The 117669-nt window shown below is 46.2% G+C and overlaps 4 protein-coding genes and 2 long non-coding RNA genes across 7 annotated transcripts; 1 reads left to right on the top strand and 5 right to left on the bottom strand.

Moving 5' to 3' along the window:
- Nucleotides 1-2881: 2881 nt before the first annotated feature.
- On the bottom strand, nt 2882-10995 carry LOC134174883 (putative P2Y purinoceptor 10). Its single transcript, XM_062640220.1, has 2 exons — nt 8522-10995; nt 2882-5109 (listed from the first exon to the last, which is right to left on the bottom strand). Exon 2 carries the CDS (start codon nt 5057-5059, stop codon nt 3950-3952), a length of 1110 nt encoding a protein of 369 aa, XP_062496204.1. The 5' UTR covers nt 5060-5109; nt 8522-10995; the 3' UTR covers nt 2882-3949.
- Nucleotides 10996-14582: 3587 nt separating this feature from the next.
- On the bottom strand, nt 14583-20933 carry LOC134174882 (putative P2Y purinoceptor 10). The gene is made up of 2 exons (XM_062640219.1): nt 20723-20933; nt 14583-16284 (listed from the first exon to the last, which is right to left on the bottom strand). The coding sequence occupies exons 1-2, from the start codon at nt 20910-20912 to the stop codon at nt 15260-15262; spliced, it is 1215 nt and encodes a 404-aa protein (XP_062496203.1). The 5' UTR covers nt 20913-20933; the 3' UTR covers nt 14583-15259.
- Nucleotides 20934-32397: 11464 nt separating this feature from the next.
- LOC134174775 (uncharacterized) lies at nt 32398-94109 on the top strand. The gene is made up of 4 exons (XR_009968772.1): nt 32398-32491; nt 42158-42316; nt 93118-93176; nt 93278-94109. It is a non-coding gene; the product is annotated as an uncharacterized LOC134174775 (long non-coding RNA).
- LPAR4 (lysophosphatidic acid receptor 4) lies at nt 56248-69402 on the bottom strand. Of its 2 annotated transcripts, none has more exons than XM_062639937.1 (2): nt 69066-69402; nt 56248-57933 (listed from the first exon to the last, which is right to left on the bottom strand). In XM_062639937.1, exon 2 carries the CDS (start codon nt 57778-57780, stop codon nt 56734-56736), a length of 1047 nt encoding a protein of 348 aa, XP_062495921.1. In that variant the 5' UTR covers nt 57781-57933; nt 69066-69402; the 3' UTR covers nt 56248-56733. The 2 variants fall into 2 exon arrangements, with proteins under 2 accessions (XP_062495921.1, XP_062495920.1); XM_062639936.1 differs by lacking the exon at nt 69066-69402 and adding an exon at nt 68044-68606.
- LOC134174776 (uncharacterized) lies at nt 91501-96537 on the bottom strand. The gene is made up of 3 exons (XR_009968773.1): nt 96080-96537; nt 93258-93368; nt 91501-91689 (listed from the first exon to the last, which is right to left on the bottom strand). It is a non-coding gene; the product is annotated as an uncharacterized LOC134174776 (long non-coding RNA).
- Nucleotides 96538-109069: 12532 nt separating this feature from the next.
- On the bottom strand, nt 109070-115498 carry LOC134174770 (G-protein coupled receptor 183-B-like). The gene is made up of 2 exons (XM_062640008.1): nt 115181-115498; nt 109070-109876 (listed from the first exon to the last, which is right to left on the bottom strand). The coding sequence occupies exons 1-2, from the start codon at nt 115216-115218 to the stop codon at nt 109180-109182; spliced, it is 735 nt and encodes a 244-aa protein (XP_062495992.1). The 5' UTR covers nt 115219-115498; the 3' UTR covers nt 109070-109179.
- Nucleotides 115499-117669: the final 2171 nt, after the last annotated feature.

Raw genomic sequence — 117669 nt, 5'->3', positions numbered from 1 at the left:
TGCTTTGCCCGGTGATGACCCAGGAGGAGAGCGGGGAAGGGCATGCACTGGGCAGGAGCACGTTTGCAAAGGGGGAGCAGGGACAGGGCCCTGCTGCTGTGCCGGGTTCTTGCCCACAGCTCTCAGCTCCAGTGGGGCTCACACGAGCCAGGGGTGCAGCCGTGATGCTGCCACCAGGCTCGGGGCTGAAAGTCCTGGATTTCCCTCCCCAGCCTCAGTGCCTGCCCCATCCACCTACAGCAGGGGAAATGTCTTTAAAGACTAAAAAATCCCCTGTTAAGAGGAGTGAGACTGAGCAATCGGCATGGCAGTTCCTGCTGGAAAGGACTTGCTGACTGCTGCAAGGTTGAGGCTTTGACTGTTTCTCTGTGGAAAGCTCACCCTTATGGTGCTGAACATGGCATTGACGCAGAGTTCTCCAAACCCTTTCCCTTGTGCTGTGAGCATGACCCTGCAGTGCACGAGGGACTGATGGAGAGCCCGGGGTCTCTCAAATGGTGCTGTCCCTTTGAACACTTGGGCTTCACAGGGTGTTGCTGGCTGAGCCTGTGAATCCAGAAGCTGGACTCGGGTCTGATGAAATCATGACTGTCTGGAAAACCGCTCCCTGGCTCGGTTTGGCTTAAAGGAGCAAAATTCACTTTCTGTGCATTCAGGCTGCAGTCAGAATTGATGTTGTTGGTGTGTCTGTTCCTTTGCCAGGCCCAGTGCTTCCCCCTCTCTTGGTGGGTGGATGGAGGAGCAGCTTCTTGCCAGCAGTGGTAGCTGTTAGCACCGTGCCAAAGATCATGAGAGGCTGAGTCTTGCTACCGGGTAGGTGGTGCAAGCCCCGCCAGGAGCTGAGGATGAGTGGTTTTCCAGAGGCAAAGTCACTTTGCTAGGGCTGGACTGGAAGCATGTGGTCATGGAGGGAGGAAAAGGGTATTTTTAGCAAAGAGAAAAGCAACCTTCCCTCTTTCCTCGTGGCGCCTTAGGAAGTGTTGTGCACAAGACATCTTCTAGGATACGCCCAAGTACTGCATAATTTACTGTATATGGAAGTGTGGTGTGTGTGTGCAGGGGTGTATGCGTATATGGATGGACACACATATAAAAGCAGCTAAGCAGTTGTAGTTACAGCCGATCATAATGGATTAAGCCATATAGAATAATTAATTGCATGTGAAAAGCTCAGGGTACGTGGATGTCACGGGTGCTGGCAGAGGTCCAGCTGAGCCACTGGCTTTGCTGCTCTTTGCTTTGCGAAAGAAATCCTGACAAGCTCTTCATTCACCCTGCATTCTTCCCTTCCCCACGTGTCAGCTCCCAGCCCCTTGCTCTCCCTTCAGCCTTGAGTTTTTCCCTTGCAAGAAGCTGGTTCACACCTTGGTCTGGGGAAAACAAATCTTCAATGCAACAGCTTTTTACTGAAGTCTTCTTAGGGATACTGTAGAGCCAGACATCCCCAGCCCGCTCCTACCTGCTGCCCCCCACAACTCCTGAGCACTCTCACCTCAGCACCAGTGACCAGCAGCATCCCTGTCCATCTGTATCCCCTTCCACAGCATCCACGCTCTCTCTGACCCCAAATCCCTGTGGCTTGGGTCCCGGCACGCAGCCAGGGTGTTTGTGGTAGTGGAACTGGGTGGATTGTGATAAAACAGGAGGGCTGACAGGCATCCTGTGGCCTCTGAAGGGCAGAAAGCACCAGTCTGCACCGGAAAAGGATATTCCCTCAGGGTTTGGTTTGTGTAAAAGCCATCAAAATCCTTGCTACCCAGTGCATCTAACCCAGGAAGGGGGTTTTGTGCTGTATTTCCAATGCAACCTGCAGTGCTGGCAAGCCCAGGAAGCAGCAGGGGCAGCCTGAGTAAGGGTTGAGGTTATGCTTCTGTGTGACAGATTAGTGAGAGTTTTGGTTTGCTTTTCTTTTTCCTGTTTTCTTTTTGGAAGGGGGAAGTGACGCTGCAGAAGTTTCAGAAGTGCTGTGCAATCTGAAAACAAGCTGGCAAGGTCCCAGTGGTGACTGGAGCCACTGGGAAACCTGGAGCTGGTGCTGCCAGTAATGCTGGAGCTGCAACAACGGGGTGTGCAGTCAGTAGCAGGACTTCTGAACCCCTAGCTGTGGCAACTGAGGGCTACCTGGATGTCAGCCAACAGCTACTCAGGGTTCTCCCATTCCCGAAAGACTCACAGGGTAAAGCCATGCTCCCGTTTAAGGTGCTGCTGGTTTGACTTGTCTTGTCTGTGGCAGCTGCCCACAACCGGGTCTTGCACGCTACGGCATTGGAGAGGTTTTGCTTAGGTTTCCTGTTTTGCCTGGGCAAGCTGCTGAGTTTTTTCAGCCCTAAATGCTCCTTCACCCCACCAGCAAACAAGGAAAATGTGTGCTTTTATTGTTCTCTTTTCTTTTTTTCGAGGGGAGGAGTTGATGTGGGCCACTGAGCTGCAGGACAGCGTGTTTTCTGCCTGTCTCTGGCACGCTGTAAGCACCAAAGCAAATTGTTCCAGGTTGTCTGGATCTTCTCTCATCTAAGACCAGCCTTGGCAACGTGAGAGTAAACCACCGCCTGCTCCATGCTTCCCAGAAACGCTGCATGGGTTGGAAATGTGCATCCAATTATCGGCAAAGCTGTTTCCGATCAAACCCCCTCTGCCTATGTTTACTTATGTAATTCCCTGAGGGGTTTTTGGCATTGCAGCCATCAAAGCCTTAACCCACAAGGAGGAAACCCCTGCCCTGGCCACTTGGCCACTGTGCGGAGGGCCACGGTGGCAACAGGACCTCTGTGAGTCCCAAAGTGGGGTGTTCCCCTCTGCAGACTGTCATTGCTCTGGGAGCAGACATGTGGCTAACGAGACCATTGACAAGCACTTAAAGTAATACCCATGATGCTAAACCTTGGGTTGAGATCATTTTATTTCCTCCCGAGTTGGAAGCTTTAAGGACGCCGTTGGGTCAGCTTTGTAAACTTTTCTCAGTACCCAGTGAAGGCTGGGACCTTTTCTGGTTTTTAAAGCAAAACTGAGAGGCTTGGATAGCATCTTAATCTGCAACCACAGGCTTTAGCAAAATGCCAAATAACACAAGGCTCCTAATAACAACAGAAGACATGGCAACACCAACTACTGTTCCTCCCTTCCGTGGCATGCCTTGGGTGTCTGCAAGTAAATGTCCTCTGGGAGACATCCTTCATCCTTCCTCTTTTTTCATGGGATATCCAGTCACTGTCTGTCTTCCAAGTAGTCACCCCCTCATAGTCACTTGAGCATCCCATAGCTCCCAAGGGCCAGGTGGACTCCTTTGCTTGGCTCTGAGTCCCTTTTTCAGTAGTGGGAACTGAGCCCAGTTTGTCTGAAAACTCCCTTCAATGCTGATGTGGACAGAGGTTAATACTCTTTGCTTGATATATGTTGGTAAAGTTATAGTGTTTCGGTCTAGGTTAGGTAGAAGTGATTGATTTTTTTGCAATGAGAATAGGTTCAATCTACATGGAGATAATGAACTGTCCTGATCTAGAGCCTCATGAGAGCATGGAGGATGCTTTAAGTCATTGTGAGCCACAGGTATGTGCAGCTGGGGGTCCAAAACTCCTCCAGTGCTTCCTGCCTGAGCTGTGCTGAGGCTGAGCTGCCTGCTTACACCTCAGGATTCAGAAGGATGTTCCAAAATGACAAATATGTAGAAGCATTCAAACAAGAGAAATGAGGGATCTGAACCTGGCTGCGGCTCAGCACAGGAGAATTACTGGCATCATGACAGCTGTTTTGGGTACTTTAACATCACAACAGAGAACTATGTAAGACAAATACTCCCCAGCAGCAACAACTCAACCAACATCGAAATATCCTTCTAGGTCAGGTTCTGTCATCTGCTGCACACAAGGGTAATGACACATTTGGAGACCTAACACAATCTTCACTTGAGCTATGAGAAGCACCTACAGGGACAGAAACTGGCTTATGCTTTTCAAGAGATGGACTCCAGCAGAAGCTCGTCAGGTGGCATGGCAGGGATTTCCATGCTGTTTATTCGGCCAAAGAACTTGGGAAGAGACAAAAACTTGAGGCGTGGAAGGTTTCTCTTCATGCGAATGTCGTGGCTGGTTTCAGCGATGGAGAGGTTCCCGCGGCGTGTGAACCAGGCTCGCAGGGTGACACAGCTGTGGTGAAGCAGATGGTCCTGGAACTCGGAGGTCATGAAGTAGTAGAGGACCGGATCCAGGCAACAGTTGAGGCTCGCCAAGCAGAGGGAGATGGGGTGGAAGCGGAGCGTGCTCCTGTGAATAGCACAGTCCTGGATGATGTTCTCTATCACCATCATGAAGAAAGGGAAGTTGATGTGGTAGGGGGTGAAGCAGATGAAGAAGACAGCCGCGCACATCAAGACCATGCGCAAAGCCTTCTGTTTCTCACTGGTGTTTTGCAGCTGAGTTGGGCCCTCCCGCAGGGACTGCCACATCTTCCAAGTGCAGCAGGCAATGATGCTGAAGGGGATGACAAACCCAAACAGCTCTGCTACTGTCACCATTGCAATGGAGGCTCCTGGGCTGAGCTGCTTCACCCCCAAGTCCGAGAAGCACGTGTTTATGTTGTTGGACAAGGCTGGGCTCCTCACTACAAGCAGGGGTAAGCAAGCTGCCCCAACGAAGAGCCAGACAGCAGCGCTGATAGCTGCGTCGTACCGCCGTTTCCAGTCATTGGCTTTGAAGGGATGCAGGAGGAAGAGGTACCGCTGGATGCTGATGCAGGTGAGGAAGCAAATGCTGGCGTACATGTTGAGATACTTCAGGTAGAAGCACACCTGGCACAGAAAGCTTCCAAATGGCCAGCTGTGGTTTATGTAGTAATACATCCGTAAGGGCAGCGAGAGGACATGGGCCAGGTCAGCCACAGCCAGGTTGACCATGAAAATGACAGCTTTGCTCTTCTTGCTGATGAAGCGGCACAGGACCCACAGGGCAGCGCTGTTTGCCAGGAGGCCAGGGATGAAAATGAGGGTGTACGTGGTGGCGTACAGGGTGGACTGGAAGGACATCTGGGGGTTGGTACAGTTCCCGGAGGACGCGTTGCTCTCCATCTTGGCTGAGTCTCTTCACTCATGGGGCAATTAAAGCAGGTGAAGAGTTTCTGTAAGGAGTAAAATCAGATGCTGAAAAGCCAAAATCTCCAGTATAGAGTAAATGCACTTCAGTACAGAGGAGTAAGTTTTGTGTAGGTATGTGTACAGCACAGGGTGCGTGTTGGGAAGGGTGCAGGGCCAGACCTCACTTACAAGCAGCATCCTGGGCATCTTCCCTGCAGCTACTTTTGGATGTGCTTGGCAGGATTTCGTACCCTGCCACCCTTTAAGGTGATGCCACAATTTGGTGACACTGCAATTGAGCTCTATGCCATTAATCTCTTTACTGTTAATGCCAGAATGCTACTTCAGCTCCCTGTGATTTTTTTCAGGACCGTGTTTATTGCATGTAGCTTTCTGTCAAACTCCCATCAAATTGATGCTCTCTATGTCTACAAGCAATCTTAGTAGGACTGTAAATAGGGATTTCAAATGGATCTCAATACTGTCTTTTTGGATCCGTGCATGATATAATCAGCAGCAAGGGCAATAATTAGCATCAGCAAACAATGGTGCTGGCAGGCAGCTGACCAAAGCAGAAGCCAGTGGAAGAGGTGCAGACAGATCTATCAGAGCTCTGGCTCCAGATTTAAGGCTGCATTTATAAGCTAATAGCTGGCCAAACACATGCCAGCTGCTCTGCCCGTCCTGCTAACTCAATTCCGGCACTCACGGCACATTGTGCAGGCATCGTGTTGTAGCAACAGAAATGATCCTCCAGCAACAGCTCAGGTCACGAAGGAAGATGAATACATCTGCCTTTGAGTTACAGTAGGAATTCTTTTCATCCATTTGCCCGTTTCACCTCCTCGAGCCAGCTGAGGGTATTAGTGGGTCATGGGGAGTTCACAGGTACTTGTGCAGCTCTCCAGACAGGTGATGGATTTTGCTGTTTGTGAGCAGAGCTCAGGGGAAATGGTCTGATCTTTCACGAAGAGGTCGTTTAGTAGCAGAGATTACAAACCAAGGGCATCATCTGCATCAAAACAGTGCAGTTTTCCCCTTGGGAACAGCCTGTAGCTGCCTGCAAAGTGTTGAGCAGCCTCCCCTTCCCTTCTGGAGACCAGAGCCTGACCTGGTAGAACCCTGAGCACCTATTCCTGTTGCCACTGAAACCCCCAACAGTGGTATTTAATGAAGCAGCAGCCAGTGATGCTGTTTCCCACAGCCCTGAGCCTGGCATTTGCCATGGAGATGGATTTCTAAAAGCTCATCTCCTGCAGCCAGGGACTGGCTGGCAGAGCCCAGCATTGCTTCGAGGCGCAGGGTGAAGGCTCCTCTACCCTGCTCCTCCTCACCTAGGCAGCTCTCCAGGGGGATTGTGGCATTTTCAGTCTCAGGAGGGAGGTTCTACATTTATGCACACACACATATATAAGTATAAAATACAGGCGCTGCCTCTCAGCTGGCTGCGCGCTGCCTGCAGTGTTGGTCCATTTCCCTGTGTTTCTGTGCAGATGCCCTGCTTTCCAAACTGAGTCCTTCCCTAATTGCTCTCTCCCCCTTGCTTATTTCTCCAGGGTTTGGCTGCAAAAAAAGCAATGCTGAAGTGAAACCCTGGCTGATGCTGGACTCGAGCACCTTCTGGTTGCAGACTGTGCTTGAGCTGGCAGTGCCAGGTCAGAGGTTTCTGATTTCTCCACCAAGCTGGGACATGGCAGGGGAGCAGGGACATCTGTCACAAGGGGACAGTGACAAACAAAACTCTTAGGCCTGTGCAGCATCCCCACGCACCCCTCGCCTGCCTGAAAATCACAAGGGGCTTGTGCTCCACACTGGCCCTGCTCTTTGTTGGTGCCCTTTGCATGGAGTCTGTTTAAGCCTGGGAAAAATGATGGCAAGACAACATGTCCTTACATCCCTGCAGAAAGTGGGGAGGGAAAAACTGCTGCAGAGCATGGGGGAATGCAGCTATTCCCAGCTTGTGTCATGGTCTGCCAGTGACAAAGGTGGCACTTGCTGGTCTGGACTTGTGGGAAGGACTAAAGTGCCTGTTGTCCCTGTCCTGCCATTTCCTCCCTGCCACGTGTCTCAGCCCGAATCCTAATCCGTGTCCCTGCAGGAGTGACCATCGGGAGCCTCCTTGCTGGCTTTCCCTGGGAGTGCAGTAGTGCCTGTTTCCCGCTGGGAGAGCCTGGTGTCACTCCTGGTACCTGGCACTTTTGGTTCTTAGGTGGAGCTCCCACGGAGCCGCTGCTGGTCTGGGCTCAGGCCAGTGCCCATTCACTGCAGCGCTTCCCGAAAGGGTGGATTTCTGTATTTATTATTGTTTTCCAGTTTTTGCTTTCCCTCCATCTGCACTTTGCCCCAAGCCCCTCCGGCTCCCTCCGCATTTTGCTGTTGGTGATGCTGGTGTTGGGGCAGAGATGCTCCCACGGGCTTTGGCAGGGCTTTTGTTCAGCAACTTCATATACTAAATGCTCCCTGCCATTCCTTGATTGTTTTCCTATTTCATCCAGGCACAGATATACATGGGCAAGACTTGAGGAGGTGAGGGGTGACTTTTTAGGTGGCAAAGCTGAGTTTTATCCAGATGCACACTGAAATTAAGAGAGGGGAGACCAATATCATTGCCAGAGGAGTAAGACCACAGGTTGTGGATGCAGCACTACAACTAATTAAACATCAGTTAACTCTGCAATTAATTAGGTGGTTAAGGCAGCTATTGAAACACCGCATTTCTTTTTCTGAGTGTTAGCAGTATCTGTTCCTGGAGGCGTATGTGGCTGTCAGTATTGGAAATTGCCTGGCTATTCTGAATCACTGTGCGCCCCACCCAGCCCTACATTGCTGCGGTACTGCATTTACGGCTCCCAAATCCACTGGCAAACCTCATCCTCATCTTTTCCATGGCTCGGTTGGATAAACCAGCCCAAAGCTGCACTCCAGGCGTGCCTGGGAGAGCCCCAGGGCTGGGGGACTGGGGCAGAGCTGCCTCCCTTCAACCCTGCCCAGGCCTGGGATGCTGGAGAGAAAAGAAGTTCAGCAAACAAAAATACACTTTTGGCTTGAAATAAGCTCCTGGTTTGAGGTTGCGGAGGCTTTCTGGAACTCGTGTTTTAAGCAATAATCTTGTTTGTTTAATCTAGGCACTAATAGGAAGTACGCAAACAGAGCTGGTCACTGATGGCAGCTTCTGTCAGTAACGTCAAAATTGAAGTATTTTGGATAAAGCCAGCTTTCCCTGTGCACTGCCGTACACAGCAGCCTGCACGGATGCACTGAGCTCCACTCACCCACCCCTCGGAGCCGAGCGAGGCAGAAGTACATGGGCACAGTCAGAAGATGCTGCGGATGTTGCACCAGTTTCTGCCTGATAAGATCTCTTGAGGAAGAGCTAAAACAACTAATAGGTAACGCTGCTCAAAGCTGCGATAGTGTCGATCTACAGATGAAAGCACACAACAAAATCCAGCTTACCTTCCTGTGACTCCCATCCTTCAGGGGGGTGACATCCATGCTACACAGCAGGAGGAGCAAGCTTTCTGCTTTTATTTCCTACCAATTCTCGCAGCAATCCCAGCCCCAGCGACTCCTTGTTAAACTTCCACATGTTTTCAGAGCGCTGGGATCCTGCCGGCATCTGCAGCCCAGTAGAGTGGTAGCAGAACAGGAAATCCTGTATTTTGTTTCTCTTCACCACACAAAACGTGTACGGCTAATGACGTTAAAACAACTGGGAAGGCGATGACATCATTTGATCCAAGTGCCGTGCGATAGAGACCTTGGACATGGATTTCTTTCTCGCATAGAAGTTGTGTTAGGCGATGCTGTCCTTCGGTCCAGCTGCTTCTGCTTTTATCTGCAGTTGCTTGCTAGAAACTATAAAATACAGAAGCAAAAATCTTCCAATAAGTACTTGCTAAAGGAAAACTGAAACCTGTGCCAGTGCAAGTTACTGGAAGGTAATAATTTTCCTTTATTTTCTTGGAAGTTTGGTTAGCCTCAGACTATCAAGGCTAAAGCTAATGGGCTTGGGCTTTATTTCTGAAATAATATAACGGTTTAAGGTGGAGATTTTCCCAAAATACTATTGTTTAAAAATACCAACAACCAAACCACAAAACATAATGTGCATCCTTCCCAATTAATTTTTTCTTTTTGCCTCCTTTAATTCCTTTCCCATATATATATGTGTGTATATATATACTCCTTAGACCTTTATTGCCTGCTAAGCATGACCACCTTCTTTCTGTGCTGCTGAAAACTGGTAGGCATATATTGCAGTGTAACTTCTTATGAGCTGCCTCATTTCCAGTTGAACAGTTTTACCTGATATATAGTGTCCCCTCTTACAGCCCTGGGCTTGTGAAGACAATACAGCTGTCAGCATCTTTCCCATTCTTACCATAGGTAATGTATAAATAGAACTATTCTTGCTGTACTCATCTAGTTTTTGTAACTGGTCCTATGACCCTACAAAATTAACAGAAGCCTAGCTATGGAAGAGAAATAAAAGAAGGAAGCTACTATAAACTTTAATTGTAGAATAAGTCATCAGCTCAGGGTCTGGGATCAAGCAAGCAGCTTTTTCCGCAGCATCTGAACCCACTGGCTCTGCTGGTTGTGCTGTTTCAGGGTTTCTCTGTGCTGGCAGCAGTGCTGACTGTGGGGACCTGAGGGTGCTCCCATGCCCTGAAGTGGTGCTTCATGACAGTAGTGGAGGGAAAAGAGGATTCTGGACCAGAACTGTCCTGTGGTCAGCGGAAATGCAGTTACTTAAATCCATTGGTCAACATCCTCATGAAGGCAAAGGCAAAACCAGTTTATATATAGTTTATATACCACCCTTTATAGACCTATCTATGGGCTTCTTCGTTACCACTTGGTTATCCACCATGTAAATGCAGCCTGCTAGCAACTAGTTACCTGTGAATCCCCATGTCTCTTCGCTGAAAGCAAAGTGATTTTAAAAGATGCTGGAGTTATTTATCATTCCAGGTTCCTGTGCATCTTTCTCAGCAGCTGATGCGATCCTTGGAAGAAAGCAGAGTGCTTGTGTATTTGCAAAACGTTCCCAGAAGAGAGGCTGGCACCATGCCCTATCCCCCTCCAGAGGTTAAAGGTTTATCCCAGAGTGGCTCTCGTATCAGGATATCCTGCCTAGGACATCCTACTTCTGTGTCCACAGCACACATCCAGCGCTGTATCCAGTCCTCTCCGAGCCCTATTATTAGGGATGTGTTTACAGCAAGGCCGGAGGTCAGCGCATGTCAGACCATGGGGAGGGTCATACTTGCACCTCAGGGTTCATAACCACATTGATTCCTTCCCCTGCTCATAGGCTTTTTGGAGTAATTTTGCAGAACATTGCAACAGTCCTGGTTGTGAAAGACTGATGGATTGACAAGCCTCAAGCTTCTTCCTACTACATATATTAATCAACTTTTCTGTTCTTCTTTCAACTACAAGCACATTTTTGTTTCGCATTTCTGTCCTGGTTCGTTGCCGACGCTAAGCATGCACTTTACACATGCAATGTTCTACTTTCAAGAGCAGAAGACACAAAGGAATTTTTAAATAGCTGTGAGACTTTATCTAAGGCTTCCAGATAAAGGTTGTCTTCACCTTTAGCCTGGTATCCTGTGGGCAGGAGGCCAAATGCATATGATCAGCATCGCTTTAAGCACTCAGCACTTAGAAATATCTGACAGGATGCACCTGAAGGATGTATGAAAAACAGCAGGCCATTCAGGAGGAGGAGGTCTTGCCCACACAAAGCAACTCACCCTTGTGCAGAGACTTACTGCAGCTTGATTGGAGCTTTGGAATACGGCCCGTGGGGCTGGGGGAGTCCCTGGTGTCCTGTGGCACATAGACCCTCCTGCTACTGCACAGTGTTCTCGACAGGGCAGCATTTTCAGGAAGCTTTGATTTATTTTTACAGCAAATAATTGTTGGTCCTACCTTTTTGGGATAAGGCCCTGTGTAGTCCACAGACCCAGCAATTTTGGTCAAAATTCACCCGTCTTAGCTCTGAAATCTTTTAAATGCAAGGAAGTGTTTTCATATATCTTAGCTGGCTCCTAGTTGTTGAGCTGTTATCCTGCATTTACAGCATATTTAGTATTTTACTGTGTGTAGAGAGTGAGTAATTTCATTTAAGGAAAGAAAATGAAGCTGAGGTACTAGTAAGTTCCTGCAGCTCAGAACCTGAGGCTACAAAAAGGTGTTAAATCCCATGGGGTTTCTTTCTGCATACATTTGATGTCAAGCACAGGAGGGCCCTTTCTCAGCAGGACAGGAATTACCAGACCTCTGATACCAGTTAAGAAGGGGTGGCCATTTGCTGGCCCTGCAAAGAAGCACATTTTCTTTTGCTAGCTAGTGCATGGCTCTTGTTCTAGAGAGGAAGAATAAATCATGCTGTGGTTTTACCCAGGGCTGTGCCAGCAGGGGACATGCACTGCTGTCAGTGCAGGTGGTTTAGAGACCTCAATATGTTTCCATCCTGTGAACTTCCCTTTGGGATGAGGCTTGACACAGGGTTGCTCCACACTAGGTGCCAGTGGAGCCCTCCACGTCCATCCTTCACAAACCAGCCTCTTGATTCAGTTAGATTCTGTCTTCCTGTGGCATCTCTGTTTAAGTCACAGAATGTCTCAAGTTGGTCCAAAGACTTTGTCTGCTCAAGAAGGCTGAAGATGTCTCCTTGTAGCTGGTGGGCCTGGGCAGTGTGACCAACACAAGAGATAACCCAGGAGCAATATCATGTTTATTATTTTGACAACAGGAAATAATTCCATGGGTTATGGTCACAGGAAACAGGGTGCATTACAGGAACTGGAGCCGGGCACATTATGCCTTCGAAAGTGTGAGAGCGCTGGCATGAAAAGCCAGCACCTGCAGCCCCACATCTTGTGTTGGATACAGCACTTCTCAGCCATGAAGGCAGCTGAAATACAGTCTTCAACACTAAGACTGGATTTCTCTATTCTTCTCTTGAGGCACACTGCTGAAGTTTTGGAGGACTTGAGCTAAAGGCTTTGAGTTCCACATCCTTGTTTGTGGAGGCCAAATTGATGATCTTTGATAATCTACCTGCTTTCAGATCTCTTCTCCTTTGTGTTGTTGCTCTTGTGGCTAGCTCACCATCATGACCACCTTGTCTAACTTTCTGTTGTGGTTAAACCCCATCCGGTAGTGAAGCACACACAGCTGACTTAAGTCTATCCTAGCCAAAACCAGTGCATTTTCCCACACAGTAGAAGAGAGCATTAGACCAAATTGTCTCATCCCCTGCATATCAAAGCGGTTTGACTTGAAAGGCTGAAAGTGTTGAGTGTGACTTCCACAAAGGCTGGGGCTCAGTATGCAGAAAGGACCGCTCTAGGGAGGTTTAATGGAGTTCAGAGGATGAGGCAGGAAGATGGGGAGAACATGAGCAATCAAGGTGGTTGGGCCTGCCATCATGGTGATGGGGAATGTTATCCCTCATGGAGCCATCAAATTCATTGTTAAGGGTGGGAGAGCCACCATCGCTCTTTGGGCGTTCAGATGTTGGAGCAGGTATTCCCATGATGTGTTACAACTTTCATTATGTAGGGGACTATAGTAACCAATTTTTGCTTTACTAATCTTGTTGTCAGTACTGTGAGTGCTTTTTTAAGCCATATAGCTTTGGATCTGCAAAAAGACTGTTGAATGAGATAGAAAGAAGTGGCTTCTGCAGTCCTGCAGTCACTCATCCCCACCCGTTCATGCACCACCCACAGCACAGCTATTCCTATGGAGGACCTTTCTCTTCACCGAAGTACCTCTAAATCTAATGTAAGTGTTGTAGTTTAAAAAATATATAAACACCAGTCATATGGGGTGGAAACCTTTCTGCAGACAAGCAAACAAGCAACCTGTTTAAGAATATTAAGACTTGATGCACTCCATCACTTGAACTCTTTGATCCAAGGAGGAGTTGATCCCATAAATGATAGCTATGAAATTCAGCTTTACATTTGAAAAAAATGCATTTATTTTTTAAGCATCAGGTTTTGGAAAGAAAAACGTAGAACAAGCTACACAGTTACCATAACAGTGCCTTCAGCTTGCTTTCGCCTGATAAATGGAGAATTGTATGAGAAAGAAATCACAGTAAACAGCTCTCAGTCACATGCTAACTGATCAAGGTCAGTAAAAATCTTCATAACAACCACTGAAATGAGTTTCCTTCACTGACAATATTATATAGTGTTCAGCTTACGAGAAAACTGCTAAATTGGCAACAATTCTGCATGCTTAACTGTGTACCTGAGCATCAATCTCCGCTCACATTTTTAAGAGACTACTTGCAGTGTGTAAACGTGTGTATCATCAGCATAACAAACTGCCCTTTAAACCAGAGAAAACATTTCCACCGACTTCACTGAGAGGTGGACTGCTTGCTTTCCCTGCAGCTTTCTCTCTAGAAAACTGTAGAAGTCTTCAACAGTACTCTCTTCGTGACAGTTACTTCCTTCAGATAGGCATTATTTTGGTATTTTCACTTATAAACATGAAAGATTAAGTTGGTCATACTGTAGCCACATTGTCTTCTCACAAATGGGAGGAGAATTACAAGAGCTTACTGTATTGAACCAGTATGTCTTCACTCTCTTTTAGAGGAGCTCCAGTGTAATGCTTATTTAAACCTGCCTGTTGTTTGCTATTTTCCTCATTTTATTGTAAATCAGTCAGGTGGGAAAATATAAGATGCAGAAACTTTCTAGCTGAGTTAAAATGTAATTAAGCAGAATGGAGTAGTTACATTTAAAATACATACTTGGAAAGTGTTTCTGGTATTTCTTCTATTTTTGTAGCAACACGTAAGATACGGGTGGTTATGGAGATCTGTACACATTCCTTTTGAAAAAACCATAGGTTTCCAGAGGCAATAAATCAGTGCCTGTGTTCAGCCAAACAATCTCCAGGCACCATAAGGATACCCTTGAAGTTACCCAAAGTGGGTGAACTTGCCTGAAGAGCTGTCACTAATTTAAAGTAAAGGGTCAATGGCATCCTTTCTTGTCACTGCTTTTTGATATCTTTATAGCTGATTTTGAAAGCCTAAATGTTAAGATTACAAGAGGAGCTGGTGAAAAAAAATGACAATAATTTACTTAAGGAATTAGCCTATGCTTTGTTACTGAAGTCACCTTGGCAAGGACACCTCTCTTTTTTTAGAAGATGTGTCACTTGAACTCATTGAGCTGAGGTTTTGTGGGGCAGAGCCATTGCAGGTACCTCTGGGCCCAAAAAAACCCACACAGAAGAGAGCAAGGACCTGAATCCTACCACCGGCATCATCAGATCCACCACCTGCACCGATGCTGAGTCCGACTGTGCCCAGTCTGCAGCATGCTCCTGGCGATCCTGTTTCTCCGGATCCAAAGGCAAAGGCCATGTGTTGGTGCCCCCCTTGCCAACACGGGCAGCTTGGAGAGGAAGAAAGTCACTTGGAGCAAAAGGAGATCTTTGAGGATCCATTGGGAGAATTTCTCTTGCCGTAGGTGCAAGTTACAGGATGTATCAGCAATTAAGGAGCAGACTTAGAGCTTGGTGAGGAGGCCATAATGAATGAGAGCAGGAGGGGGAGTGCAGGAAAGATGAAGCAGAGGTAAGTGTGGTGCCGAGTGGGACGCACTCGGCAGTGGAAAGCCGAGGCCGCCGTGCTGAAGCAAGCTGCCAACCTTCATGCATCTGCAGCACTGACTGCAGAAAGAATAATGCCATTTATTGTTACTGGCCATTTTCAGGTTCTTGTATGCATTGTGTGTGTTTAACAGAGATGATGCTTCAGCGGATGTCAGTGTATGGGTTTGAGATTGTCTCTGGCTTGATCATAGAGCCATGGAGGTGGGAAAGTAGAAGAAAAACTTCTGGGAGGTCTCCACCATTTCCTAGCTAAAGCTTTGTCACTCCCTCCTGCATCTTTTATAGCCCAGATAGGTCAGGCATGTGTGGCACAGCACTAAGTGTAGTCACGCCAGTGGGGCCACTCTTCAGCTTCCTACATCTGGGTCTTAAACAGAGTTTTATCTTCTGTACACCAAAAGATTTCCTCTGCCACAAAACTCTCCTGCATAAACTTGCAGGGTTTTCCACAATGGAGCTGGTAATCATGTATCATGGAACAGTCCCAGACTTCATATGAAATATCTTCATCCTTTTAAGCTGGCTTTCCTGTCATTCCTTAATTGATGAGGCACTCTCTTTGCTCATGAGCCGGCTCCTGATGACCATGCTGCTGTGCTTTGATATCTGGTCCTGAAACTCTGAAGTCATAAAGAAATACAGGATTGGATCCAAGCAGCAGTCCAGGCTTGCAAGACTTAAGCAAAAGGGTTGGGCATAGAGCGTGATGGTACTCAGGAAGCAGTCCGTAATGACGTTTTCTTTCACCAACATGTAGAAAAAGAAGTTGATGTGGTATGGTGCGAAGCACACGCAGAACACGATGGCACACATGGAAACCATCCTTAAAGCCTTCCGCCTCTCACTGCTGTTTTGAAGTGGTATCTGGAAGCCTCGAAGAGAGTCTTTTGTTTTCCAAGTGCAGAATAAAATAATGGTGAGTGGGCCAATGAACCCAAAGAGCTCGGCTGTGCCCATCATCAGCACAGTGGCCAGCTTGCTCTCAATCTGCCGGACTTGAAGGTCTGCAAAGCAGGTGTTTGTGGTTTTGGCTAGCCCGTAGCTCCTCATGATGGGGAAGGGTAAGCACGCCGCCCCAACAAAGAGCCACACCACGGCGCTGATGGCTACATCGTACCGCCGCTTCCAGTCCTTGGCTTTGAATGGCTGGTACAGGAAGAAATACCTCTGAATGCTGATACAGGTGAGGAAACAAATGCTAGCGTACATGTTAAGGTACTTCAAGTAGAAGCACAGTAAGCAAAGGAATCTCCCAAAAGGCCACGTGGAGTTAATGTAATAATATATTCTCAATGGCAGTGAGAGGACGTGAGCCAGGTCAGCCACGGCCAGGTTGATCATGAAAATGATGGCTTTGTTGTTCTTGCTGATGAAGCGGCACAAGACCCATAGGGCAGCGCTGTTTGCCAGGAGGCCGGGGATGAATATGAGGGTGTACGTGGTGGCGTACAGGTTGTTTTTGAACGTTATGTTGTGGCTGGAGCAGGTCTGGTTGCTGTGTGTCATGACTGGGCTGCTGGAAACATCTGTTGTGGTATAGGGCGGGTGGATCATTCCTGTAGAGAGCAAAAATAGGAGCTGTAAAGGCAAAGGCACTGCAAGAGCTGTCAGTATTCACATTTGAATTTCCTATTTGACTATTCTGTACAAAGTAGAGGTTTGGAAATGTCTTCTATATAAAATATCCTGCTATCTTCTTCACAGCTGCCCTTTCAGAGGTCTACTACTCACACAGAGGTGGGGAACAATTCCTATTGTGTCAGTCCCTTTTCCCGGCTGTCTGAGTGTAAAAGCATGGGTGAAGCTGTGCCATATTGCTAACAGAGGAGCAGGAGAAGCTGCCTACCCTTTTGGCCGTCTCCTCAAGGCCATATGTGGTTTTGTCTCTGGGTAGCACGGCAGGCATACATGGAAGAAACATGTGCAGCAGCCCAGCTTCTGCATGTGAGTAACCACGTGGCCCAACTAGCAAAACGTGGGTGCCAACCACTGAATCATAGCTGTCATTAAGCTGTAGGTTAACTACTGTGTGGGTGGTGTGTCTCCTGACCCCATCAGTGGACCTCATGGACTCCCCTTCTCTGGCACGATGGGGACAGGATACGTGGAAAAGGGCAGCAGTGAGAGGGCTTGAGGAATTTGATGGCTGTAAATGCAGCCATGTAAATGCTCCTGAAATGTGCTGCCATGTATTTAACGTAATGTCACAAGCAGAGGCCTAATCTGATCACCAACTTCCATTTCTCACTACTCCATCAGCCTCAGTTTAACTTTTCTTTTCCGTCAGATAATTCTGGATTTAGATACTACCAACTTCTGATTCTCTTTTGAATCACACAAGTAGGGGTGGCAAAATGTCACATGTTGACCTGTTGGGCCATATTTTTGTCAGCTTTTGTAACTGGGACTTGTCTTCAGTTAGGCAACACAGGCAGGAGGAGTTTGGTTTTATCAGGTGTTTCCCCATAGGGTTATACTTCTCATTATAGTGATTCCCTCCTGAGTCTAACAGAACATTTAAAATCGAATATCAGCTTCCTATTTCATGTGGCACTGCAGACACTGATTCATTCTTTCTGACTCATATCCTGCACCGTTGGCCAGGGCCATTTGACAGAAGAAGTGTCTCTGTAGGTACATATTAGTAACTTGTACCCTGTTACTAATGCTTTTTTCCTTCATGTTACATAAAAAGAGAAGACTTTAGAGCTCTCAAGTGACAAAGAACACAAACAGCTTTTTTTTCAGCCTGTTAATCATAGCAGTGCTTGGACTTGGCAGCTCGTACAGACACTGCTCAAAGCTGCTACTGAAGGGCTGTAATTCAGGCCCCAGAAACACCCAGGCCATGGCAAGATCCCAGCATGGCACAGAGGCCACCCCCACTATGGATGCAGTGGCTCTGGCTGATGCTGATGGTGAGCAGGGGCACCTAACCACTGCTTCTGAGGGCACCTCAAACAGATGCTGAGGCTCTTTCACTCTCCCACAGTCTTCAAAATGCAAGATGGCACAAGTACATGGAGGAAAGGTGCCCCCACAGTTTGGTTTTGTCAATCAAAGGCATCCCTCCAGTCTGCCATTTGCTCCCAGGAACCCTCGCTCCAAGGCAGCTATGTGATGAGATGCTCTCCACCACGCTCCCAGCTGCTCTCCACCCAGGACACCCCAGCCTTGCTCTTCTCATGAGGCCACAGTATGCCTATTAGGAAGGAAGAGGCTCAACAGGTGCTGGAAACAAGGGAAAAGATGCATCTGTCCCATGGCATTATCTCCATCAGGCTGAGAAGCAGTGTTGGAGGCCTGCTGCTCTCCTTTCTGGTGCTCCTCAGGAGACTGACAGGGAACGGACAGGCATGGAGCTGAGCACTGGGTTGTTCACACAGGGTGCTGCTTCTCAGGGCAGTAAATTTGTTACATCCCATTTCTTGAGAGTCCTATGAATTTCTGGTGCTCGGGGAGTTCGTGCTCCGTTTCCATCTGGTTTGCCTGCAGCTCTAGCTGGACATGCTATCAGCTGCCTTTGTCTGCAGCAAGAGCACTGCTCACTACACCCAATTTCTGTCCCTTCAGTTGACCTCCCGTTTTACGAAGAAGCCATTAAAAAACCATTTCCAATGTTACAAGCTGCCTGGTTTCCCTTGGATGTCAAGGTTAGGCTGACTGCCTGGTGCTCCTCCAAATCGCAAGTGCTTGGTGGCCGTTGAAACCACAGAGGATTAGGTACATTTGCAAAATGTTCTATTTTAGGGATGCACTTGCATTTAAATGCTGGCCAGTGGACACGTGTTCTTCAGTTCAAATGAGTCATAACAGTCAGTTTGCTTCTTGAGATCCCTAGGTACAGTTAGCCCTTATTTACATTTCATGTGACAGCTAAGGACCAGACTGCAGGGTCAGCAATCAGAATGATCAAGTTTAGGCTGCTGACTCAAACCAGCCTCTAAATGGAGCCATTTAGGGTAAACCACCGTGTCCAGGATGCATCTGCTGTAACATGAGGGTGATGCTGAATGCACACGCTTGATACCAGAATTCAGCCTTCACTTGCTGATTGCAGTAAGCTTGTCCAGGCATGCAGATCAGCACAGGGCTGGGCTGCAGCACGCCTGTGACCATGGTGGAGCCCACAGCATGGAGAGGTTACCCCTTGGCCTTTGTCTTCATTTGCTAATTGTCCACAAGGTGTCAGAGTTAATCAAGATTCCATCTCCTTGCCCTCCTCTGTAAGGTATTTTTCCAAACCTCACAGGACCAGGGCTGTCTGAGTGGCGGGAGGCAGAAGTCTGAGTATGGTCTCCTGAGTTTGTGTTGCTGTCTTCCAGAGTGACCCCAAATTGGAAAGCTCTGTGTTGCTGAATAACTGATATTAGGGAAAAAAATGCTCATAGAAATACTTCTCATTGCTGGTATTTACAGGTAGAAGAGTGTTGAAAAGATGCACTTTGATGGAGACCAGACAGCTGCTTTGAACCTTTGAGCCAAAAGGTTATAAAACCCAACCTGTGGAAATGCAGGTAATGTCCCATCCCTACCACCCTGAGCAAATGTAACAATGGAATTGATGAACAGTCATTTTCAGCATGATGTATGTACAGCAAAGGTAGAAGTCTGAAAAGCTCCATCAGATTTTAGCAGTGTTGACTTACATATTGCAGGGAGACAGCTCCTATTGGAATATTGTTTTCAGAATATGGAATTTAAAAAAATATTAATAGTAAATAAATACACTATTATCTAACTATTAGTTTTTACATTATAATTATTTCTGAGGCTGTTGCAATAAGGACACAATCAAGTGTGCACATTATTACTTGTAGCTGAACGTTTGGAAACTAAATGTGGCATTTCTAGGAAAAACCTTGATAGGACTGAGGAGCATAGGAATGTCCATCAGCAGACAGGTTAACTGATCTGGTTGAGACACAAGTGCATCTACACTCTGCCCTCATTGCAGGGCCATGGATGTCTCGCGCTATTGCACCCATACTTTGGTATGAAACCTCTGCAGTCAGAAGCGGAACGCTCTACAGTTAAGGGTACTTTTTCCGGTGGTGTTCTTCCACATCAAAGAACAGATCTGGGCTGCTGATCCCTTGTGATGAGTTGTTTTTGTTTTGCAACACTAGTCCAGTTCTCACCGCTGTGGCTCACGCAGCTGAAGGGCAGGGCATGCACAGGCAGCAGGATGCTGCAGTCTCACTGGGGTGCTTGCTCCAGGCTGAGAGCTGTACCACGGATGGACACCCATAATGGGTGCAGTTCCCATGGATGGTGATGTTTGCACCTGTGGCAAGGTCCCAGAACTTTCACTGACACCAGAAAACATGCCCTTGAATAAAAATCACACTCTTCCTTCACACATCCTACTGCTCTAGCCTGCAACTGAAATCCTCTCCTACACAAATCTGCAGCGAGCCAGATTCGACACGCTGACTCACCTTCGGTGTGACTCCCTTTTGATTTGCTTTAAGGAATTTCAGATTCTGGGGCTGCCCACTGTGAACCCTGCTGTAAATGCCACACTGCAGATGTGCTGTTTTCCTGGGCTCCCGTCAGAGCCAAGCTGCCAGTGCGAGTGAATGCAAGCCCATCAGTAAAGCACCTTTTCCAAAGTAGTTTGAAAGCTTCAGTGCATGAAGTGAAGTTTTAATCCTGACCAGTGACTGCAGTCTGAATTATGAATTAAGACTGCCTCTAGATTTTCATTAACAAAAGCAAATCCAAGCACTCTTGCTATTTTGTCATGTTGTGTCCCCTGACTATTATTAATTTCCTACAGCTGCAACTCAGTCAAAGAGCATTGGATGGCACAAAGACATGCAGCATGTAGATTCTTTTTTTCACGATAATATAAACCACCATCAGAAAACAGATTTGCAAGTTTCCCTTTTTGTCAAATATGATTTTAAAATAAAATATATTCCCTGAGAAACCAGGCAAAAGAAGGAATTTGTGCCTAGGAGAACAGTTGGAGAACCACTAATTACCCACGCTCTAACATTTTGCTTTCTCTTGCAACAGCAATTTCAAGCAGCTGCTGTTTGAACTCCTCCATGTGTTCACACAGAGGATTGGTGCACATGGAGAGCTGCTGGGCTTTTCCAAGTCTCAAAGTGCCACAAATTTCCTCCTGGAAAAAGCCAGCCCCTAAGGGAAAGCTGGAGGAGAGCAACATTTTCATAGGAGACAGCACAGGCTCATTAACGCTGGTTCTAGATAGCAAAGAGTGAGCTTAAAAGCAGTCTTACCTTTTCAGGCAGAAACTCAGCTACATGCGACCGTGCTGTCGGGAGGAAGTGGAGCGTCCCGTCTGCACCACACCAGCCTTGTTTACACGAGCACAGCGACCAACATGACATCATGGGGTGCTGCAAGGTGCTGCTTTGCCTGTGGCTCAGTGCTGGGGCTGCCGCTGGGGCAGGTGCCTGCTCCCAACCTCTACCTGCTTCTGTGGGACTTGCTTGCTCCACTCCTGGTCCTGCTGAGCTCGATCCCAGCCAGGTGTAGGCACGGTTGCCCCCAAATCACATTGGTCCTACATGTTCTCTCTGCTGCTGCTCTGTTGGGACGGCTCAGCATCTCTTGAGCTGCTGTGTTGAAGAAGGTCCTAAGTGGAGCTGGGTGCTGCTGTGTGCAGAGCACCCCTGCCTCCTTTCCAAGCACAGCTCCAAGCTGACCATGGAAACCCTCACAAGGTTTCTGCTTGGTTCTCCCTGGGAAGTTCAGCCTTGCTCTCTCCTCCTGACCGCCGGGCTATAGCCAGTCATTGCTGTGTGTGAACTTCAGCTGGTGCGTGCTCTGTTTCACCTGACACAAAGTCCTCTTGCTGATGAAGTCTGACTTCCCAATGGCTTTTTATAGCGCTCCTATGAGCTTTGCTTGACATTTCTCTTGAACTAAAAAAGCAGGCAGCTCAGTTTACACTTGGAACATGCTGCCATTGAGGTCAAACGGTGGCACTTCTGAAACTGTTTCACGCAACGGGGTGGAATCCAGGCTCACTGTTATCCCAGGCTGTAAATACAGTACCGAGGCTAGGACTTTGCCCACTTACAGGATCTAATTGTTTGGATTTTCATGAAGCCACCAAAAATCTGACCTGTTTTGCCTCTTCAGGATCAGCCTCTGGCTTACAGTACGCAACTGTCCCTGTGGCTCAGCAGTTACACTCTCTTCTCTGTCTTGGTTTAAGACCTTGAAGTAGAACATCACTACAGCTACTTCCTAACTTGGGGATAATATAGTTGTTGAAGTCTGACTGCTCAGAAACCTCAGAAACCCAGAACTAATGGCTCCGATTCAAGTAAGAATGCCACAACAGCCACCCCCTAAAATGCAATGCTGTGCTTTACAGACATCCCTGTTTCCATCAGTTGTCAAAGGAGGTTGGTAGAAGTTGGGAGATTGTCAGATGTTTGTTTTCAGATTATTTATATGGGCTTTGTGAAAAGCAATAGTCAACTTTTGGCCAATGTTGCAGTGTTTATCAGTACATCCTGTTTAGCTAAATTTTAAAGTTCGTCAGCAATGGAAACATATTTGCTGGAGTCGTTCCAATCACAAAGTTGTCTTTAATATAAAACCACTGCACAACACTCTGCAGCCCAACAAGCTAAGAAGAGCCTGATCTGGGAACAGCAATTCAGAAACAGTTCCCTGGTTGACCCGACCAGCATTTGCAGAAAACAAACATTATCAAATGTTCTGCAGGTGCTCTCTTCTCTGCATGAGCTTCCATCTCTCACTCGGTTGTCACTAATAGACCTGATTGATAACCACAGTCTTTGTAGCAAGGAAAGGTGAAGTTGATTATAGTTGTGCTTGTACATGTGAAACGTTGCAGTGACATAAGTCAACTGTAAGAATATAAAAGGATGCTTGTGAAAATGCACTGTGTACTTAAGAATCTGAACTTACTGTAGGGATTTTGCGGACAGTTATACTGGTTGAAGCTGTACTTTCCCTATAGATCTTTCTTCCCTGATTACGCAGTTAAAACTTCAATTTTAGCATGCCAAAGACTGTTCCTGCTCTTGGTTATTGCTTACCGGAATCGTGAGCTTGCCAGGCATATTTGCTACCATAATTACCTATATTAGAGGGGAACTTGGCTCCTGCAGAGCAGCATGGGCAATATTTCCTGGAGTTCAGGAAAGGGGCTGGACCTCAGCTGTGCCTGTGCACTCTGGGCTGCTCACTTTGTGGACCTTTCCCCATGTGGTCTGCAGTATGTCTTTACCACGGAGATGAGAAGCTTGTTTGGAGCAGCCTCCTTGGGAAGAGGATGCCCAAGATGCTGCAGCCTGCAGAGGTCCCAGTTGGTTTGGGAGGCATCAGGGTTTCACCACAGCAGCAGCCTGGACGTTAGCTGCTGCAGCACATTGGTGCCAGCACTGCTGCTGTTCTGTGATGCATAGTTGAGCAATACACACTCTCATGGCTTGAAGGAGAAAAACAGCTCCACATTTGTCTGTCTATCTGTTAGTGTAATGTGCAAGAATGCATGAAAACATGTAGAAACAAATTACAACCCTTAGTAGGAGCCAGGGGGGTAACAATTTTATGTCTAAATTAATATTAGTATCACTAATATGATATGATTATTAACATTAGCCTGAAATAAAGATGCAGAGTTAGATTTCATGCCATGGCATGGACAGCAAATCTATTCTGCTGACAGCTCGAGCCTTCGTAGTATGTAAAAGCAAATACTGAGTGAAAGATAATACCAAGAAGTTGCATGAGTATGGTCAAAAGTTGCACTGTAACAAGCAGAAAGGAAATATTTGTACCCCAATTGTCTGTCTTCTGATGGAGGATTAGATGGGCATATTTAAAGGAGTACAATGCCTTAGAAAGTGAAAAGCATACATGCAGATTAAAGCATATAACTGTGTTGTTTATTCTAACCCCCTCCTGAATACTATAATCAGATAACAGAAAGAGGAACACAGGATGGCAAACATTTCAACATTCTCTACTTTTATCTGCATATTTGGGCCCCCAGATGGTAATCAGCTTTTCCTTTTCAAAAAAAAAAGTAGGCATATTGAAAAGGTAAAAACTGGGTGTCCTGTGAGAGATAATTTCAAATTACCTGCCTGTGCTATTACGGCAACTGAAAAATCATTGCCCATTAGTGGCTTTTTTGCTGTTACAGAGCTACAGTGACATAGCACGGTTAAATCATGTTGCTAATAATTTCCTCTGGTCCTAATACAGATGCACACATTACTTTTGTCCAAAGGAGAGGCAGATTCTGTTTGAAATAGGTAAGTTTTAATTCAAAACGGGAACATTTCCCAACAGAGAAGCCTGCTAGTTCTGCCTTAGTTCATCACTGAACACATCCCACAATACTCACTCCCTTCCGTGGGCTCTTGAAACTGTGACTAGATAATGAATTGAAAACATTCACATCCAAGTCTTTCTGGTAACAAAAATATTCCTCTCTGACAGCAGAAAGAGGAAGGAAATCTTGGAATGTTTTAGAGTGTGGGGTACCCAAAACCATGGAAGCTCACCCCAGATTTTATTCAGACCAGCTGAGCACCTTGAAACTCTGGAAATGGAAGAAATGCAGATTTTCTTGGGGGAAATCTGGGACTTGCCAGTCCAGCCACACGTATTCACCCATCAGAACCACTGCTCTTCTGTTATTGTTATTTCATTCTGAAGTTCTGTTTTTCAGCAGAAACTAAAAAGGAGGAAACGAGTCCTCACTCTAAGACACCAGAGCCTCTGAGAAGTATTTTCCATGCAGCTGATACTAAAAATAGCTTCATTGGTTGTCTTTGCTAAAACGTCTTTACCATCCTTTACAGTTCAGGCCCACCTGACACACAGAATCCAGTACCAATGGCCTTTTGGAGAGGATAAAAGAAGCGGAGGGAACTGGGGGGGGGGGGGCATGTGTGCTTATTTTTGTCTGTGGTGATTTTAATCTCTTTGTCCATTTTGTCCAAGAGGCGTGCGAAAGTTCTCTTTCCAAGGGTGTGAGTAACCCTATAGTAGCAGCTGCTGCAAGCCTGCACAAGTGATTCCATTTCCTCATCCACACAACGTATTGAACACCTTCACGTGCCCTTAGGACCTTTATGCTAGCTGCCATCGCTCAGTGCCCAGCAGGGTTCCTGGAGGAGAAAGACTGGCACCAGCTAGTGAGATCCAACTAAACGTAAAGGTTATACAGTTAACAGGCTCTAGAGCATCTCTGCATAAGGATCTTCTAGTATCAGATCATCATTCTAAGGAAACTAAAATCAGAAGCTGTATCTGCTAGAGTTATGCCAACTCTTACATGCTGGTGACTAACCCCTCTTGTATTGGGAAGCCAATTATAAGAGTAGTGGTAATAAAGCCTGCAATAGTGGTGTGAACTTGAACAACCTCAGGTTGCTGCCATTGGTAACGTACCCGAAACAGGAGATGAGATTTTGAACCTGTATTGGAACCATTCCCCTGCCCGCAGTGCAAGCTGTCAGATGCAGGAACTGTGAAGTGCGGTAGTGCCTGTGTCAGCAGGGGAAAGCTCATGAAACCGGTGTGGGAAGATCCATGCTTCTGAGTTCAGGTATTTGCATGTTTGTGGTACTTCCTCTCAGCAGCCCAAAGGAGTTCCCATCCGTTACACGACATTGCTTAACCAGCGTAGGAGAGCACAGCGTGATTTAACACAGGGGGAGAGGCAGAGAACTGGGCACCAGGAAGGCTGGGAGGAGCACAAAGCTTCTTCAAAAGCCATTGGTGTGCCAATGTTCCAGATATTGTCCATGATGCTGCAGGCAGCTGCAACCTGAACATGATGGCTGCACAGTGAAGGGTAAGCATTTTCATGTGAACTGGAACACAAAAAGCAATGAACTCCATGGGGGATTCCCAAGACTGGAAAACACCCTCTTGATAAATATGAGCAAACTCCACTCATGTTCTTCATCACACTTGCTTCACAAGGTTGTGCTTCCCCTTTCACTTCATTTGGTTAGACAGCAGCAAGGGTTTCAGCAGAGAACTTCATTAGACTTGAAAACTAGGAATAACCTGACAAGAATGAGGTCAGACTACTAACATACACAAATGAGATTGGCCAGATTAAACCATACAAGAGAAAAAGCAAAAGCAAGTCAACTAAACTCAAGATATCAAAGTACCGGTAGGGGCTTGGCACTAAAGCTAATCCCCTGTAAACCCCTTTCATATCTTCTGCCCTAAACAAAGCCAACTGCAGCTGAAGGAAGATTAAAGCCTTCATAACGCCACTGGCTGCCCTTCAAAACAATAACCAAGAGTGTGCAGCCAGCAGCACGTGGGCTGAGGCTCGAGCAGCCGTACATGTCGCTGGCAGGACTTAGGCTAACAGGAATCCAGGCTGGAAAACTCTTCCTGGCATCCAGTCAGTAAAGAGGCCAAGAGGGTGCAGAAGGCCTGAGGGGTACATGAACAGAGAACAGTGGGACTGCAATGGAAACACATTCTATTCCTGCTCTGTAGGACAAGACTGCACCTCAACTGGGATGTTTCCAAAAGGAGGTTGGGAGGTGTCCGTATCCCCAGAAATCTTCCAGAGGTGGCAACCTTACAGTGGAGGGGTGCAGCAAAAATCCTATCAGGTGCCGAGTGGGACAAACAAGGTCTTATAAACATGAACACAGGGTGGGGTGTGTGCCTCGGTATCAAGATGTAAACCTGTTCAGGGGAAAAAATAAGTTCAGTGAAGTCAACAACTAACACCAAGAGACCAACAGCTGTATTTCAGGTGTACTCTGGGTAGCTTCTGTCTGGAAAAGGACTCCAAGGAGAATCTTTCATGGGGAAAAATGGGCTCATTAGACAATCATTTTATCATTTCATTAGGATCAGAAACAGCACTGGCTGTACCTACAAATCAAAGCATCAACAACCAGGATTTCACTGGTTGACTGGAATAATGAAAAGACATGAGAAGGTTTTGTGCTCCTACCACTACTTTCCATGATTCTAGCAGAGCAGGATAAAGTCCTGGGAGCTGGTCTAATTGCCCTGCCCAAAGGTAGAGGTGCAGGGATGCATGTACATGAAGACAGAGCAGCTTTATCTCAGCCCTTCCTGAGAAACATTAGCTAAGCATCATCACCTTGGGGTTTGGGTTGTTGGTTTTTTTTGCTTAGAAAGATCTTTTGTAAGCTATCATTCTTGCACCAAGTGCCTAACTGTGCTTGGACTCCACTGAAGCTGAACACCACCAGTTTTCACCTTCCTGTAAGGTGTGGACAGAGCTGCAGATGAAGACCTACAGTACAGCAGGTTCTAGGCAGATAGGCACAGGAGAGCTGGGAAGAGGCAGGGGAAAGAGCTGTGGCATCCCGCAAGAAGGTGGATTTGATCTTCTCAGACTGGTGGGTGGGAGGGAGGAGAGCAGGAGCCAGCAGGACTGCGTGTCAGACCTGGGGCCTGCTTGCCATTTTGGAGAATGCTGTCCTTTGCTTGCATCCCACGAGGACTGTAAAATCCAGCTGTGTATTGGAAGGAATGAGTAAGTCTTTGCTATTCCAGGCAGTTCACTTGGATAGAGGAGTCAAGATTTCCTTGGCAATGATAATTCATTGGCCCTGTTGATAATTTCAGCCACTACTTCTCCTTTTGACAATTTCTCCAGTATCTGTCTGTCAGTTGTCTCCTCTTTTCTATTTTCTGTTTCAAAGCTGTCTTTCACTCATCAGTTGTTGCTTTCCTCCCACACCTGGGGAGGAAATGCAGCACAATAATGCCTTAATTACGCCTGCAGCGGTCTGTGGGCTTGCTATGCTTTGAGCAGAAGGCATGCTGCAGATGCTGGGAGGACACAATGCCTAAGCTACATCTTAATTTTCTTACTTTTTCATTTCTTCTTATTTTCTTACTTTTTTAGCTTCTCACCTATTTAGTTTTCTATCCATAATGTGGATTGTATCAAACTACCAATTCCTTAAATGGTATTTCTGAAGCTGGGGTATTGGTTACCTTAAGGGATTTTAACCCCCTTTGAAGCTTTTAACCATATAGGATCAGATATAGATTAATAAGCTAGGAGAAGGAACATTTGCTGCCTTTAAGTCAGTCTAAACTTATTTCCCCCCTTGTATTACAGTTGTACATGGAGGGGGAAAGTGCCACTACCACTTGCACTACCCTTGAACCAGTACCACAACTCCTATCTTCTTTAGGGCTGAAACCTAAGCTTTAACTGCCAAATCCCATGCAAACATTTGTTTTTTTTTTTGGTTTGGGTGGTTTTCTGATTATTTTTATATATATATATTATTATTTTTTTTTTGGCTTGCAAAGCTTTCAGAAAACACTTTGGGGATTTTTTTTCTGTTTATTCTTCATAAGCAGAGCACAGATGTTTCCCAGGTCTGTCAATAATTCTCAGGTTCCTCTTCCACATCTCTATCAGCCCCATCTCAGCTTCTTCCAGGATGACTTGTATCTTTGCATCTAGATTAAAAAAAAAACATTTTCAGCCACAGTAGATGACAAAATGCATTGCCTTGAGTAGCTGCATCTCATAAATTCATGGCGCAATCATTTTTTTCTGAGAACTATTGCACAGTTAAAAACAGAAAAAGCAACCTGGTTTGTGGTCAAGACAGTGATGTGAGTTCTACTCAACTGAATAATGGTGTCAGGGTGCAAAGATCAGCCATGGTGATTCCTGTTTCTTTCTTTCTTTCTAACTGGAAAGAGAACTAATGTCTGGAAGAAGCACCAAACAATCACTGTATCCAGGATTTCAAGTTAGCTCTATTAACTTGTATTTATTAGGTTGCCACAGAGCGCAAGACACTGGGCTTCATCAAAGCAGTATCCTGCCTTTTGTCAGTGGGCTCAGCAGATGCTTCAGAGGAAGGAGAGATGCCTTCCACAGCGTGTAGCAGTGAGATTGCATGCCTCAGTGAGGAGGGAAATTGCAGTGAGAGCACACGAGGGCTATTGCGAGGGCTGAGCAGTGTTTAAGCCCCACTACTCCCTGCAGCCGTGCTGTGGCTGGTGCATGTTGTGACAGCTCAGGCAAGCAAGACGTTCCTGGGCCCTGAATGGTGGGAGAAGTATAGGAAACAGAAAGGGATAAGCATTTCTTGAGCAGTCCATGGACCAGCTTGCAGGAGGAGGAAGGGAGAGTGACCACATACAGACTGACACAGACACCTTTGAACTGTAGACAAGGCACTGCAGAGCAGTCAGCAACAGGACTGATTTCACGTGAAGTCAGGCTAGGTCTACAAGCAGGAAACATTTGTTATTTACTGGCAGGATGGTTTCTTGTTAAAGCTGGCAAAAGGAAGGAGTCCTGTTTTCATGGGAAGTGAATGAGCAAAGGCAACAAAACATATTTTTGCTTTCTAAACTGTATTTTAAAGCCATTGCAGAAGTGAGAAGAGCTCTGCAGCCGAGGGAGCTCATTGTTTTTCTGCTCTCAATCAATGGTCTCCATTTAAACATGACTGTTTTCACATTAAGGTGTGAACTCATCACACATAGCTTAGCAGCCTCTTCTATTACAGCTGTATTTTAAAAGTTACGCATTTAAGCCCAAAACTCAGCTACCTTTCATCTCATACCTACTTCTTCACACCAGGCTATATATAATTTTCACCTGAAACTGTCCCAGAGCAGTTCATGGCTGCTTTCTGCTTGTATGTGTTGGGGCTAGATCCACGGCATCTGTGTATCTTTGAGCAACAAGCAGCCCCATGCCTGATGTTTGGATGCTGTGGTGGGTTATATGCAGCTCACTGGTTTCTGCTCCAGCCATGGGGGAGGCAGCCTCCTCCAGAGAGTAGGTGCTGCAAGCAGGGAGCTCAGAGAGGAAGCTGAGCCGATGAGGTTTCCCTCCCTCTTTTGGCTCAGTGAGTCTTGAATTCTTGGCTGCACAAGCGGAAGAGCTGAGAAAGGAAGGGTGGAAAGGTGCCCGTCCTTCTCACAAGTGCGTTAGCTAACTGACAGCACTTGAGTGCTGGAAGTCTCCCTTGAGGTGTGTGATGTGGTGGGAACCCACGTTGAACATCAGCACTGAGCCAAGCAGAGCCTCCAGCCACATGGAAATGAGAGGGGGCAGGAGCAGCACTACAACTGCCAGACGTTTGGTTTCTGTTTCTTTATCTTACACACCACTGCATTTTGTGAGGAGCCTGATCCTGTCACTGCAAGTGTACCTTGAGCGCAGGGACTGCGCGCTATGAGTTGTCCCAGGGGCTTGAAGGAAGAGCTCTTCCCTGTATCCTTGCCAGAGGCAGGGTTTCGGTGTCGAATGTCTCTGGACAGCACAGCTCTGGGCATGTGGCACAACTCCAGGCACCTTCTGTAGCACAATAGGAACATAAAGTGTCTAAAGCGCTTGGGCACATCAGGGCAGTGCCGGCTGCCTGTGCCTGCAGTTTTGGTACCTCTGTCTTACCAAAACCACTTTTGAGAACCCCATCCTCTGTTCAGCCTCAGCTTGCACGTTTGGGAGTGTGCTTGCTGATGGGAAGCTGATCACTAGGGAAGACAATCAGAAGATTTCCCTATGTAGGTCACCAAAGAAAGCTTTGAGGGAAAAAATGCTTCTCTTCAGCCTGTTGACACCACGAGAGTAAACTTGATCAAAAGGCTGCTAATACTGGAACACTGGCATGACACTCAGCATTGACCTGGCTGAATTCACTGAGAGTCATGAAACTGTCACATTCCTTCATGAAATTGTCACGGAGAGTGGCATGCTTGGGAATTGTCTGTCCTTTTGTATAAATCTGTCCTGTACTTCCCTGCTTGTCCTGATCTGTCTGACTGAAGCATGACTGTCCCAGCCAGAATCCAAACCAGCTCTGGCCTGTTGGATAACCCCATGGTGCACAAATCCCCACGTCTCCCTGTGCTGCAGAGTGCTATACCCTCAGACCATTTAGCTCCAGCACTGAGCAGTGTGGCTGTAACAGCACAGTTCCTTGCATGAGCTGTCTGGATATTTATACAGCTTTGTGGGCAGGCTTCATAGCACGCTCTGGTTCATGCAGCTGTGGCTAAACTGTTATTAGCTCCCCAGGCAGCAGCTCCGAATGCCCCTGAGCTATTAGATGAAGTGTAGACGAATGTTGGTGGCTTTATATAATTTCCCTGATTAATTATCAGAGCCCCTCATGGCCTTTGATGTGTTCAGCCTACCAGAAAAGGCAGTGGCATTAGCTCCATTTCACAGAGAGAACCAAGAAACAGCAAGAGATGAGGCAAAAAGCTTCTGATTTCTCATGTTGGTCTTGGTCCCTTTATCCACAGCCCTTTGTGTCAGTGCTTATTTGGCTCTGCCTTTACCGGTGGCTGCCTTAAGGAGAGATCTCCCCGTGCAGAGGTTCATTCACACCGCAGCTCTGCTGATGGACGCAGCCATGCCAAACCAGCTGGCCAGCCCACAGCCCTCCAAAAAGATCCTCACAGGTTTTAGAGCCTTTTAGCCTTCCTAAAGCCCACAAGGTGTGCAGCAGGCCACAGCAGTCCCAAATCACCCCCTTCTGAAACAGCAGCTCCTTCTTATTCCTCTCACTGTTGCACCTAGAGATGGAGGCAGCTGCTGTGCCATTAGCACACACACCTCGCACTGCAGGATGGATAGCTCTCCTTATTTCTGTGCTTGCTAACCCAATCTTGACCATCACTGGGGCTGCCTTCCAGGTCGTGCCACCCTTTCCATTTACTTGCTGGTGTGTCACTCTGTCTAGATCTATTTTCTAAGCAGTTCTGGAAAAGACTGTGGAAGGGGTAACTCAGGTGAAGGCAGATGGGTACGGAGTTGCAACAAGAGGTCTGGGTACAATGCAGCAGGGAGCTATTCCTGTTTGCTGTGCATTGCCTGACAGCTCTGTTGGTTTTGCCGCATCAGCAAGGCTGCTCCCATCCCCTAGAGACTGACATTTGGACAGTCCACATAAGAGAGACCTGCGGATGAGGTGAATGAAAGACTTGGATTGGGAACCACTGGAGAATCTCAGGAGCTGCTCATAGCCCAGCCCAGTGCAGAGCAAGGTGGCAGAGAGGAAGCAGGGCAGCCAGGTGAACCACAGACAGACAACTTGCATGTGCCTGTGCCTCACACAGACCTCACAGCTCTTTCAGAAGCTGTTTGGGCTTTGGCCCTTGGCTCTCGCCTCTGCCAAAGCCATGGCTGATGGCTTCTGTGATGGAAATTGATGCTCCTTGCAGCCTTCACAGGGTCATCCCGTGAAGCCATGTGGCAGGGCTGACAACAGCATGCATGTAAGCATGATGCAGGGCAGGAGGGATGGGAGGTGAAGACCATCACCAGGCACATCCTGTCTTTGTGTTCAGAGGAAGCCGGTAGAGATCTGCTGAGAAGGGCAGTCCTGGATTCACAAGAGCGCATTCCCACACTGCATTCGGCAGTTACAGTGGTGGCGAAGAGAGGAAAGAGGCCTTTGCTGTGCAGACGGGGCTTTGGTTTACTGGAAAAGGAAGAAGGTTTTTTAGGGGGCCACTACAGGAAGCTTGTGTGAGCTACTCAGTATCTTATTGTAGAAGTCTGGAAGGCTGCAGGACTGTACAGACAACAGTGTCACAGCAGTGATGTTTGCCAGCTGCTGCACCCACTTACTAAATCTTTCCTAGTCAATACCCTTAGTGGCCCTGAGCAGTCTCAGACCTGCAAATGGCTCTATTTAAGCTCAGGCTTGGGCTCTCAATACCTTTCTCACCTTGGTGTGGGCATAGCTATCTCTGGGCTTGCCTCTGGGATGGACCTCAGCAGTACAGGTAATTTGTCTCTGGAGATGCACACTGCAGTTTGCTTGCAGCCTGGCTGTGGATGGGGAGGTTTTGAAGTCTTCTTGTAGCCTGGTCTCCATCCCTGGCTCTGCTTCCCTTTTTCTTTGTTTGGAATAACTAAATGGACACTGGACCTTGCTATGTGTGTGCCCTGGATGGGACTGTTAATGGGGCTTCCTTGGGCAGGGGTTGCATCTGCTGGATGAGGGCACTGGGATCCCAGCACTGCCTGTGCTGGGATCACCCTTGGCTCCCAGGTTCCCTGCCTTTAGGGAGCAGCCACCCTCATGCTCCCTGATGGTCTCTTGTCAATATGATGTTGTGCATAATGTCCTAAGAATGCCTGAATAGCAGATAGCTGGACCAAATAAAGGACTTGTAGGTTTCAGGGTCAGTGTCAGGGTAGCCAATTTTAGGTTTTGGAGTGGGTGCAGAACTCAATAAGGTGTTGGTGCTTCTTTTATTTTCCCAGGGAAAAATAAATCATCTTGAAATGGGATCTGGAGGAGCCAGGGTTACGTGCAGGAAACAGCCTGAGCTGAGCTCGCAAGGAGCAGTGAGCCCACGGACTATTTTTACTTCCATATTTTAAAGAAGATGCTGCCTGTAATGGAGATCTGTTAGCTTTTGCTATCCAGAGGGTATCAATGGAGGATATCTGTTATGTTCAGCCCCTTCAGAGATTCTGTAAGGATCTGGTTGGGACACAAACAAGCACTGCGCTGTGAGCCGCTCATGCTGGGCTCCTCCTTAGTTACCAAGAAGAAATGGGCATGGTTAGGGTGTGATTGTTTTAGATACTTCTTCTGGGAGAAGCTAAACTTTCCTATTGTGTCTATTTTTCTCCAGTGACTAAACGGAAGTCAAGATGATGAATTAGCACCTAAGCTTATGCAAGTTGTGACCCATGTGGGGTGTCTGGAGCCATGAAAAGGCTGAGATCAGATATGCCTACAGAGCTCAGGCGGAAGCACGAGAAAGTGCAGGATGTCAGCTTGGGATGTAAGTGCTTGAATTTCACTTAAATGAGCTGTCAAAATCCTTGTTGGATCTTGCCTGGCACACCTGGCAGAAAGGTCAAAGCAGGAGCTGGGCCCCTTCTCCTTCAACCCAGAGCCCTTCCAACTGCTCAATTGCTTTTTCTTCCTCTTATGACTATGAAACCACTGGCAATGGGGCCACGTAGTTCCCCCCTTCTTTCCTGCCAGCCTCTCCAGCCCATTTCTTGCTCCCTGGCAGACATGGCTGTGGAGTTAATTTCAATTTCAGGCAATTGTATTTACAGGGTAAATGATTTTATAACTATTTCTTATTAGCTTCTTGGGCTTACTTGCTATTTTAAGCTTATTTTTCAGCTTCAAGCTCTAGCAAAATGGACTTTCCCTTGCTGAAAATGTGCAGTCAGAGCAGGAAGGAACTTGACTTTGTGAAGATTTATGTCCCTTTTAAGCTAATTATGTGCCTGTTTATAACAATAAGCTTCAGTTCCACTTTGGTTAGTAAAATTTCTCTAAGCAGTTATTTGCCCCAGGCTATAAAGTATCTCCTACTGAAACTCAATGAAATGAAGGAATTCATACATATAAAACTTTGTGCTGTTAAAATCTGGACCCTGTCTTGAATTTTTAGTGCAGAAGTCTCAGGATGTGGAGTTGGAAATACATTGTATGTGCACCAGTGTAAGAAACTGTTAATTTCTGAAAAGCACTTAAGGTTATTTAAAATGAGATTTAAATGTTTTCTGGCCATAATGAAAATGGACAAAAATCCCTTCTGTAGGTGCAGGGAGAGCAGAAGATCATTTTGCTGTTCTTGACAAAATCTGACATGAGGAAAAGATGTTTCTTTGAGACAAAGAACCTCATGAAATTTTGATACAAAGCACTTTTCCTCTGACAAAAGTTTCCGTCAAACCAAACCTTATTTTTGCAGTAAAGACATACCCAAATGTTTTAAGCGAGGATTCACTTCTGCAAGCACTTCATCTTCCTGTTGTTCCATTCTCCCCTTCTTTCTTTCTCTGTGTGGCTGCTGGGTTTTTTTTCTTTCATTAAAAATAAAGCTAGATGGGCAGCAACAACGAGCTCTCTACTGTTGCTGGCACAGCACCTCCTTGCTGCTCCAGGGTGTCCCTGGGGATGCCTCACAGGACAGAGTGGCCAAGCAGGGCTGACAAGTACCGTTAGCTTTGGAAATAGAGGACATGACGGCAGAGTTGCTGTCCTTCTTCCTGCACATCCAGGGGCAGGACATCATTTCAGGAGGCTTGGCCCTCAGGTACCTCTTGGTCTTGGGGGCTGTGACCCCATTAGGACCTTGTGGACTTGCAGGGTATGTGAGGGAACCCACAGGCTGCTGCTGCACAGGGTGGGTGCTGTGGCAAGCACTTGTTCCTTGTCAGATCTCGTCTGTTCACGCAAGCACAACAGCCCTGTGCATCACGTCTGCCCTACATTCTCCCTTTGTGCAACTCTCCTGACAATAAACAAACATCATCTGCTTTTCTGCTTTCCTTCTCTCACTCAGGTTCCCTACAACCCTCGTAAAACCCCTTCTCTGTTCCCATGTCTTTCTCACCAGTACTTGTGTCTCCTCATCAGTTCTGGACACCTTTTTCTTAAGCAGGCACATCCACCTTCTTTATCTTTACACTTCCCACGCTTGTTTCCACTACTATTTCACACAACCTCGCTCTTATTTAATTCATTTCCTGCATAGTTTTCTTTACCTCTCTCCTAACTTTTCCATCTCTGAAATTTTTGCGTCTAGAAGAGTCTTCATCCCTCACAGCCTATTCAGATGTCAGTGTCCTCCAGGCTCTGGAGGACTGTTCCTGCCTTTGGCTATGTCCATTTCCACATCCTTTGCTTTTACATCACATACCTCTGCACCCCACGCCTTTTCTCCCCTTCTCCACCCCTGGTGGTTGATGAGGATCTTCTCCAGGGTCAGCTCATCTTTCTTTGTCTTCTCTTTGCAGTCTCCTCCTCTTGCCTGCCATGACCTCAATGATTCATCTTGCACTTCTGCTTCTTCCTTATGTTGCATGGTCCATCCAACCTGACAATTTCAGGCTCTGCCTTTCCTCCCATGCCCTTTTTTCTGGCTACTTGTATATTTCACTTCTCCAATGCACATCTGATTTATTTTTTTTCTCAGAAATGCTGGTGTTGTATTTACCAATTCTCCTTCTCTGGGCTAATACAGATCCATGGTTCTGCCTTCTCTTGGCCAGATAACTGTAGTCTGCTGGTTTTTCTGGTCTCTATTCCTCTCTTTTAGAACACGTCTTCCTGACTTTTTAACGTTTCCTTCATTCTCTGCTATTCTCCCTCTGCACCTCATCTCTGGATAACCTCACAAATAGAAAATGTAACAATTAGTTGATGTTGATGAGTAACTGACCTATCTCTGAACATCCGAACACAAGTCAACATCTTTGTCACTGACATGAACAGTGGGATTGAGCTTGCCCTCAGCAAGTTTGCCGATGACCCCAAGCTGTGTGGTTCGGTTGATACCCTGGAGGGAAGGGATGCCATCCAGAGGGACCTCGACACACTTGTGAGGTGGGCTGATGCCAACCTCATGGAGTTTAACCATGCCAAGGGCAAGGTCCTACACCTGGGTCAGAGCAATCCCAGGCACAGCTACAGGTTGGGCAGAGAAGAGATTCAGAGCAGCCCTGCAGAGAAGGACTTGGGGGTGTTGGTCGATGAGAAAATGAACATGAGCCAGCTTCAGTGTGCGCTCACAGCCCAGAAAGCAACCGTATCCTGGGCTGCATCAAAAGGAGCGTGACCAGCAGGTCGAAGGAGGTGATCCTGCCCCTCTACTCTGCCCTTGTGAGACCTCACTTGGAGTATTGTGTGCAGTTCTGGTGTCCTCAACATAAAAAGGACATGGAACTGTTGGAACAAGTCCAGAGGAGGCCACGAGGATGATCAGGGACTGGAGCACCTCCTGTATGAAGACAGGCTGAGGAAGTTGGGGCTGTTCAGCCTGGAGAAGAGAAGGCTGCGTGGAGACCTCATAGCAGCTTCCAGTATCTGAAGGGGGCCTATAGGGATGCTGGGGAGGGACTCTTCATTAGGGACTGTAGTGACAGGACAAGGGGTAACGGGTTCAAACTTAAACAGGGGAAGTTTAGATTGGATATAAGGAAGAAGTTCTTTACTGGGAGGGTTGTGATGCACTGGAATGGGTTGCCCAGGGAGGTTGTGAATGCTCCATCCCTGGCAGTGTTCAAGGCCAGGTGGGATGAAGCCTTTGGTGACATGGTTTAGTGTGAGGTGTCCCTGCCCATAGCAGGGGGTTGGAACTGGATGATCTTAAGGTCCTTTCCAACCCTAACTATTCTATGATTCTAAGTTATCTCCCATACTTCTATCCTGAACAACCACCTTCGTATTTTCGGTTGCTGACATTTGGCTCCTGATTCCCTGGAAAGAGCCACGCGAGCTGATCTTGGCCTTTCAGTTTCCAGTAAACTGCAAAAGCACTTGAACATGTGCATGAGCAGAGCAACAGGGGGGAAGTGAGCTGGGTCAGTGCTCCGAGGTGCTCATTAGAAAAGGAAAACCTGCCATCTGGCAGTGACATTACTGTGGGCCCAGGCAAAGCACCAGTGCTTTCAATTTGGAATTAAATAACTTTCTAAGAGGTGTGAAAGTGGGGAGCAAAAAGAGCTTTGTTCTCATAAACCTCAAAGGGAAATAGCTTGGATTAAGTTGACACTCCAACAGGTGGTTCTTTTCTTTATTTTTAACCACTTCATCTGTGTCTGCTTTGAAGGTCAGCCAGCTTCACATCAGCTTTTCATGGGAAGCTGAGGGTCTGTCAGATTCTCTGCTCGCAATATTCCTGATCAACTATGCAGTTAGGAAGTAATCAGTAGTTTAATCTTCCTGGGTAACAGTTTGTGGCCCATCTTGTTGGGATAAGTCTTTCTATATAAATATATATATATAATTGTTTGAAAAATTTGCTATAATGACCACATTCCCTCTCATGCAATGGTGCTCTGGGCTGGGGGGTAATCAAGCCACCCAAAAGCACACTCACACCTGTATTTCTAGAGCCTCACACTGCTACTTGCAAGCATTTGTGTGCTGTGCCTTGTCAATACCAAGGGGTGTTATTGCCAAAGGGTGACTCTGAATCGCAGTTTTGAGGGTAACTTGATAGTCCATGAGCGATTTCTCATGGCAAGGATGTAAGGTGGTGGAAGTGGCCAGAAAGCTAGAAAACAGGCACAGCTGGGGTCTGCTCTGCACCTGAGCTCTGAACCAGGATGGGGAAGGCAGGAGAGGGCAAGCTTGTGTCAGCTGGTTCCATAGTTTGATTTAGACTAACTGCTTTTTGGTTTGTTTTCCTTCTTCTCTCGCCATCCTTTAGATTATCTCAGTACCTATTGGGGGGTGAGTGTCTTACTGCATGCCAGTAAGGACACTGAAGAAGTGTATGCAGTGTTGTCAGGAAGAAACCTTCTTTCTACAGGGGTATTTTAGAGCTTATTTGGCTGCAAGAACTAAGGTGCTTGTAGCAGTAAATCGGAACCGAACACTACCGGTTAGGAGCAGCTGACGTCCTGTGATGCCTTGAGGATCCTGCAAAGCAGTGTTCTCGCCCAGCCACTGAGCTGCTTGGGTCAGTTCCTCCTCTTACCCTGTATTTTCCTTTGTGAACGCAGGATGGCGGCACATGCTTTAGGCATTAGAATAATTTTTCTTTCCGGTTGCTTGTAAGAGATAGAAGAAATATTTATTCCCCCGTGCCACAAACCCCATGTCATCTCACATTCCTGTCCTTTACAAAACTGAAATCCATTCCCTACTCTTCCCCTTTAATTCAGTTCTGCCGTTATTCCCAATATTGAATTTTCTCCTGGTGTTGTGTACTACTGCTTTGAATTATAATGTGTTTTGTGCAAGATGGTGCAGAGACAACACAGGTTTGGGGATTCTACTGCTAGGTAAATCTGCAGGGGATAAACTGTTGCTATGAATGCTTGGAGGAGGATTTGGAATGTCTCAAGCTGGCTTGGATAAGCAGCTTCAGCTGAGCTGGTGTTGAAGGGTCCTTATGAATTCCTCTTTTCCTTATGTTTCCTCTACTTACAGGGGTCATGTGGGTGGCAACAGTCTTTTTCCTTCAGAGATACCGTCTGTTCTCTCGGTCAGATGAGTTTAGGGAAGGTGACTCTTTCCGATGTTAGAGGCTCACAGGAGCTGGTAAAATACATCATCTTCCTATGGTGTCCCACGGCTGCCCTCTGGTGCTGGTGGGGCTCTTGTTACGGCTTTCTGGTTGCCGTAAAGCGGATTTGCACACAGATTCGGTAACCTTGAGTTATTGTGCGCTTTGTTTCACGTTGTTTATCTTTTGCCATTACTGCATTTGAGAGCATGATCTGGGACCAGACTTAAATTAACACCCCCTAATACTGACATCAGTTTGTTATAACAGATGTTTTCACCCTGAAAGGTGATTTCTTACAACTGTACTTGTGTTCTTCACTAAATGCTATGCAGTTTCGACCTTGATGCACCATCTGATTTGACTGCTCTTGTTATCCTTGTACACAAGTTTCATCTGTAACACAATGAGAACTTCACACAGGAAAAACACAAGAAATGGCTCTTTTTTTTTCCTATTTTTGCAGCACCCAAACCCATCCATGCCTATTCCCTTGTTTGAACAATGGGTTTGGTCCGGCAAGGCAAGCAAACAATTTTATGTAATCTAGGAGCATCTTGTATTCACTCTTTCAAGCTTTCTGGAAGGTGGTGTGTGCTGTATGTAGGAGATGCAAAAAGGAGCTGCTGTCTGGAACATAGATGGCTTAAATTATCAATTAGTCTGTAACTAACAAGTGATTACAGGGAAAACTGTGTGAAACCTGCTATTCCCTCAGGCCCTTGCTATCTTTACTAGCTTGCTTAGTCTCTTGGTTAACTTGAGCAGTACCGGACTGCACTCCAAACATGTGCCTGCACTGCCTTCAGGAAAGCCAAAGATCACTTAAAGAAGATACAAATGCACAAGCCAGATGTGGAGCTAGAAATGAAGATGGCTGAGAGAGGCAAAAGAGTGTCAAATTCAAAGCTTAGAAGTGTGAGCATTTTCTCACTGAATGCGTGTATGGACCTAACTATATGCATGAAGAATGCCTTCTAACACAAGTGTGGGGAAATAAACTACTACTGGATTTAAAACATGTTAACTAATTAATTGTTAATGTTAATGAAGGGGAAGTTTGTGGATGTCTTCCGTGAGTTAGGGAAGCTCAAAGTGATGCACGGGACTGATGTGTCTTGGGCAGCTTTTCATGTGCAAAGGCAGAGAGTTAAAGAGAAGAAAAGCACATCTTACCGAAGCACCAGAGGAGAACTGACCAGGTAGGTGCAAGCATTTGTCATAGGAGAATGCTGTCCTTGTGCACAGATCCCAAGTAATTAGATGTGTAAAACTGAGCAGAATTCTTTACCACCTTTAAGGGTTAGACTTTTACAAAGGTTTACTTAAAAATGTGACAGGCCAGCAGAGTTCTGGGAACTATCCTTTGGGGGAGGCAGGGGGAAAAGCAGGAATTTGTGTGTTCTGCACTGTCTTTGGGAGAGGCAGCCCAAGTCCTGAGCACCCAAGGATGTTGGAAGCCAGTCTTAGCGAAGTGCTTTCAGCCCTGAAGAGGTTAATTGAAGAGGCCCTCGCCCTAATGACAGTAAGGGCAGTACTACAAGTCATGCCCAGACGTTTCCTGTGGAGTGTATTGACACAGGGTTCCTGCAGCGGGGTGGTGGGAGAGGAGAAAGTCGCCTGTGCGTTCTGGGAATTAAGACAGACAAAGCATCAGTGCTCCATGTAGCCTTGGCCGCCTTCCAGGTCTCATCGGTGGGAAAGAAGTATTAATTGAACTCTGCCAAAAGCTTCTTATTGGCATTGCTAAAAGGGGTCTCAGAAACAGTCGGCCTAATTTCTAAGGCTCAATGTTAATTTTTTACCCAACTGTGTAATCTGCAAATGGAATACCACAATGCACACCATTTAGGCAACACGAGCTTATGTGATTTGCAGTAAAGCACAAGACATCCCTGAAAATACATATTTCTCCAAATCTAGGGTTGGTGCACACCTCATCTGAAAACTGCAGCACATAGCTGGGGGGGGGTGGTGAAATCAGAACCTGATCTGTATTCAAACAGTACCAGTGACATTATGACTTGTCACCTTGCTGGGCAGAAAGCAGAAAGCAAGCCTTGGAAACAGGGGCAGGGTGTGAGGAAGGAGCACCCTGAGTGCTGCAGGGATCTCGGACAGCTGCAAGGAGAATGCAGTTTGTTTGGGAGTGGGGGTGTCAAGTCACTCATCTACCCATGTCTGGTCATCAGAGCTCCCCTAACAGGTCCAGGATGGGGAGGAGTTCACAGTTAGGATGGAGGCACAGCAAACAGGCTCAAGCAAATCTCTAGAACATTGCATTTTGCAGGGACTGGTGTCAGTGCTGATGCTCAGGGAGAGCTCCGGTGGGGAGCAAAGCCTGGGCGCTGAGGGGCTGCAGAGCAGCTCAGACAGTGATGAATATCTGCCTTCCACAGCACTGCGTAAGCTCTGCGGAGCACCCACTGCACGGAGTCTGAGGCTTCAGTCAGTGTGATGGGGAGGCGGGTTGAAGTGTAAACCTGTAGTAACGACAGGTCAGTGATGCTCTGCTCAACAGAAAGCTGTGGAGGGATCTTGTTGTCTTGGGCCTTTATTTATGCCTAATAATTCCAATATTTAGGAATTATTGTATATGTGCGTGTAGTGGTGAGCAGACAGTTGCCTGATGCTGTTATCCAATATCACTGTATGGGGCTGGGGGGGCTACAAGAGCAAGTTGCACTAGCAATGGTGTGTTTATTCTTCCTGACTTCTTACAGCAGCACACAGCCGTTTCTGTAGAAGAAAACAGGATGGGCTGGTGGTGTGGGTCCTGTTTGGACTGGGAAGCTCTGGTGTAGGAGCTGATGACATCGGTGACTCTGGACATTTTCTCTGTAGTGCCTGTGAGAATTTCAATGCTTTATGTTGTTTTTCATTCCTATCTGTTCTACATCACCTCTGCCTTCTGCCCCTTTGTCTGCTCTCTAACTAGCTCTCTCCTTCCCTCTAGTTATTACAAGTTTTCTTTTGCTTTACCTCTTTTTATTTGCCCAAGCCCATGTCTGTGTTCATGTCTCTCTCTCAAATGTATGCACATCTCCTTTACATCTCTGTTCCTTGCACCTTCTGTTCCCTTGGGGTCATGGGATGACTTCAAGCTCTACCTCCTCTACTTTTTAGTTAGATAGAAGCATTCAAGCCATCTAACCAACTCATATTAGCTGATCCCCCCCTCAGTGCTGATTCTCCTAGTGCACGGTAATATATTTAACTGGGTAAAATCAAGCTAACGGGTTAAGCTGAGGAGATGCTTTTGAGAAGCACCAATTGCCAGACAATACCCAGGTGTATTTCCAAGGGCTGCAAAGCCAGTACTAGGGCTGATTTTATCTTCAAAAGTGGCATAAGACTCTGAGCAGGACCTGCTTAAGAGCGGGTGATGACACCTCTTGCCTGCAATGTGGCAAAGTGCATAAATGCAGGCTGCTAATGCAGGCTGCTAATGAGCAGGGTCCCCTTCCAGATGACGGACAGAAAAGTGTTGGGCTGATGCCCATACCTGATCCTGTCTCACCAGTCCTGCAGGGAGTATTGTCTGCCCACTGATACCAGCCAGCATCACCACTGTGGTTATGTCCCCCTGCTTGCTGTCCTGCCTTTGGATCAGAGGTAAGCAGCCAGCACTCAGCTGCTGTCTATGCAAACCTCCTTTTTGGGTGGATCATATTCTTATGGTTCATGGAAGCTGAAAGAAAAAGATGTCTCATGTTTTAGAGTCTTTCTGTGAGTGGGATACTTTTGGTTTTGTTTGTCATGATGTCTAATGAGCCCTCCCAGGGACTCTTAAGAGAACAGGGGAAGGCACATGGGAGTGTGCTTAAGAATGGTGTGGCATCCTATACCAGACAGATATCCCCCCCCTCAGTTCTCACCTGAAATGTGAACACAGAGCTTCAAAGACCAAAGAGAAATAATGGCATTGCCTATAAACAAAATTCTTGGTAGTCTGAAGTAATTGCACAGCTGTTGTGTCAAGCTCTTACAGGAAATCGTATGTGTCAGCAGTGGTTTAGCATCCTGTGGCCAGGCGCATTGATGGTTATGGTAGGATCACCTGGGTATTCACAGCCAAAAAAGAGGGGGAAAGACAATGCTGCTGACATTCAGGCTGTGGAAGCACTTGTGCAGGAAGCCCCTGTGCTGGTGCAGGCAGTGGTTTGCTGCTTCAGGTGTCCAAACTGCAGGAGTTTGCAGACTCCGGACATTAAGCCTTGTTTTGCTGTACAATTGTACCTTGTACAATTCGGTGTCTGGGGGGGGTGTGTTGCTCTTGTAGGAAAAACTATCTGCCTTCTATGGCCAGGGGAAAGCACCCTGTACAAACAGCTCCAGCTCTAGTGCTATAGTATGTGGGGAGCAGGCTTCTTGGCATGACCCCTGAGCTAGGGCTCACTTCTTCCAGGTCTGTAATAGCTTGGGGCCAGCTCTCTTAAGGCTGACTTCCCCCCTCCCTCTTTGATTGTGGGGGAATGGCTTCAGAGGTCTCTGAAGGGTGTTGTGTTTGGGGTCAGCATCAGTCCTGCCTGTGTCCTGTATCACTGCTCTGAGCTGAAGCCACGATGAAGGTGTGCTCGCTCAGGAACGGTATGCAGTGCACCTGATGGGTTTTCTGTATATATCTAAATAAGAAGTATAAATGACAGTCCTTCAGACAATGGAGAAAACCCAGACTGACTCCCAAGGGAGATTAGTTTCCCTGTCAGCAATCTGTCCTGCCTCTTCCTCTGTTGATCAGTGTACCTATAAAAGACAACTTCAACATTATAACTTCAATATTAGGGACTACAGCAGAGAAGACTGAGACTATTTCTGCATGATTCTTCAAAGTATACACCCCTGAAAATAAAGCATCCTTTGCTCTTTTGCCCTACATCTTCATACAAAAGCTTGCTCCTTCCATTAGGAAACAGTGTTTTAAGTGATGTATGGCTATGTTGGCCACACAGTGAGAGGAGACCAAGAATTTGCAGATCCTAAAGTGAAGGGTTTTCATATTGGAGGAGGTTTTACTTTTAAAAAGATCAAGCTTAAAACTAATCCTTGTTTCCCTTGTGTGTTTGGCATCAGTTTCTTTTAAAAGTAATAATAATAACATATTTAAATAATGACCTTTCCCCTTTGCCAGCTTTCTCTGCTATCCTGAAGTTAGCTTAAAAAGAGTTGCTATGGTAATTCAAACTAGCCAGGCCATACGCATAGGATTAAAGTTTGACTGTGAATCAAGAAACAAAAGGAACTGGATGAGGAGCCTCTTTATCTGAATACACATCTTCAGCACTGATCACATGCAGTCAAAATTCCTTCCCTGATTTCCTGCTGGAGACAAGGCTGCAAGCCTGGCTGCAGTAAAGAGCAGCTAACGCAAACCTATTTTTTTGTTGTTGCTATGGTGCTGGGAATAAACAGCCTTTTTTAGGACAGTCTCTAAAATGCCAGTGGAGCTCGCTAGCTAACACACATTCAACTTGTGAATTGTCTGCACCCCTTTGTGTTTTAATTATCCTGTGTTTCCTTAGTTAAAACATTGTTTTCCATATGGGGATGGAGCTTCCTTCCTCATTGGCTTTTCATGCTCCCAGTGTGAATCAGAAACCTGCTCTCTACCACCAGCTTTTTTCCCTGAGAAACTAAGAGGCTACCTGGCAATCCCTGTGATCACTTGTGTTTAGCCAGTTGCTTCTTGAGCTCTGAACGTGTGAAATGCCGTGACACGGAGCCTCATATGTCAGAAGTGACTGGAGAGAGGAGCCCTTTGGAAGAATTCTTTTCCTTAGTGTTGTTAAATAACTGAGATGAGAGGGCTTTTCCCATGGGGTGAGGTCACATTCAGACCGTGCTGTCCTGTGCAGAGCAAGATGTGACCTTGGGCTGCATGATCTTAACTCTATTTGATAAGCACCTCACAGTTCTGGCTTAGTGTGCTCTAAAGCTGAGATGTGCACCTGTACAATATGTTCTTTCACTTCAGACTCTGCAAGAAAAAGGAGTAAATTTGATCTGTGCTCATTGCATAGAGCCCTTAGGTTTCTTTCTGTAGCAGCCAAAGACAAAGCCAGTAAAAATATATCCTGTTCTAGCCATTGGTCTGCGCTTGCTCCAGCTGCAACTGTATGCTTAGCCTTGCCAGGTGAAATTTTACTGCTAGAGCTTGGGCTATGTAAATGTGCTGGGTTTCTGAGGAACTGCTTTAAATCTCCTGTGTTACCCATCTCCCACTGGTGAAATATTTAGCAGAATAGCAAGGGAAAGAGCAGCCCAGAAGAGAGATGTGAAAACCCAACCAGCATCGGCTGCTGGAAACCTGTTTGCTTGTGAGCCCCACGTGGTGTTTGCTGAGATTTCCTGTTTGAAGCTAGAGATGACTGTTGTGGTGATCACTGTTAACAGATAAAGATTGTTTTTAATGGGGAGGTGATATAGCTACGGAAGCACTGCATGAGTTGGGGTGATTGAACTGTTGGTATATAGACTGTTGCTTCTGTAAAAGCATGTGAAAGCATTGAGCACACCGTTTAAGAGCAGAGGCCATGACCTTCTTTTCTGTAAGGCATCCAGAGAACACCTTCATCTGAGACTGGGAAAAGAGCGGTTAGGAGTCCCAAACAATCTCCTGTCAGGATGCAACTCTTGCTTTGGATTCTCCCTAAATACAGACAGAAAGATACAGAAATAAAGGCCCTCCTTCTGAGATATCCTACACATAAGTCACTCTTGAACCAAAGGGTAATTCAGCTGTAGCTGTGAGCTCCACACACCACAAACTTCTGTGTGTGATCAGGAGCTTGTTCCATACATCTGCTGCATAGATTTGCTTGTAGCATTTCCTTTTCTACTGAGATGTCCTTTCTGTACCGTGACACTTCAGTACCTTCCTGTAGGTACTGCCTGTGTCTGTACTGCAGCACGTTGTCCCAGTGCTGGGGCCAGGCGCTGGTCTCCCTGAAATCCCTGCCAATTCTAAGCTGCAGCTCAAGTGACTTGGCACCCATTTGTCTCAATGACCTCTGGTATCCTCCACCTCTGTGCACACCCCAGATACTTATATTTATCTTTGCCTGATTAGGGGTCCTCTGCTGAAGAGTTTCGTGCAGATGTTTCTTTATTTAACCCACACTTTATTGAAAGGAAGGAAAGGACAGGCACACGCAGAGGAAGGAGGTGTGTTTCACAGCATCGCTTACTCTGAAGTGCTGCCGATGCCAGGAAAACGCGCACATTGCTCTTAATTCTTTGTCTCATTTGTTCTTCCCTCCTGCTCCCCCCCTTCCCAAAACCACCAACAGGAATTCCCTGCTTCCTTACGTACTAATTAAATCTTTCTGCCTACAATAAACTAAGAAGGTCTATCAATGAAGTAGTATGTGGTCAAATGATGGTTGGAACCGCTCGGCAGGAAATTTGGTAGGAAAATACTACCTCAGCAGCTTAGCAGGCTTATTTTTAGGGCCCGTGAGCTTGTTTAACTCTGAGATGCAAACTGCCAGGTTTCTATTGTTGTCAAATGGCTCGTGTCCCACCAGGCTGAGTCAAACCAGTGACTCATGGGCAAGGAGGAATCGCTTTGGCAGTGGGTTGTGATTTTCTTTCCTCCTCCAGCCTGAGATGTGAAAAATGATAAAGCTTGCTTGCAAAACTAATTTCTAGCTTGTTCTGGTTGGAAAAAAAAAGGAATACAGAGTTTGTAATAAAAAAAAAAAAAAAAAAATTGCAAAATTGTTTGCAAAGCACCTGATGTTGCATTTGGCATGGGCAGGCCCTGCTCATGCTCTGGGCTGGCATCATGTAAGCTAAGCCCTGAATGAGAGCAACAGGGACATGTTAGCTCAGCGCTGTTCCTTGGCTAGCAATCCCTGCCAAGAGCTGGGATTTATTAAACGTGGAGCACAGCGCTGTACTGAGGCAGGGACAGGGATTTCAGGTGTGAGCTGGCTGGCATTTAGCCAGCTTGGCAAGTGAATGCAAATCCTGTGGAAGGTTCGAGTCCATATGTTGTTTAGGAAAATTCATGCTCTAATTCCAGTACACAGCCTCGCTTGTCCCCCTCAGCCTTCCTCTCATATCCTTACCCTCCTCTGTAGTACAAGCTACTACTTCTAGAAGTCATTAAATCAGTTCCTTGAGATACATACAGGGTTCTCTTGGACTCCTTGCTGTGCTTGCTGCTTACCCTTCTGGCCTTTAAAGCATTGTGTGCAGTTGGATGCTGGCTGGAATACAGTGAGGGCATGCTTTCAGGCCATCACCTATAGAGATGAGAACCTCACAGCTTCTCTGGTGGGTTTTGCCTTACCACATGCTCTGGAGCAGGTCAGAGGTTTTGTGCCTTGCATCAGGGCAGTACAGGGTGTGCATCACTTAGAGCCCTCCTGTATCTCACACCCAGGTTTGTGGTAAGGCCTATGTCAGTCTGTGTTAGCAGAGCTGGAAGGCAGAGAGCCACAACCCCAGGGAGGGTTGTTTCTTCAGGCTTATAGCATCTTGCAAGTCCCCTCGGAAGGACCCAGGTTTATGACCCTTGTTTCTGTTTATCCCAGTCACCAAGAGGTGTTTGGATCGAATGACCTGTCACCTTGCCCAGCAGGCATGTCGTCCAGAGCACTGGTTCCCCTATGCGTGAGCTTTCTCCTCTGCATTGGTATGCACAGGCACTGCTGTCTGGCAGCAGGTCAGGCACCAAGGACACAAACTGTTGCTGTCAGCACTGAATTATGCTGGAGCATGACCCTTAAAATGAGTATGAAGTTTCTCAGTCTAATACAACATCTTGTTCTGTAGGTCTCATCAATGGGGAAAAAGACAGAGGGTCTTGGCTGAAGGTACAATTGAAAACTTTAGTAGCAGCCTACCACAGTGTGACACTTAGTTCTGCTTGGGGCAGGCTTATATTGGTTCAACTTTCAATGACTTATATACCGAAGGGTCTGTTGTGAGCTCACAGTTTGGTAGCTATGAGTTTGTTTACTGCTTAAAGACTGGATTGTGAATTTCCTCCTGTAGCGTGGCCTTGGGCCCTTCCCAAAGTCTGGGGTTTTGGTGTCAGACAAATCCACGTGTGATTTTGAAAATCCCTAAGTAGCCAGAATGTCCAGTTCTGCAGCTCCTACACCGGTCAAAGCCTGGCTCACGGCCATAGCAGTCTGTCACATACAAGGACTCCTCAAGAACGTGAGCAGTTGTTCTTGCTGCTTGACAGTGATTATCCTGAGTTTTTCTCCTCTACGTCTTTTTGGCTGATCCACATGCTCAAACTGTCCTGCTTTGTCTAACAGGAGTGAAGTGATAACTGTCCCTCCTCAGCTGCAGGTTTCCCGATAGCTGCAAAGGATGCTTTTAGCAGTATAGCTTATTTCTTTTCCAAGAGCATGTTGCTGTATCAGCAGAAAGTACTCTGATGTTATGAGAGCTGGAGTGCAAACCCAAACAGGTTAAGATAACTAAGTAAAAATGGAGTATGACTCAGGCTTTCAAGGAGGGGTGGGACTAGATGATGTTTAAGGTCCTTTACAGCCCAAACCAGTCTATGATTGTTTGCTGGGGATGTATGCAGCCAGTTAGCTATGCAGTGTAAATGTGTGTAATGGCTTCATTTCTATACTGAACAGTGAAACAGTGTTTGAATCCTTTCGGTAATTCTGGTCTGGACTTACAGATATGCTGCCTTTGGAAGAGATGGCTTTGAGATGCTAGTCCTATCAGCTAGAGTTTAAATATTCAGGTGTTGTATTCAAGACTTAATGGAAATCAAAATCTACTTCTGCTACACACCTACCCTTTATTCTGGGAAAGGGACTCTGCAATGCACTGACCTGAGCTGCAAAGTTGGTTTTAAAAGATCCTGTTGCCTTACTCCCATGGACGCTCTCCCCTCAGTTGTGCCAGCACAACTGTTGATGGGATAGAGCTGTTAACAGGAACCTAGTTAAGTGACCCAGGTTAAAAATAAACCCCTATTTTGGGGGGAAGTGGTGGAAAGACGAGTTATATTTAAATCAGATCATTGTGGTGATCTGGTAGACAATGTGACCTCCCAAGCAGTTGCTGCATAGCTCAAGGGCAGTGGAAGAGCCAGAGAGTTGTGCAGAGAGAAGAATGAGTGGCAGCCTCTCAAATCAGTTTCATTGTCCTCCACTCTTGGAAAAAAGAGGGAAAATTGAACTGTGAACCTTGGTTTCAGAGAGTAACAACTAACCAGCATAAGTAGTGTTTAAGGGGGAGTTGTAGGATAAATACTCAGGAATGAGTGACTGCTGCATGGCGGTGTCTCACAGGTACCTCCCCATCCTCATCTCTACCTGTGACCCCTAGCTGCTATGCTAGTTTGTGATAATGAGTTAATGGACATGGGAAGAGGATAGGGATCTGAACTGCCAAGCCACACTCATATTTATGGCTGTACTAACACCATGACAAACGGGTCTTACCAATATTCCCCTCTCTCTTGGGCTGGGATGGCTCTATCGCACAGGTATTTTTCACACATGCAAGTGGGAGTGGGGTTGGAAAATGAAGAATTACTCTCATGATCAATGCTGAGGGAGGATGCATTAAAAAATACATAATTTATAATGCAAAATCTTTAGGTTAGTGGAGGAATTTTAATAAGAACCATTGGCTCTGTGACCTCCTAACTGTACACAAGCCAAGTGATCACTGCCAACAGTAAAAACAGTGTGACTAAGGACCAGAAACAGCCCTCTTCAGATATTACTGCAAGAAGAATGTTTAGCAGGATGTGATTGTTGGACTTGTGACTGAAATCTGTCCTTTAATAAATCTGAACCCTTTTCCTACACAAATCTGAAAATGAATCAAGGTCTTCTCGTATTACTTCCTGGGTATGGTTGCAGTCAGGTAGTTACATGCCTAGCTTTATGCTGGTCTTAAGAAATCATTTAGTGTACTTGATATTGCTCATGTGCAGGAAATGCTGTTTCTCTTCTGGTAACTCTACAGTTGTATAAGTGAATCTCACCTCCACTGTAACTTCAAGCTCAATGTGAGGGGTGCTGATCGTGCTGTTTATAACAGAAAATATTCTGTTGCTTGAAACATCTTCACTGTCTTACTCAGAACAGCATGGTCAGCATCTGACCTGGCTGAATCCTGCCCTGTGCTTGCACAAGACTTTATTGTGCTGGGTTTTCTTCGGTCCAGGTTGTGAGTGCATTAGTGGCCACGTTCTGCACAAGGCTGTAATGGACAGTGACAGTGCACGCTAGAATTTGTAACGTTAATAATGACAGGACGTCACTGTTAGAACATGGCATTTTTTTCTTTTTGCTCGTGTGACCTATGTAAAATTTGTCAATATTCCCCAACCCAAAACTCTCCATGGAGCAGAAAGCTATCCACCCCAGATACCTCAATATGCTGATCTTATGCTGTGCCATGGGGTGCCTCTGTTTAAAGCGCTTCCCACAGCTCCCTAATGCAGCTAATACTGATTTAGGATATGAAATAACACCTCCACTGTGTATCGGCTGCTAAATCAGTGTTGTTCATATGGTTCTCAGACTGCTTGTTGAGATCTACCTCCTTGTAAGATCTTACCGCTCACCTCCGCTGGGATGGCTTTTCTGCCATCTCACTTCCAGATATACCACAGTCTGATGCCAGCTTTGGAAGCAGCACAGTCCTTCCAGTGCTCAGAAGGTATTTCAAGATCAATTTTATTCTGTTATTGTGACGCAAGCTTTGTGCCATGGCTGAATTTGAAATTAACATCTAACAGCCAAAACACCAAGTCTAGACAGTAATATTCCTTTTCCCTTAAAGACATCTGCCTTGAAGACACTTTCAAGCAGCCCAGCTTGACTTGGTCATCCTGTACAGGAGAGGGAGATGGGAACCTGGGAAGAAAATTCATCAGGTTCAGTGGCAGCTGCTTTGGTCTTACGTGCCTGTTGTGGTCTGAGGTTGCTCATTCTGAGGTGATCTAGTGAATAAGTTGCAAGAAAGTATTCCATGACTGTGGAGCTGATTGAGGTTGATGATTGCGGTAATGACGCACTGCTTCAGAAGCTGAGGGATTTGTACAAAACAAGAAAAAGGAACAACCAGTTACCCGTGCTTATGGCTTCCAAGGAATTCTCCATGTGGGCTGGATGTACTCGGAGTTTAAGAGGTCTACAGAAAAACTTTAAATATCATTCCAGTTATTATGTATATTTATAGAAGTCAGAGTAAAGGAACACATTCACACATACGGGTTTTCGGGAGGAAACTTTCCTTTTTCATCATGCACACACAGGCACACAGATACATGAAAGAGCAAACAGTGCAAAACGTGTGTTAAGTTCTGTTTACATTGGTCCAAATCCCCCAGGCAGAGAAAAGCTGGCACAGGGTTTCCTTAAGTACTGGGCAGTTAAATGGTCTGGATAAACATATGCACAGTGATCCCAATGAGAAACCATTGGGATTCTTTGCTTGTCCCGGTGTTTTAGGTGTGCAAGTGCCCTGTTGGTTTGCATGGAAGTTTAAGAATTAAACCCACGAACAGCCAGCAGTGTTAAACATCATTTTAAAGTGACAATTACCAAAGGAAAAAAAAACAGCAACAGCGCTTTGCTTTGCTGTGAGATGAACCTGGTTTAAGACAGTGATTTTAACCTCTATAAACTACAAGCTTGGGTTTGTATATTTGCTGACCTCCTTCTCCCTCACCCCAGCAGGAATAGGAGAAGATTCCAGCAGCTGGAATCAGTACCTAGAGAAAAGGATCTCTGACCACCGCTGTGGGAAGGAAAACCAGGTGTTTTGAGTAGCTCTTCCTCACATTCTGGGCTTTGGAGTGCATCATCTTGAACCTTCCACAAACTGATTTTTCTAAACAAGGTATCTCCATTGCACAGCATCTCTGGGGTGATTTGAGTTACGGTCCTTAGGAGTACAGAGAGCAAAGGCACAGCTTGTACCCAGACAGGGCTCTCAGGGGTAAGGTTAAGGTCAGCATTCAGAAGTTAAAATTGCAGCTTTTCCAGCATTAGTGGGGGAACCAGGGCTTGGACTTCTAATCTTATGAAGAATAGCTCTGCCTCTTTCTTTAATGCTGAGCAACATAATCTGCTTACTGGAATGAGGACTGGTTTGTTTCTGTTCTTAAATCCTACCCAAAGAACTGTTTGCAGCCCGTCCTTTTGGATGCAGCAAAGCTTTGGGGTTATCCTGCGCTCAGGGTTAACCTTTGGTAGGGAGGCTCAGCCTGGCTTTTGGTGCCTGGTACCAGCAGAAAAGGATGGAGAAGGGCAGAGTGGCTCTCTCGACCCTTTCTGCAGGATGCTCCCCTTCATGCAGCCAGCTCCTGCTTTCTTCATATAGTACATTGTGTAGACACACTTACACAGGAACTGCTGTTATTGCTGTCCCTATTCTGAGACAGCATTTCAGAGATGGTAATTTCCTGCCTGCTTTACAGCAAATCCACCCATTGGGAATGACATGGCGTGTTGTAAAGAAGCTCTCGAGTGAGACCAGCCTCTGAGAAGATCAACAGAAGTGCTGCATAATCTTATCAGTGTGATAGGTTCCCCTTTTCCTTCACCAGCTCTTTGTCAGAGGGAAGTCCTCTCTGGGTTATACAGCAGTTCTTTCTGGTTAGAGGGCAGGGAGGGAGAGCAGACTGTCTCACTCCATCATCCATGCAGCACCACAGGGAGAACTTCCTAAAAACACCATAGGGATATTTGTAGAAGGACCTAGAGGCTGAGTCCATGCAGCAGGTCTGCAGTGAGCAAGGTTAGGAGGAATAAAGCCTTGCTGTCTGATGAGCAGCTGTGTGCTTGCACAGCCAGCACAGGAACTTGTCACCTCTCTTACTTACCCAAGGAGCCAGTGCACAACTTCTATATGTGACCTGTGCTGCCTCCTTGCCCTTGTATTTCATAGACTTGAGCCTGGGTAGTTAGCACTGATTCTACAAAGCTGGTGAAGGCTTACCCTGCCCACAAACACTTGGCACCTTGCATCTGATAAAAGCCTGGTATGTTACTAAGAAAAGCCTACTGCAGAAGAACAGGCTTTCATGGTGTCTGTAACAGAATCATAGAATAGTCAGGGTTGGAAAGGACCTTAAGATCATCCAGTTCCAACCGCCCCTGCCATGGGCAGGGACACCTCCCACTAAACCATATCACCCAAGGCTCTGTCCAGCCTGGCCTTGAACACCACCAGGGATGGGTTAATAGAGTAACACTTCCTCCCGTCATGACATCTCATGAACAATCAGGCTGCTGTGCCATTTTGCATAGGTGTGCATACTCAAAGGTGAGTTTGAGCAGACATTTCATATTGCCTTTCAGAACGTCAGCTTTCCACTTGGGAATTGAGTTGCAAAGCTGGTGGTGAGCTCACAGCGAATGAATGGGAATAGGAAAAGTGAGCTGGCTGGGAGCAATTAAATCCTTGCTAAACACTGTGTGTTTAACATCTGAGAGGATTGCTGGGTCCTGTCTCTCAGCTTCAGAGAGGTAAAGGCACTGACTTCTAATTAACTTGATTTTTGCTTTTAAACTCATAGTTCCGGTGTGTGCTGTTTGACCACTGCCCTTCGTCAGAGGGGAGCAGGAGCACTCAGCTGCACCTCGGCCAGAATAACTGTGAATCCACTTTTCCTTTACCACCATCACTCCTTCCAGCTTGGCTTTACCAACATCTGAAAACTTACTTTTCCTCCCTCTGAATGCATAACTGGTTATTTGTACACAAACCGTAGAGCATGTACTTGGTGTACCTGACCTGGGAAAAAAAAGGTTAGTCAAGACCTGTCCTACCAGCCGTGAGTGTCAGTCAACATGATCTCCATATAATTTATAAGGGATTAAATTACAAAATAATGAATCTTTTCAGTTAGCGTTTTGGCACGTGATGATAGGATTACATTTTATGTGAGAATATCGACCGCAGCTCTTGCCCCATAAAACTGCAAACAGAGATCTGTAAGCATTGGCAGTAGTTTCCCTTAGAAAAAGACACCCATTATGCTCAGATTACAGTCAAGCTGTGTACGTACAGCCTGGAGGTCGTCCAGTCACACGCAGTTCTTTCCCTCCTCTCCTTTAGCATGTTCATAAGAAAGCCTAGCAGTGGTTTCTAGGTTAGATGTGATTTCTCTTCCCTTGGATTTAACTGGAGGAAGGTCTGCAGAGCAGAAGGTCCTCCAGGATTCTTGCAATGAGAGATTCCTCTGCCATATTCTGCCCTTGCTCACCCAGAACGAGTGAGCAGAGCACCCACCATGTGTGTGAGACCAATCCTGTCCCACGCAGCTTCCAAACCCCATGTCACTCAGGAATCTCACCTATCTGCTTCTTGTTTGCAAGTGGGAACAAGCAGCTTTTTAACATAAGATTTACAAGCTGACAGTTATATGTTGTCCATTGAGAGTGAGCACGTAAACAGGCTTCTCATCTCTCTTTGCAAAGCTGAAATAATACAGGGGTTTGCCTTGGAGAAGAGCACTTACTGGTGTTCCATACAATTTTCCTGCAAACAGGAAGACTGTTTTAAACGCACCGTAGCTGTTTAGTGAATCCTTCCCACTCCGTCCTCTCTCCCATCTCCAAAAATGGAGCTCTCTCCGCACTAAGTGCAATTTTTAACAGCCAGTTAATGGTAGGGCAGTGGAAGGTGCCCCACCTCCTTCACACAGCTTAGCATGTGTCAGTTGGTGGTGGTTTCATCACCCCCTCTTCCCCCCTTGACAGCGCTGTGGTGCAAAGGATGCTTTGCTGCATGCACAAAACCCTGCCTGTATCAAAGCCTGTAAAATCCCTCTTGCCTCACTTTGCATTTTCATCTGAAGTTACGGAAACAGCTCCTGCGAAATGTATACATCTTATGGCAAGTGTTGAAACAGGCTCATCAGCCAAAGGAAATACAAACTTTAAAAAGCCCTCAAAGCATTTTGCTTCAGGCCTGCACGGAAGGAAAAGGGCATGGCACTGGCTTTCACTTCACATATGGCTGAATGGCAAACACTGATGCTTTTTCAAACACAGCTCATTGCTTCTGTTTGAGTTAAACTTTTCCCAGATGCTGACAAATCCACTGTAGTTGACTGTGCCCTGTCCTGCCACATCTGCCTCCTTCCCCTGAGTAGTTCGAGGGATCTGTTCTTGTTTTCATGTTTTGTTCCTGCTCCAAAGTGCTGGTGTCTGAGGGTTTAATACACAGCAAAAGATTTCCTAAGCCAGTCTTGTGTGCGAGTTTCTAGTAAACACAGCGATAATTTAAAGATGAGATTGAACAGTTTGGCTGCTCTCATACTCCCTGCACACGATGAGTTGACCATAAAATTTTCTGCATTAAGAGCCAAAAGTAAGGGGCACTAGATAAGCAACAGTCATCTTGGGGGCTAGAACAGAATGATCTCTGGGGCTTGTCCAAGCCTTGGTAAGCAACTGAGTTTGAATAAAGAAGTGAATGTAGTGCTAAATATATATCCCCTTCAAAGCATTAACACTTTCTGCAGACTTTAAAAGCCTCTGCTGCTTTAAGCAGTGATCACATTTGATGAGCAGCTCTCAGTCTCTCAGGAGGCTTGATCTGAGAGACTTAAGACAAATAGTTGAGTGGAAAACATCTGTTCAAGTAATATTTTGTCTGGCTCTTTTTGGGGGGCAAAGAAACTACCTAGAAGTAGTTTTATGCTGTACTGTGGGAAAGGTGGATTACTGATCTGGATGAATGGGTCAAAAAATGTAGATTACTGATCTACATTGTCAGTAGAAAAATTTCTGCTGTTGGAGCTTCACACATTTTCAAGTTAAGTTCTTTTTCATTTGATTCACACTTCAGGATGTTAAGGTCAGTATAGCTTCAAATATGAAGCAATGGCTAAAGAAATGAAAGATCTCGTAAAGCTCAATGACATATAGCCAGATAACTTCCCATATAGTTCTATAATCTATATAAAAGGAAAAGCAGGATATGTATTGATGAAGAAAAAAGAAAATACTGCTGTAACTAAGAGTGTGGCTTAGTTCACTTTTCTTTTGGAGCTTTTTTGAGACCTTGTAGTTTAATTAGTTGACTGTATAGAGAAAACCAGCAAGCAATCACTTAGAGATCTTCTCTTAATTGGGTGCTTTGACACCAATTGTCTGTATCCAGACAAGCTCTTCAGTAAGGTCAGCAGTCTAATTCTTCCCCCCCCCACCTCAGCTGCACTCGATTTCCATAGAAGAGGTTTGCCCTTGCAAGGACTCTGGGGTTTCAAGCCCTGTCTTTCAGCTGACTTCATAGTCTAGCCCTTTCCAGAAACAGTCATATAAAATCTCCTGGGACATAAAGGCCCAGGTGCAACAGAGCAGCAATGAGCCCTTTACTCCTCCCTAGAGGTGGCATTTAGAACAAATTGACAGCTTAATCTGACAAAGATGAAACTTCTTATTCCAAAATACTCTGCTCATTATTTTCCTCTTCTATCACCAAGTAACTTTTTTGCCTACTTTCAAAACAATTGTTTACACTTCAAACCTCTCCATGTAATAAATCCAGCATGCCTGTATCTTGAAAAAAACAGGAGGTATAGTATACTCTTGCAGTGAAATAAGGAAAAGCCAAAAGCTTTTATTATGTCTTTAAAAGCAAACATACATATTGTGTGAAGTTATTGTGTTAACATATGATGATGCATTTCCAGAAGGCATGAAATATTGGCAGATATCAAGAAAATTAAATTTTCTATTTCCCAACTGGTCCCATGTAAACTGCTGGGGGGGGGAAATGGCCAAATGTTGGCACGTTCTGCTTGAAGAAGCTATTCTGTTCCCTCCTCAGTTGGCACATGTGTTGTTACCTATCCATGATCTCCAAAGGGAGATCCATTGGGATTTTTACATTTCACGTTCACCTGTTGCATGTGATGGGACCGTCCCAGTGTTAAGGATTTGTCCACCTGTGTAGTTATCCCCCAGCAACTTCATTCACACCACGTGTGTGAACCCACATATTCTGAAACAGCTATTTCACACGTGGTGTTAATCAAAAGTTAATGGGGGAGAACTCAATGTGCAAACATCTTACTAGAAATGAGATTCAGATGTTGGGTCTCCTCCATTTGTAATAGCCTGGTCACTTATTTCATCCTGGGGTGCTGGTAGTGCAGTCTTTGTTAGAGCTGTCTCAGTCTTGAAAAGAGAATCCATTTTCATCTGGGTCTTTATGTTGAAGGACTTCTGGAAGGATTCTGATGTAAAGTAATAGATGAATGGGTCAAAGCAGCAGTTCATTGTCGCAATGCACAGTGTGATTGGGTACATTGTCCTCGCAAACCTCTCCAAGGAGCAATTTGCTATTGCTTGGGAGCGCACAAGAGCATACAAGAAGAGTATGGAATTGTAAGGCACAAAGCACACAACAAAAATGGCCACGTGCACAATGATCATTTTCAATACTTTCTCTTTGTTTGTCCCGATCTGAGACAAGGTGGCAGGTTTCCGGAGAGTCCTGAGAACTAAAGAAGAGCAGGTAAGGTTGAGTAGCAAAGGAATTATGAATCCTACCACTTCAATAAATATAGTGATCTTAGACAGGTAGGTTTTCCAGATACTTTTGGAAAAACCTTCAAAACAGGTTGTGCTGGTGTTGGAAATGTTGGTTGTGGAGAACAATGAAGCTGAAATTCCACCGCTGAGGACCAGTATCCAAACACCAGCACAGACTATGGCAGAATTTCTCCTGGTCCTAATGGTGCGAGATCGGAATGGATAGACGATAGCAAGGAAACGGTCGACACTAATGCAGGTGAGGAACAGCATGCTCCCGTAGATGTTAGTGAGAAATGCTGTACCAGAGATCTTGCAGAGACTATCTCCAAAAGGCCAATGCCTGTTGAAATTATAAAAAATTTTAAAAGGCAAAGTGAACACAAAGAGCAAATCTGAAACAGCCAGGTTTGTCATGAAAATGGCAGTTTCACTTCGCATTTTCATCCGAAAGCAGAAAACAAAGAGGGAGGCACAGTTAGTAATCAAACCAAGGATGAAGACCACACTGTACACAGCTCCATACAAGTTGTACTTAAAGGAATCATCTATCAAACAGGTATGATTGTTGCTGTGGTTTCCCATGCCAAGTTTGTGATGTGTTTCCAAAGAACTTCAAAGTCTACTTCAGTGACATCCATAAAATACGGCAGCGATCTCTTCTCTTCCTGAAGAAACACATTCCAGGAAGGTTGCTCCACACCTTGCTACCATGTCTCTGTCACAAGTCCTTTCATCCTAAAGGAGAGAAAAATATGCCATCAGTCTTGGAACCTACCATCACTGAAACTGGCTGTGCAAGCGAGCATATGTTCTTTCCTTTCCAATCAAACATATGCAAACAGGGCCAATTAGTTTTCAAGGTAGTCTTTATAAATTCCACTATTATTGGGGTTTTCGAAGCTGAACACAGCGGTTACTGTGCTCAACTTTTCCTTTCCTTCCCCCATCTCTCCCTCATCCTCCTATTGGAGGGAGGGCAATTACTAATTCCAACTTTCTGCTTGGAAAGATTTTCCTTTAAAATTTGAGAGGGACTTGGCCCAATATGTTTGGAAAGAAATTAAATCATGGACCCACAAAATTGCCCAGGTATAGAACCCGACAGTCTGAAACGTTCACCTAAACTTGTAACAAGAGGAGAAAGAAACCAAAAGTTTTAGTGTTTGCTTTTAACTGTGCAGAAATAAAAGTTCTATGGTCTCTTTCAACCCTTTTTTGAGCAAAAGTTTTAAACCCCAGACCTATGTTAACAATGTGCTGGTTTCCCATTTTTCTACTTGAAAATGGGAGCATCCTCCCACATTTTCACTTTGAAAAAACTGAAGTGTATTTCAAAAATGTTTTTCAAAGATACTTTCCAAAATGATGCTCGCCACTTCAGGAAAACGTTGTGCTTTTTTCCCTTAAATTTCTGAAAAATGGCATTACTTCAAAAAGACTCCTTTTTTTTTGGAAATGTAAAACACATTGCAGAAAGGACTCCTCTAAGCTACACTGCCACCTTCATTTTTACTCTGTCCAGGTTCAGAACCTGAAATCTGGGAATGTCAAGAACCACACTCTTGTAACACTTTGTCCCGATTCAGCAAGCTTTAGAGACTGTAGAGTTGAAGCAAGCACACTGTTTGCTGCCAGGAGGTGCTTTATGAACTATCTTGATGTTCTCTTACTGGTGTTTAAGTATTGTTTTCAAAGTCTAAACAGGAGGATTGGAGGAGGCAAGTCCTCCCTCATTGCAGCAAGGAGTTGGAACACGGGCACGGCAGTCGGTACGTCTTAGAATCAGAGAACAGTTAGGGTTGGAAAGGACCTTAAGATCATCATCTAGATCATATTGGAAATGTGGAGCAAAGCTGGATAATAAAGGGAAGGACCTTTGCCTCGTAAACTACAGCAAACCAAATACAAAAACAACGTTTGCACACTTCTTTCAATCTAAGAAACATTTTACTAGCTGCAACTATGGAGTAACTTACAGAGACGAAACCTTTGTGAACAGTAGGATCCTTTCCAGAAAGCGATACTCTGACAACCTAGTTTCAACAGCAAGCATGTAACTGGGTTGTGTTAAATGGCAACACATAAATAAACTGGAGAAGAAAGCATGGAATCGGGACAATTTGGGATGCAAACTGATCAAAACCAAATGTTTTCCATATGTTTTCCTACTGGAAGGGCTCACGCTGACAATTGTTCTTGCATGCAGGCTGTCAGTGAGTCAGCTGGTGAAATGTCAAGTGTTGAGAAAAACGTAATAGCCATGGCTTTGCCAGTGGAAGGTGCAAATTCTGCCCTCCCCTGGGAGTGCCTGGACAACCACAGGCTTTACAGAACCCAGCACCGTGTCCCAGAGCACAGGCAGCACCTCCCCTTTGCACCTCACAGATTAGCTGGACACAAAGCAAAACAGCAGGAAGGGAGGATCCCCAAACCTTGTTTCTCAGAAGGATAACTTTCAAATGACTTGAACCTTCTGACATCCAAAAAGACCGCTTGGAACTAGTACATCTCCCCTGGAGGGGAAGGTTCCTGCTCTCTGCTGGCTGGGGCAGTGTCAGGACTGGTGCACTGAAGTCATGCTTTGTGCTGGTTTGCTGTTCTGGCTATGTGTGTGTGCCTTGATCTAACAGAATTCTGATTTTCATAGGTGCCCTTGGTACATGATCTTCACCCAATTTAGTAAAGCTTTTCTTTTGTTTTAGGTGCATTTAGAGTTACGTATTTTCAATGATATCCTGCATTAGTAAATGTTCAAAGCAGAAATAGATGTGCCCTTATCTGATTGCTGTCAATCATGTTGCAATGGCAGAGGAGACCAGTCCCATGTCAGAGCTTTCTCTACAGCTCAGCTAAGCTGACACTTCATCATGCAAACTGTACAGGACTTCGGGGCTGGAAAGGCAGAATAAGGAAAGGGCTGGTGTAGAGAAACAAAATGTTCCTTGTTCCTCTTTGTCCTTTTGTGCTCATCTCTGTTTTTCCCACTAAATTTGTGGCTAAATTAACTTTATTGTGAGATGACCTAAAAAAGATATCAAACATTTAAACCTGTGAAAAGGATAGCAGTAAAATCTCAAAGGTGCACTTTCCTTGAATACATGATAATCTAAAGTGAAGGTCTCACAAGTTGAAAAGCGTTTAAGCAAGAACTTAGGAGCTCCAACAGGAATAGCTGTGCCTCTTAGCCTAACCCTCAGCCTAGTGCATTGAATTCTTGGCTTGTAACTCCCCACCATTAAAGAAAGAGACTGCATGTTATTTCCATCAGGAGCAATTTTTGTTTATGCTGAAATATAACCTTTATAAGCAGACCCTTTTCCTCTGTGGTGTGTAAAAACCAGGTGTGCCAGATTCGCTTGGTCCAGGCTCCATGTCTGGATCCGCACTGGGCAGGTTTGAGAGGGATTGGGTGTCCTTGAAACTTGACATACCCATGTGTCTGGGAGGCCGATGGAAACCCCACTTTCAGTCTGCACACACAGCCCAGGCTTCTGGCTGTTCCTCAAAACACAGCCTGACACAGCAGTTTGAAAGGTGGCTCTGAAGTGTTACCTTTACTACTGACATAAGGAGTCTCTGCCAGCAGCCAGACCCAGATGCTTGTTACACAGGAGAAAAGATGCTCAATCACTTGATTCGTTTTTCCCTGCTCTGCATCAGACAGACACAAGGTCAAATACCAGGTTTTCTGGCATAAAAGTCTATGGGAATTGCCTGCCAGCAATTGTCTAGCTAAGTTATGGTCCTTAAAATACAGGGCTGTGTTGTTTACCTATCTAATGCTGAAGTGTTTAAACAAGCTGACAAGTTGCTTTGAAACTCAGCCACGGGCTTGAAATTCTGTAGCCTGAAGTCTACAGGTTCAGTTTTCTGAATGCAAAATTCACTCTCCTTTCTTTTCACTAAGGATTAAAGCAATAGGATGCTCTTTCATGTACACCTTGTTCACCACTGCTGTTGCCTTGTTGGGGAAACACTAGCGACACATTTTAAAATGCTGAGTTAAGTGAATATAAAGAAAAACACTTTACTGTTCAGTTCATCAGGCAGGCCAAAACTCTGAATCCTGTATCTAAAATGGGGGTGGTACATCATGGGAGGAGCGTATCTAGCTGTTGTTAGAGGTGGTACTGTAACAGAACATGAAGCCTGTCACTCGTGTACCCCTCTTCCTAGTTCTGAAGTGGGGTTCAGCAGAGGAGCTGTCAGGGTTTGCTCCCACTTGCGTTTTGTTGTAGTGATATTCCCTGTTCTCTGTGTACTGAAAATAAAGGAAAACTACGCACTGCTTCCTATGGTGCATGAGTTTCCTGTTCACAGTTCTTTTATTTCCTTCTCCTAGCACCCCAAGAAATCTTCAAAACAACCAGCTTCTGGCTTAACGCAGACCAACTGCCTGTCAGTACAGAAAATTACTGCAGGTAAAAAGCACGCTTTAAAATCAGATTCTGTAATTTCATTAAGTCCCCTCTTTCTGCTTCATGCACATCCATCAAACTGAGGTCACAAAAAACAGTGTGGAGTTTGGGACTGACGTTTTAGCATCTTCACATTTTCTTTTTCTCAGATGTGATGTAAGATGAATGCAACATTATCAGTCTGAATATGTAAGGGCATCCTCTGTGTGTTCATTTAAATAACTAACCACTGCAAAGCTTTTTCTTGTGAGCTCTGATACAGACCAAATGTGAAACCCTTTCAAATCTGAAGGATCTCTTCCTAGATTATCACTATGTGCATTCAAGTTATCACTAAAACACGAAGGTTTTATAGGTACGGAAGCCAAAAACTGATGGATCAAAAGGCTGGGGATGCTGGGGGCTTGGAGGGTTTTCTGTGTTTTGTCCAGAAATGGCTCTAGGTTATGGCAGCACTTGTGCTTTCATACATCTCAGACTCCGACCTTAGAAATAAGTAAGTACTTTCCTTGGGCACAGCCTGTGCTTTATGCCCTCTCTCTACAAGAATGACATTCATTAGTGGTTTTTCACTTCCCTGTTACTCAGTACAATGATTGCATGATGCGTAACTCCCTTCCACCACAGAGCCCAGGGTTATGGCTTTACAACCACAAACTGTCAGTTCTGCAATGTGTTGAGTTTTATTTCCATCCTTCATTCCACTTTAATTATGCAGAAGGCTCAAAACAGGTTTGGGGGGGGGAAGATTATTTGGGGTTTCTTGGAAGATCTTTGCATAGCTGGTAATTCTGCATAAGGCTATAGGCCTGGTATAAGTACTATAGGTAAGGTGAGATATACTGCATGGACTTACTAGATACACAAGAAACTTTCTCTACCTGAAAAAGTAAATGTTTCTGACGATACTAGAGCCATGCTAACGAGCAATGGTAATGACCACCAAGCTGTCCTTTCTAAAGGCCTGCAAGTGTTCACTTGAAAACCACAAAATCTGAACTAAAAGAAAGCAAAGCAGCCATGGAGAGCACAACAAAACCATCTCACCGCCAAGTTCCCCGCTGCTTCACCGCTCTTGCAATACCTCAGTGCCTAGTTTCACTAGTTGATTTTGGTTGGAAAGAGCTTTGAGAGCATTAACTGAAAGTGGTTATAAGAACAAACCTCCAGTCTGGGGGAAGCCGGTAGCTGGCTTTCCCCTTTTTAAAGCTGATAGAGCAGTAACGGTGCTGCACACTGATGCTGGCTCCATTTCCCCAGCGCCAGCAGCATGGGTTTAACGAAAGCTGCACTAGCAATGGCAGGTGTTGCTCGACCCGGCTGCTGCTGCGGAAGGGAAACGGATGAGGATTGGAAATGGCTCAGGATACCCAGTTTGGCTTTTAAACCAACCTAATTGCTCTGAGCTCTCCATCCTCCCTACAGCTTCTTGTGTTTTTGCAGTAACCTCTGCCTGTATTTCTTCCCTCATGTGTAGAAACAGGGGAAAGAGTATGATTAGACAGTGAGGAAACAAGCAGCTGCCTGTATACAAAGCTCTGCTGGCTATATGAACTGAAGGAAAGGAGAAATGCTTTAATCTCTTTCATTTACTAATCCTAAGTGATGTATTTGAGAACAGTAGGAAAGAAGTAGACAGAAGTGTGACTTTGAAGTCCAGCAAAGGTTTCTGTGGCTTCAAAGAGCTATTCTTCCCTGGGTTTTATCAAACTGAATGCCTAGCCAGTATGCTGGGCAAAAGGGAGACGTTCTCTGATGATTAGCATAAAAGACAAGGCAGGAAGGCTCTTATTCATGGCTTTGACACTTATTGTGCAAGGGGCTTCAGTACCACGGGTACTTTCATTCCGCAGTATTTGCTGTGGGTGTAATGACATCTTCTGCACCTGGTGGGAAGGTGAAATCCTGAGTTACCTGTGATCGGGTCAGTGAGGTCTCACTGTCTGCTTTTCAAAGCCTCTGAGAGAAGAAAAACAAACCACAGGAGCCCATGAGGCATTTCCCTTCCCTCAGCCACCAAGAGTGACCCTGGGCTCCCGCTACAACTAAGTGGGAGCGCACCAGCCACCCCTTTCCTCCCTGCCTGGGGTGGATTTTGCTCTCTCAGACCCTCCAGGTTCAACAGCCGCTTTCTGTTGCCTTAATTGCAGCAGGACCCCAGTTCCATTCTGTTCCAAGATGGAGCAGGGAAGTGGAAACCTGAGCCTATCGGACCCAATCCTAAAGGCATTCTCCTTTCTTTTCCTTTTCAACCCGTCAGCACTGCCGTTGTCTCCTAACTGTCCTCTGAGACTTACAAAGCATTTCCTGCTCATGGTGACTTCTCTGTGCTGTATCTGTTTTGTATTGAGCTAATTAAAATGTTTCCTTCTGAAGAGAATGGCGAAGGGACTTACCCCATATTCAGACACTGATCCTCAGGGCATGACTCTCTTTTTGTTTTCACTGAGAATGTCTCTCTCCATTTACATCACCCCTTTAACCCTTGATGTGCTTCGGCCTTCCCCATCTACTGTGGCCTTTGGAGCCACAGCCACAGCTCAGAAATAATGGAATTCATCCCAAACTTCCCAGCAAAGTTCACATTATTTTATTCTCATAAGAGGAATGGTTTGGGTTGCAAAGAAACCTCAATCTGATGATGGAGAACTCTAGAAATGCTGGGAGTTTTGACCCTCAGGTGTCTGTCTAAGGAGACATTGCTTCATAACGGCATTGCTCAATTCAGTGGAGATCCCAATAAAGAGATTTAAATGCAAAGAAAAAAGAGCTGATGAAAAGCAGAGTTACGCTGTTTGACCAGGTTGTTTTTGCTCAGGAGCAGAAGCCGGTGATGGAGGTAGCTGTGTCTTTGATGTAGCCCTGTTTATTTACAAAGTGTGGTTGAGAAAAAAAAGAAGTAGAAAATGAGAGTCCTGTTTCCCTGCACCACTGGGGAATCCAACAACAGGACTCAGTTTATTTGCTTACAGTTCCAAAACACTTTCCAGTCAGCATCCTGCCCCAAAAGCTTCCTTTCTTTCCTTCTCTGACACAATTTCCAGTGGTTCCTTGGTGATTGCTTGGCTTCTGGGCTCCTTGTTGCCTTTACTGGCTCCTCACAAGGCGCCTGCAGCTGCATGAAGCCCTCCTTTGACCGCTCTTGCCCAGGGCTGTGGCTCCGGGCCGGTTCCTCTGCAGTCCCTTTGCTGAAGCAGGAGAGCTGAACTTTCACCTCTGTTTATCCAGAAATTATAGGCTTTTTTTTCCTCCCCCTTGCATACATTAGCACCACAAGCTTCCATCCAGCTGCCTGCACCACAGCACAAACACCTATTTCAGCTTTTGCAAGCTAAACTTGGTGCAAGGAGGTGCGAACGGTTTCCTCACAGTGCAGAGCACAGTGGGGCAGAAGGGAATCCACACTCCACTCTCTTGCTCAGGACCTTGAAGAACCTGTGCCCTGCATTTATTTACCAGAGGGAGTTGACAAAACAGGCCTTTGTTTTCTCAAATGGCTTTTTTCTTGGGGGGGGGGGAAAGGGGAAGGCTGGAGAACTCTCATCTGACAGCAGTATGGGCTGGATGGGTACCAACAGCCTTCATTCCGTTTGCTCTGGTCTGACCCCAAGCACTGGAGATGCACAGCCTCCTCCAGAGCTGCTGGGCTCCCTCTTCTTCTCAGTGCATGTTTCTCAGGAGGGAATTTGGAGGCATAGCTGGGGTTTTCATGCCATTTCCTTCACCTCCCCTCTGGAGAAAAACATTAAGGTCTGTATAAAATGTTGAGCAGTATGTAATGAAAGGATGTGTTGAGGGTAAGCGTGCACTAATGTGTTAAATAAGAAATTACTTTGCAGCACGGAAATATAAGATCTCGGCTAGCGAGTGGTATTTCTGTAGGGAGGTTTCTTAGAAATCAGATTTCTCATAATGAGATGAGAGCAGAAGAATGGTATTTTGGCATCATATAAGGGATGATTCTCTTAGTGCTAAATATGGTAATTTCCCTTTACCACATAAAAGCAAATACAAGCTGGGGTGGAAGATGGGAATATTAGCTGATTAAAGTAAGAGCCTCTGTCGTGGTTGTCTATTTACAGGCATAATAGGTACTCAAAATATTATGAGATCGTGTTGCACACAGAGAAAGCAGTCTGCACTGTTCCTAACGTGCACCTTTGTCTCAGGGCTTAGGGACTGATGGATGTTCCTCGATTTCACTTGCCAAGATAAAGAGACTTTCCCTTTTTCTACAAGCCCAAACCATTACAAATAATTCAGAAGACTCTCCTTGCAGCTGGGGTCAGCTAAGGCTAGTTTGGTTCCAAAGCATGTGGCTCTTTACCCCCTTTTATGGGACCGAGCTGAGAAGATGGTGCATTAGAGGAAGTCTTGCAGAGCCACTGTCTGTTCTCATGAATAAAGAGCTCCTCTTTTCAAGGAGAGAATTTGGCTTTTGTAAAAGGTGGTGGCTCCCCTTCCCTGAGACTAAATCGGATCCTTATTTATGGAGGAGGAGCAATGTGTGAAGGAGCAGTGAGTCTCTGCACGCACGCTTGACCTAGAAAGACCCACTGAGGCTGGGTGTGTGCTCCAGGAGCCATCCTCACCACCCCAGCCCAGTGATCCCGGAGCACTGAGTGACCGTCAGGCTGGGACCACGACATCATCTGTGTACACCTGGCCAGCAACACGCAGACTTGGGTAAACAGAGCCCAGATACTCAAACATGCTTCAGCCAGAGTTAGCTGGAGCCTGCACAGATGCATCTCAAACACTGGCATAAACACGTATGGCTGCAAACGGCCACGCTATTGAAGTGCCAAGGCACTACCATGGTAACTGAGTCCCAGACTGCTTTGCCACGCTGCTCTCCCCAGCAACCAACCTTCTCGTACCCTCTTACAGTGCACCTCTTCCCCAGGGTCTGGCCCAAGGTGTGAGTAAAACTGCCCTAATTCCCACTCCTGTGCTCCAGTCACGAAGTCACAGGCTGGAGGAGCGCAACCATCTACAGCTGGGAGCGCACCCTCTCTCTGGCACTGGCTGCAGTGCTCAGGCACAGTGAATGTTTCGATCCTGCTTCTCAGAAATCTGGGAGGTGCAGGTTTTAGCATTTGTTTTGTCTCATTGTGTCCAGGCATTAGTTCAGTTTGTGCGCAGCTGAGCTCTGAACTCCAGAATTTGAAAGACACTGATTTTTATCAATTGGTCTAACCCCAGTTAAGGAGGAGTCTCATTTTTAGTCTTGAAGGATTAAAGTGAAATGTATGCTCAGACACACACACCCCCCCCAAACCCAAACCCAAAACCACCTCCTGTCCCTCTTTTAAAATTCAGAGGCTCTGAACCCCTTAAAGTCCCAAGGTTACTTTACTGCCTGTTTTGTTTTAGCTTTCAGAATGTTAGTAAAGAAGAGAAGACGGAAAAGTGCTATGGGGAGGGGGCAAATATCCTTATCACCGACCTGTGAACTTTGCTCTTCCCATCCTCTGGGTTTTACTGTTGTGTTCATATAGGGAAGCAATGCAAAACCACACAATTGTCTCCTCTCAAACAAAGATTAAGGAGTGTCATTAAAAAACCCCAAACCATTCTTGCAAATTCTTCTGTAGTGGGCTTACATCAGGTTAAATCCTATTTTTTCCAAACAGCTGTATCTGTAAATTAAGTTGTTCAGCATTTATTTTACTTCTGACACTGTTTTTTCTATCTGTTTAGAGCAGTATTTGATTTTTTTCATGGAATTTTGCTACCAAGCTTAGAAGGAGTAGATTTTAGCCATAAATGAAAGCCCAAGTGACAAATAAAATTTTGAAGTTTTGCAGTATAAAATACACAACTTATTCCCTATTTTTAGTATAGATTTTGGGAATCAGATCTCGCATTACATGAAGCTGAAAGCATTTATCAACATAAGCTGGAAGTTTATGTCACATTTATATACAACCCTTTCTTAAACTTATATTAGTGTCTATGTGATGCTGACTTCAAGTACAGACAGAAAGTCCTAACCAAGAGATACTTTTTACAAAGCTGAAACAAGCAGCAGGGGTAGAAAAGTCCTTAACTTGTCATCTGCGGTGACACAGTGAGAATTGTGATGTGAATTATAATGATTTCCACTGCAAGAGTTTGGAGGGGTAGCTCACACAGTAATTACTTTCCAAAAACTTGGAGATCATCTTTCTCACTTTAAACAGAAACATTTGCCTCTCCCATCCCACCCATAGCACAGCTCAAAGTCAGAGGAATGAGATCTGCCTGTATAGAAAAAACACCGCTAATCTCCATTGAAATGCACAGCTCGAGCCCATCCCCGGCTAGTGTTATCGCAGAGATTTGTGTGAGCCCTCAGAGTTCAGAAATCAATCCTTTTTGCAGAGCTGACGTTAAAGCTGGATGCTTTTCTGCTGGGTTAGAAAGGGAGGAAATGCACACTTACCACGGCAGCGGGGCCGGGGCTGAGATCATGCCCTCGGCTCGGCAGATTTCAGCCCGATTCCTCCCTGACAGCCCCCATTTATCCTTTCCTTGTGCAAGCCGCGTTAGTCGCACACGGAAGAGCTGCGTGCTCGGCTTTGTGAAAGTTTACCCGTTCATCTTCAAACTGCAAAGCGGCTGGCAGTTGTCTGCCTTCCTTTGTTCGGGGAGGAAACAAAACTGCTGAACGCTGCAGCCATCACGTCTTGGGAAACGGGACACAAGAATGGGCCCAATGTCTGGGCAGGGTTTGTGGGCAGGGGGAACTCTTGGGGGTCTCGATAGGAAACGCTTTCCATTGGGCAGGGAGGTGTTATTAGTGCCTGAGCCCGCCCCGCGCCCTCGGCTCTGCTGGGTCCCTCTCGCGGGGCTGTATTCCATCCCAGAGCGTGTCCAGCAGCTCCCGGGGCAGCGTTAGCAGCCTAAGGACAGCCTGACAATGGGTAACGCGGATTTCCTGAGCCATTAGCTGGCGGACACAGCCTGCGAGAGCGTGCCCGCGCCGGGATGGAAGCGAGAAGGGGGAAGGCTGCTTAAATCTCGGATTTTCTCTTTCTCGGCTGTAATTGTTTTTTCCTTCCAATTAAAAAAAGCGAGGAGGAGAGGGGGCAGCTAGGAATCGGGGAAGTATTAGGTGAAACTAGGAAGCTGCAAAGCAAAGCTCCCCATAAAATATCTAAATAGATGTAGAAAGGCGTTCTTTTCCAGTTTGGGGTTTGTTTTGGTTTGCTTTTAAATCTTCTCGAAGGAGCTGACTGGAACAGTCTGGACTCCTGTCCACCAGCAGTTTGCTGTGGAAGCCCTAGGTTCCTGCTGGAAAACCTGTAGACTTTTAAACGTTTAGGGACATAGCTACAGATACTCCGGGGAAGCGCGGCTGCTCTCGCCTCTGTGGCTCCCCCTGAGAGCTGCTTGGGGTGCCTTTCAGTGAATCCGCCTTCCAGCAGAGCTGCTAGCTAAAAGCTTTGTATTTTTATCTCTTACCTTTAATATCAGCCCTTCAGCTAGGGAGGAGGATCTTCTGGCAGCAGACGGCTTATTTGGCTCAGCCTGTTTACTCTGTGCAGCAGCCGATGCCCTTCTATTTGTTTTTCAGCCCTCTCTAGTTCCATAGGTTTGCAATGCTGTGTCTGCCTCTAAAGCCCAGCCTCCCACCTAACGCGTCTTGCTCTCATTGTGTTTGTCTCTCCTTTTCCTCTGCTCGTCTTGGCTGTTCCCACAGGCAGCCAAGGCCAGTAAACAACTCATTGTGAAGCTGGAACTAATGTTATTCCTTGGGCTGGTGGCTGATGCAGTGGTCTCTGACTCGTTTCTGCAGCACGCCCAGCTGCCACAGGCTTTTATCCAGTCGATGCAAATAACTTCCTGAATATCTCATGTAACAGCATAGCTCCAGTCTGCAAAACCTCATCCTCCGAGAGCTCACAGTTTAATAAAACATGAAAACACGAGCGTGGCTTTGGATTGAAAATGGTGAAGGTGCAGATGTTTCCTGCTCCTAATGGTCAAAGGTCCGGTTTCCCTTATTCAGCTGGTAAAGATGATAGACAATCTGCATGAATTGTGAAGGGCTGATGGAGGGATAGCCAGACATCGGCCATCACCACCGCCTGTGTACAAACGTGGGGTGAGCATGGGGCTGGCAGAATGGTCAAGAGGCAAAATCCACCGGTGTCAGGAGGAAAACCTGCATACAGCAATCAGCTTCCTGGCTTGTGGGCATTTCCAGGCTGGCTGCATGGAAATCCTGGTCCCTTGGGTATAATGCTTTTCACACCCCAGGGCCCATTCTTATGTGAGTGTGAGTGCTCTCAGTGGGGACCGATTAAACAACACCTTTGCATTTGAAATTGCCTTTTTTTAGGGAAAGAAATGTGGTTTGGATGGTTTGAGGCTGAATGTACTGATAGAGATTAGAATGAGCACAATGATACCCTTTGCAGATTAACATCTTTTGTCTCAGCCTTCAGAACTATCAGTCCCTGGGCAAACCCATTAGAGAGGAGACTGATAACTCCTTGAAGATTAAATACAGCATAAATCTTAAAACAAAGCAAAAGTTCTGTGTTTATTAAAGTATGTAGCCGGAATGTGGCAACTGTGCCAACTTTAGCGGTATTGGAATTTAACCAGGCAGCTGTACCTATCTGGGATGTTTGCTTTCTCTCTGGAGTTACTGGTTTAATTAAATGCTCCTAGCAGAAGTCTTCAGCTGTTATGAATTTCAAGGACTCTCAGGAGCTCCTCTTTATAATGTTGCCTCTAACCTAAGAGGAGACGGGGAATGGTATTTTTGCCCTTTACACAGTTCTCAACCACTGTAGCGGTTCCAACTTCCTATCTATCCCTGGTGGCTGTAGGGTTCAAAAGCATCTCTAGCGAGCAGGTTATTCAGTCACCTGGTTTTCTTTAAAAAGGAGCATCTTTTTCTGCCAGTGTTAGCCAAAACAAGAAGCTGGAAAAGCAGAATCTCTAGGTTCACCCATGATGCTGCTCTGTAGCCTCTAGAGATCATTGAAAAGAACAATCCCAACCCTTTTCCCCTGTGGGACATAAAACAGGTTTGGTACTGACAAGAAAGAAAATACCCCCAAAGGAATATATTCCTGCCCCCCTCCAAGGCACATTTCACAAAGCACTTATCCTTCTCCACACCAGTTTAAACAGGCTAAATGCTGTGCTGTCGATGTCCTCTGTATTATTTTATTTAAAACAAATAAAGTACAAACATTTCCAACAAAGTGCCCTTAACATAGGTTTATTTGCCAAACATGAGAAGAGGAGGTGGCTGCTCTCTTCTAGGTTACAGTTACAGGCAAGTGTTTTCTTTAAAATGGAAAAACAATGAATAGACTCCTCGGCTCTTCATCTCCCCTCTCTGCACAACTCGTTTGCTGTCCCCACCCTGATCCCATGGTGTTCATCTTAAGACTTGGGACAGGGTGGGATTTAGTGAACTCTCCTTGTTAAAACATTGGCAGTACATCAGTAATCTCGAGTTATTTTGGAAAACAAGGGAAACTGGACTGTTATCTTATTGGAAGCCACGGCTGCTGAGAAGGCATAACATGTTTAAGCAAAAGTTTCACTCCCTGTTTGCAGTACTCAGATTTTCTGCCTGTGCATAGAAACCCTACTGATGTGATACTTCTGGTTTTGGTTGTCTGTTGTGTCAGTGGTTTGGTGGCTTTTGGATGGGCATATGAAATATCCAGTGTTTTCAGCCAGGCAGGAATATCAGGATTTGAGGAAGAGTTTTGCCCAGAGGACTAGCTTATTGTATTTCTGGGTGATTAACGCTTAATTCTGCTGCTGTCAAACATGCTGATTATTTTCAGTCAACTGATGCTTTATTGTGCCAAGATTCCTACTTCAGGACACTTACAAGCACTCAAAAGGAGCCAAAGAGCAGAAACCAAATAAAAATTGCATTTTAAAGGTCACTAGAATGTATATGATAGCAACATTAGCTTTTCCCTTTCCTCCTCTATTCATTGGTGAGGCTTCCTTCCTTTGCTCTACAGCAGCAGGCTTAATTTGTCATTCAGTAGCTAAATATTGCATGGCTTTAGTTCATCCTGGTCCAGCAACACATATAGGATGTTCAGAGGCCCCTTGAGGTTCTCCCTTCCATAGAGAGCAGTCTGTGAACAAGCTGCTCTAAAGCTGCAGTAGTAAATATGGACCATCCAGGAGTGGCTTTACAGCACCAGAGTGGTTTAGACACCCTGCCTGGGGAAGTGGGTGACCCCACGTTGCCGAAATACCAACTCTTTGAGCCTGCTAACTCAGCTGTATGCAGAGATTCTGGCTGTCTGCAGTGCTTCCATGTGATGTCCTGTGCCATTTGCTCATCCTATGAGGCCCACAGCTTCCCCAGGTCTCACACTTTTAAAGCACCGGCTTTAGGATTACAGCTGCTGTGGAATAAGGTTAATGTCTGGGTGACCCCAAAGGAAACATTCGGATGATTAAACCAACAGGTTCAGTTCTGTTAGAATGGAATATTTCATCTAGACGTTCCCCAGGAAAGCTTAAGGAAAAATCAGTAATACTGACATTTTCCTGGAAAAAAGGAAAAAAAAAGTCACTTTACAGAAACCACAGTCTGTGCTGGAAAAGACTTTAAAGGAAAATTCCTGAGCAGATGTAGCAGAACCCTTCAGGAGCTCACTAATGCGGCAGTGTTTACTAATGCTTAATGGCTTGTCAGTGCTTCCATTTGAAATCCTTTTTGAAGAGTTTTATAACAAAGCCATAAAAAAGTCACTTTGGAATCAAATGGAAATGCAAAGCCTCATCCTGCTTTTTGGGGATTTTTGGGTGGTTTGTTTTGCTTTGGGGTTTCTGGGTTATTTTAAAAATACATTTAGGAAGACTTTTAAATGCTGTAGAGAGATGGCAAAGAAAAAGAAAAACAAGTGCCCCTTTGAATCATTATCCCTGCAATTTTAAGGCCGTGTCATTTAAAAACGCTGGTTTGTTAATTTACTAGCACTTAAAGTTCCATTACTTTCCTGTCCAAAAGGACTTTCTGCTAATAAATGACAGGATATTTCTTCTCCAAATGTTTAGTCAAATCAAATCTTTTGGGGGCAGGGGAAAGTGCTGCTCGTGCCAGCGGAGCGACCGAGTGCCCAGAAAGTCTGGGCTGCACTCAGTGCTGGCTGCTTTCTAGTGAGCACAGACTGCTGAAACGTGGATACAGTCCATCTGGGCAAGGACGGGATTAACCCATCAACCTGTGATTTCTTTCTCTGATTTTCAGACCCATCCAATAGTGACCGTTTGCATTCTCATGTGTCCTGATGGCCTTTGTTAAATGCAGCCAACTTGAAGCAAGGCTGTTAGATTATGAGCTGCTGAAATGCGTTTCGTTTCATAAAAAGTAAAGCGGAAATTCATACTGCTTGCTAGGTCAGGCAAACAGAAAGCTCTGGTGGCACCAAGTGCTTGGACTGGGCTATTCCTCCAAACTGTGCATATTTTCCTAAAGCTTTGCTTTTCTTTGCTAGGTAACATCATCAAGAAGCTAGAAGAATGTCGGTCTGTCCTGTGGTGTCCTCTCCATGCCTCAAGGTACACCTTTGTCCCTTTGCTTTCCAGGTTTTGCAGTAATTTAACCAGGCTCTTCCGAGTGTGTCTCAGTAGTGGCATTGTCAGTGGAGAAGGGATTCGTTTTGCAGGCTCCTCACTTATTAGTAATTTACCCCATAACATGGAGCGGTTTCCAGTTCTGTATGACCAAATCTAACACACTTCAGAAGCTGCATCCAGGAGTTCAGGCAGAAGAGGAACACCTGATTATTCTGTCCTCCAGAGTGAGTTCAGAAACTTGCTCCGTCCTAATTTGGTGTGGGAGCTGAGCTTGTTGATCCTTTCTACCCAGTTCAAAGGGACTGCATGCTTCCGAGTCCCCGCTTTAATAAACACGCTGTAACGTATCCCGTTGTTTTGACAAGAGGCACCAGTTATGCCGAAATCCTATCCCCGGGAAAGCGGAGCAGGTGTTTTCCAGCAAAGCTGCTGGGCTCCCGCGTGAGCCGTCACTTGCACCAGTTGATGAGGAGCCTGATTGCAGACCTGAGCACCACCGCTCCTGTCGCGGTAGAGGGTGGTGTTTGAATGTATCCGAGGGGAAGAGGAAACCACTGCCTTTGTCTTCCCATGGAGGGGAGCTGAGCGGGTTTTAGGGAAAAGTGGGTGAAATAGGGTTGGTTTATTCTTTTGCTGAATCCCAGTGATAGCCAAGCAATGACTCCTGGGGTGATTTTAGTAGAGATAGTGCTATTTGACTGGTGTCAGAGTCAGCAGGAGGTACCATACCCGTATTGCATGCCATGAAGCTTCCCTGGGCTGTGGGGTGGCCGCAGTCAGGCTGTAACCTGGCATCGGTACGTGCTGGTATTCTACTCGAGTAAATTCAGTTTCACCAAATCAAAAAGCGGTGGACTCCTCTACCTTGGACACTGTTAAGATTCATCTGGACAGGGTGCTAGAGCACAAGTCTAGGTCATACTTCACCAAGAAAGGTTGAACCAGATGGCCCTTGAAATCCTTTCCAGCTTGGGATTCTGTGATTCTATGAAAAGAACTGGGAAGGATGAAGAGCTAAGAGGTCAGGAAGAGCCACTGCAGAGCAGTTAATGAAGCAAGCAGAGAACAACAGCCGATGCAGGCCAGTGCTGGCTGACTTCCCCATTCAGTAGCAGGGGCAGCATCTCGGAGCACAGCCTTGGAGGGATATTAAGTTTCAACAAAACAAGCCCAAAGGACATGAGAAGCCAGTGAATACAAGGCTGTGTTCTGATGGCAAAAAATCAGAGTTTGAAAGGAGCCTGGAGCACCTAAAACAATTGAAGGCGCAACTGGGCAGAAGCAATTCTGCTGTGCATGAATAGAAGGAAGAAGCAGCTGAATATCAGGAAACGTTTTCTAACAATGCAGGCTATTAGGCTTCAGTGGAGACTCCCGAGGGAAGCGGTAAGAGCCCACATGGGCTGAATAATAGAAAACTAGACAAAATCGTGGCGTACATATCCTGGAATGAAATCCTTCAGTAGGGTGATGGACAGTGAACACAGAGTTTCTGTTCTTAATAACATCTTTGAGTTGCGTTTTTGATACACAGATTTACAAGGAGGCTGTGAGCTTTCTATGCAGGTTCTCTCCCTGCAAAGCAGGTGGTAGGGAAGGGGGAGAAGGCATGCACATCACAGCCCTGCATTTCCCAACAATGCAAAGCAGTTGCCTTGCCTATCCCTGTCCATGGGAAGAAGCCTGTTTTCTTTATTTTCCTAAGAAAACTCCATTAAGCCAGGTCCCGCTCCCCATAGAGGGAGGCTGCTTCCCTTAGAAGCGCCTGGAGATTGATCTCCCCACCACAGCATTGTGGTTCCCACTTCACATGCAGGAGTTTTTGGGGTTGCAGAATTTCAGATGGGCCACAGATTGGAGGGTGATGCTGGCTGCTTCACAGCCCCATCAGGCTCCCTTCATCTTCAGCGCTGCACCAGCCTCCATGGCTGTTATCATAGAATGGTTTGGGTTGGAAGGGACCTTAAAGATCATCTAGTGTCACCGACTGAGAATGGAAACATAGCTAAATTAGTCAAATTAATCATAGTCTGTAGCTTCACTGTCACAGGAGCCTTTTGCAGCACCACAACATACAACAGCATAGCTGTTCAGAGAATGTGTAAACTCAGAGAATTTATTGGTGAAAGAAATACGCTAGGATGGATGCCAACCTTCATCAGCATCCAAGCCATTGCAGTACCTAGGAGCTGGTACAGCCTGCAGTTCCCCTTTGCCTTCTCAGTGGATATTGAGTATCTTAACCCAAAAGAAAACTGTTTAGAACATGACTACTCCTGCAGTGAGGTGTGTGCCGTTGTGCAGGGCTACCCTGCATGCTGAGGCCCAAACCTTTGCGCTGTCCTTTTTCTCCTAGGGACTGTGTCAGTAAAGCGTATTAACGGGGCTAATCTTGCCAAGCCATGTGCTTTTCTGTTGCACAAACTTACAGTTGGACAGTGTTAGGCAAATCAAAGCGGTATTATTCGTGTTGCACCACCACTTAACTCCTGCTCTCTACCAGCCCATTGTTGATAGTACTTTGGCATCCCGTCAATCTGATTGCAATTAAGCTTTTTACAAAGCATCGTTCAAGGCTGTCTGTTCAGGTTTTGATTGTTCATGCTCTGAAAGGTTCTCCACAATGGATGTACTGGGGACTATGCTACCAGCTGTGTGGATAATGCCCTCATCTGATAGTTTTGATAATTTTTTGGTGACTCATGGAGGCTATTTTTGTAGTCATTTGTTTGTTTTTCTGATTGAGAAGTGGCTCGGGGCGGGGGGGAGGAGAAAAGTAACATATTTAGGGTTATGCATTTTTTTCCTGAAGCCTTCTTTTATGCACAAAAGACTTCCTGAAGGTTTCTTCTACCAGAGATTCCAAATAAATACCTGTGCTCATAATGAAAGTAGGATGGTATTTGTAGAACAGCAGCAAAGAGAAAAGAGTCTGGCACAGATACCAAGGGCTAAGTATGTTGCCAATACATAAATGTAAAAATAAAGGAGCCTGCATTTCATTTTGGAAATAGACTATTTCCAGCTGAAACTTGCTGTAGAGTGTGCATAATGCAGCTCTGACCATCTTCTGAGAGGGAGCAAGCAGTTCCTCTCAGCTTGTGAGCAAACGTGGGGAGGCAGGAGCATCCAGCCAGTCTTCTTTGGGTAAGTTCTCTACCTTGGGATCCTCCCACCTCATGGAGAAAGTGGTTTGATAGGTTTAACCCTGGAAGATTTATTTTCCATAACATTCTTTAATCCTCTTCTGTCTCAGGACATGACTTTTGCATTTGGGGTGGGAAAAGTGGTGTCCTCTGAATGAGCTCGATGTGCAGGAATTAGGCTCGTCTAGTGATTATTTCACATCAGTTTATAGAGAATACAGAAACTTTCTTTCTCTGTGCTCTGACGTCTTCCCCTGCTTGCAGTCCACCTAACCTAGAAACAGTAGGAAAAAGATTTCTTCAGCATTTCACCGTTTGACCTAGTGCAGGATTTGCCTTGTCCTGGCTTTCTCCAGGATTTCTTGTTTCTCTTCATTTTGCCATAGACCATTCCATTTTACTTCATAAGTCTGTCAACTGCTGTTTGCATCTGCTAAAGCAACATAAAATAAACATCAGGTATGGAAATATAACCGTTGGCCAATTTCCTTTTATTTTAAGCTAAAGGCAACTTGTAGTAATTTAGTGAGAGTTGAGGTTATCAAGGTTTTCCTGACATGAGAGAAGATCCCTGCTCCATTTGTTTGAAAAGTCTCGTGTATAGAGGGGCAGGACCCATCTCCCACCTGAGAGCACATGTATCTCCTTGGAAGCCTGTAATGAAGCATTTCCTTGCAGAGGGCCCCAAAACACCTCAGGAGTGCCCATCAGGGAGCTCTCACTAACCCATCCTGATGCATCAGGACTTGATCTCCTTCCTACCAACTCTCCCTTTTTCCAGGACCATGATAGCTTATAGCAGACATTTGGCATCCACTGCGAGTCCAGCCTGAAGTTATAGATTAGTCCCAAAGCTTCTAGTTTACAACCCAAATTTCATGGCCAGACTAACACTGGAGAAACACGATGGAAGGCATACTGTGTCACCAGGTATCCTCTAGAAAGTGAATTGAACCAGTTTTTCATGGAGTCACCCGTAAAGAAGTTATTAATGGGCCAAAAATACTCCTGAGTGATAGCTTCCACCAGCAAGGAGGCAATGACAAATACCTAATTACATATACCAGTTACATACTGGTCAGGACTTAACTGTACAGCGTGTCACTGGTACAGGACAAACTCTACAGTGTGTGAGAGGTACAGGTGAGTCCAAAGTACAGAGTTTTGAACTGAACTTCCCTGCAGTTTGGGGAGCTCAGGGTGTGCATCCCAGCACGAGCCACCTTGGAAATGGTATCTCCAGTGCAAAGGGGTGCTTTGAGCAGATCACAACAGATGGTCTCTGTTGCCTTGCTTGGAGTGCCCAAGGAGGGCTGCAGAGAGGCTCAGGGAGTGACACCTGGATGCTGCTCACTTGCTGTCAGCAGGCTGTGGTACAGGGAGCGCAGATGTCTTGTTCTAGCCCCTGCTGTGCTCTGAGGTCTGAGGGTGCAGCAACAGCAGTGCCTCAGGCTGCCTGTCATGATGAATATTTCCATTTCTGGTACAAGGCTGCATGGGGCACTTCAGCTCAAGTAGAGGATTTGTTCCAATTTCTGAGACACATTTGCAGCTCTCAGCTGCTCATCACATGCAAAGCCCCAGTGCCCAAGTCACACAGTGACCAAGACTCGGTGGTCCTTTTAGAGGAGATGGGTGTTTCTGCAGTGCTGATCAGGTTGATAAAAGACCACCATGACAAATGAATGCAGAAAATAAACTGAATAAAAGCTGCTTTTCGAAAAAATGGGTTTACTCCTGGAGGAGGAGGAGCTTGGAGAGGCAGCTTACCATGCCAGGGGAAAGGCTACCCTGTCTAGAAGCTCTGTAGATAAGAATGGAAATCCTTGTATAACATTTCCCTTTGTTATCAGAGGGGAAGAAACACTTTTTAAAGCATTGTTTTTACAGAGGAAAACAACACCAACAGGGCAATGACATTTTGCTTCTTTTACCTTTTGTCTGTTGACTCGTGAGGGCCTTCCATGCTGAGACTTCAAGCCACCCTCTGCTGCTGTCCCTTCACCCATCTCTGCCTTGAACTATCTGGTTTGGTCAGTTCCTGTTGCAGGAAGAAGAAAGTTTTGCTTTCATGCTCTCCTCCACCTCTGGCTTGAGCCTACCTACCTGCCTGGGTCTGGGCACCACATCCTCATGGCCCAGCCACTCCTTTCCATGCCCATGCCCATCTCCCATGCTCTTCCACCTGCTCCCAGGGCACCATGTCCCTTGTTTCACTGAATGCACCCTGTGCACAGGCTGCTGCACAGGCGAGGCTGGTGCTGTCTATCTGTCAATAACCCAATGTCACTTAATCTGTTCCCTTAGTGCTCTGTACTGGTGCCCTGCTGGGTCTGGATCAGGACAGGGTTCACGCCAGGCTGCATCCCTCCTTCCATAAAATGTTCAGAATTTTGACTAAAGTTTTCTTGCCATTCAGCACCCTGGGGTTTAGTTGTCAAAGTTCAGAGCCTTTGTGAAACCAGCTGCTCCTCTGAGGTCTAATCATGTTTAGATGGTCCCTTCCCTTCTGGTTTTATACATTATCTGGTACCACAACAACAGGGATTGCACGTAAAACTTGGGAAGGCTGAAGGGTGTCTGGATTTGAATTTGCAGGTTTGTTTTCCCTTTGTCCAAAAGCCATTTCTAATGTGGAATTTGTCAGATTAAAAATTCAAACAACATTCTCATCCAAATGACATCCTGACAGCTTGCACTGATGCGGAGATGTAAAATTCCCCAAGGCTGATCCTTTCCCAGTGACCAGCGCTGCTGCCGCCAGCCCAAGCTCCCACAGGAGCATGAGGCACCACAGCCCCATTGCAAAGCTCTCCATGAAACACAAGACCTCACTCATAATTCATGGAGCTCCTGTTTTATCATCGCTAAGTGAACAGAGAAGGGCAAATGTGTTTCCTGCCACCAGGAGCAAAACACAGGATTTACTCCCGTGTTTATGTCTTTCCTCCTTTATTGTCCTTTTACTGTGGAAGAGGATTTACTTAAAAGAAAGATTTCATTTAACATCTAATGATGAGTGTTATTGACTGAAGCAAACAGAGCAAAGCAAATAAACCCCTGTAGTTTTACATAGTCTGAAAGTCTTTCCTCGGGGTTGCTAAGTAGTCCCTTGCTTGTTGCAGTGTAATTGCACTAATAGTAGCCATCATGGACTCCTCTAAGAGAAACTGGCTGTGAAATGGGATAAGATGGGTTGCTTTTTCGTTTGTAATAGCACCTGAGCAGCTGCTCCCTGAGCTGCATCAGCACCCGCTGCCCTTGGGTGCGGTGCTGTGGGCTTGAGGAGTATTTTCTCCATCCTGTCCCTATCGTTGCCCTTGTCAGAGCCACAGATTTGATGTTCAGCAAAGAGAAAGCTGGGAAGGTTTTCACTGATTTCAGCTAGGTAATGACACAGCCACAAACGGTGGGTTTGCTTAATTCTGTATTTGTTGGAAAAGGCTTTTGTTAGCGTTATGAAACCAAGAAGGTTCCAAATAGCCCAGTTCCAGACTCCTTCCCCCTGTCTCTGCACTGCCTGTCTTGAAGAGGGCTGGGAATGTCAGAGACCAGAGCACTCCATGGGCTACAAGAGGCCGTGGTACCCAGTTTTGCTGCAATGTATGTTCAGAGTAGGACAGCATGTTGAGCCCACAGAGATGCATTGACCCACAGTGAGCATAGTGCGCTGTGGGCACCTCTCCTCTCCAGCAAATGGTCATTTTGAGCTCTGGGCTGCCGTCACAGCTCTGCCTCTTCAGGAATTTAGCTGCTTGCACAGTAAAGGCTGAGAGGAGAGGCTGTGCCACCAGCAATATCACCCTGTCCCAGCAGCAGCAGCCCTGACAGCCTCCACGTATCCTTCAGCGCAGGACAATCCTTTCCTTATTCATCACCTCTGTACGTGCATACCCCTACCCATTTCATTGCAGATGTCATGTTTTGGCTAAAAGGGTTGGACCAGATGATCCTTGAGGTCCCTTCTAACCTGGGATTCCGTGATTCAGACAAACTTCATGTGGAAGATGAAAAGCCTGCTCTTCCCTCCCTCCCTCTTCTATAGGCTTGCTGTGTGTGATTTCCCTGCTTGCAGTGAAGTTGCTTTTGCTGTGCGGTGGTGAGCTGGGCTGCACGGCAGACCCCAGCCCTCAGGAGAGGCAGCTCTTCTGCAGGAGCTGCAGATACAATTCCTTTGTAGGACTGGAAAACAATGAGTTTTCAATCAGGCCAACATCTTCTATCGGGCTCTCAGGTCTGCGCCAGGGGGGGATCCGGCTCCAGCTGCACGGTGCTGTGGTTCAGGGCAAGAAGCACAAAACAGCACACCCAAAGGGAAGCACCAGAGGAATTCACAGGGACAGAAAGCAATTACATGGCCTGGAAAGTGTCCAGGTCCTTGGGGTTGTCACCCCATCTCCTCCATAGCTTTAACAATTGCATGTGGCCTGGGTCTCTGTGCTCTGTCTCCTCTGAGACGTGCTGTGCAGGGCGGTGGGACTGGAGTGGTGTGAAGTGGCTCCTCGGTGCTGGTTTCAGACCACTTTGGGAGCTCTTGCTGTGGCAGTGCCATGGCTGGACTCCAGTGGAGCATGTGATGTGTATATATACTCCTGTGAATTTGAAGCGACCTCTCGGACCATTACTGGGGGATGCTATATTTATCCTAATGCTGACACATCTTTAAATAGCACAGTTACATTTCAAAGTCTCTGTTTAAGGAGTTTACCACTGTCACTTTCACTGAGTGTGGTTCATTCAAAGCAGTTTGAAAAGGAGCAGAGCCTCCCTAAGCGCTGCTTTGATCCCACTAACATTTTTCTGACTAGAAATAGTTGCCAGAGACTCTCCCTTCTCTGTCAAGTCGTTGTTACACCTCTTCTGTAAACATTTTCTCCCCTCTTTGTGTTTTCTTTTGCTTTCCCAAACCACCTTTCCTACCGCCTTCCAAATCCTGCTGAACTGCTTTTAAATTCCTCATCGCCCCCCTTCTTCATCACAGCTGTTTGGCAGACGCTGCCCTTGACTGCCAAGCACATGGTTCTCCACCTTGGAGTAATGACTTATTTTTAAATGTTGGAGAAAGGAAGACTCTGGGGAGACCTTACTGTGGTCTTTCAGGACTTAAAAAGGAGCTGTAAGAAAGATGGAGAAAGAGTTTCAACAGGGCCTGTTGTGATAAGAGGAGGGGTAATGGTTTGAAAGAAAAAAGAGGTGAGATTCAGGCTGGATGTGAGGAGAAAATTCTTCACAGTGAGGGTGGTAAAATACTGGCACAGGATGCCCAGAGAGGTGGTTGGTGCGCCATCCCTGGAGACATTCAAGGCCAGGCTGGATGTGGTTGTTGAAGATACCCCTGCTCATTGCAGGGGCTTGGACTATGTGATCTTTGAAGGTCCCTTCCAACTCAAACTGTTCTACAATCCCTTGAGAAGGATGATTTCACCTCTTTGGCTAGGGTCCCCTGCTCCAGTATTGGCGGGCCATCTGTTCGCAATGTGAGTGATAGAAAACTGTAGCCTTTTTCTTTCCCCATTTTCTCCTTGCTGGCTCTTCACACTTAAACTTGGCTTCTGCTAATTTATAACAATGATGAACTCATCTTTAATCGCACGAGCCCTTTGCACGTTACTCTGGCAGCTGCCAGCTCTGACACCGTGCTGCGCTTGGGGAGCTGCTGCCAAGGCAGGGCAGCGGCTGCTGGCCCGGCCGGTGGTGAGCACAGCCCCGGATTCAATGTGCTGTGCATTTCCCAGTCTCGTTCTTTTTCATGTGCTTTTAGTTATTTTTTGACCACGTTATCTTTTCATGAGAGCCGTGTCACCAAATGACAGTCCGAGCATTCAGCGGCACCAACACAATACCATCTGTAGGAAATGAAATAGAACTGAGGGCTTTTGGGGTGGTAAGCAGTGGCTGCAGCAGCTTTGCAACCGTTTTTAGTGATGGTACTTTATCTGGAGAAGGAAGAAGGAAGAATCTAAGAAAGCTACCTGATGGAAGGAGAAACCCAGTTCATGGACTCAGCTTCGCAACCACTGCCACTGGTTTGGGTCGCATGAGGATCACATGAGAGCAAGCTGATTTTAAGTTCTTAGACCCCTTTTATATGCAACAGAGCTTTCAGTTTGTTAAACATGATGCTGCAGCACAGCTGCAGTGGAGAAGGGGAAGCACATGGCCAGCCCTGCACTATGGCTCACTTCCGAAGGGGGAAAGGAGCTGCGAAAACGGCCGCTGCTTTGTTTTCTGAGTTACTGCCACACCTGAAGTGATGGGAAGCACCATAACTTCTCATCGTGATTATATACCCTGTCCTGCACCCCATGTTGCCATGGGCATAACTGTTGTCAAGTGGCCATGTTCTCTCCATCCCCAGCGTGGGTTTGTAACTCCCACAAGCTTGTCTTCTAAGCTGCTGCTCAGCCTTTGCTCTTCTCCTCTCTGGGACCCTTTTGCTTGGCCCTTTTCAGTTTAGTTTTGCTACGAGCACAAGATACGACCAGAGCTCTGTCTTTGCACAGCGTTGGAGTTAAACTTTCCCCTTGTTTTAGAGAACACATGGTTTTGCTTAGCACTAGCTAAGGAATTACAAGCTGTATGTCTTGAATATGTATCTGCCAAGGTAAGTAATCTCTGCTGTGAACTCGAACAATCAAAGCTCGTGCTTATTTGTTTTCCTATGTATAGATTTACCAGCTGCTGGTCTCTAACATTTATTGATGTTTACTTTTTCCTAATGAAGACGTCATTGCCGTGTTGAACTAGGCAGCCTGGCAGTGGGTAGCGGGGCATGCTGCGAGGCTTTTCCACCGCCCGGGGCAGCGCAGCCCCCCTGCATGCCGGCAGCAGGCTGGGGCAGGATCTGAGGATCTGGCAAGGAATCACAGTTTGCTGTTTCCAACAAATCTGCTGGCGGAGAGGGGACCTTCAAATGCCGGGGGATCCACAAAGAAGTGATTGGGTGGTTTACATCAGCTCTTTGGAAATGTGCAACACGGTTGCTTGAAGAAAGTAAGGGAAAGCCTGACTCTAAAGGTGTGGAGGTTCCTGGGTGGTTTTTTGTGATTCACTTTGATTTCTGTGTAAGTTACATTGTGAGCGAAAGCTCTGCAGAAGGAGCATATCCCGGAGCCATCACAACTAGATCTTGAATCTTGTAGTTCACAGGTGGACATCTGTGTTCCCAAAACTCATGCTAACTCCAAGGCTTCCTTGGTTGCTGTGTGTCACTTAGCCCCACCAATGGATTGTATAGCTGTATCTACACCAGCGTCAATGGGCTAGAAGCACTGGATGAGGACAACTGGAAAGTATTCATGCTGTTTATGATTCAAAACAACAGTTCTCCATACACCTTCTTCTGAAAAGTGTGACATGTTTTGAGCCATGACAGACTTATGAAGCCTGGGCAAAGGGAGTTTCACTTATGGTAGAACTCCTCAGTAAAGGATGAGGAAGGTTTTAATGTAAAAAGTAGTTGTGTTTTGCTGAACTGCCCTGGCAGCATTGACAAGGACAAGGGTTTGAGACCATTTTGTTGCCTTGTTTGACTTGCTTCTGCAAATAAAAACCATCTCACACGCCGTCATTTAGAATTTGCTTCCTACCTAGTGTCTTAACCTCAGATGTCTGGAGAGAGCAGAGGTATCTAAACTGGTACTGCAAACAGAGCACTCCATGTGCACAGGATGAAAAGCAGCAGGTTTGAGGACGTGAAAAGCTGGCAAAGTCTTTACAAAGACTTTATCTCAGAGGGTTTGTTCCTTGACACATTTCAAAAGGTTTCTAGAGCAAGGACAGCAATGGAGATTCTTGAGACAGTTTTTGAGGGAAGTTTAAAATGCAGTTTGGGAGCTGTTCTCACTTAGCTTTATAGTGTAGAGGAAAAGAGATTTGAAATGTGGGTACTAGCTCATAATCTACTGGCTTAAACGAGCATTTGTTTCACTCCTGAAGTTACTTGGTGTACATAGAGGTATAGAGCACTTTCAAGATCTTTCTAGGGAAGCACTGGGAGCAGCCCAAGGCTGTGTGCCCTGCAGCATGTCTGGATGCAGCACCTCGCCTGGAAAACCTCAACCTGTGCTCCTGGCACGGTTGCACATGTCTCATCTTTGCTCCAGAGACCTCTAGGCAAGAAAGAGCTGGCGCAGAGCCTGGCCTGGCTGCATGTGTGAGAGCAGGGCCAAAACCCAGCAAAAGCGCCTTTGGGGAGAGCGGTCACTGGTGTGCTGGGAGGGAGCTGTGCTTCCATTCAGAGGCACAGACAAAGGGATGCTGCTTTTCCTGGCTTGCAGCACAAGTGTCTTTGGACTGGCAGAAGCACGGAGTATGATGCCTGTGCCCTTATTCTCTAAAGGGAGGTTCAAAACTGGAAGGGGAGAAAAGAAGGGAAGTTTGTGGTTCCTTATCCCTCAGCGAGGAGCTGGTGCTCCCAGGGAACGAGCAGAAAGGAATGCTGCACAGAGTGGGACAAATTATAGAAAAAACACACCAAGTGCCACAGAAAGAGCCTTGGAACAGAGATACAGCAAAATCTCTGCTCACCAAAGCTCCCCATGTCTTGACCAGGGAGCACGCAGGAGCCTGCCTTCTGCCCAGCTTGTTCAAAGGCTTTCCATCAATTCATTCAGCGTTTGCCATTTGGTTTGGGGGTTTGGGTGAGTTTTCCTTAATCTACCTGGGAGGATTTCTTCAGCTGCATTGATTCTGAACACACTCTGAGCTCTTGACCATAGATGCTATATCAAGCACTGAGGTTGTTCTGGCTCCAAGCTGAGCCGAGCTCCACAAACAAGCAGGGCATGGCGATCCAAGCACAGCACTTGAACCTGGAGTTTGAAAATAGCCCAGACGGAGGCTGAGAGATGAAAGGAGCCCACAGCATGTCCACCACACACAAACCCTTTAATGATGCCAGGGGGCTGGGGCTGGACCAACAACTTTGTGAGCGGAGGGTGATCTAGTAGCCAGTGTCATTATGAATAGACCGCTTGTAAAAAGGCTTATGTGCACTTTGCACAGGCAAAGGAGACTGCAAGGAAAAACAGCGTTCAATGAAATCTTTTAAAGAGCTCTGCTTTTTCAGTCCACGTTTAACATTTTAACTGTTAAATAAATGCTACGAATTTGATGCCTCCAGATTCAAACTCACTCCATTACAGACGCACAGAGAAGGAGCGAGAGAAAAACTCGTTTGGCTTGATTTTCAGGTAAACTTAGACTTCTTCACTGCTTTTTTCCTGGCTCTGTATTAGTGGAAAGCCGATCCTGTAACACATTCTTGCAGCCTCACAACAGTATCAGTGTTTTGACTAACAGCAGTTCTGTGGATAACTTAGAGAATAAACGTTATTTTCTATGTATTGAAGAGCTAGCTACCTCTGTCATAAGGAAACACACGTTTCCGATTCAGAGCAGGATATTCTGCAGGGCAGAAAGATCATTGAAGAGCTGTAGGGGAGCTCCTATCTGTGGTGCTTTGGGCTCCCGTAGCTGAGTACAAGAATAGACTATTTCAGTTGGAAGGGACCTAAAACCATCATTTGGTCCAACTGCCTGAGAGGAGTCACGGCTCCATGTGTTTATCCCTGCTAGGATGGTGCAAAGCGCCTCTTCAGTGGCTCAAGGGAATTCCTGGAAGAGGCTTTAATGACAGGCAATCTGTTAGTTTAGTAAGATGATGTCTATGTTTTCCAGTGAACCAGATTAGATTGCTGAGCTACTGATGGGAGCTGACCCTGATGCAAAGTTGAGATATTTTTTCCCTAAAACCAAACAAATTGGGTTTCTGGAAAAGGTACTTGAAACTGGTGCCAAGCAACAAGCAGGTATAAATACTAAGAGATACAGCCTGGGCAAGAGTGTGCGATCCAAAGCCATAAACTCAGAGGAAGCTCAGCTGTGCTTTATGGCTCTGAAATGACTGCAAAACAATATAAGAAAGCCTTGGTTGACTTTAACTCTTTGGAGAACTGCATCCATCTGTCATGGCAGCACCAAGCCTGCCTGAGCAGGGGGAATCGTTGGCAGCATTTGATGCAAGCTTAAATCCAACATTTTCTGGACACAGCTGTACTTCTGGGTTACCCACACTCTGGGCTCTTCTCTAACATGCAGTTTTTCCATCTGCTCAAAACCAAAACCCTAAGACACTAAACCATAAACCCCATCATTCTTTTCCCTTTCAGTTTTAGAGAAATGCATCTAAGGAGTGTCCACAGGTTTTCTCTCTGGGCAGTTTGCCTCTGCCTCTGCTGATTGACTCTTTGGCTCTAGAAGTAGCAAATATCGTCTCCCCCAGAGGGCTGATGCAGATTTTCATGCCCTTTTCTTCTCTTACTTCCCCAAAAGAAGGATCTGGCATGGCTGATGTTAGGTTTTTAGGATGCTACTCTTACTTTCTCTGTTCCTCCGTGCACACATACTGTCACACAGTGATGTCTGTGTTCCTCCTGCCTCTAATGAGATAAGTAACATGATATTTTGTGTTCCTCTGCCTGGTTGCCTCCCTCTTACAAATCAGGCAGAAGCCGGGTCCATTTAGATGTGTGTGTTTGGATTTTGAGTGGTTGATTATTCGGAATCAGTACCTGGGATGGTCAACAGGAGGTTGTGAGCACTGTGGAGACCTGCCTTTCAGAAAGCGGGTGCTCAGCACCTGGAGGTCAGCTCTCTTGTCAGAATGGGTACCCTAAAACATAACGAGCCTTTTAAACATCTATGTGAGTTTTTGTGGGGTATCTTCCTACCGGGTTTGTTTGCATTTGCACACATGGCCTTGCATTAGAAACAAATACCCCAGACACACCTCCTTTTAGTGCTGTGGTGGGGATGCTGGCTCTATCAGTGCGTGTCTATATTACAAGGCAGTGCTGTGCAGAGATTTGAGCTATGGCTGAAGAGGCAGCTCAAGCTCATCCTGTGCTAATTAACTCCGCTGAGGATGAAGCCTGCCAGGCAGGGAGTGCTGACAGCCCTGCACTGTTCTCGTACTGAGGGACTTTGTTCAGCTCAGGTGTCCGCGCACGAAGCGCAGCGGGCTGAGCTGCCCAGGAGCTGCAGGCGCCGTTTGAACTCGCACGGAAACCCAGGTCACGTAGTGGGAATCGGTTCACTCCCGCAGACCGCTGGCAGACGCGCCGGCTCCCAGAGTTTGCTGTACGTTACCATGGAGAGCATTAGCTATTTCTGGTTTGCCTCTCCTTGCTTTTCCAGCAGTGGTGCTGAGGGCAGGGAGGAAAACCCGTGTGGTCAAGTAAGGCAGCCACTCTGAAATGCACAGGAGAGAGGAGTCTTGCTTGTGCTGCCTGTCCTCAGCCACCATCTGAGGTACAAGCACTTGTCAACCAGCAACAACACACAGGTGCGTTTGTGAAGATAAGCTCCCTGTGATAACTCAAGCCTCGCTTACCAGCTGCATGATGAATGGGTCCAGTTGTCCCAGCTCTGCACCAAGCAGCGTAGAGCCTGTGAATGAAGAGCTGCTGGGCATGCAGCCATCCCGCAGCGTAGCCGAGAGGGGCAGTGGATGCAATGCTAATTGCATTGCACTGGATGAACTGTTGTTGCCTGAGAAAAAGTCAGATTGGGCCCACAGTGTGGTGTTAAGTGTCAGATGAAATTCCACATTTCTGGGGTCAGGGGAAGGGAGCAGGAAGATGTCACCTGCTCTTCCTAGCAAGTGTGGAAATTCCAGCTACTGCAACAGGCAGGTGACATGAGTGCGTGTTCCTCCCGCAGAGCTGGCTGTGCAGTTCTGCTGTTTCATTTCAGACCTTAGACAAGGTCAAACAGGAGTTTGGTTAAGGAAGAACTGAAGCCAGGTTTACCTGCAGCACTGTTAAGCCTGACATCCCTAAGCATCCCTAAGCCTAACACTGCAGGGACCAGGATTCACCTCCATCTGAGATGGGCTTGGGCGGGTGCAGGTCTGCAAACACGTGGGGTAGTTTGGGAATGACTGAGCTAGGAGGTGGTGGGATGATGGGGGACAGCCTTCCTCTGACCTCTCTCCAATGAAAATCCAAGTCATGGGGAAGGGGATTAAATTAGAAGCTCTGATAACTCATTTCCCTTTAAAAAATAAATAATCAGATTACCACTGTGATTCCAGATTGCTAGTACAAAACGGAGCAGGCAGTCTTTGGAGAGGCAGTGTTTGGTTTCTGCACCCTCTGGCACTAAGGCTTCCCAAGCAGGCACCCAAAATGCCCAGGCCACTTGCAAAGGAAGAGCAGCAGAGCACCGAGTGCTGGGAGGGAAGGAGGCATTGCTGAAGCAGCCATGTGGTGCTTAGTTATGAGCCTCTTTTGACAGAGATCGTACTTCTAACAAGTGTTCACACGCAGACTTGATGTAAGAAGAGAGGGGCGAGGCAGAGCGGGGCTGATTTATCAGAAGATGAGAGAATTAGGAGGTTTCTTTGCAATAACAGTTTCATGCTTCCATTCCAGCTCACAGCGGTGCAGACCTTTGGAACCAGCTGACTGGAAGTTCAGCTTGCTTCAGCGTGTGTGTTTCGCCCGCTTTCAGAGCCGTGCCTAGATGTAAATCCATGGCAAAGCTGGCCCTGGAGCCTTGCAGCAGGCAGGATAGGGCCCTTGCTGCTCTACCTGAGGCTGAGCAGCTCTCACCGCTGTCGGCAGCCGCCGGCTCTGCCGTGGGTTTATGAAGTGCCGTTTCAGCTGCGGTCAGGGCTCACCTGTGCTTTGTCAATACCCGTTCTCTGCCAGTGCGGGGCTGGGGCTTTGAGTCAGCAGTGTTTCAGCACGTGCTCAATCATCCCCCAGCCCCTTACAGAAGTGGAGCATCTGCTTATTTTTAAGCCTGCACTTATGTATTCAGGGAGGGGGGGCCTGGAGTGGTATTGCCAAGGGATGGCCATGACCGGGTGCAGTAGCTGTGGCTGTTGCTGCCTACCCAGAGCTCCAGGTGAGCCCCTGCCAAGGTGCCTTCTGCTCTAACGCTTCTAAAGAGTGACGGCCCAAAACTGTAAATATGGGAATAAACACTCCCACAAGTCATCTGCTGTTAATTTACACTTGAATCAATTCATTTTAATCCAAAAACAGCAGAGTCTTTCAGCCTCTGAAGGCTATTGAATATTTTACTTGATATCATAACCAAAAGGATTGCAGGGCATGTCTTTCCCCCAACTGTTTTATTTCACCAAGAGCATTTAGTGCTTTGCCAAATTCTGTCTCTGAGGGTCACTGCAAATGTGTTCTCCTTCTGCTTTTCATATAGCACTGAAAAGTGAGCTGCGGTTGTGTAACTCGTTAACTATTCTGGCAATTTTAGCTTGGAGGCTTCTCTTTTTCAATGCGCACATAGAGCTTGCTCTCACACGCTTATCCCCCCCTAAAAGTATAAGTGGATGAGCAACCTGTGCAGTGCTGCCACAGCAGATTGCTACCTGAAGTAATGGGATTTCTCTGGGAAGCCAGAGCAAACGAAACAGCCAGATTTCTTTGGCGTCTTGATTAGGAGAGGCAAGCGGTCAGCCTTCCAGCTGTCACCATGGTCAGCTTTAAATGTGAAACCCTTTTTCCAGATCACTTTCCAATACGTTGTTTCCTATCTGAAATATCTGGTAGTCTGGGTGATCATTTCTCCGCGTGTCAGTAGTGGTAACCGGTTGCTTAACAACAGAGGAGGAGGTACAAAGCGAACAAGCTTACCCAAATCGCACTGGAAGTTACTTGATTCCTCCCTCTCGGTACTCATCCAGCCCACTGCAGCAGATGGCCCCAGGCAGCGTGTCCCTTTGTCTGATTTTATCATCTCTTTGACAAGCGTTTTCTCTCGTGGATGTGTCCAGGACAATGATCAGGGGCTGGACCTGGGTTTTGAAGAGCTGCCCAGCAAGAGGTGTAGCCGTACACAGGGTGAAATCCCAATGTGTCCCCCTGAGGGGCTGCAGGGATGGAGGAGGTTGTTTGAGTACTCCAGTCCCCCATGAAAGAGGTCTCAAGCATTGCTTGACTCCACTCACAAGCTAGACTGCACACGCTAGAATTACATCTGAAAACAGCAAATGGATGCTGCGTGATTTGTGATGTCTTCATTTATCTTTCTATTTTTTGCCTTAATGTTGAGGAAGGACCTTGGTAGGAAACTGTAATATTACGCAGCTGGCTATGAGCACTGTTGGGCTCAGTGTCTTCTGCCATGTTTGATTCCTAGCAGCTGCTCAGCGTTAGTTAATTATCTCCTTAGAAGAGGGATTTCTATTTTTACAGGATGACCAGGAGGCTGATGGAAACGTGCAAGAGAGCAGAAACCCAAATATTTAGGCAGACCTATAAAACACTTCCCATAGCCAGCACCACAGCTGCAGCTAGGGCTGAGCAGTCTCTGTTTGCTGTCTGGGTGATACATTTTTCTGAAGGGGTTAGTTGGTGGAACAGCTTGAAGCGAGCATCGCCCTGAGTCACGCTGCAGCACAGACCTGCACTGAAAACCAGCAGCGGGGCAGTTCTGCTTCACGGAATTATTCCCAATTGGTTGTTCTTGTCCTCACGTTGGGTGAAGCCTTATTCTGCACTAATGTTACCTTGGTCCCCATCTAACATAGGGCGCTGCGGACTGTGCTGTAGTGGATGTCCTTACAGGCACAGGCAGAGACCTGTTGTCTGTAGCAAGGGGCAACTTTCTGGGAGCAGAAAACCCCGCTCACTTGGGTGGCTGTGGGTCTCACCCCGGCTTTCCTTCCTCCCTGAACACGTTCCAGGGCTGTGGAGGGTTCAGCCAGTGTTCCTTGGCCGGCACGTGGATGCTCAGCACCCCCGTGGTGAGCACCGTGGGCCCCGAGCCCGTGACAGCACAGCTCATGCACTCAGGATTTAAAAAATACCTATAGTTGTTGCTGCAAAGTAGGAAGTGAAGTCCAGCCCCGCTTGATCTTTCCTTTCCTTTTAGGCTTTTTCATTAATAGGCACATGTAAGTGATTAACGCAGCCGCGTGTGACTGTTCCTTGTTGTTTGTGCAGCCCTCAACATGTGCTTTATCTTCTGAGTACGAGGTGGATGTGTTTGGCATTTCGTCCACGAGGGACTTTGCCAGCCTGGCCGGTGCTCAGCCACACTGGTGTCACGCCACCACAGCTGCGGCCACAGCTCCCAGCTCCCCTGGGACTGACACTGTTGGAGGGGCTCGCTGGTTTTATTCTGCTAATAAACCCTATTTTAACCTGTGGCCTTACTAGTCAAGATAAGCTGGTTCTTTGTGCTATACAGATACAATCTTTGCTTCTCTTCTTCATTAACAGCGATGCCTGACAGCTGTTGGTGCACGTTTTGTCTTCAGCATGCTCTTTTGACCCCCCCAGGTCCCTACCATCCATCAGCAAGTCCAGATGGATCCATGTCAGATGCCAAAACTGAGGATAGAAGGGAAAATCAATTAAAATCGTAGGAAAACTTTCAATATACCTAAAGAAACCCTGTTTTCTTTGAAAAACATTTAACAGAAAGTTGGATCTAGGTTCCATATTCTGTCCAGCTGGCAACCAGTTCACAAAGTCATCCAAAAAACTGTACTGAAACCATGTTGTTGACAACGCTAATCATTTAACACATCACACAAGTTAAAAAGTAATGCATATATTACAGAAAAAAAATGCATCATAAGGTATACATTTTATGAAAGTCCAGGTTGGATGGGGCTTGGAGCAAGCTGCTCTAGTGGAAGTTGTCCCTGCCCGTGGGAGTGGGTTGGAACTGCATGAGCTTTAAGGTCCCTTCCAACCCAAACCATTTTATGTTTCTGTGATTGTATGAAAATTACAGGAAATTAAGATTGAATGTGTGTGTAGGTATAAAGACAGTGAGAAATGCTGCCGGGTGCTCAAGTGAATTTCAGGCAGATTTTTAGTCTTGAATCACAAAGAAAAGGGACACGTTGCACTCATCTTGGGGTGAACAGGAGCTTAGGTGCATGTGCCTAATTCATCCATCTCTTGGCAGGTCACACAAAACTGAACAAATCTGAGCTTTGGACATGGCCAGTCCCAGAGGCTGTGGGTGAGCCACTTGCTGTGTGGCTGACTCTTACCTTGGTTACTTTCTATGCCCCTTTTCCCTTGATGGGTCTTTTTGACCAGACTTACACCAAAACGCTGCTGTATGCTAAGGCACACTGTGGCTCAGCAGGGGCCCTGAAAAGACTGGTGGCATTGCTGGATCTCCTCAGGGTTGTTTGCATAACTTTTTACGTGCTCTTTAGATTCAGAGTGCTTGTTTTGATCTTTGTTTTAATAATACTTTGAAGTGTTGGTGCATGACGCAGTTTCCTACAGCCTCGTAAGAGGTACAAGATGATTAAAAAAAAAGTATTGTTGGTTTTAGGATTGGTTGTTGGGTTTTGGTTTTTTTTCTTTTCCTAAAAAGACTGGTTTTGGGGGAAAAAATGCTGTATCTGTGAGGAAGATTGGTTCTAGGTCTATAAAAGCTAAGCATGGATGCAAGCTTGGGCAGTGCTACACTAGAAGGATGGATAACACAGGTCCCGCTGGAGCAGGGAGCCCCTCCAAATGGAGCAGCAATGTGGTAGTATACAAGAGCATTTAGTGGAAAATGTACCATAACTTAAATTATTTGGTTTATTTCTTTTTGTGGCTGGGGGCTGGAAGTCTGGAAACTATTTAACATTTCCCATATCCCTCTGTTAACCTATGGGAAGAGCATCACTGAGCGATTGGGAGCTGGGGAAGATCCACTGTGTGCAAAAAGCCATGGCAGAAACTAAATGCCTAGTCTGGAACATTCTTGTGCTGGCAAAACCAAGATGATTATGGTTTCTTTTCTAGTTTATGTGCTCCTGGGGCATGAGTAAGCAGCTGGCAGTCTATAGTCCATAAAAAGGCAGGTAAGCATTATTAGAGGTTAAAGCACAGTAACACAGTTACCTGAGCTTGAGTATCACAGGCTACCATGCCTGTCCTCTTACCCTGTTCTGAGCTTTCCCAGTTGGAGACACCCACATTTCTTTGCAGTTTGACCCAAAGCACATCTGTGCTTCCCCAGGCCTCTCGTGTGGGTTCATCCTCCAGGGCTACACCTAAGAAATACAAGGAAATCTAACAGGCCTGATAATATGGGAAAAGGAAGTCACGCAGCTTCACAGTGCTTAAAGCAAGCCTCACATTAAGTAGCCTACTGCACCGGTCTGAAAGGACAAATGGGGTCTCCCCATCAAAAAGCTCCTCTTTCCTGTCTGTTGGACCACAAAAACCATGCTGAAGAAACACAGAGCAACACCTGGTTCTCCAGGGGTTGTTTTTCAGGTTGCTAGAAGAGGAAAGTAACTGTTTTAACCATTGCCAGTGTCTCACAGCAGCATGCAGGTCACTGCACACCTATTAAATTAAAATCTTTGCGCAAAAGAAGCCTTAAAATGTGAACTTGTGTTTGTGTTTAGAAACAATACTAAGTGGTAGAGATGCATGCTGGAAATATAGAGTAGAAGCAGTTGTAGTTTAATAGCTGGAAGGCATGGTGATGGGCAAAGCACCAACCTTTAACCATCTGTGCCCAACACCCAGAGAACAGGGACCCCAGGGTGACATGAGCCCCCTTCTCCCACCTCCATCCCCAACTTGGTGGCCCTGTTGTGCCCATTTTAACTGACCAGGGAAGTGTCTTTCTGCTCCTTTTAGCCAAATACGCTCCCTCTACAGCATAGGGATGGGAAACCATAAAGGACAAATGAGATTTGATACACCCTGCCTGGGTCCTTCACTGCCACTGGTACCCAAGAGTACATTGTCAATGCCAGAGAGCTCTGATCTTGTTTCTTGGGCTTCTGCACATGATCTGCCCTCACCCAGAAGCTGCTGAAGCTGCTGCTTTTGGTATACATCACCTCGAGTGCTGCTGTCTAAGGCAGATCCATGGCTTATCTACTCTGCCAGCTGGACCTGCTGTAAATGCAATGAACCATAAATATCCTTTTCATAAATTAGAAAAGTTTCCACCTAAGCATAAGTGTGATGTCTTGCTCCTCTCCTTGCTCTGGGCAGCTGGTTGACTCTTTGGAATGAAGTGATCAGGTATTCTGGAAATTGAATGAATTTCCAAATGCAGGCGGGGTCACAGAGTAATTCTAAGACGAGGAGTTAAACTTGCTTCCTTTTCCTTCTTATTCAAGCTCATTTTCATTGTATACAGAGCATATCTGAGATAAACTTTGCAGTAAACATGCATCAGTACCAGATTCTGCAAGGAAGCACATTTTTGTCCTTTCTTTTTTCCTTAAACAAGGGTTTTTAATGGACCCTTTTCTAATTCTCAAGGTCACTGTTAAATATTTTGAATAGTTGGTCAGATGCCAAACTATTTTCTTTGCCTGCCTTTCTCCCCTTGGAGAATTACTGCAGACAATGAAACGTGGCATCTTCAACATTAGTGTCAAAGAGAAACCTACCATGACAAGCAGTTTTGTGTCTCAGGAACTTGGCTAAAATTTTATGTTGTATTCAGTAGGATAAAGAGTCTCACGGTGCACTAAATTGCTTAATCACTGCAGCATCCTTTATGCAATTATTATATTTTAGCTTTGATTTAATAGGGAAAAAGAGATCACGTTTTCTGTCTTTTGTATTAAATTTGGGCTGAAACCATCTGCAGTCCTCAGAAATACCTGGATGAAGCAACTGAATACAGTAATAACACTTGGTTGCCCTTGTGCAATTCCTGTGAGCACATACTGTGACGTGAGGGGAGAAGAGTCCTTTTGGCAAAGTGGGGCAGCACAGAAGCTTGTGTGTGACTGCCCTCACTTCAGCCAGGTTTCTGAACCCGTGTGGTGCACGGGCAGTGCGGAACCAGCCCATGTGAAACAGCATTTAGAGCTGCAGAACAAATCGTGCACGTATCGGTGTCTGCACTGAAGGCAAGTGGGAAGTGTTGCTCTTTGCTTTTCATCTGCTCCCTCTGGTGCTTGAAAATTATGTTTAAACCTGCAAATTCAGATTCTCAGAAAAAAAAAAAATATGGGTTTAATACAGTCTTAGCTTTTTTAGCTTCACAGCTTTAGCTGTTCCAAATGCATTTACCCGATGAGTTTATATGTGACTGTGTTTGTTTGGAGGCAGCATATTTTGGCTCCCTAGATATTATCTTGCAGTGAGGATCAGCATTTCTGAGCATGTATTTCTACAACAAGTAAATAACGTGGAGGGGACAGTGAAGTTCACACATTTATCAGGTGGTTGCATAGAGCCATCACCCAGCCCCAGAGGTAGCTGGAGCAATGCCTTCTTGGTGCTCAGGGCAGTTTTGGGGTATTGGCATGGCTATAAACTGGCAAAGCATTAACAGGGAGACAAAAGGCGGTGTCTGCAAACCTGGCCAGCTCGAAACCTGGCTGCTCTAAACAGTAATGCAGAGGTGGTGCTCATGAAGCATATTGCTGGGATGTTATTTCTTTACGATCCCTTTTCTGGCCTATTCAGTATTTGTTTTACACAGCTGCCTCCAACATCTGCTTTTCATCTCTGCTCTTTATCCATGTAGGTATTCAAAAATGCCTTTCTTCTTTCAGCTGCTTCACGTGTCTGTCTTGTCGATGAAACATGCAGCTAATTGAATAAAAAAACCCTCTTTTTAAAGGAGGCTATCGCATACTTTGCACACAAATAATTAAGGGAATAATGACAGCTGCCTTCCACATAAGGGAAAAAGATGGGGGAAAACAGCAAGGTGAGCCTGAAATTTCTCAGGATTCTGAAAGCAGGCTAAGCCCATTGAGAACTTCTCCCACTTCCCTACCTGACAGCTTTTAAGCTGCTTTTCGAGCCTCCAGCCTCTCCCTTCTTCACTTGGGGCAATTAGGACCCAGGCTGTGGATCAGACTTTGAGCCCAGGATCCATCTCCAGAGCATTGGGCTTCCTGGGTGAGCAGCTTCTTCTGGTTAAGCATCTAGCCGTAACGTCAGAAACCCCCGGTTCTTTGGCTGCTGTCATCGGTTGGCATGAAACCATTGCTGAGCAGCCCTGCTGCCCTGTGACAGCGGGACTTGGCAGCTCTGCCTTACCCAGCCGTGATCAGGAGGTTTGCAAGTGCAGGGGGCTGTGTTTAAGCAGCTATTCCACACCAGTTTCAGCCTGCAATTGTCTTCCCTTCCCTTCTCCTCCCCAAGAAACACGAGGTTGTTGCTTTTGGATGAAGGAGACCGCAGCGCTGAGGCATTTCTCGAAAAGCAAATACAACTTCTGACCTCAGCAAGGAGCAGAGTTTGCCTGGATTGAAGGTCAGCAACTCCAGGAGATGTATGGGCTAGAGGCACTGATGGCTCCTCTTTCTGGTGCTCAGTACAGCCTCCTCGGAGAAAAGCCCTTTTTCCTCTCAGAATATCCCTCTCCTTCTGATGTTTTCCCATACTTTTTATTTACCTCCTTGAACAAAGCTTGCCCTTTGAATAATATCCCTCCATGCTGCGTATCTGTACTTCTGTGGCTGAGCTGCTCCTGCGTCCTGAATCAGCTATGGAACAGGCAAATCTGCATTTTCTCACGTACATATCAACTGTGAGGGTAGCCACTAAGTCCCACAACTGACTTTTGTTCGGCAGAAAGCAATCCCACGTTCAGGTGGGGTGGTCTGAAGCAGAACCAACGCTTCCAGCCTGGAGGGCAACCAGGGTTTGCATCCCATCCTCCTCCTCACCTTCCTCTGAGCTACCTGGAAAAACAGGGCATTGTGCGAGGAGACTGGGAAAAAGCTGCCAGGTCATGGCTTTGTCTGATGTCTAAAAGGCATTCAAGGTTTCAAGGAGAGAAAGATAGTTGGGATTGGGGTCTGCAAGCCCCGGACGTCCCGCAAGCAGCTCTGCAGTAGAGCAGCGTTGAGGGCCGTGTGTGCCGGTATTCATGCTAGGAATGCCAGCAGGCAAAGGAAAATCTGATGTGTTTATGCATGTTTGTAGATCTCAAAATGTAAACTATGGCACACTATCTGCTTATGGTGTGACCTCTCAACCTGAGGGTTTTTTCCTGTTCTGGGGTGAATTCCAGCAGACCACTGTGCTGCTGTGTTTACAAGGAAGATGCCTGCTTTCCTTGTTCTCAAGGCCACAGCATGTCTCGTTACAAACCCTCTTTGGGAAAAGCGAGCTAGTTAGCACTGCTCACCCCAGTGGAGCTGCAGCGGGTAAATATTCCTACTGCACTGCTGAAAAAGAAGAAATGAACTAAAATAGGATTCAAATCATCATTTGCTGCCTCCTCTGTTTATGCATCTGTCCTGAATTTTGAAACCTCAAGGTGCTTGGTTAACTCTATCCAAAACCAGGGAGGAGGCAGCCCCTTGCAGCAGAGCCCTGGGTAATCATTTCTGAGCACCAGGAAGGATTTAGCCCGCTCTGGGACTCGGCTGGCAGCCGGACAGGCAAACCATCATTCCAGAGGGATGCTGGCTCCCCACCGTGGCAACAAGCATGATTTTAGCTGGCGAGCGTGTGGGTGGAGGTTGGAGCAGGGTGGAAAGGCGATGGGTGCCCGCTGGCCTTGGGGTGCCGGTACCCCAGCGAGCTCCATCGCCCCTCCAGCAGCTGCTGTTACAGGAGCTGTTTCAGCACAGGGCCAGGGTAAATCGCAGTTCCTGTAAATGACAGGCAGGGTCCAACACTTCCCAATGGTTACCCGTCTCTGTAAACAGACTTCTGTGTGCCTGGCCACAGATCAGAGCCACGCTCATCCGTCTGTCCAGCTCTGCAGCAAAGCTCCACAGCATATGCAAAGAAAAGCCAAAAACAATATGTTTATGAAATCCAAACATCACAAATACGCTTTATTTACACTGCTGACACTGAAAGGAGAAACAGATGCTTCTGGTTTGGGTGCCTGTCCAGTCTCATTTCAGGAAAGCACCGAGATCAGAGGGAGAGAAAAAGGACAATCAAAATGTACAGTCTATCACATCTCCTGTTGGAACGGCCGGAAATCATTCATGTGCTGCTACAGCAAACGGAAGGGGCTCAGCTTTACCAAACACCAGGCTGTGCCCCGTGGTGCGCTGATGCCGTGAGTTGTATTGCTGGCAAACACCAATCCTGTGAAACAGCCCCGTGTTACCGGAGAACCGGAGGAATCCCAACGCAGGCCCAGCAAGATGGGCAGTGTGCAAGCTGCCACAGGGGCTGCAGTTCAGCGGTGTCCAGTGAAGGAGCCCGTGGAGCTGAGTGTCACGGAAGGCAGCCCAGAGCCTGCTCCCAGGCGTGCAAAGGCTGCGACCAGGAGAGCGCTGCAAGGTGCAGACGCCTTGTACACAGCTCAGATGGGCCCTTGGCACAGGGACTTTTGCTGCATAATTGCCTGTATTGCCCTAAAAGGTGGAAATATGACACGAAGCAGCACATCAAGCAGTGCTGACACACTGACTGTCTGACTGAGCAGCGCCAGGAGAGACAGGGTCCGAAACATGGGTCAAGGCAAGAGCCAGCCTCTTCATAGCCCTGTCACCTTTTAGACCAGGCATCTGGCAGGGTTTACATAATGAGATTGAAAACCCTTCCCAGAGCGCTGATGGTGCTGGAGTGCTCATGTCTTACAGGCACATCCCTACTGAGTACTGACCAGCACCATCAGACCAGCCTAAGCCTCTGCTCAGATGCTCTCACATCTGTGGCGAGTCGGTTCTGCACAGCCCTGGGCCTGTCTTTTCTTCCTGAGAAGCTGCTGTGAGGACATAAATGATTTGCTGCGGACTCAAACACTGTGCTGTTTCACATGCACTATTTATTGCTTTACTACACAATCTACCAGCACATGAAATCTGACAGGAGTGAGCGCATGCTGTCCCCATCTTTGGGAACTATCCCAAAGCCCTGAGTTAAGTTTTAATTACGTCTCATTCCTCTAAGACAAAGAGGTGGAGAAGGCAAACAAATAATGTTTTGGACAAAAGCATTGCTCACTAAACCCCTAACAGGGACAGCAATGCCTGCGCTCCCTCTCCGATCCTCCATGCTGGCACCAGCCTCAGCAGGCAGCTGCCTCGCTGCAGGGCTGAGCCTGCACCAAGCAGGATTAAAACATGAAAACAAATAGCACTAAACATGAAACAAACCCCAAAATGCCAGGAAATTAAGTCATCCATTGTATGAGGTGAGAAGCTTTTACCCTCACACAGCATGGTGGCTGGAGGGGACCAGTGCTGGCAGCTGGGAGCATCACTCACCCCGCAGTGGTTTGATTGGATATGGCCCTTCCACATCCCTGCTGCATCTTCTCAGCCCTGTGTGCCTCGGTGCAGACCAGTGCTAACAGCTGGGAGCATCACTCACCCCACAGTGATTTAATCGGGTATGGCCCTTCCACATCCCTGCTGCATCCTCTCAGGCCTGCGTGCCTCGGTGCACTGCCCAGCTCTCGGGGCTCGGGCTCCTGGTGCCGCATCTGTACCTGCAATCTGTTTTTCCCCTGATTATTGGAAGATGTATGTGCAGGATGCTGGGGGTGCTGGGTCATGCAGCTGGAATCGAGCACTTTTTCTTGCAAACATCATGCTGTGGGGTGACTTCCAAGTCACGGCGTCATCTGATACCCTGGTAAGCTCCTGTTAAATTGAAAACCATATGTCACAGTGGAGCTTTGACAGGCCATGCCCTGACTGCATGACCCACATTGCTCACGGGTTCACACCCCTTGCAAAAGCAAGGTGAGGATTCACATAAACCTGCTACAAACTGGTTATGTCTGTCCTAGTGCTGACTACTTGCTCCGAGTACCCAGTACGCGCACACCTACGCTCTGTGATGAGCTACCTGCCACTGCTCCAGCGTGGCCTCCTCAGGTGAGCAAAGCTGGGCAGGATGCTCCTGTCTTCCCTGTGCTGTGTAATGTTCATTCATCGCAAGAGATCGAAACTCTGTGCTTTCTTTTTTCCTGCAAACACCTGTTACTGATCATTTCCCCAGCACTAATATTCTGACGCTGGTTGGTGGGGCTTTGGCTGTGTTGATGGCTTTGGCAGAAGGCTGTGTGCAGGGGGGTAGTTCATCACGGTCCTGGGGTCACCTTTATGGGAGCAAAGAGGGACTCTTTTCCCTGTGGAAAAGGCATTTTGAGAAAAACAGTCAGATGAGAGGGAATATTTAGGAATGAAAAAGGGGAATGAAAAAAAAACTCATTTGGCAACTAGAATCGGGATCCTGTGACGCCGTGGTTCTTTTTTTTTAGGTGGCAATTTTTGTTTTCAGTTTCCAGATGAAAAGAGAAAAAAAAAATAAATTATGCAGGGCTTTACTTAGTTGAAAATTCAGCTTTTCTTTTCAAAGAAACTCCAGAGAAGTTGCAGTCAGCCATGGTACTGCACAGACCTTGATAGTTAAACATAAGCTCACGCATCATGAAACAGAACATGCGTGCTTTCAGCTACTAAAGTTTCATGATCTAGGTCTTTTGCAAGTAATGCACATTGATTTAACACAGTAATAACACAACGATAACCCAATAATAACAATTTAACACAATAATAACACAACTTGATTTTCAGCTGTTTCCTATATATTAATTTCCTGTCATTAGATGGGGGAGCTGAATACGCTCGATGAGCATTAAAATGGAGGAGATACAACAAAATGCAGGTTTTAAGAAGCAAGGTTCTAATATTGACACTGGCACAGGTTGCCCAAGGAAGCTGTGGCTGCCCCATCCCTGGCAGTGTTCAAGGCCAGGTTGGAGGTGGTTTGGAACAACCCTCTCCAGTGGAAGGTGTCCCTGCCCGTAGCAGGGGGTTGGAGCTGGATGATTTTAAGGTCCTTTCTAACCCTTTCACCCATTCTGTGATTCTAATACTTTTGGGTTTGCTTTTAAAATAGACTTTCTTCTGTAGAAGTTGTGCTTTATTGTCCTTCCCCTTTTCCCCTTGGGGTTCCCCTTTTGTTCTCAGAGAACTGGAAGAGGCTCACAAATACCAGAAGTCAGAAAGCAAATGCAAGCAGCAGAAAATGAACCCACATTTGGGCTAAAAGTTTAAAAAAAGGAGGCGTCTTAGACCAAAGTATGCGTCTGTCCATGTTCAGTATTAATTTCCATGACTATCAGTGTTTACCACAGTCTAAGTGGGACAGATTGATTCTCCAGCAGTGGCTCTATAGTCATGTTAATTGCTTGCCCTAACTCAAATAATCTTGGGGGTAAAGGAGCAGAAAATCACTCCCAGTGAGATTTGGCGTAGCTGCAGCATGCAAGGGAGAGCTCCCACACCCAAGTGTGAATAACTGGGCCTGGGGTGGCCGGTGAAAGGTGCTGTTACGAGACCCGCTCTGGAGCTGCCTCCTCCCAGCATCACTCCGTGCCGCAGCATCTGCCAGGGCAAACCAGGATCTTCCTTTGGCCTGGGCGAAGCCGCTGCTTTCCCAGCAGAGGGCACGATGCGCACACGGGAGCGGTGATTCCCGCTGCCAGCAGCGAGGCACAAGTGTGCAGAGCCGGAAACCCCAACGCAGGATGCGCTCGGGCGCAGCGTGCCCTTCGTGCGCCCTGCAAAGGGTCTTGCTTTGGAGCAAGCACCCTGCGCTGCCGTCTGCTCCCAGTCCCGAGCCGCGGTGCCCAAATGTCTTCTTCGCTTTCAAAAACACCCGATTTCATCACAAAACACCCTCAAAGCTATTTTAAATGCAATTCGGAGGATTTTCTGTGAATTAAAGAAACTGGAGCCAGCATCTGTTGGAAAGAACCCAGTTGCTCCTCATTTTCCATAATTTTGAGGCATTGATATCAAAATAGCCCCATTTTCCAAGCCAACTCAGTGTCTTGCAGCAGCATAATTCAGTGCAAGGAACAAAACCTTCTCTTCAGTTCAACCTGTTCACGTCGGTCGGGTGAGGTCTAGTTTAAAGTCCCTCATCTGGATCATTAATGCTTAAGAAAATAGATCCCCAAAAGATGACCTAGTTGTAGAAAAATGCTTTCTGTGTTTTCCTTCTCAGAAACGGCTGCTTGGGTCATCATCAATCTTTCTTGGAAAGAAGCTTCCCAGCAAAATCATGAGAAAGGGTCTGTTCTTGCCTTAAAAATTAAGTGGTGCAAATATGCTGTTTAACCTCAGATATATATTTTGATTGTTCTGGTCATTCCCATGACCTAGAAATTTCCCTCTTCGTGCACCATCGTATATCTGCTCTGAAATGTCTTTCATTTCAACTCTCTGCTCACAGTACTGCTGCAGTGATGTGATTCCTGACTGACACACACTTAAAAGCATTGAAATATAAACCAGTTTTCTTCCAAGAGGCAAAGTTTGCTGGGACCTGTTGGACTGGACGGACAGAAATCACCAGCTCAGAGCAACTGAGAAGTGAAACATCACAAGCGCAAGGTCTCCTTAGTGCTGGCCCCCCAGCAGGAGGGCTGTGCTGCTCCACTCCCTTGGCAGCTGCATGCTAGAACTGGTTTGAGGAGCACTGCTGTTTCTTGGTATTATGAGACAAAGTGATGGGGCCACAAAGGTTCAGGCAGCAGAGGATGAAAGGTTTGGGGAAGATTTCACACCTCCACCCACCGGGGCTAGTGCATGCCTTACAGATTATTTTGTGCTGCCTGGCAGGTGTTGAAAAAGAGAACTTGAACCAAAGATAGCCCTTGAGCTGATCACATGCATTACTCAGCATGGTTAGAAAGAGGATGGACTGGGCTTCCTCAGGCGCCCAAAGGAACAGCAGGGTGTGCAGTGCCCATGAAACCAGGGGAAGAAGTGCTCTAGTCTTTTGGTGCAGAAAATAGCTCCAATCTCTTGGCAGACAGATGGGTCTGTGAACGTTTCACCAAGAGCAGCCTGACTTGCAGCCACAGCTATGTGCAGGGTCAGATGTGCTGGTTCATGAACCAGCCCAAATCTCTCAGGGAATCATAGTTCAAGTAAAAAAAACAATTTCCTTTAACGACTGTGGAATTTCATATGAGGATGCAAACAAAGGGAACAGAAGCTCTGTTTTTGACTGCAAAGGGCTTTGGGGATCTCTCAATAAGCTGATCTGCTGCCCCAGCACTGGCCCTGGAGCACAGAACATCCCTGTGGAGCATCTCCATCCCTGTGAGCCTGACTGCTGCCCTGAAAACCTGCCCGCTCTCAGAAGCATTGCTAGTGGTGGGTGGTTCACAGTGCGGGCTGCTGTGTGCAGCAGAGGTTGTACCCACACAGGGAAAAGCCAAAGGTTACTCATCCTCTTGGGGATTTGTTTCAAGCCATCACTGCAGGCTGTGCACAAAGCAGCTTTTCAGCCCTGGGTGACAGGAGAAAGGTCTCCCCTCTGCAGCACCCATGAGCTGTTTACTGAAACCATGAGTGCACCCTGGATCTTCAAGCTTCCTGATAGCTTTCTGCTGACACAGGAAAGGAAATGCTTTCTATTTATCTGTTTTAGCATCCTGTGTAGGATTTGTTTCCTCTACATTTGAGAAGCTGACCAGAATTGGGGGTTACTGGGACAAACTGCTGGTGATGTGTAACAGTAATTTGCTTTCACTGCTTAGATTTAGGACGGGAGATACAAGGATGCATCAGCTTGCTTGATCTGATCAAGCAGATGAAGCTCTCTCTTGATCTGCAGCAATCTTGCGTCTCTTGATGCAGCAATCTGTCACTGCTGACAGATCTCTCTGTCATTTGGGTTTTCTCTGTCCCTCTGCCATCTAAAGAGTCAAATGTGGTCTAAAAAGGTTGCTAATAAAAGTCTTGCTAACTTTGGCTGTGAGAGGATACTCATCTTATCTGTACATCTCAGCTAAGCAAATGTAATACCTAACGTTGCATTTTCCGCCCCTCTGAGCTTTGGTGAGGCTGTGACGCAGCTTGGTAACCTCTGTTCCTTCAAACTGTGTCAGATGGGGGGAGTGTTAACCTCCAGTCCAGACCTGATTCACCCTCACTGAAATCAGAGACAAATCAGGCCTTTGAGCAAGTCCCCAGCAGCCTGGTTTGCAGCTTCCTGGGATTTTTCTTGCCAGTCCATCAAGGTGGAGACACAGCAACCAAAGTAATGGGAGCAGCCATGGTTATGGGGGTCCATGGTTACTCTTGCACAATGGGGACAGCCCCTAGGCTCTGGGGTTTTTTCTTCATTTTATGCTTTTATTGTTGAAGACTGTTTGGGGGTTCATTTGCCTTTCAGAGGAATGTGTAGTTAGAAGATGCTTAAAAACATCACAGGGCTATGAGATTACTTGTTTCTATGTTCATAATCCTCAGGTTTTGAATAGGAAAGGTCACCAGGGAGTTCAGTGGTTCTTGGCACGTACAAGAGCAAGCAGCAGGAGAACAGATCACCCAGCTCTGGGAAGAGCCAGGTTGTTTCCTGCCAGGCTATATAGATAACCTAGTTTTTAGTATTTTTGTAATAGATCTCCATCAACGACTTCCCAGAAAATAAAGACTGTTACAAAGAAGTACCCAACACAACATTTTGGGACTCATAGCAGGTTTAGTCCGGCTGATAACCATCATTTTGATGTGGAGTGTTACAGGAACAACATAAACTAACACCATTTTGGTTGCTAGATTGCTTTCCGTTAGTAAAATGCTCATTCATTCTACAGAAATGAGTCACGCAGGACTGAGAAGAGATTTCTTGAGCTCTCATCTTGCACAGTGTGAGAGTCTCAGCTCTGTTTAGTCATCATTTTGTGCAGTGTCTTGTATGAAATGACTCACTTTTTCCAGAGTATGTGAATTTTGGTTGTTTCCGAATGTTAGAATAACAATTCCTTTGGTGCCCAAGAGACATTAGAAACAAGTGGATGGTGTCATTCAAAGCTTAACCTCACAGCCCAGCTGAAAGACATGTCCTGGTGCTGGACGACAGTAAGATAAACTCATTCTGTAAATGTGTCCTATCCCAAAGGTCTTGAGGTAAGATTGAGAAGGCAAATAGAAAAGGCACGGTACAGCAGGGCACAAGAGAGCTGTCTGCAGGGTATTTTCTGTCAAGGTTTTTCATTGGAAACCGGTAGTGTAACAAAATCTTCTATTTTGTCATGAAGATGTAGGAACACTGCCCAGTTTCCAGTGGAGCTCATAAACCTGACATGCAGGAGAGCTCCCTGGTGGTGTGAGACTATGATGGCCATGCTCCCAGTCACCAAGCAAAAGTCACAGTTTCCAGCTCTAATCAACCCCTTCTAGTAACCCCATTTTGTTCCCATCTTTGTCAAACCAGGGCTGCAAAGTGTCAATCATTCCCTTGCCATTGCATGTGGGGGAGCCGGGTTGTCAGGACAGCTTTCAAGCACTGTAGGCGGCTTGCTGGCATCTCGGTGCGGTTGATGGGCTCTCCACCTTCAGAAGTCGGTGTCACCTTGTGCTCCGTTCCCCCACTTTTCTGCACCACAGCCCTGTTGGTTTGATTCAAATACTGCCATGACTGATGCTGAAGTGGCTGTGCAGTTTTATCAGGCACAGAGAAGGCACCCAGGAGACAAATCCCCTGCAATAACTGATTCATTAATCATTACCAATATATCTAGAGAGAAAAAGAATGACTCAAACCTTCAAAAACAAAACAACAAATTACACTGATCAGGAAAGGGCTTCCTATTGCTGTTACACAGTAATCACCTGTCTGCCTGCCTGGGGAAAGCTGGAGCACTTGATGAGGATCCAAATCCCCCGAACCAGATGGGGGAATGACCTATGAGCAAGGACACTAAGCAACAACCTGAGAAATGACTCCACCTTCCTTCTTCCCCACTCAGCATCCCTCTCTGCTTGCTGCCCAGGCAGCATTTTTGGTCTCTTATGTCCCATATGACCCACTGGGAGCCAGGAGAGCTTCCAAAGTGCTACACAGGGACCCATTTGCACAGGGACCAGTTTAAAAGGTACATCAGATAATTACCCATACAGTACTTCACTAAAAGAGTTGCTAAAAGCTCTGTGTCCCCATGTCACCATAGGCAAGAGAGCAGAGGAAGGTATGACCCACGGTATGACCCACTCATAAACACACAGCTTGGTCCTGCTCCGCCGCAGTATGCAGCATCCTCATCTCCAGATACAAGTAAATACCTGCTGTATTTTGCTGTAGGCTCCATTCTTTTTATGTGCCTGCTGTTTAAGCCAAGTCATGCTCAGTGTTTTCTTTCAGTAATTTCTTAAATAAAAGGATAGTCCTGAGGGCAGAGGCACTTGTCAGGATAATCAGGCAGAAAAATTCATGAGCCAAGGGGTGAACTCAAAGATTAAAACCCCTGTATGCCTTGTGTACCCACCACAGTTCTGGTCCATTCATGAGCACTGAGCCATCTGCATGGGCTTCCATAGGAGCCGGCAGTGCAGGAAAGCCTCAGAAAAATTACACGTTTGCAATAAGTAATGCACACACTTAAAAAATAATGAAGTTTTATTAATTACAGAACTTCAAGCATCATTTCCTCTCTCCTGAAAGTGGCACTTCAGGCTTCCAGAGTAAGAACAGTGTACCACAGTGCATCAAGCTACTAGACATCCTTCGTTCAAAAGGAATCGTCCTTGTTTAGGCAATATGCATCAAAGGTTTTTTAAGCGATTTGATTACATTTCTGGTCTGCTTTTTTGGAATAACCAGCCCTTATCAGTGTTGCCTTTCAGTCTGATAAGAAGCACTGCCAAGCACCCTTCACTTGCTTCTGGCCCTGAACTGTCCGCAGCATCTCCAACACTGAGATATTGATCATAAATAACTGCACTTGGGCGGAAAACTCCTGTGAATTTGGACAATAACAATATTCATATTTTTGAAGTGTATTGCTGCAGCCAAAGAGGTCAGAATATTTTTTGAGATTTTAGCAGTTGCAGGTGAGGGCTCAGTATTTTCATCTCGTAGAGCCAGCCAAGTACATCCTCATTAGTATTGATTGATTTTTGACAAGCAAAACTTCAGCCTTTCCCAGGCAGTGTAGTAAGGATCATGAAGGAACACAAAAGAAGGAGGAAAGGAAGCAGGAAGAGTCTCTAAGACAGCTCTGGAGATACTAAACAGGGTACAGTCATGTAAAAAATACTTTCTTTGGAGTCCACGTCAGGAAAAAATGCACTTGAGCAATGTCAGAGATCCCACTGTGAGATGCATACTCCTGGGACCGGGATATTTGCCCTTCACTAAAGTGGTGCTCACTTTATCTGACATGTAAAAACCCTGTTTAGTTTCATTTAGACTGGCTGCAATGCAGACAGCCAGGGGGAGAGGGGATTCTCCTGCAGCAGCGTGATGAGTGCATCCGGTTTCACTGCCCCTTCCTTGGGTGTTGCCTTTCGGTCAAGTTCATCTGGTGAAAGAGGAAAACTCTTCTGAGACCAACTGCAGACAGTGTGATTGCGAAATTCAGACACTGGCGAGCAGAGCAAAGAGCAGGAAATTCCTCTGCGCTTGTTGTTTGCCTTGGGTTTGCGAAGTATGATCATCAATTGACAGCTCTTGTGTTTTGGATCACTTTGGACTACAGGCCACTTGGGAAAGAGGTTACAGCTCCAGTTTTCAGCTCTAATAGTGCAAGTGCCAAGCAACTGCTACTACTGGGGCATGTCAGGCATTTGCTGGAACCAGTGTGAGAGTGAGGACCTACTGCAGGCTGAAGGAGGGAAGGTTAGAGCTGAATTTCATCATGTTTGGGTTTTGTGCCCCACATCCTTCCTCTTCTCAAAAAGGCAGAGGTTATTGCGATGTTCAAGCTGGCAAGGTGTATCGAAGGCCTGAAAGCACCATGGAGGGAAGGAGGCTTGGCTTACTTTACTTTTCTTTCCACCTTTTATGGTCTTTGGACTGCAGAACACACAACAGAAGTTCAATATCTGTAAATCAGTCTTTTACTGAAACTGGAGGCCATCTCCCGTGCAAAGTACAAGAGTAGTTGTAAATGCCTACATCCACTTGTGTGTTGGGGAGTGCCTGAGGTATCTGGAGTACTGTACTGATAACCTCACAGTGCTTTGAGGAGACCACCGGAATCACCAGCTGTGTAACAGCTCTGTTATACACCCACAGGAGCCCCAGCAGTCAGAGAGACATCCATGGCCCTGGTCTTGTGCACCACTGCCAAGGGAGCTGGAACAGCACCGCTAACCACAGCACATACTTCCCTGTCTCCAAAACCGTGGCCACTGAAATCACTGGTGACCCCTCTGGGTACAGTACATGGAACCCTCAACATAGGGGTTCTCTTAAATTCTCTTCCCCCCTTGTAGGGCTGCAGCAAACAACTGCATTCTGGTTTTCCACCTCCGGTTTACATCTGAAAGGGGATGTGAGATAACCTATTTACAACTTTGTGGTAGCAACCTCCCAATAACAACTCCAGGCATGTACCAAGGTGTGGCAGTGTCTGTTCTGCGGATTCCTACAGAGGGGCTGATGCCACCTGCAAGACAAATCCAGCTAGGCTAGATCAGCTTGGTGCTCATCCTGTCCCTCAATGCTACCTGCTGAGTCTGGTGGGTCACCTGAATTAGAGACAGTTTAGGACATAGATCATGTCTTCACTATGCAACCACAGAGCTCTTGGCTCTGCAGATCCCTGAGTAAGACACTAAGCACCCTTTTTATACAAAAAATGTTTGGGTTGCTTTAGTTTTTAGAACCATTTATGAAATGTCATTTGTTTCACCTCTAAAGTGAATAAACTCTAGATTACAAACGATCAAAGCGAGCCTGTGGTGCTCTAAGGCTCTCAACACAAGCACCCACAGCCCAACTCTGCTGTGTTTCAGTGCCAAGGGGCTCCCCAGCCCCAGGCTCTTCAGAATAGCCAAGGCTCAATACCATCATGAAACAGGAAGGTTGCCAAAACATGAGCCCTGGGGCTGGTTATTGAGCAGTTTTCAAACCACCAGTTTGAAGTTGCATTGCAGTGTCTCCTGTTGGGTGTCACAGTGCTGCTTCCCCCAGGCATAGCCACTACTTTGTTTTTAGCGTAGATCTGTTGGACATGCTAAAAAATATTTTGTAGTAGAGGTATACATTGACAATCCTTAAAAGAATCCCCAGGATGTAACTGAGGGACCTGAGAAGGGCTGCGGCCGTGCTGGAGATGGGAAACAACAAGGTATATGGGCTGTGGGTGAGAGCAGAAGTGCTGCTGGCCTTCAGGAGGTCGTCTGCCTGGAACAGGGTGCACTCTGCAGTCACCAGGATCCAGATGATCCTGGAAGTCAGTCTGGCGTTTTTCACTGTCCGGAAATGCCGAGACTCTGTGGCGAAGAAGGTGATCAAGTAAGCCTCGAAGGCAACGCAGCTCAGCAGCAAGCAGCTGATGTGTGTGTTTGCACTGAGGAGGTTCTGCAGCAGAGCTGATGTGAACACCGGAGATAAGATATTGACACCCAAGGTCCGTACAACCATCTCAGAAGCGATGCTAACAATAACCAGGACGTCTGCCTTTGCTAGGCTCGAGATGAGAACTGCAGTGGACTTGGACGAAACCTTTGCAGACTGCAGGATGATTATGGCATACAAACTGCCCAGCAGGCCCAGAAATGTGCTGACAGCATTTGAAGAAGACAGGACAAGGTATTGGATGTATTTAAGTACCAGGTATCTTCTGAGGTCTTTCATGTGGTCTCTCTTCATAGAAATGCCCGTAAGGGAGGAGCACCTAGAATACATGTAAAAAAGGGTAATTAAATGTAAAATTAGTGGGGTAGATTCCAGACAAATTATTATGTACCTGCATTTGTACAGACATATGCTGGCATCCGCCGCACTCCAGCATTACTGTGGTATTGGTTGGTTACGCAGCTTCAGAAGCATTCAGTATGTGAAATCCTCAGACTGCGTCAATTATTAAATAGATTTCATATAAACCCAGGTGATAGCATTTTGTTCTAATTAACCCAGGGATCATTGCAGGGAACTGGAATGACTCGGGACTAATAGCAGAAAGAAAATGCTCAGAACGGGGCTACTCTCATTATGCAAGGGTTTTTTTCTGCTTGCCTTTGTGGATCAATTTGGGAACGAAGAATACATTCTCTACTGTTACAGCAAGAAAACTGTTTCTAGTTGTGCTGTGTAGAACAGTAAATGAGGTATTTATTACTCATTCTGGAACACAAAGTGAGAAACTGATGGGAATGCTATCCCAAGTGGTGTCCCAGTTGACTCAGTAGTTGAGAATTGCCATATTTCATTTCCTTTTCCTGTCATTAGCACAACCTTTCATACACATTCATGTGATGTCTGTAGCTTCTAAACAAAATTGACTCCCTGGGCACAGTGTGGAAATAGGCAGTAAAGTGTAGATGCTGGGCTACCGGGGAGAAGGTGGGCTCTGTAATCCCTGCTACAGCTTCATAAGCAAAGAGCTGCTTGCTGCAGAAGCCCAGGGCTTTTTATGTTCTGCTAAAAAGGGATGTGGTCTCTGGCTTGATGTGGTTGGCGGTGGCAAGCCTGTGCACACTGGAGCTCCCAGTGCCTGTGAGCTTTTGGATCTGAGTGCCAGAGTGGGGCTTCCTAGGGCTGTGAGGCTGCTACGTGGCCGGAAACTGGTCCAGGTGGAGCTCAGCCTCAGCTATGGCACCATTTAAAGCGTTTCTCTAATGGTCCTATTTTATATCTACATTTCTTTGGGAGTAAACTAAAAGCCAAAAGTTTTTATTTCAAAAACAATTTCAAGCATTGTTGCTAAAATGTACTGTTTAATTTTCTTTTTCTTCAGTAACATTAACAAAGTCTAAAACCAACTTGCTGTCCCACCGGTGGGATGTCTCTTGGCAGACACTATCATTTTCCTCTTTGGGCTTAACAGAGCTATAGATACAACTCTCGTTTCCACCTGAGAGCTATACTGTGATGTTTCCAGTTTGCTGATTAGTTGAATCTCCTAATGCATCCAGTTGGATATTTATGAACCAATTGTGAGTTCTGACCTGGAATTTGAGGGAGAGTTTAAAGACCTGTGGGAAGTTATCTTCATCTGACCATTGTCTCCTGTACAAGATTGCAAACAGTTCTTTTGCCTTAAATTCAGTGGAAAGAGGTACCTGAATAATCCCCTTCTGCCTGGGGGGTCCTTCACATCCCAATGGGCAGCTTCAATTGAGCTATGTTGCATCACAGTCATTTCATATCAACATGCTGAAGTAATCTAATAAATCAGGGTTGCATCCTAAGGCTCTACTCATTTCCTATACTTGCAAAGTATCCATCAACTTCAACTGTAGCTTTGCATGACATAAAGAATTGGTTGGAGATGACTAACAGCTCAGGATCTGTCCTTTCATTTACATACTCGGACCTTAAGCAGGAATTAAGTTTGTAAAGTGCCCAGATATTTTTTAGGTATTAGTTTAATTTGTGTAATGTTGCGTTGAAAAGGTACAATTGTGAATTATCCCTGTGTAGGATAAGGTTATAAGACAGGTAAAAGGCTAACTTGGTTAAATCATGAATTTTCTATGAGGCATTCTTACAGAAGAGCAAGCTAAGGAAATGTGGACTAAATGGAACTACAATTAAGTCATGCATAGTTGGATGGGATACTAAGAAAGGAATAACTATCAGAAATTAGAGGAATGATGTATCAGATGGGAGTCTGCAAAGATCTGACATTTTGTTCCCTTTCATTAACTACAATAAGGAATAGAGATCATGCTTATTAAGTTTGCTTATTAAGTCAACTATCACAGATCAGCAATTACAATTTCAGATCCATACAAGAACTGGTCCCTACGTAGCAGTGAGTGAGAGGAAGAACAAACATGTGAGCGGGAGGAGGAAGCAAGATGGGGAGGAGGAAGGCTGTCACAGGTAACAATGCTGGCATAAGTGGGTATCAATACAGCGTGTTGATGGTAACACCCATCTGGAGTCAGCAGGAATTGTATCAGGGGAGGCAGATGCCATCTTGCAATGCAATAAACAGGAGGAACGCCTGTAATCACATGGGATGAGTCTTTGGCTTCATTCGGCAGAGGACAGGTCTTGACTGAAGTATGTGGCCAGTTTAGAGGCCCGCTGTCCAGGAAAGGTATCAGTTGCTGAGAATGTTTCAAGGAGACCAAGGGGATCAGAGATGTGGATAAATGGGGCAATTCATGTTTGCGCACTTATCTCCTTATGAAAGTTCTTGGTATTACTTACGTGAGCTCCTTGGAGTTTGTACAGAGCTCCTCCAGTACACTCACCCTGCAGGTCTGGGTGGCTCCCTAAGTCCTTACCTGGTTTTTGATTTTGATGAGACAATGGGAAAACGGTAAATCTGAGTGATTCCCATGAAAAGTACCAAGCCAACCTTTTTAAGAGTGGGATCCCACTGCTTGTAGAGACTCGATTTGTACCAGGTTGACTCATCCAAGATTCACACGCACCTTTTCTCTTTTTCTAAGTACCTGAGCCAACTTGTTAGTGGAAGCCTTTGAGGAAGAGGTAGGAAAAATGTAGTTGTGTACATCAGCTGAGCTGTGATACAGTTCCCCTTGCTGTAGTTTTCCACAATGATTAACTAGAAAAATGATTCTGCATTTTCGAGAGAAAGCAAAACCTTTCTGAAACCAAGAGTTTCTGCTCTTTCCATGCACTCAAGGGACTTTGATACTGGTCCTGGTGCAGCCCCTTTAGTGCATACTCACCAAGAAGTGACTTTGCTTCACTGCTGAAGATGCAAGAAGTGGTGAAGAAGAGGGTTAACCTCTGAACATTGATGTCTGAGTATTGGTTTGACCATTTGTTTCTATACAGAGCATCAATGAAATTAATATTTATTGGAAGGGAGCCATTTGAATCCACAATGTGAAAGCCTGTACGACTCACTAGCTAAAAGCAGAAGAGAACCAAGCTGCGGTGTTTACAGTTGAATCTTGTTACCCAAGCGAGCTACTCCTTTGGAAAGGTACATGAAGAATGTTCCATTGTTATTTGTTTTATTGCAGCCTATTTCTCTGTTTATTGCCATTAAGCATATTTTTGAGGAGAGAAATTATATGCCTTGATAAAGATCTTTGCTCATTTTACAACTGATTACTGCTGTGAATGGTTGTGGATTACACGCTGGCAAGTACATGTAACCTGGCTCAGGCTGCTGTGCGCTGAAAACCCACATGCTGGGCCTCAGGACTGCAGCTAAATTTGAGGCTGAGAGCCCCACATGAGGAGTAGTAAACAAACCTAAGCTGCTTTGAGCAGCTGAATGAGTGAGGAAGATGTGGGGTACATTAACTTTGGGATTTTACATCTCTGGAGAATGTCAAACTAAAACTTCATTGGAAAACAAACTAAATCAAACAGAAATTTGCCATGTGGATACAACCAGATGTCTCCAGAGAACTGGCATCATTCGTACCTTTTCTCCATCCTTTTTCTTTTTTTACAGAAGAGGTTTGAAAGGAAGAGAACACCAATAGCTGGATTTACTGCAGAACTGTATCTTGGCCATTCTCTGAGCTTGTGGGCACTGGGTCCTATCATCTTGCACCCCAGGACTTGGCGATGAGCCCATAAGCTCTTCTAATGATGAGCGCTAGAAAAGGAAGCTGAGAAGCTGATACAGCCAGAGGAGATGGCCCAAAGCAGCCCATCTGGATGCTAAGGAGCTCAGCCTGTTTTTCATGTCTTCCCTTCTTGAAAACATCAGCATTTTACATAACACTGCCAACATTTTGCGTAACACCCCAATGTACTTGGGAAAGGAACTGGAGTTTCTGGATGGAAGATGCCTTCCTACTTTCTGTTAGAGATGTGTCAGTAGTATCCTTCCTTTCAAGCCATAGCTGCCCCAGGAAACAGGAGCATTGCGATGGCTCCCTCCTGCCTCTCTCCACCCCTTTGACACTGTAATTTAGTGGTTAAAGCTCTCATCCAGAATGTAGCAGAGCAAGGTTTGACTTCCTCCTTCGCCACAGGGGATTTAGATGTTTATCTCTCCTGGGTGTCCCAACCAGCAGGCTACAGGTTATCCTGAGGTGCGGAGGCTTTTCATGCCACCTAAGGAACCTGGGCACAGTAGGAAAACAGCTGACACCCTGGACCAAGGGGCAGGGATCAGGAAGAAGCTCACAGATCACAACACAGGTGGTTGCAGATGTTTGATAGGAAAAAGGGTATATCAGTTTCTGATAGTTGCTCCAAATGCTGCTTGGATACATCTGCTCTAGTAAATGCAGCAGAGCTGGAAGACGTTCCCAGGTGCTAGAGCTCTGCTCATCACTCTTGAGAGTGCTCCAATGGTCCCCAGCACAGTTTGGCATCTGGCAGCGCACACCCTTTGAGCACTGGGCAGCCTTGGGTAGGGCTTTGGCAGGAGGCAGGGAGTGCTGGCCATGCTGCAAGGATGGTTTGAGGGTAACCTTCCCTCTGCCTGCACCAGGGTAGGGACTGGCTGCCCACCCTCTGCGCAGCCTGGATCATGCCTGGGATGGGGATGAGTGGGAATGGGAACAGGGGGCTGTTTCCAGAGCAGCTGCTCCCACCCTATCAGAATGGGCAGAATTGGTGAAGAAAGTAATCCAAGCCAATCCGTCTGTTTATTTACAGTTTTTAAAGCATCTGCTTGTGGTATTCATTACAGTGACCCGCAGGAGGATCACTGTGCATGGACAGTGACACCTAAACAGTTTATGTTTAGTCCCTGCGCAGACAAAACCTCAGGTCAGGCTCACGAGAGGTTTCCTGGACGCACACTTTGCATTTTCAGCCGTACTGGTTTTTATCTCCACAGAAATTGCTCTCCCGAGAGACTTTACAAATTCCAGTTAATAATAACTTCTCCTTTGTCACTGGTGCGCCATTGTAGTCTGAGAGGTACACGGAAATACCTCCAGCTCTTAGCCAAATGCTTCCCTTTAATTGTGTCAAAGAATATACAGAAAAGGAGAACAAATCTGAAACCCAGATTGCCACTGAATATCCCGACTGTAATGAAGTTGTATTAGCTTTTACTTAATTTAAAAGGAAAAATACTTACATTTGCTGGAAAAGGCAGCCAGGAATAGTTTTCTGCATCACTGTATTCTGTGTATGGTCTGCAGCAGAGCTAAAATGTGCCGTTCCACTTGGATTGCTTCCTGGGTTTTATATATAGTGTGGCATACTCGGTACCACGTCACAGCATGGGACTGTGCTGACAGAATTTGTTTTCCTAGGCAACATCCCCGGAGCTGGTTTCACAAGAATTACTTGCCTGAATCATGGTAGCCATTAACTTTCATCTGTCTGGAAAAATTGATGCCCCGTGTGGAAGGGGAGTCCCAGACACTTCCTCAAATACATGCCTGGAGATGGAGCAGATTACAGGGTGTAATACTGAGCTCGTCTGGGTGCCGCATGAGCTAACACAGGTTATCCATGAGCAAAAAATCTATTCTGAGCAAAGAAAAGGTGTCCCCTGGCATGAGACACAGCACTGTATCTGGCTGGACTGGGCTATCCTCAGTGAGTGTTTGTGTTGGTGTAGCCTGGGATACCCAGGTTTGGTGCTGATTACGTTTGCACTAACTCTATTGCTCTCCAGGTATGACGCTGGTGGAGCTCATCCGTGTTTCAGTCTCTTCGAGAGGTCTCAGTACGATGGGAGAGCACAGGATCCCACAGACATTGTGGAGCATAGCAAGCTGGTAAGTTCACAGCAACAAGAACACGTTCCACAGCTCCCAGCTTTACCGCAGATCTTGTGCTTAGAGTCAGTACATGAACACAGGGAATGAAAGGCAGTGACGCTGCATTGGCTTCTGATCAACGGGGAGGCTTTGCTGCCAGTCCAACCCCAGCTCTGCCAGCAGCACTCCCTTCCCTTCAGCAGTTCTCTAAGTCATGGAAAGCTGTAGGAAAATGAAGCAGCTGGAAATGCAGATGCTGCAAAGCACTGTCACTGCAGCTGCAGCCACTCCGGGAAGGCAGCCCTGTGCTCTCCTGCCTGCTCAGCAAGCAGCAGCACACTGGGTTTGCACAGGAGCACTGGTGGGAGGACATCTGCCAAAGCCAAAGTCCCTAAGAAAAGGAATTTGTCTTGTTGGTGGTTAAGATAATTTGTGCTTTGATGTAAGCGTATAAATATTTATTCTTTCATTGTATCTGAATGAGTTAGCCTTTGCTAGAGGCCCTCCATAGCAGTTTTCTTTTATCACAACTACCGTTTCTATTACATTTACTGTTTTCCCTTGCTGACGTGACACAACAGAGCTGTCAGAGCAGAAATTCTGCAAACAGGCTACACGCTTTCTCAGCACCTTGACATTTCGCAATAGCTTGAGGAAAGATAAGGCAAAGCCTCTGTCCCCAGGGCACCACCCATTTCGTCAGAGCACACCGACTCTGTGAGCACAAGGAGTAAAGGACAGGGAAGCAGGAGGGGTGGGATGGGGTGCTCCATATCCAGGCTGTGCCCCGCTTCACCTCGCGGGGCTGACAGATACGGGCAGAGCCAGGACCAGCCATGGGAAAGGCAGCTTGAATCCGTTCCCCTCAGTTAATCTCTACCTGCATGAGCAATCGCTCCTGATGACTGATGGCTTTCAGCGCTCCTCTTTGAACCCACTGGTATCTCCCTTAACGCAAGCAGAGCAAACACAACAACCCCAGTTGATTTCTGTAGTGGCGGGATATGGTTTCCAGTATTTTTCCATACCCTGTTTATTTTATGCTACACCTTTGTTTGATGGCTTTGGCCAGCTCCCTACACTGATTAGCTGTGCTCTTTGCAGCTGAGGGCTCTAACTCAGTAACTGAAATACAATTGCAAGCCATAAGACTTCAGCAATAGATAAAATATTTTCCATTTTCTTATGTTCAAAGCACTCTGCTTTTGACCCCAGAGGGTTTCCTGCACTTTTCCCTTGCCATCTCATCCATGTCCCCTCTCACCTCTTTGTAGTGCACCCCAAAACACTGCCAAGGGGCACCTCGAGTACTGCCCATTATTCCTACAGCCTCTCTCTCTTGCTGGTACTGAAACCAGTCCTATTCCTATTTCTTTTCCCTTATATTGTGCCAAGGAAAACCTTGTTGAGGAAATACAGATGAATTACATCATCTGAATATCTTGCACTTTGGGGAGGGTTTTTTAACATCCCTGAAGATTTGGAGGAAATTATAGGAAGACAGTTTTCTTTGTAAGTAACTCCACACCTTGGACCTACAGAACAAGTCCTAATTGTTATTCATTGGTGGTTAATCTTTTACCTGATTCTAAAGCCGCACCAGTTGCTGGATTCCCTGGACCATCCTAATTTATAGCTTTGGTATGTACAGCCTTTGCTGCTCTTCCCATTTTTACCTTTGGTTTGGTTTTCGGTTTTGGTTCTGTTTTTTTTCTTGGGTTGCTTGAGAACCCAGAACAGTTACTGCCTGATCTTCAACCAAGATTTCCTGTCTCTCCTCTCATTAAATGGATGGAGGATCTCTGGTCTCAGCTTCTGACTTTGTATCATTTCCCATCTTTATTATTCTCAGATATTA

Source organism: Pezoporus occidentalis, unplaced genomic scaffold, assembly GCF_034315485.1.
Source record: "Pezoporus occidentalis ecotype Australia unplaced genomic scaffold, CSIRO_AGI_Poc_V1 ctg63, whole genome shotgun sequence".
Taxonomy (NCBI): domain Eukaryota; kingdom Metazoa; phylum Chordata; class Aves; order Psittaciformes; family Psittacidae; genus Pezoporus; species Pezoporus occidentalis.
The sequence above is the reverse complement of the archived record's forward strand: the minus strand, read 5'-3'. Positions and strand labels throughout refer to the sequence as shown.

What these genes read in the sequence shown, in the direction of transcription:
- LOC134174883 (XM_062640220.1), bottom strand. Translation starts at nt 5,059, where the DNA reads ATGGAGAGCAACGCGTCCTCCGGGAACTGTACCAACCCCCAGATGTCC.
- LOC134174882 (XM_062640219.1), bottom strand. Translation starts at nt 20,912, where the DNA reads ATGAAAATGTTGCTCTCCTCCAGCTTTCCCTTAGGGGCTGGCTTTTTC. An exon ending in AGAAAGCAAAATGTTAGAGC is followed by an intron (nt 16,285 to 20,722) that starts GTGGGTAATTAG and finishes TGCTCTCTACAG; the next exon opens with GAATGATCCACCCGCCCTAT.
- LPAR4 (XM_062639937.1), bottom strand. Translation starts at nt 57,780, where the DNA reads ATGGGAAACCACAGCAACAATCATACCTGTTTGATAGATGATTCCTTT.
- LOC134174770 (XM_062640008.1), bottom strand. Translation starts at nt 115,218, where the DNA reads ATGCAGAAAACTATTCCTGGCTGCCTTTTCCAGCAAAT. An exon ending in GGCTGCCTTTTCCAGCAAAT is followed by an intron (nt 109,877 to 115,180) that starts GTAAGTATTTTT and finishes CATGTATTCTAG; the next exon opens with GTGCTCCTCCCTTACGGGCA.